The sequence below is a fragment of the Hirundo rustica genome, chromosome 9 (assembly GCF_015227805.2).
Source record: "Hirundo rustica isolate bHirRus1 chromosome 9, bHirRus1.pri.v3, whole genome shotgun sequence".
Taxonomy (NCBI): Eukaryota; Metazoa; Chordata; class Aves; order Passeriformes; family Hirundinidae; genus Hirundo; species Hirundo rustica.
This window is the reverse complement of record NC_053458.1, coordinates 9,294,362-9,415,107: the sequence shown is the minus strand read 5'-3', so window position 1 is coordinate 9,415,107 and position 120,746 is coordinate 9,294,362. Positions and strand designations below refer to the sequence as shown.

Genomic DNA, 120,746 nt, shown 5'->3' with positions numbered 1-120,746 from the left:
GATCACACGCTCCTGTTCCTCCTTAGGTCCCTCTCCTTCCATCCAAGGTTTGAATCAAGACAGCAAGTCTCAAGGCTGGGTACTAAAGAAGCTCTCTGCCTTCCCCTCACTCTGCAGGGGAATGCTGAGAGGTTAGAGAGAGAAGGAGAGCTCCATCCAGGCTTGTCCTGAAATGACACCTTCCTAACCTCTCCTCCTGTTTTTCTGATATATTTGCTTTGTAACTGTGACAAAGCAGATTTTACGCTCTGTTGCAGGGAGGTTGCCTGTCTGTCTGTGTTTGACCCTTTGGGAATATTAAAATATATTAGGGTTCCAGAGGCTGGACTAGCTCTGGGGAAGCTGCAAATAATTCCCTGAACTTTCTGGGATAGAGGAGTACTGCAGCTAGCAAGAAAGCTGACGCTGTTTCAAGCTGAGTGAAGTTTTTTTCAACAGCCAGAGCTTTTCCACATCCCTGCAGCAGACAGGCAGTTCCTGCACACACCTCTTCTCTCCAAATGCTGCAGCAGGAGGGAGATTGACAGTCCAAAGATCCAGGAACTGCACAGTGACAACATTTATGTGGATGGCTGGGCAGATGGCCACACTGTGGCTGAGAAAGCTTCAGTGTCACAGCAGTCTCTCAGGCTGGGACCGTGATGCCATTGTGCAGACATCTCATTAAAGCACCCTCTTCTCTGCTTCTAGGATGACATGATGGAGGACACCCCTCTCTCCCTCTACAGCTACTAGGCAACCAGGCTGTCCACTGCCCAGAGGAAAAGGCCTTGAGGACTTGGTCCCAGACGATCTGCTAAGGAATGAGGGGCTGTGATTTGCACACAACTGAAAGATCCTTTTCAGATGGTGTTTGGTTTTAGACATTTTGAATAGTTCAGTGTTGAAGTTTCTATGCTGCGAATCAGAGCCCAGGTCTGACCCTTTTCTCCAGGCTCTCCTCAAAACAATGCCCTGAAGAGGTGCATCTCCTTTAGTGTGACAACCAATTAGCCAAGATAACCTTTGCCTTGGTGTTCTGCATGGATCTCTTCTGTTCATCCTGGTGGCTGCTGCCTTCAAAGGAGGTGGGCGAGTGATCCAGACTAGGGCTCCTTAACACTTGGTGGTGCCAGCGCAGTGCCAGCAAAGGAGACTGCTGTTTTCTGAGGAAGCCAAGGATGTGGAAATCAGTTTTCTTGGGCTCCCTCTTGTTCTGTATTTTAAGGTTTTTGTTTTGGGGGTTTTCTTGCACTTTTTTGTTCTTGTTTCAGCTTTAGTCCCAGGATTGGCATTACCCATCCTGAAACACCTGTCAGGAGGATAAGACTACTCTGCTTCTTTCCTAGATGCATACCCTTTCTCTTTAACCAGGGAAAACAGTTTTGTGGCCACTGGAGAAGTGCCCCTGCTACTTGATGTTGCTTTGAAGTTGCTGGGAGGAAAATGAACACAATGTTAGCTTAACTAAGCTTGATAGTACTCAGTCTATTGCCAATTAGACACACTAAATTGGTCTCACCAAAATTAGAAAACCGTGTCTCCTACACTTGATGCTTTTGGCCTGGAAATCCTTTCCCAGGCTCAGTAAATGCTTTAGTCCATTTCCCTGCCCGGGATAACATAAGCCTTTCCTCAGGTACCTCCCATTTTGCTTCTAGCATCTGGTTGCTGGAAGTTGTTGTACAAAACTGGTACTTGGCTCTCCCTCCTGTGCTATGCAAGGTCAAAGCTCCTCAACTTTCTGATGTTGGTCTTTTGAGCCAGTTGGTGTCTTGTCATGAGGACAGATCCTAGATGTAGGTGCCTTCCTCCCCTTCCCTTTCTTGGTGTTATTACTTGGTACTCCCCTTCCCTTTCTTGGTGTTAGATTCTGCACTTTTGCCTCAAAATATCACTGCTGTAGACTGTCCAAGGCTCTTGAGGCCTCTTAAGGAAACCCACAGACCAGAGCCTCTGAGTGTAAATCAGAGGATCTTTAGGCACCCTTGCCTCAGAAAGACCAGAGTGTGTGTAACATGACAGTCTTCATGTAATTACACCTGCTCCTGTTTTCTAACTCACATTTGACTGCAGCTAAATGGAAACACATGCCTTCCCTAGCATGTTTGATTTTTGATTAAGCCAGTTGCTCCCTCAGGAAACAGCAAGGGCTAGAGTTTATCTGCCACATTGCTCTTACAAGCCTCAGTTTCTCCTCTCCTTTCAGTAGCAACATCACTGAACCCCACAAAGGACAGATACCAGGCCTTTTTTTTTTTTTTGTCCCAGTGCTGTTATTGGTTGTAGCAGGGAAAAGGGAATTTCCCCATCAGCTGAGCTCAAGTTACCTGGAAAGCCCAAAGGTGGAGCAGACCCAGTCTGGGTCAAATAGATGAAGTGGGTAAGGCAGCAGTTCCTCCTCCCTGTGTTGCTGCCTCCAGAGTGGCTGACAAACGGCTGCAGTGCAGTTGGGGTTCAGCTCTTGGCTTTGGCCTCTCATCCGTACATCGATGCCCCGTAAAATAGGGAAGAGGGTTGGTTCTCTCCTACGATTGCATGAAAACTAAAGAGCAATTGTCACAACTCCAAAGCTTTTGTATCAAGCATTGTCTGCACAGAGCGATCTCCCTAGCTACAGACTTGTTTCCCCTGCCGGAGGGCAGGGTGCTACTGGTTTTCAGCACAAAGTTGGCAAGTTAGTGGTGGAAAATAGAACTCCATCCTGGCTGGAACTGGTGCACGCTGGCATATCTGGGAAGTGTGTCTGCACACAATCAAAAGGGCAGGGGCTGGTTCTTCTGGTTTCCCATGCTTCTCTGTCCAGGGGAAAGGGGTGAGGAAGAAAACTCGCCCGACACCAAAGTGCAACTTTGTTTGTAAAATATGTTGATAGTGGATTTTTTTTTTCTGCAATAAAGTTATAAATGCCAAAAAGTATCTCGGTTCTCATATTTTCATTGCAAACATCTAACTGAAAAGCTTTTATAGATCACAATGAATTCTGTGATAGATAAACAGCAGCAGTTTGGGGCACAAAGACTCACAGAGCTGATAACTAGAAAATGCCAGACAGCTATGAACCATAGCTCTGACAGTTCAGAAGGACACCACCCCCTGCCTGTGTTCCTTCTTGTCAGGGTCATTCATGGTCTGGGTCGACTGAGATTAATTTATGTACAGTTAAATCAGATTAAATCTGTCTTAAAGAACCACACTAGACTAAAAAATCTAATCTACACCTTTAGACTCCTTTCCTTTGCCTCTGATTGAAGATATTCTCATGTTGTCAGCTATAACCCTAAACCTTATTTACAGAAATATCCTGAAAGCCAGCTTAATCCAAACCTAAGTAGCATTATCTGTCATGCTTCTTTCTGTAGTACAGGAGACAAAGCAAATTGAAAGGCACACACCTTTTTTTGTTTGTTTGTTTAGCTTTATTTCTGTTTTGAATTTTTCCCTTCAGAGCTCAGACCCACAGGGAGGTAACTGCTCAAAAGTCCAGCCACAGACCTGGTAGAGTCTCTCCTGAGCTAAGAGTCTCTCCTAGCTGTTAAAATACTTTGGCAAAATCAGCCAGCTCATGTCATGGATTGCTTGTGTTAAAGATTTTCCCTTGCAAAAGCAAAATGTGAGTGAAACTACTTGGTAATTTGGCTTATTCTGTTTTCTAAAGTATTCCCACAACAAATCTAGAAAAGCAAATCCTTGGAAGATCTGGAGCAAGGGGAGAGCAAACAGACTTTGTAGCCTAGCAAAGTGCTTGCTGAGTAATCTGAAGACATGAGGGTGAACTCTAAACCCTGCAGAGATTTCAGTCCTGTCCCAGCACACAACCATACAAAACAGAACAGACATGCCACAACTAAGCCAGTCTTCTCAGGTCTAAAGTCAGCATTATTCTGGTGGTTTGTACTGGAGTGTTCTCTGTTCTGCCTTTTTTACCGCCAGACCCGCTCAGAGCTGATTAATTCTCTGCAGAGCAAACTGCTCTGCTGCCTTGCTGGAGCAGTAGCTCAGAGCAGGGCTGTGTTAGCTGGAGAGGCAGCAGCAGGACAGGCTTGTGCAGGCAGCCACCCCTGGGACCCACAAAGCTTTGTGCCTTTGCCCAGCTGAGTTGACCTTCCAGGCAGATGATGCAGGCTCTGAGGTGGCCAGGTTTGGAGATGGACCGTGGGCCAGTTGTGTGGGCTTCACCTTCCCTGTGCAACAAAGAGAACTGACAGAACCAGAAACCAACTGTTGCCAACTTCTGCATTTCTCCTTGAACACAGCTGTTGCCTCTGATGGGGTTTAGTTTTAATGCCTCTTAGGCTAAGGCACGATTATATTACTAATTAGCAAGGGACTGAGAATCAAATGAATCACTTCGGCTTAAAGTTAAATAGAAAGGAAAGAAACACAGGTAAAAGAAAACCAGAGTTTGAGACTCATCTGCCCCTTCTGCTCTTCCCTCCTCCTCTCTCCAGACTCATGTCTTGAAGGGAAGGGGATTTGAGAAGCTCAAGAGTGACAGTCCTAGCTGTGCCATGGGCAGGGCTACCTGTGCTTTGTGCCATTTCTCTGCCCACTCAGTTGTCCTTCATGTCTCAGTGTCTGTATTTTAGCTTTAGGCACTGTATTTAACCATCATGTCATACTGTAAGTCTGTAAATAAGGCTACAGAGGTTGTTCAGAGACAGAAACTGCCACGAGGAGCACTGGAGTGGAAAGGGCAGTGTCTTATAAGACAAATCATCCAATAAGGATTTCCCATGGATAATAGTCTCCTGTACTTCCTACCGCTTAAAGCAGAATGAAAAAGGCATTCCATTGATCCAGGAAGCAGGAGTACAGAAGCAAGCCAGGGAGGCAGAGCAGTAAATTTTCAGTAATGAAGGGTTTGAAATGATGCAGAACCTGAAAAATTTTACCAGCCAGTGTTCTTCTTACACCCAGGGGAGAGCAGAAATGCCTACTGTCATTTTCCAGACACCTGTGAAGGAAACAGGAGGCTGTACATCTCTGCATTATTTATACTTAATTTTCTATAACTACATCAAATCGGTATAAATGTGAATTTGTCAGGGGGAAGTGGGACAGGTTTTCTAAGTGTACCTCCTGAGCCTCTGCCTGTGATGTTCATGTACTTGCTACCTCTGATTCACTGCATAGCAGAAGTGAGACAGGAATCTTATTTCCAATATTCCTTTCCATACCCCACAAAGAAAACGGAAATCATGCACTTACTGTCCATAAAACAGCCAAATTTTCAGTTCTACTGATACATACTGAAGTGATAAGCAAAGCTGGCAGACCATGACTGCAAATATAAAATTATTCCAGCAGTTTCCCAAAATCGTTTGTAGTTTGCTTTGTTTTAATCCCCCAGAACTTTGAAACGTAACAACAGGATTCAAACTTCCCCATCCAGACACATTTGAAGGAAGACTCTTCTTCACTTTAATACTATAGGGGTCATGTTTCCTCACAGATCTGAAAAAAGTCAACCTTCATCCAGAGCACAGCTTCAAAAAAATGTGAGAAATAAAGCACTTAGAAGCTCCCAGAAGAGCTTCTAATTGTGCCTGGTGATAGAGAACTTGTGAACTGGATCCCCCACCACAGTTAACTCTGCAACGTTGGTAAGATGTTATAAATCATCAACTACTACATGAAGGAAGCATAGATAGGTTGATAATCTTGTGCATTTTGAATACAAAGGGATCAATTTATTCATCTGCTTGACAGCCTGCATGGTCTTCCTTGTGCTTGTTTCCGCTTCCTGTCCAATACGTGTACTTGAAAGATATACTCAACACAGGTCTGCTTCACATGCCCCAGCAGTTTAAACAATGGTTAGCCTCAGTTCCTCTGTAATATTTTTTCTATGCAATGACCCATCCGCCAAATAACCCCCTGAACCACAAAACCAGCTTGATCTTGATCAGACTGACAGTGGTCACAGCTGCAAGAAAACAAGTACATGTTTGTTCCTACTGTTCAGCTCCCTCTCTGTTTACAGGTAGACCAGATTCCCCACCCACAGCTCAAATAAAGAGCTAAGTAAGTTACCAGAGGTATCCTCCCAGTCATGAAACAGGTCTCCCTGTGATGAACTGCCCAGAATTAATATATCCCTGCAGCAGAAGCCTTTTGCTAGCTCTCTTTGAACTACAATGGAGCATCTGTTGACAATCTCCCGCAGGGTAACTTCTCTCCTCCCCTGTTTTAATCCTCTCTCTCTTTCAGAAGTACACACCGGTTGCCACAGGATGACTCCCACAAGCAGTTGAGTGCTTCCTTTCACTGGTCTTTCTTGAGTCCAGTGAAAGATGGATGACCAGCCAGGCCTGTTCAGTATTTTCTTAAAAAGTTGCTGTTATGTCCAGACTCCTGAAGCTTTCGATGTTGAATTACAAGTTCTGCTTGGAACAAGACAAGATTCATGGGTTCTTGAACATGACTTTCAGCCAGATTTAGACACTCATTTCATTCTGGCTGAGAAGAGTTTTACTAAGGACAACTGCAAAATTAGCAAAATGTTCCTTTGCGCTAATCCTGGCTATGACTTCTGGTCACACAGGCAAATAAACACAGCCAACATGATCCTTGCTCCAATTTCCCTTCTGATAATCTTAGGGGCAGGATGAGAAATTTTACCCCCCGTTTTCAAAAGGATCTCAATATTTTTAGGTTGGAGGCAACTGTTGACAAAACTATTTGTGGCTGTCTAGCAGAAATAGAACCTGTTTTCACAAAGGGCTTAGAGAAGCACTGGGAAAAGAGCTCCCTTTATTTTACAGAATCTAAGATGGTGTCATTCATTCACCTCCTCCCTTCTCCTTCAACAGACAGCAATTATAAAATTAAGTTATCTCAGAGGGAAATGGAAAAAAAAAAAAAAAACAAACCACATAAGGAAATTTCACAGGGCCCTTTTCTGCCACTGTGGCATTCTATTCTCATAAAACAAACCAGCAACCTCCCCTTTATGAGCGTCATGGAATTTTCTGTTCAAATAACAAGATTTCTCCACCTGTTTTGTGCCACACAAGAGGAAGCAATTTACCAGCACTTGTCAAGTCAGCTGCTCCATATTGGGTCTTGACAGGGTAAATCTGTGGTCATTCTATATCTGTTCCGTTCTTGCTGTGCACAGTCTCCCTAAAAGGAGCAATCCAAGTTCAGCTCTACATCCCAGAGCTTTAGATAGCCAACAGTGTAAGCACAATCCAACATAACTCAGAACTTATGGTATAACTGGGAGAAAAAAATAAACATTTGAAGGCATTAGTAAAGAAAACACACAAAATTCTTTCAATTTGTTCTGGTCCACCAAGTGAGAGCTCAGAGGACAGGGTCATACATCCCATCCCGTGGGAGAGGGCTGAAGCGGAGAACTGCAGCTAGGAATTGTCTGACCTTGGAGGAACACCCCCACTGCAGCCAAGCACCACAGCATCTCTCCCACTGCAAGCCAGCTGGCAGCTGCCAAAGCTGACTGATAAATCACAAATCAGGCCCTGCACCGGTGTCTGTTCCCTCCAGTGAAAGAGTAGAAGGGGGAGGTCTGAACAAGGGGGCACGAGATGGCAAACAACAGCTCAGGTCTCTGGCAGAGTGTGGGGTGTGGGACTGGGCAGGTCTGTCAATGATTTCTCAAACCATCTGTTTCCCTTCCTGGAGCTGCCCCCACTTGGGTCAGTCCCACACCTCACAGCTTCCACTTGTGGAAAATCCAGGGAACAAACAAGTCAAGAAGAATTTGCCCACCCAGGGAAGCCAATATCCTTCCCACTTTTTAGTTGTTCCTGACAGTAAAGAGTGCATCTTTTAGTTAACATTAGAGGTCATGCAGCTCTAGCCCGGGCAGGTCATTGCTGAGATCATCACTCCAGCTATTTCTAGCCACTTCTCCAGCACTGCTTTCTGCCAGCTCAACACACAGCCTGGAGAAACATGTTGAATCTACACCAAAAGACCAAAGAATAATCCTTCCCCAGCCTTCTTACCCCATATGCCAGACCTGAGAACAACAGCACTTTACGTCTGTCCCCTCCAGCACTGCTGGTTCAGTGTGGTCTGCAGTCGCCTCAAGCCCTATTAAAAACATCCTCATTTATCTCCCACTGAAACAGAAATACCAACAAGCATCCTCACAAGCTATGCCAGCTCAAATAAAAACAGGTGCCCACGGTTGCAAGTGTCCTCCACCAGCAAGCTGCCAACCTAGCTACTGGTTGCCCCTGCCACAATAACCCCTGCAGGGTTTCTGGTGCTACTACGTACAAATATTCGCTACCACAGTACAGCAACAGGTAACTAGCTGCTTATTATTAAAACATTATTAAATGTTTGCTTGAACATTTGATCAGGAAAGCTCCATATGAGAGTCCCCACTTGGTATGTGCCTCAGAACAAATGTTAGAGAAAAGTTTAACCCTTTGATGGGACATGCAGGCTCTTCAGGCACTGCCCTCACAGCAACCTGACATGTTACAACTGCATCTACAAAGCAGTTAATTGTAGTAGGTTTGCTAGTAAAGTCTGAGTCAGCAGGATTAGTAAATTGGAAAAAGCAGCGCACAGGGCAGTTTAAGATGCCTTAAAGCCTCCATTCACAAGAATCTTAAGCATCTTACTAAAGTAGGGCATGATTTTTTCTCTTTTAAAGGAAAACATTAGCCCTTTGTTCCTGATTTCTTTTAATGCTAAGTGTTAATGCAAACACAAGGGGGTTTTATATCCTAAAAGCAAGGCATAAATCCAAAAGGATGAAGAGACTGAGAGGCAAACCTTCTTGAAGTGAGCAATTTTCACCTTCTCACTGGCTGTGTGTCAGCACCAAAACAAAAATGGAGCCACATTAAAAAATGGTATCTTGGCACTGTCAGAGGAAGTGATAAGCATCATAATTGGCCCTCACATGCAGCTTTTCATTATCCTGACACTGCACGGGGAGGGAGGATGAAAGAACAGACAGGCACACACATGTTACCTCTGTCCTGGCATAGCAATACTGCTCTCAGAACTAAGTTTTAAATCTGGCCCGAGTTCTAGCCACTACTGCAAACTGTACTGTCTTCCTGCCTTTAGGTGCAGAATACTCAGCCCTACCAGTAAAACTGGGCCCAGCGAGAGCCTCTCACCTGTATAACCTCTGGAATGCCCTGAGCAGTAGAGCTTTGTCATCCACATCACAGCAGAAAACCCGTCCAGGTTCTTAAGATCCTGAGGGTACAGGATCCAGCCACACTTACCTTTAGGCACCTCGATCTCCATGGCACTGGAAAGCTGGAGGTGAGGAGCTGAGGTGTCTGGGGCGGGTACATCAGCCAAAGATGGAGAAAAACACTCTGCCTCTCTCAGCAAGTTCTTGCTTCTCCCAAAAAGAAATGAAAAAAGCAGCAGATTAGGCCAAAAGTTCAAGGATAGACTTGCTGAGTCTAAGTGTCCTCTGTATCTACCTTTTGTGACACCTGTTACACATGGAGAAACGGCTGTTATTCCAATTTAATAGCATTTTCTTATTCTTACATGGGTACAAGCAGTGGCACAAGGCAGCAGAAAACGGGTTCCAAGACAGGCAGGAAAACATACTGGCAAAAACGTTCAGGCATTGGACTTCACATATCTGTAGCACCAACAGCTCCAGCCAGCTCCACATCATTCAGGTTTAAGCCACAAAGAATCAGCCACCTCATTTCTGCTGCAAGCCACGGTCACAATGCCAAACCCTTCCCATACAGGGGTCAGTTTGTTTTGGAAAGGGACAACAGGATACCTGACCTGACAACGAGATCTCTAAACCAGAGGCTGGAAAACCATATCTCAGCCTGTTAGTAACACTGGAGTAAGTGTGAAATCATTCCTACGATCTCTTCTTTCCCTGCAGGTGCCATGGATGCTACTTCCTTCCAGAAGAGGATTTTCACTTGATCTTTCCGATCAGAGACTGTCGATCTGATTGAAGGATAGTACTGACAGTCCCTTACGCTTAGCCATGCCTGCTGGAACAGTTACTGGGGGTGAGCATGGGGTGGGCACCGCTTTGATGGGGTTTCCAACAGTCAGGCCTCGTGCAGCAGAAGGCAGCTCTGCTGAGCAATTCAGTTGTGTTTCCAGAGATAAATGATCTGGCAGCAGAACCTCTGCCTCCCCACCTAGCCCCGATCACATTGTTCTCTCAGTTGTGCCAGCAGAATTTTTTCCTGCAGCAGCACTGTGAACCACACCGCTTCTGGGGGGGAAAAAAAAAAGGAAACTAACAAAAAAGCCCAAACAATGACGCACTTGTTAGAACCAGCTCGGCTCCCTGATCGGATTTACAGCACACCAACAACTGCGGCGGCAGAAATTTGGGAGGTAATGTGCTGTGAGGCCAGGGCAGAAAAATGCAGAGAGATTGGAACACTTTAATCTGATGTTGACAGCACGGACAACATCTCATGAAACCAGAGCTTAACAGGTGGGACAGTGACATAATAAGGGAAGGCATTAGGTTTTTATAGAAAGAAACAGGGAATCAATATTTAATTACAGGAGGACTGCAGTGAAGTTCCATTATTGAAAACATCTCACCAAGTTGATAACAATATTTTTTATCAAAGAAAACCTAATAATGAATCTACATTAACCTCCAGCCTTAGTGTTCACCAATACTTCCCCGCTAATAAAAATAGACATTTATATGCTTGTGGTCAAGAGCTAGAAAGATCAGAAAACAGACAAGGAATTAAGATGTCCTTTAACTCCATTTCAGTTACCAAATTGCCCTGACTGTTCAAACAATTTGTGTGAGTCTCTCTCTCTCATATTAGTTCCTACCTAATGCAGAGCAATTGTTCTTTACCAGGGTCAGAAAAAGGTTTCAAGAGCTGTGGATGGAAAGCAGAAGGAAAATCCCTTCTGTTACAATCAGTACAACATTGTGTCTTTGTCACTTACTGTTGTGGAGAACAATGAAAACTAATGATCCTTTTTGTATAAATGCTTCATGATGACACCAAATCACACTGCATCCCACGTGATATCAGCATTAGCCTGAGGGGGATGAATGAGTTTTGTGTTTTTCCTAATAATAGAAAAAACCACAAAGCCATACCTGGGACACAGACACCTCACAGACACATTGCTGCCTTCCCCCGGGGAAGTGAACCATATTCTCTGCTTGCTGTTTTACTGTAGCACAAAGCTGTTGGTGGGAGAGAATGCTGGAAACAGTGACATGAAATCTCAGCCAGACCTGTGACAGTTCGGACATCTGGCAGCTGTCTGAGGGCAGCTGGGGTTGGACAGAGGGTACAATGAAACAGAGCTGAAAAAAAAATCTAAGGATCTTGAACAAGGAAGCTGAGATGTCACTCATTTCTCTCCAGGGAGCAGGTCAGAGCCCTTGGTAGGGTGAGGGAGAGAAAGGGCCAAGAGAGTGGAGGTTTGAGGCACAAACAAAGCCAGTTCCCACCAGCCGAGCTTGGAGAGAAAGGAATGTGAGGGATGGGGAAATTGGGAAGGAATTAGAGCTCAGGCATTTCAAATGAGCACCTCTTCTTAAACGCACCAATTATTTCAGTCATTGGAGTAAAATGCAAGGAAAATATTGTCCAAATAGCAACAAGGAGACTGCCCTGACAGAGGGTGACAGCAACACTCCTGATTAAACAAGGCAGGTGAGGTGGCTCAGGGAACAGCTCCAAGGACAGCTGTGAAGGGAACAGCAGGTACCCATTCTCCACACCCACGTGGAATGAGCAGATGATGCCAGCCCTCAGGACACAAACGTCTCAGTAACAGAGGCTGCCATTTAGGATCAGAGAATATCCTGTGTCGGAAGGGACACACAAAGATCGCTGAGTCCAGCTCCTGGCTCTGCACAGGACAACTCCAAAAATCACCTGTGCATCCGAGAGCATTGTCCAAATGAACTCTGGCAGGCCCAGTGCTGTCACCCCTGCCCTGGGGGTCACTCCCTTCATGGGCTGCCTCAGAAGGACTGAACACCCTGCTAGCACTTAGCTGGAGATCAGCTCCAGGCAAGGGCAGGAATTTAAGTCATACCTGCCTCCAGCTTTGCCAGTTCAGGATTTAAGCAGAAGACCCCACCTCACAAAGCTGGCAAATCTGTTATTACCTTCTGCATCAGTAAAGCTGGAGCCACACATGGGAATGAACTGTGCTCCACAGGCAGGTACAAAGGACAGCTGGCAAAAGAGAACAGCAGGATGAGAGATCGGTCCTCAGCATCTCAGAGTTTGCCAATCCAGCGCCTGTGAAAGCAATTTCCGCAGCAAGGGCTGTCCTGCAGAGCTCTGAGCAGCCGCCAGCCAGCAGCACCCTCCTGTGACACATTCCTGCAGCTCCCAGGCAGCTGCTCCGAGTGAAACCCCGGAGCTGCACTCGCTCCTGAAGCACAATGAAGCACACTGGCATATATGGACCTGGGCATCCCCAAATTCCTTGAAGGGATATCCTCTCCCCCTGATGCAGCCCGGCCTCTTTCGAGTGCTCCACACTTCCATCCTGAGTTCGTACAAACTGTAAGATTTTGCTGTTGGACTGAGCTTGGTGGCTGCTCAGCAGATCTAGCACCTGAGAGAGAGGGGACAACCACTTGCAAGTGTTTTCCAGAGGCAACCTCTGATCCAGCACCATTAACATCCAGCAAGATGATCCAACATCATTAAACCCTTCAGAAAAATCTCAGAACAGCTGAGAAAAAGAAGGGAGCTGGACATATAATATGCAAACATAGGCAAAACCCTCTTATTTCCAGCATCAAAGATACAAAGCCCTTTCTGCCTTGTATCCAACCCTTTCTGCTCACTTGTTGAGCAGGAAGATGGAGCAGCCTTGTGCAAGGCTACACTCAGTCTGTTGTTTCTTCAACAGGACTTTAGAAGCCCAGACAAGAGGTGATCTGTGTAAGAGGCTCCTGTAGCTCTCAGTGCTTTGGTTCCACTGCCTTTACTTTCACTACTTCCTAGCTTATGGATCTGCTCCTGCTGGAGCTCTTTCTCCTGTTTTAGTCAATTCACAGACTGAGATATTCAACAATATGAGCAGGTGGGCACAAACAGATTTTGTATGAGGATTACTTATAATTTAGTCCAAGAAAGAACATAGTGGTCTGGTTCGACTTCACAAGCTGGAAATACAGAGAAATCTGGAAAGAACAAACCACAATTCTAAACATGACTGACAGGATCCATCTGCCCTCCCAATACAGAAGGCATGGATAAAATAAGGAGGGACTCTTGGGGTACTAGAAGATATAAGGAAATGTCACAAATCAATACATTTGCATATCTGAAGTAGTTCTGTCCCCAAGAACTTTTATATTTGGGTGTCCTGAACATCATAAAACCCAGGATTACAGGATAGAGAGCATCGCACAATAAAGATTGCACTATAAAGATTATGATAAGCAGCTATAAAGATTAGGGTAAGGAGATCCAAATCTGAGGCTCGGTCTCCAGTACGGCAAGTGCATTGGTAGGGAATATGCGATCTGCAAAGAACGTGAACTTTCAGAAGGGGAAGGAAAAAGGACTGCCAGCACAGAGGCCTCACTTTCAGTGAGCAGCACTCACTACAGGGACAGGTGGGGCTTTCCCAGAGTGTGAGGACAGGAAAATACGCCGAATCCCTGGCGATGTGACAGCGACGGGCACAGGGCCGGGAACAGCGAGGAGACCCCAGCTGGACTGGGCCGGCTGAGCATGCTGGGACATGGAGTCCCCCCGGGGGAGCCAGCGCGGAGCGGATGGCATCGCGCACTACGACTCCCGGGATGCTTTGCGCGGCGCGCCGTCTCCTAGGAGACGCTGGGACGCGCGCGGGGGGTCCCGGGGGGCCGGAACTACCGTTCCCGTGGTGCCCCGCGCGCCGCCGCTGCCGCCATGGAGCGGCGCGTGGCGGAGCGGCTCCGCGGCACGCTGGGTCCGCTCGGCCTCGAGGTGCACGCCCTCAAGGTAATGACGTCATCGTGGCGTCATCGGAGCGACGTCACTGCCCCCGCTGCTGAGGGAGCTGAGGGGGCGCGGGGCGGGGAGGGGGTCCCGGGGCTGCGCAGGGGACGGGGGATGCCCGGGGTCGCCGGGGGTCGGTGCTCCGGGGAGCTCCTCGGCCGAGCGGGGCCGGGAACGCCCCCGCGGAGCCGCTGCGGCCGGCGCGGGTCGATGCGCAGCGCGGGGTCCGGCCGGCCCGCCCGGGAGCGCGGGGCAAGGTGACCCCAGCGGCAGCAGCTGCTCCGGCCCTTGGTGCGGGCCCCTGGCCGGCGGGGTCGGGGAGTAATGACACATCTGCCCCAGCAGACGGCAAAGTCCGCTAGGCAAGCTTAAATTTTAATCTAAGTGTGGGAGCACCTGTCTGTGGAAGTGCTGACCCCCTCATCCGCTCCTAAATGGCCTCTGACCGCTCTTCTGCCCGTTCTCCCCGGCAGCCTCTGCCACTGTCCCCTGTTCAGCTGTAAAGGCAGGGGCTCCTTCCCTGCCCACCACAGGGCAATCTGCAGTAAATCAATCTGCAACATCGAATACAAATCAATCTGCAATAAACGTGCCTTTCCCTCGGGGAGTGTTCTATCTGTCACCTGAAATATTTTTATTTCCTGCTGTGATCTTGTTTGCATAAAAGTACAAGGCAGCGAGGTGATGAGAGAAGTAATGAGAGACATGCCTCCAGAATTAGGAAAACTTAATGCTTGGCTAAAGCACACCAGCAGAATTTGGGGTTGAATCCAGAAGAAAGACTGTAGCTAGCAGAAGGGGAACCTTTTAGCCCTGTAGCTCTCTCCAGATTTCATTGACGCAACCACCCCTGGTGCACTGACTTGATGTTCACTGGGAAACCAGCAAGGCTTAGATTAGATCTCTCTAATTCCTTGTAACATCCCAATTCAGCACCCTGAGAGCCACAAAACTGATAAAACTTAGAGGTTCATATAAGAATGTAAACTTTATAGTGAATCTAGTTTTTGTTCTGTGTTTCCAGATGGGCATTCTGGCTGCCAGTGCCAGCTGCAGAGTCATTGTCAGAGTCATTTCACTGATTATTTAAAATAACTACTATGTTTCATTTTCAGACTTAATGTCTGAGACTCAGCATCACTCTGACTGTTAGACCTGCCCTTTGTGGCACCCCAGGAGAGAGGGAGTTGTCATAACCTATGAAAAGACTGATGTTACTGTGCAGGGCATTAGGAGTGGGGTGCAGGGGGTTTGGACTGTTGCAGGTCTGAGCCCTGTCCTCCTGGCCATGCCTCCTGCTGCCCTGGCTTGATCTCTCATTTCTGGACTGTGTTATAACATGTCCAGCCCTGGAATCGAATATCCAAGTGTGGCTGTGTCATAATCCACACACTACTGGGTAACCTTTTTGGGGGGTTTTAGCACTGCCAAGAGCTTGACATCCTTCATCCCACACAAGTGTTTCCTGCAGAAGTAAAACATGCACCTTGTCACACAAAACAGAAGCACTAGTTTCTTTCTGGCCCGAGATAAGGAAAAAAAAATCCAAACAAACCTGTAAAAGCTTTATCTGAACCGAACCATCTGATTTGCATTGGCAAGACTGATTGCTCATACTTCCCTCTAGGTTTCTGAGCAGAGCTGGATAAAGGGCAGGCTGAATGCTGTGTGTGATTCTTATCTCCCAGCTCACAGCACAGCTTCCCCAAACCTGAATCCTGGTGTGCAAAACAACTTGGTTTGAAAGGGAGGCCCTGGGCAGGCTGCTCATCTGGGTTGCAAATGAGGGGGGCTACAGTTATTTCCACTTTTTTACATTCCTGCATGTCCACTAGAGTGGTGCCTGTGTTCTAATGGAAATTTGTGTTTCTTTGCCGAAGGTTGGGTGGTACAATGCTGTTCTCCAGCCAGCCTTCCACCTCCCCTACCCAGATGACACACTGGCCTTCGTGGTCCTCAGCACGCCTTCGATGTTTGACAAAGCCCTTAAGCCTTTTGTGAGCAAAGAACGATTAAAAATAATCAGGGATCCTGTGGATCAGTGTATTTCCCATCATTTATCACGTGTGAAGGAGGTAAGAAGCTGAAATAGCGATTCCATTTAGTGCTGTGGCACATAACCAGGTGGGTTGAGCAGCAGACAAAGCCCTGCTCTTTGGAAGGATCTTCATTATTCATGAAGATGGGAGCATCAGCAGGCTTTGGCTGCTTTACTTGCATGTTCTGCCTCTGGATTACACCGTGCAGCTGTGGGGGAGCTCTACAGGCACAGGCTGAGCCCACAGCCTCAAACCTGCTGACAGAATTCAGCAGCAGGATGTGGGAGTCTGCAGGCTTCACATGTGCCTGCAGTTCTGGAGTGGCAGAGCTTTTTCCATGAGCCTGAGCTGATATTTTCAAAATTTTGCAGAAATTCCCTGACCAGAGGGTGGATGTCATGTTTGATTACGAGATGCTGCCGAGCCGAAAGCCCAAGTTCCTGGCACAGACAGCTGCCCACGTTGCTGGAGCCGCATATTATTACCAAAGGAAGGATGTGAAGCTTGATCCTTGGGGGAAAAAGGTGAGGCAGAAACATTCTGGGAAGAACCACTGAACTGCAATCAATAAATTGTACAGTGATTGTTTGCTCACTAGTGATTAGTTCATCTTGCAGGAAACTACAAAGTCCAGAGGTTCATAAAGTGTTTCAGGTGGGAATTGGAAGCTTCCAAGATTCTTCAAGGAAGTAAGGAGATGTGCATAGAGAGAGGTATCTTGATCTGTTAATCTTACTTAGAAGAATTAATGGAAGTGTGAAGGAAAACCTGTTGCTTAGAGTATTACAAACTGGGGGAAAATGCTTTGTGGTTAATTTCTGTAATAGATTTTCAGAAAGGAGCCTCTCCCCACATTCCAGGGAGGAGTGTGTGGGCACAGGAAAATGAGAGTGAAATGCAGTGCTTCGAGCCACAAGTTCAGGAAAGTTTTCCCTTCTGCTCTGTACAGCACTCCAAGAGAAGGTTGGGAGAGTGAGAAGCATCTGATGCTTTGAACTGTAACCTTGATTAGACACAACGTGAGGCAGCATAGATATTTTTTTTTTTCCTTCCAGAAGGTCTTTGGCGTTTGTATCCATCCCAAGTACGGCGGCTGGTTTGCTATCCGGGCTCTCCTGCTCTTCCCAGACATTCAGGTGCCGTTCCTGGAACAGCCCGCCCCTGTTGACTGTGTGAGCACAGAGGAGAAAAGGATTGAGCTGCTGGAGCAGTTCAATTTCCACTGGCAGGACGGCCGCTACAGGGACATCATCGAAGTGAAGGAAAGGTACTCGGAGGAGCAAAAAGCCTATTTTGCCACTCCTCCAGCCGAGAGATTCCGGCTGCTGGGGCTCCCACAGGAAGCCCAGAGAATCGCATTTCACTGAGAAACCGGCTCCGTGGAGGGCAGAGGGCAGCAAAGGGTAACTCAAGAGCCCCGGCTTTTTCCCGGGGCCGAGGAGGAGGAGGAGGATGGTTATGCTGTCACAGAGATGGCAAATCCGAGCAGCCTCAATGAGAACATCCAGAGAGAGGGGCACTGCTCCGCGGTCTGGGGGAGGTGGGAGCCCTCTGTTCTGTGCTGCTGCTGAGCTGGGGTGTCCTTTGGGGAGTCCAGTAAGATGCCAATTAGCTTTTGGTTGGGAGTAGTTTAGACATCCTGGCAACTTTAAAATTCGTGCTGCTCATTACAGAAATCACTTTTGTTCTCAAGAATTTTCTTTCCGAATGTTCTGGTTTTATTCTTTGGAAGTGTTTTTAAAAAAAAAAAAAAATCATTGTACTACTTAGTTTGATTTTGTCTAAACTTGGGGCAGGTACTTTTTTGGATGTAGCCAACATTTTGGTATCCTGTGTCATGACTCTCTCTAGGGAACAGATGTCCAGTCTTTTCAGTCTTGCCTAGGTCACATTGAAGCATTTATCCATTTATAGAGCAGCTGACTGGCATGCTTGGAAAGATGCTGAGTAATGTCCAGATGAGTGGAGGTTTTACACGTTAATATAATAACTGACAGAAAAAGACAATTCTCATGGCCTTTTCTAAGGCAGACCGCATTTGCGTTAGAAGTATTTTTCAGTGCCAGCACACCCCCCACAGTTATTGCCACAGTTTCCTGGTGTGCCTTCTGTGTGGGGCAGAGTGTAAACCTGCACACACGTAAAAGCCATGGCACAAAGCCTTGTCACGTGCACAGGCAAACAAGCACAGAAGAAAGAAAAATATTAATGATATTCACATTACTTATATTGCTGGATAAAACATGTTCAGACAGAAACGTAACATTTTTTACGTTACTTTGTCCTGTTATATTTGTTCAGAGACTACAATGCACCTGGAAATCAGGAATTAATTTATCTTTGAGCAATTTGCGGCTCAGATCTCATTAAAATAATATAATACATTAAAATAATATTTGTGGGAGTTGTTTTACTAGACTGTAGTGCAACGCTGCAAATGGACAGGCACTTTTTTCCTTTTGATGGGATCAACGCGATGATGAAGAAACACTCACTTTGCAGAACTGAGCCCTTTCTTTTTATGTTGGGATTCTTCAGACCTTTTGGAGACTCCACCAGGAAGGTTGCCCTCACCATTGTTCACTGCTTGCTACAGTTGCTCATAGTCTGTACACTATCTCATTGTAATCCAAATTCAAGATAACAAGTTTGCTTCCTTGTAAACAGAGTAGTGAGTGTGTGATCACTGGGTTTGTTCCCTGCGTTTGCTGTTACAAAAAAAGTCTTTGCTGCTTTCCATGCTTTGTTCATCCCTGACTAAGGCAGACACCTGACTTAGAATGTGATAGAGGTATTGTAATGTTTAATTGAAGGTAAAGAATGAAATATGTTTGAAATCTGTTCTTTTGTTACAGAATTACTTCTGGTTCATATTTGTTTGATGTTTCAGAACTTTCCAACTGAACTGTAATTTAACAGGGGCTTGAGCTAATGACTCATAATAGTAGCAAAGACAAAATACTGATTCTCTTAGAAGGATAAATATAGACCTGAATCAAATATATCTTTTTACATTACAATTTAAAGTAAAATATTTTGATTTTTTGGTATTGATTTCTTACAGATATTTAATATTTTGTCTTAATTTATTAAACAGATTACCATGGCCTTTGCATTTCAATTTCTGTAATTTATTTCTCTTCAAATGGTATTTTGGTTAATAAAATATACAAAGTTGTAAGTAAACCTCAGTACTGAGTATTTTTATTTAAACAATGCAGTTCTTAACTTGTGGAGAACTCAAGATGTTCAGGTAAGAATCAATCATGGTGTTTTTAATATCCTGAAAAGAGTGAGCTAACTAAGACACACACAGTCCAGTGTCTGAAAACTAAGGAAAAAATTGGGTATCGTAGCAGAAGTTGGTAAACTATTATCACAGGCCCACTGGGATATAAAAAATAAAACCTACAGCACATTACAAGTAAGTCCAATAAAGGTTTATCTTTCCCAGGTCATTTCAGCAAGAGCATTAACAGCAAGCACCATGACAGTGCACTTTTCATTTCTTCCTCTGTTCTTAACAGTAACAAAAGTTCCAGATGTCCAGTGAGACATAACTGAGGGACTTTCCCCCAGCAGCATTAAAGGAAGACCTGTAAGTACTGGAGATTTTACTGGCTAAAGCCTATTAGTGAAGACTGAGTCACAGATCTGTGTTCCTCGTGCTTCTGGGAATACAGTTGTGTCAGGCAGAACAGAGTACAAATATTTAGCAATAACCATTCCTACTACAGTGATTTTGTAGTGACTTGGATTGGGCATTGCTTTCTTTCTCTTAGCCAGGTCACTGGGATCCACAGCTGCAGTGAGTAGTTTTCTCCCCTTGCTGCTTGGAGTATAAGGGCCTTTGTCTTATAAAATTGAAGTCTGAAAACCTGTTTGACTTATCTCATCTCTTGGGACAAGACCAGACACGGTGAGGAATGGATCATCCTTGGATCCTGAGGCATTGTGAAGGCATTCTTAGTTTCAGCCCTTGCAAATGTCAAGCAAGTAATTGCAAATACCTGGATAGATTTACTAGTTCAAGTATCACATTTCACATTTTTAGACAAGTTTTTCTCTAAATCCTAGTTTTTAAACACTTATTAAAGACTTTTCCTCAGTATAACCAGTAGGGTGAGTATTCAAGAGCTGAACAGGAAAAATAAAAGAAATTAAAAGCGAATTGAATTTCAGTTCAGTTTTAGCAACAAGGTATTCAGTGTATTTCAAGCTAATAAAATAGCTTATGGAGAATTAACAAATTTGTAATAGTTTCATGCATTTACCATTCTCACTATCCTTATGTTTTCCCTATTTTTACTTCATTGACCTAAAAATAACTGAGATTTTAATAACAATTAAAGATTTGATAGACAATACCAATTAAATACAAAGCACAGTCTAACCTGGTGACCAGCAGCCATCAGGGTTGTTGCTCAGAAAGAGAAAAACACCTCAGAAAACTTTATTTGGGGTTTTTAGTATCAGTTTGGATCAGTGGTCCAATAAGCACTAAAGTTTCTTTGTGGTATGAAGAAGAGTGTGGCAAACTTAATTCCTGATACTTATTTCCTTCTCCCATAAAAAGAGTGGCTTGTAACAATGCTGTTTTCCTCCAAACTATGGAAAACTAAAGATGTTTTGCTGTATAAATCAGTGCTGGTGTGTCAGACAAAACCAGCCAGCCTTAGGAGAGCAGGGAACTCTTCTGGTTTGTTGTTTCGATGGGGGTTTTAAAGTCTGGTTTGGGTTGGGGTTTTTGCTATGTTTTTGTTTCGGGTTTTTTAGGGCTAGATTGCCCTCCTCTGGATCAGAAGCATAATTTTACTCATTCAGTATAATATTCATGGTCTTTTATTCATTTGTGACCAAAATTATTGTTAGTGCAGTCACTATTTGACATGGGTTATATTTCTGAAAATTCTCATTGACTTGCATTGATATTGAATCAAAAACCCCCTGAGTTAAGACTGCTTGTATTTCGGAAAACAAGATAGTGGCAGCTCCTGATCAGTGCCAGTGTGGTTATCAGCACTTTGTTAAGCCTCATGCAAAAAGTTTATTGAATAAATTAGCTTTGAATACTGACTTAAGCAGCAGCAGTTCAAAACCCTTCCTCCGAGGGAAGTGGTTTTGCTGCTCACTGCAGCAGAGAAGCAGCTGCACCTTTGCAACCTGAACTTTCACAGATTCATCTACCAAAATAGACAAATGTATTCATGAGAGGGTTTTTGCCGTTACCTTGGCTTCCTGTGCTATCAGATATCCTGTGACAGATCATCCATCTCGTTTTCCTCAGAAAACAGAACAGAGCACTTCCCTTTCTAGGTTTTCAAGGAGGAAACAGCACCAAGGAACACAAAATGGGGTTTTCTTTTCCCCTCTGTGACTGAAAAAGATGTTAACATTCCTTAGGAAACATGGTGGGAAACTTGAAAGAATTAAATATTTTGTCATAAAATGAGCAGTAAGATATGTTAGTGGAATGTTTAAAATCTCTCCAGTAATATACCAAAATCTGCAAAATGTGATTATATTTGCATACAAATATTTGAAATGGTTACTATCATTCATTAATATTACATCAATAATTCTCATATTATCTTTGTTGATGTTTGTACATAACTCAGTGAGAAAGAAATTTTACTTTTAATAACTGCATATGCTTTCTTTAGTGTAAACACATTTACACTAAGTTGCTTGCAGTTTTTTTCCTCATGTAGAACAAATCATGGAACAGGAAAATTCCTTTAAGTGGATTACAGAAGGAGTGGAGGGAGTGGAGTTTTCCTGTGTTTCTTAAATTTAATTCTTTAATTCTTAAATGAAATGCAGACTCATTGCTTTTTCTGTGAATGTATAAACCCCCTTATTCCTTTTAAAAGAATTAGTCTTAGATTTTAATTTCATGTCATAACCATTTTTCCAGTATTGTTCAGTCTAATCTTCCTGGATCATTCACTGTTGCTTCAGTCTTCCAAAATGTAAAAACCTTCCTTATTGTTGTGAAAAGCGAATTTGATGAAATACATCAATTTTAGGCTAGCATGTTTTATTAAGTGTAGATTAAAGCCTTTTTTTCCTTTCTAGACAAAGGATATTGGTTTCATTCATCAGTGCAGATACTTCAAAAATCTGTTGGTGTGGAATATGGAACATAAACCTACTGGACCTGGTGTCAGAGGACAGTGCAACCTTAATGACTTCATATATATTTAGTCACATATCCGTGCTCAAATGGTTTCTTGCACAGAAACATTTTATATTCGGACACGTGTCCCCATAATATGTACAGTGATTCAAGTTTCAGGTGAAAGAGCCAAATTTCACATTGAAGTCCAAACCTTTCATCACTAGGTGTGGTGAGAATTTCTTCCCACAGGCACAGCTCTTGTTCAGGAGCACTGCAAACAACTCACAGCCCGTCCTCCTGCAGCCACCCAGGGGTGTGCAGCACGGAGCCGCTGGTGCTGCTGAGTTGTTTGACTGTACATTAAAGGCAAAGTCCTGTTTTTATTTTCCAATGATTAAAAATAGAGCTACCATATTCACGACCAAAACCAGTTTCTTTGATTTCCTAGTTCAGTGTTCTTTTTGTATGTACAATTAAATTGCATTTTAAAAAAAGGACACACCTTCTGAATTATTTGTCCAAGTGAGCATGCTGCATTCCACTACTCTGCATTTTCCTCATTTCACCCTTTGCAAATTGGAACCAAGACATTTCTGGTTTAAGTCCTCTATCTCTGTAGCAATATACATCAGAATATACTTCTGCAGACTGTCATGCAATATAATACTGAACACCAGACCCACTGAAAATTTCAGACTATTAATACAATAAACCTGAGCATTTAAACAATTCTTACATAACTCCTCTTTTGATGCGTAACATTACTAAAAGCAGCCTTCATGGGGCTTTTGCAAACATACTTTCCTAACCAAAGGGCATCATTTTGCAATACCTGTGAGATATAAAATGCTTGCTTTTGTTCTTTGAACTGCATTGATTTGTTGGACAATCCAATAACAACAAAGGCCTGATAAAAAGGCTGGAGTACTTGTTAAGAAAATAGTACTTTTAAATGTTAGTAACTTTTTATACTGTTTTTCAAACCTACTGAGAAACTGGCTTTGTTACAAAGTGATAATTCTTTAAACATTGAGGGAATTTTTTTCTTCTAAGTGTCTAAATATAAATCTGCAATTGTTAATTTTGAATAACAAACTCATAGAAGTATAAAATCTAGTAAAGGTTAGGTTCTGTATGTTGAATATCGAACGTCACATTCCATGTATGCCAAGACAAAGATCTAATATGTAAGTTTTTTCTGATGCACATCTTTGTATTATACATACCAAAAAAACCCTGTTGCTCCTACACAAATGTTATTATCTGAAAACTTAATTACAAATGTCTGTCATAAACATGAAGAAATATTTTTTTTAACTCTAGATAATACGAGAAAACACAATGTGTGTATATTGGGTTCATGTAGCTAGCAGGGGTGAGACAGTAATACCTTTAGTTTTAGCTTTCTTATTTTTCAGATTCTGTGCTGCCTAGGTGTGTAGCTCCAAGCATCATATTAAGTGTTAGTCAGTTCTCTTCACAAGGTAAGTAGACTAAACAATCCTTTTCCAGCTTGAGAACCAAGGACAACCGTTACAAGTTCCAGGCCCAAAAAGCGTAAGAGAGCAATCAGAGAGGATGGAACTTCATAACCTGAAGCTGTAGTTGGACAATTAACCCCAATATGCAAATGGACCAAAACTTTTAAAAGTGTGAAACCTTGTGACTGGTCATCCATTTTGGGTCCATCTTGGGTGTAGCCCTGGCCAGGCTCTTGTACTGCCCAAGGTGGATCCTTAAAGGGCTTTTAATAAATCCCTACTTTATTCTTTAACTCTGTCTAGTCTCTGTTCCAGGTGAGCCTTCTCAAGGCATCAACAGGGGTGGCTCCTGTGAGCAGCTCCTCGAAGCTTCCAGTGTTTCCAGCAGAGCCAATGCCAGCCATCCTTGGGATAACAGAGCTAAGAGCAGGGGGACAATTGTGCAACAGCCTGCAGCTGGAGAGAGGAGTAGGAGAACGTGAGAGAAACAGCTGTGCAGACACCAAGGTCAGTGACAGAGGGGGAGGAGGTGCTCCAGAGCAGATTCCCCTGCAGCCTCATTAGTTCTCATTATCGTACGCTGATTTGAGTGGTAATAAATTAAGCCAATTTCCCAAGCCTGTTTTGCCTGACACAGTAACTGCTGAGTGATCTCTCCCTGTCCTTACCTTGACCCATGAACCTTCCACTCTATTTTCTTTCCCCTGTCCAGCTGAGGAATGGTTACATAAATCCCCAGGAATCACAGCAATCAGCTACAAATTAAGAGATCTAGGATAGAGACACAGTAAGATGTATTTCAGTTTCCATTCACCTGACTATTCTAAATAAATAAATAAATAAACGTTATATTTATAACAAGCACCCAAACTAGGAAAACAGATGTGCAGTCACTCACATACTAAAAAAAAAAAGAAGGAAAAAAAAATAATAAAAGCAGCAAATATCACATCTATCCTTTCTGATTTACATCTTCAGGGGAAATCCCAGTGGGCAGCTACCCATCCTGTCAAACTCAAGCACTGCTTGAGTGAAGTTTTTACCTCACTGGGAAATATGGCACCTGTTGATTGTGAAAGCAAAAGCAGTTCATAATTGTAATGAAAATGCAATCTGCATCTTGGTACATGGAAAAAAAAAAAAAAAAACAACAAACCACCTCAATAAACAATTAAAATAACAAATAAATAAATAATTTATAGTTATTTGAATATCATAAAAGTTACTCCAGTCTAAGATGTTATGAGGCAAGGGGTAGGGTATAAGCCCCAGAACACTTACTGGAGATTCCAAGCTACATCTGAATCAATAGAGAGCTTAAACAAAGAAATAAACTTAAGACTCTTCTTGCTTTGAACAAGATTTGTTACCCCTTTTTTGTGTTATGCTCTTAGAAAGGTAAGTAATGCAAACATTAAAATGACAGCAAACCTTCCTGGGAATGACTCACGTGGCTGAAGAATTAAAGAAGTTTAATTGCATTGATTCACACTGTCAATCATTCAATGCATGCATGTAATACAGTTCCTAATCCACAGGGATTTTGTTTCTCGGCTGTTTTCTTTCCACAATATCATCACTCACCTGTGACTGTGATGCTTAAGCAGGTACAGTTTGGGCGAGCTCAAGGTGGGCAGGACACACAGGAAATTACAGCACATGAAGGAAACTCCTCACTCCAGAGTGGGATGAAGAAATGGACACAAGGGATGTTTGTACAGGACACTCCTATGCCCAGATGTGCTGCAGGGCAGCTCTGACCTCTCCTGACAGCAGCCAGAGCAGGACACAGCAGCTGCTGGGGTTGGAACCACACTCAGACCCTCACCTTCCTCCCAGGGCCTGGGATGGGCACAGAAAGATCCCCTTTTTGGAGAGAGGTTCAGGAGCAGAACATCAGAGGACCCCCTTCATCCTCTATGTCCAGGGGTAGGTGACCGAGTAGCTGCAAGATCACTCTGTACAGCTGCCTGAAAGGGGGGTGTAGTGAGGTGGGTTTGGTCTCTTCTCCCAACTGATGAGCAATGAGACAAGAGGAAACAGCCTCAATTTGCACCAGGGTGGGTTTGGAATAGATACTAGCAAAAATTTCTTCACTGGGAGGGTGGTTGGGCTGCCCAGGGAAGTGGTGCAATTATTATCCAGGAAATATTAAAAAACCTATGTAGATGTGGAACCTGGGGACACAGTGCCCTCCAAGTAACTGCTCTAACTGTTTCAATCTTACATTTCAAGGCTAATATAACAACTAGAGTAAGTTTTACATTAGCTTAGCCCTAACTTTGCTCCTCTTCACTTGCTAGAAAAGAAAGTTTGGTAACTTCTTACTCAGCCATGCTCATTTATATTCATTTTACTTTGAACCATATAAATGCTCCTGTTACTTATCAATGCCTTCCTGGGAAGCTGGCCTCATTTGTGATCTTGAGACTTTGGATTTTTTTTAAAAATTAAGCAGAAGTGATCCAGCTAAACATTACTTTCACATATCTTCATGGAGATTAGCTACTTCAGTAGATACTGAAGTATTTAGCACCAAGGCTTCTGCCACATACTTTTTGCAGCTGTACAAAACAAGTTTACTACTCAAGGCATACAACTTTCACTTTTGAGTGACATAAACAGCCCTGGGTCTCACCTTTGGTGTTGCCGACTGGAAACAGGGCAGAACTTGTTCCTGACTTGAGCTGAAGATGGTTACAAGGTCTGGTAAGAGTTTAATCTTTACAGGTACATGAAGATCACAGGGCTCTAACTCCCTTACACTGTTAGGCAAGAACTCGTTACCCAAGTCCTCAGCTTTGAAGTTCAGCCCCATCACGAGCCACCCTGAACTATGAAGCTACACAGCAGTAACAGCCTTGGTGTAACTTAAGGCCAGTCATGTGCTCTGAGTTTTACATAATCACTTGAAATACAAAGATTAAAGACAAGGCTGAGCATACCTGAGTACCAGATTTTATAATGCCACCCTTTTGATCTAAATCATATGACTACAAGCTAATGGATAACTGGCATATCAGCACCCCCATGACATGTAGTGGGAAAGACTGTGGATGAATGTTGTATATCCAAGGAAGTTTGCTTCCCAGAAATCCCAGTATTCCACTCCCAAAGAGACAGCATTCAAACTCAATGTTAGATTCCCAGGAATGACACGAAAAGTCAGTTTTAACTAAAGTGGGTGCCAGCATGACTAAGTTGACACGATGCACGAGGAGATGCCCCACCTTTGTCAGTCACATGCTCCAAGCTCAGTGCCCAGAGCTTAAGCCCAACAGCCTGATCCTCCACCTAGCAGCCAAGTCATGCAGAATGTGAGGAGTACTTTATTACCTCAACATGAAAACCAAGTCTTTTTCTCTCCATTCTAATGGACCTGTAGTAAAAGGCCTTTAGGACTCAAGATGTCTACAGAAAGCTTTCTGAAGTGCAGCCTGCACTGCTCCCAGGTCTCCTGGTGACCACATACAAGAACAGTAGACAGTGTGCTCTTTTCACAAGTTTAATAGAGTTACAAAAGGATACCACTGCTCTATGTAACACATGGCTAACCACAGACACAGCATTGTCACTAAGGTCAACAGGGCTTGATGTACAGATGCTGATGGTTAGGATTTGCTATGAAGGTACTGTCAACAGGACAAACTTTCCTTCAAGTAAAAAAGTTACTGCTTATAACTATAACATGATCCCTTGACTCAGATGCAATGACTTAATCAAAGTTCAGTAACTGATACTTGCTCTTTATGTAAGGCATACTAGTTTCCACTCAGGCTGAATGTTTATTTCTGCTTGGCGAAATACTCTTTGCTTTTCTGAACATCAGGTTTGATTGTGTCACTCCCAGGCTTCCAGCCAGCTGGGCACACTGAAATGATAAGAATGTTTAAGTCTTACCAGCTGCTCCTGCAGAACATGTTTTACACAACATTAAAGCAAAGTAGCAACTCAGAACACGTACAGATCTTTGCAATATACAGACAGTGCATTCAGTGTCACATTATGCTCTGTTTTGCTTGTTTCTATTTGTTTACTGGGTAGTAACACCCAAGGAACCAGGTGGCTGCCCAGGCAACAGGGAGTCCTTTACACAGCACCTCTCCCAGCCCCACTTAAAGCTTCTGGGAAGTTTGACAGAAAAGCAAGTTGGTTTGACGCCAACTGTAGCAGCCCAGGTCAGACAGGCTCTAACACCACACTACACTTATCTCCTTGGATCCAGCCAAGCCTGTGTTCCCCTTATCTTTAATCCACCCAGGTCCAGCTCTCCAGTTGAATGAGGCAGGGGAAGAAAGTGTTCAACTGTCACTGATCCCCCTACATGGCTATCAAAAAGCCACCAAGATGCAGAGGTTGCATGGTCTCAAACTCCCAGCATCTCCCTGAGCAGCATTTTTGAACAGTGTTCCTTATTTACTGCCGTGGAATGCTGGATGCTTGCTCCACTCCGGACTGGAAATTTTAGCCACAGCATGCTCAGCTTCTGAGTGTTGCTACACATCTTACTCTGGTCTGTCCTAATTTAGATGTGACTGCAGTCCTAAAGTCCTAAAGGAAAACCTTTTGCCAGGTTTTGACTACTCAAAGGCACAGTAAGGCTTCATTTCCATGATATGTGACCGCTCAATCACCACATGTTTGGGACGTCTCCTCACACGACATATTTATATGCCAGTCACCAGAGCAGCTAATTTTAATAAATAATAATTAAATAAATAAAACCTGCCACTGATTTACCACTTCTGAAGCACGTTAAGCGTGACCAGCAGCAATACATGTCACTAGTTACTGACAACTGAAGACTACTAACACCTGTGTAGCAATTTTGAGTTTCTATAACTCAGTTCTAACTTTTTGTCTGCAGTGCCTTTTTTTTCTTTCACTCCTGCAAAAAAGCTGTCAGTATCAGACACTTTATTCCTCCTGAATTATGGGGACAGACTCTCATCCATTTTACCCTCACTATATATTGACAGAAAGATCAGCAGACTTTCTGTGAGTTTAAGTAGTTTATGCAGTCTAACGGGCTTTTATTAGACTTCTGTCTCAAGTATTTTCTGTGTCTAATTGATAGAGATGACTTCTTTGTGCTGGACAAAACATCCATCACCAAATTGATTTAAGTGAAATCTCAACACCAGCAAGTACTCAATGGACAAATAACTGGAATAAGACAAACCATTATGATGTCCTTCAACAAGCAGATTTACAGAACCAGTTGCATTTCCACAGTCACAATTATATGCTGTGCACAGATTGATACATGTACTTGGTACCATTCAGTAACCCTTGATTTAATCTGCCTAGTTAATAGTGTTCTTTAGAGAAAACATTAAACTGAAAAACATTCTTACCTTCTCCATGTTTATCTGTAAACTGGAAGGCCTGGACAAGTCTCAGGGTTTCATCAACAGAACGGCCAACAGGAAGATCATTGATCGTAATCTGCCTCAAGATCCCCTTCTCATCAATTATGAACAGACCCCTAAATACAAACAAAAACCAGCCCTGAAGTTAAGCACAGCTTTTGAAAGGCTGCTTGAGTTTCAAAAACTCGGGTTCACTATTCGATTATTGCACCATTCGTGCCATTTACTGTGACCTCTTACTAGAAACGAGCACCTTGCTGTATGCACAGCAGTGAAACAGTAGCAGCTGGAAGTCCAACAGGAACTAGGAAGGACAGGAGGCAAGTCAAAGCACTGACACAGGAGAGAAGTGCTTCCTATTTAAGGAAGATACTAGTAGGAAAAAAAAAAAAAGGGAAGGGAAACCCAAGGAAAAAGCAAATTCAAGGAGAGATATTCTCACATTAAAAAAAAATCACTATTGTTATACAAACTGTTCTCAAAAAGGCAACAAGCAACAGCTCATCAGTCCTCCAACATCAGTTTAAGAGGCAGCAGAAGTTCAGCTCCCTTGGCAACTTTTATGAACAGCAGCCTAAGACTTGGGTTTAATTAATCTGTACTTTGATCACTAGACTAAATACCTGTAATCACTTTCATGACTTGTAGGTCTTGCATTACCAATGTTTGCAGCTCACCTGCATGAGACTCCTACACTGAGCAGCAGGCAGTCAAAGGGAAGCAGAATTTAACTTAAAAGCACAGAAAGCCTAAGCACCACAGAGCTTGCAGGGGTGTCCTACAGCCTGCAGGAGTTCACACCCAGAGCAGCCAATAGCTTTAGCTGGCTGCAGGCATTCAAGTGGACACGAGCTCTGTGTTCATCTGACATGTCCATGCATTGCAACATAACTTCATCAGCTCGTTTACCTCTGGCACATTACCTGTATGCAATACCTTCATCCTCCTTCAGCACTCCATACTCTTTGGCAATAGCACGTTTTGTGTCAGAAACCAGGGGGATTTTCATAGTGCCCAAACCGCCCTGTTTCTTAGGAGTGTTGATCCTAAAAGAAAAGTTTACATGTTAAAAATATGGGCAGCTCAGAATGGGGGCTCAAGGTACAACAGAAGCTGCTCCTTTCTGCAGTATCATACTCAACCTGCCATGTGGCAACAGAAGAACTGATGCCCAGTATGCTCAGTTCTGTTCAGAAGCACCTGGCACCAGCAATACTTACCAAGTGCCTTTGAATACACTCAGCACTCAGATCCTGCAAGAACTGAGGCCAGGCAGAACAGTCTCTTGGGTTAAAAGGCTGATTCTTACCAGGCAAGGTGACAGAAGTGAGAGTCAACAGAAGCTCCAATTACTTCACAGTTGATTTTCTTGAATTCATCAGCTCTGTCACTGTAGGCAATGATTTCAGTTGGACAGACAAAAGTGAAGTCCAGGGGGTAGAAGAAGAACACAACATACTTTCCTAGAAAAACAGTACAAGCAGTTAATCTGTTAGTTTTCTAAGAAAAAACAAACAAACCCCACCAAAACAGAGGAAAAAACCTAAACAATAACCTTAAACCCCTACCCAACTGAAGCCCCAAACCCAGACTGTCAAATTTAACAGGTAATGCTTGTCTCCTAGGTCTACTCCCACAGGCCTGCCCAAGTACAGCTCAAGGTATGGTACACCAGAAGACCCCATGGCTAACCCCTAACAGAAAAATGCCACAGATCTGAAAGGCTACCAACCAAAGAGACATTTTAACTGAGTAGGTGAGTGGTCTATACCTACTCACCACCCTCATGCAGCCTGCAGCATCATTAGAAATGTATTTCTAAAGCCATCAACATGAGTACTTGATTACTTCAGGCTTTCCCTTTGTTTTTAGTGAAGCTTTTTTTTTGGCAAAGCAAACATATTGCCATCACTCTAGAGAAAGGGACTGTTGGTTAGATGAAGAATTTACTTTCCATTGACAAAGATGAGACAGAAGATGTTGCCATTCCAGAGTCTGGAAATGTTACACCAGTCTCAGTATGATACAGGGCAATGAACCTGATGCAAGATAACAGTTTAGAGGAGTTTTGTGCTCACTGGTAACAGTTATCACAGCTGGGACATTCAGTCAGGCTGCTGACAGCCTTCTAAGCATACTCCAGCCACCACTGCACAAGTTCTGATCTTCAGTCCACTGCCAAGTGGTCACTATCATTTCAAAACCAAACCAAGATGTATCTTCACATACCCTCCAGTTGTTCCAATGGCCAGACTACCTGTGTAATTAGAGAAGTTACCTTTGTAGTCAGAGAGTTTGATGTCTTTGAACTGTCCATCTGGCATTACAGCCGTGGCAGTAAAGTCAGGAGCTGGTTTTCCAATGAAAGCCTTTCCTGAAGACATCTTGATTTAACCTAGACAGGAGTTAGCAACAACACAATTAGATGGTAGTACATTTGCCCCCGGAAGAAAGGATTTATTCAAAGCATCTTATCAATCTAGATTAAACACCAAACACAGTTTATCAGCACTTGGTCTTGCAACAAAGCTTAAGTGTTAATTAAGTTTTGTCACCTGGGTAGTTGAGCCACAATAGACTGCCAACACTCCAAAATGTATGGCTCATGGCCTCCTAAAGGTACAGTGATGGTTACCTAACCAGTAACAGCTCAGTGTCTGGAAAAGGGCTAGCCTAGAGCTTTAGCAGTACTCAGAAAACCATCCCATTCCACGTGGTGGAGGAGTAGGAAGTCTGTTTTTTAGACCTTCTAACAAGAAGAACCTTGTTTAATTTTACAAGGGAATTTAAGACCTCAAACTTGATCTTCCTGTTGATTCCAAAAGAAAATAACTTCTGGTAATCCCCAGGGAACATTGCTCTGCACAACTACACTTTAACCTTTTGAACAATTCAACCCATTTTATTTGCAACCAGAAAGACTCGTGGTACGCACAGAAATCACATTCTATGTTAATTACAATTTCACCAAGTCTAAATCTGTACAGCCAGGTTGTTTCCCCTTTAAGTCTACTGAAAAAGAATAAAAGGGTACACAAGGACAAGAGAACGCTACTTCTGGCTGTCTGCCCCAAAAACTTGTCATCTGTAATACACCCTGTGCAGTATTTTTGCTCAGTCTGGGAACGCAGTATAACATTTTAGACTTCCAGAGCATAATCTTTCAAACAGGCAACTCTATAAACCTAATTTCTGCAGATCACAAAATATTCTTAAAAGTTATTTCACTTCATTCTACACACTGCAGCACTGGCTGCCTTGGAGATAAAAACCACTTCAAAGGTTAGCATGAGTATCATGCTGCTAAGGAAAGCCAAGAGCCAAGGATTGTTCCAAGTTGTGCCTGCAAGGCACCAAGTCCGTTCTAAAAAAGGTTGAGAGCACCTCATTTCTTGGCTCCTTCCCCCTTGCCAGCCACTTTTTTTCCTGGAGAACTATCCCAAAAGTCAAACATTTAGCTTCGAACCCACACCTAGCATTTTTAGCAACGGTTTTGCTTTTCAAAGTTTCTCTCACACACCCTGACAGTAATGATCCACCTCTCAGTTTTCAATTTGAGAAGTGCCCACACATTTAGCATTTCTAACTGTGCAACAAAGCTCCTTATCTCCATGTTCATCCAAGGGTTTTTAAGTCTTCAACTGCAGCAGACTGCGAGAGAATGTGGTGGCCAGGACTAGAAATCATTTGTAGGATGCAGTGAAGCAGCCTGGCAGAAGGACATCAAGAATCCTGTGCCCACAAATGCAGCTGTGGTTCTCAAAATGCAGTTTTGCAAGAGGGACAAGGGAACAGCCACTGCACGGTATTTATTTGAGATGCCTCCAACTAGTGAGTTTTATCTTATAAGAAAGAGCTGCTTGGCCTGGAGCGCATGATCCCACACTTTTATCACTGAATGACATTATTTTCTGTTATCCTAGCTCAAGGTCATCCTTTTGCTCAGTACTATGCCAATCCTTCTATATTTGTTCCATCATCAATCCCCTAGAGTATTTCACTAGGTAGTCAAGGTCAGACTGCTCTTTGATACTTCCTCTTTCTAAACTACAAGTTATTGCACCTTTCCCTGGTAACAAAATCTTTCAGTATTTGCAGAGACCTTGGTTACCGCACACTGCATGTGCTTTCCTCAGAGCACCCACTGTGACCTGCCAACCCTTCTGCTTTTCCGTGCGGGGTCAGGTGTTTTACTCGGATTTTTAGCCACAGCATTTCCTAACCCGCAGAGGAGCAGACCACAGAATCATTGTTACTTCCTTTCATTTTGGAGGGAGGTAGAATGAGCACCATAAATCAAATACACTCGAATCCGGCCAGAGTATCTTTGTTGCTCATAGCCGCAGACGGCCTCAATTATCTCCAAACTGCAATTATAAGCCAGGCCTGCTCTCCTGAACGAGCGATTTCATACCTTTAGGGTGCCTTGAACAAAAGCGAAAGGCCGTTTCAAAACACACCACCAGCCTCCCACTCCGCCAGCCTTCAGACTGTCACAAAAATGCGGTCGGGCCACCGTGGTCGGGGGGTGCGATACCGAACCGCGGGCACCGCGGAACGCGTGGTGCCCACGGCGCTCCGAGGCGACCTCCGAGCCTTTCCCCCGCCCAGGCCGCCGCTACACCGCTCTGGGACAGGGGAATCCGCCCCTGCGTGTGCCCGAGCCGCCTCCAGCGCTCGGGTTCGGGGTTTTTCTAAGGCTAAGAAGCGAGATGCCGCCTGGCTTGTCGGGGGAAGGGGCCGCTCGGGTCCCGGCAGGCGCTCTGCGCGCTCCCCCCGCGGGCCCTCCCCGCGGCTCCTCCCCGCGCAGCGCTGATAAAGGCCGGAGCGTTGGAAGGAGTTATCTGCCCGCTCTCCCCGCCAAAAACAGCCCAAACTGAAACCAGGGAAAACTGAACACGGGGTGCAAGCGGCAGCGGCAGCAGCGCGATCCTTCGGGAGCGGGACGCGGGAAGAAAGGGCTCGCCCTACGCGCCTCGCTCAAGGGCGCATCTGCGCGGAGGGGGAAGGGAAAGCGAACAAAAAAACCCACCCAAAACCGTAATAAAAAAAACCAAATAAAATTAAATTTCAAAAAAACCCAAACAAACCACAAAAAAACCCCACAAGCACTGTGCAAAGCCCACAGCGACCCCGCGGCCCCGCGCACTCACTGGGAGCGCCGATCCGGTCCCGCAGACGCAGCAGCAGCAGCAGCAGCAGCAGCAGAGCAGCGCCGACTGCGGCAGCCGCGCCGCGCCGCGCCCTTTATAGCAGCGCGGATCTCGCGAGCGGACGCGGCGGGCAGGGGAGGGCGGCAGCGCCTGCCAGGGCAGCATGACTTGGCAGATCCGGGGACGTCGGGGTGCGAGCGAGCGCGGATCGCTCTCTGGAGAGTCCCCGCAGGTGCCCTGGAAATAGCCAATGCAGCGGTTATAAACGATTGATGGGCTCGGTGCAAGAAGCGACGGCATGTTTAGTGCCCTAATTGGCCGAGCTATGATCATTTGAAGTCCTCAGAGGGGACGCAGGACTTTGAGGGAGAGTAAGGGATGACTGGCATGTCATTCATGTGAATTAAGCGTTGGCCATTGACAGAAGGAAAACAAAACCTCTCACACACACAGCAGTGTGTGTTTGCGTTTTACAGAGGTGCGGTGTCGAATCTCCATCCTCTGGCTCTACACTACCCACTGCCCCCTCTCCCTGACACCCGTTCCCAAGGCTTTCATTGATTCTTCTCCATCAATGGGAACACCGATCCAAGTCATGCAAGTCAGCAAAAGAAAGATGAAAACTAAGTTTAAAGTCTAATCGTTGAGCTTCAGCGGCAGTATGGAAGCCCTTTGAAAATACAGTTACCTCGGGGAGGTTTGCATCATTCCCTAGAGAAGCTGCTCTCAGGGACGTTTAACCTCAGTGATTCCTCATAAGCACTGTCTTTGAATCCAAGAGTGAACAAGCAGTGTGGTGCTTTTTAATGGCCAAATTCTGAATTTAAATGTGAAATCGTTATTAAATAATGAATACTAAAAGCCATTAAGGCATATCAAGAACAAAAATGCTTGCTTCTGTCGAAAGTGATAAATGTGTTCACCAGCTGATTTTTACTCACTTCTTTTGCAGTTTACAGTTACATTTCTTATACCTGTTAAAACTTGATTATAAATTGTAATGAGGAGAAAAACCACAAAGGATTAACAAACTTTTAGCGTTTATAATCAAGATCACTGTGTAGTGTTGCTGGGTGACCATACCCATGTGGTAGTTCACCCAGAGATGACTCATTTTGGGACCAGATGAAACTAATCCTTAAATAATGAAAGCAAATAACATGCATATATGTACTCAGGAAAAAAAAAAAAAATCTGCTCTCACTTTCATGCAACTAATTTATCTGCTTCTATTTCTATTGCTATAGCGCACTTAATCTTTTACAGGAAGAAGTTTGCTGTTTTCTTAACATCAGCGCTGTCATGAGAACTGAGGTCCATATATTGAGACATGCATGTACCTCCCCACCACCTCAGGCCAATGAACCTGTGAACAGATTAACCTCTGAAAGGTCAGGCAGTCCTAATAAAAACCTCCAGAACAATGTAGTCCCATTGCAATTCTGGCATGTTTATCAGTGGACAAAGCAATAATGACTTCTCATGGTTTCTGACTCCTTTAATGCTTGTTATGCTCATTTCTCATACTTTCAGATGCACGATACACCCAGTATGGTCTGCAGGTTGTTCCAGGTTTTTGCTGTAAGCATTGCTTTGCCATTCCTATGTCCGTGGCCTCATTACTTTTGATTAATTTTTGAGCTTGTCTTCCCAGACGTCAGGTTTTGGAGATTTTGGAATAATTGATTGTCAGGGCCACTCCTTGTTCAGTGAGCGCCTGAGTTTCTGTAGCCTTTCTCAACCTTTAGATGTAAGATGCTACTTAGATTAAAACAATTATGTTTTTATGGAAAGAAAGGGCATGTGTACACCCTGCAGGTAGAAGGATGGAGTTCTCTGCGCAGCTCACTTCTTCACACAGCAGTGTAACTGTGGTGTCATGTTCTGCTAAAATAGCTGCCTGACAGGATCAGCTTGTACCTGATTAGCATGGAGCATCAGAACCCAGTGCAGGCCTCTCTGCACTCATCCACACACACAGGGACACAATAAATACTTCATCTATCAACAAAGAGGAGCTGGCAGGCCCTGCAGTGCCAGAGCACTGAAACTGCCCAAACTGGGAGCCAAGCTAGCTTTCACATCCAGCGTTTCGATCACAGTATCTCCCATGTATCTTGGTTGGGAACGGGCCCCTGACGTGAAAAACAAACGCCCTGCTGTGTGTAAAAAGAAAGGCAAAGAAACTGGACCTGTTTCAGAACATTACCACACATTTGGGTTTCCATGCATTTGGGAATGGCTTTGTATAAGAGTATCAAAGATTTCCAGAGTAAGATAAACTTCGTTGGAATAGTAATGGATTTGGCAACCCTTGGCATGCCCCTGGAGCACACAGCACAGGTAGTCCCTGCATGGCCTCAAAAGCCAGCACATTGGGACACCCCCACATTCCCTGTGGAGTTCATCACTGCATGTGCCAAAAGCCCACTGGGTCCTGAATATACCAAACCTCCTACGTATACATGGTACTACCAGAGGCACAGTCAGAGTAGAGTGGGGACAATTTAATTTAATGTGTGCAGAAAGTCAGCTGACAAGAAAACAACTGACAAGTTCCATGAGGCATTTATGCACAAGCAGCTGGGGCATAATCATTTTAATGAGAACAACTGCATATCATTAAATATACAATGCACATATTAGCTTTCCTAGTTTGAATCAAGTGAAGACTGTATTTCTAGGTAAATATGTTTTACATTGCCTGCTCTCTGCATATCTTTTTTTTTTTTTTTTTCTTTTTTTCCAGTTAGCAAGCTATTACTGTATGTTTGGATAACCACTGCCTTTTGATGACAAAATGTTTTAGTCTTCCTTACCTTTTTTCTTTTACTCCCTATTACATTACTGGAGGTTGAGGTTTGTTAAAGTTTTCATATGTGAGATTTATATAAATTCATACATGGTTTTAATATATTCAAGCATCTTCTTTTGCTTGAAGACCGTGGATTTTCAAATGTATTTGTGATTGGCAGGATCTACATAAAAATAAATCAAACTCAGCAGTGATTCCTCCCCCTTTATTCTTTCATTTCCTGCTTTCTGTTATTTATAATTTTTGTCTTGTCCTTGCACTTTTCTTACATTTTCCTTAATTTTGTCAAAACAGGCTGTGCAACAGAGAAATCTGGTCACATACATGCCCAAGAGATCAACTGACCTTTGTGCCTTTTAGCCTCCTGAGCAGTTCGAGTCAGAACAGCAAAGACAGAAACTGCAGCAGATTTATCTTTCTGGAAATAAGTAACAGGCTCTTCAAAGCCCCACCAGAGGTATCTATTGCCTTCTTTCTGATCTAATCTCACTCGAAATACTGAATGTTTATAACTTGCTCGTAAAGATGGAAGCCTGGAGTAAAAGTCAAAACTGATTATCTGTTTTTAGTTGTGTTTAAGATTGGGCGCACAGTTGATTCTCGATTACAGGCCAAAGTCTGCTCCAGCGGAAAGCTTTGACTTAGCAGTAGCAGGGCAGTCCCTGCCCAGCAGTGAAAGCACTCAGCTGAATGAGCCCGCTTTAATCTCACTGCGGTCCCGAGCAAACAAGGAAATGAATTCCCGGCCATCTGCAAGGAGAGGAGCCCCAGCCTTCTCGGAAAGTGACACTTCTTTATGTATCTTAGACCGCAAAAACTGAAGCAAAACGAGTGCAATCGGCCTTTTACTTTCCTTGGATTCCTGTTATTTAGGGCTGCGAATAAAACTGGGTATATTCCGCCTTCCTACAAGTAGAAATGGCTTCAAGAGGCCACGACAAACAGCAGTTGGGGAGATGCAAATGCTTCTTGTCGAATTTACGGGCGGGGGTCGTCTTTTGCCGCTTCCCCCCGCGTGGTGCAGCCCACCGCATTTATCACTTCACCGCTCGGTAGCTGCGGCGAGGCTGGGCCGCCTGAGCTTCCCGACGGCAACCGGGCCGGGAGGGCACCAAGGATCAGCGGGGCAAAACCGACGAGGGGGGCCGATGAGTAGCAGGGAGCGGGTCGGTGCCGGGGGCCCGATGAGTTACGGGGAACGGGCCGGTGCTGGGAGCCCGGCCGGGGGCAGAGCCGTGAGGGAAACTCAGCCCCGCTACAGCCGCACTGCTGGACTCAGACCTCTGAACCTGTCAGGGGCACCCGCGGCGCTCCCGGCGGAAGCGGAAGGGCCGGGCAGCGGCGGGAGCAGCCTCAGAAGCGGCGGCGGCAGCGGTCGGTACGGCGGTGAGTGCAGGGGGCTGCGGGGCCGCCTTATCGCCCCTCCACCGCCCCCCGGCCGGGCGGGCCCGCCCTGCGCCGCCCCGATAAGGGACAGGTGGGCGGGCGCGCTCGGCGCCTCGGGGGGAGCCAGAATGCAGAGGGGTTGCCCCGATCTGTGTGGCACAAGCTGCTCAGTTACAGCGACTTAAGTATTGCCTATTTATATATTTATAGGTATTAATGGCATGCATAGCTGTGGTTGTTTTACTACTGGAAGACTCCTCGCTTTAGGTTAAAAATGAGTTGTAGCTATGGGTTGATGAGCCGGGGTAGTTTGCATTGCTATGGTTATTTATGCATTCTCCCAGCCTTGCAATATCCTTGAATTACTCTGAGTTTTAATTCCTTTATGTGAATGTGGCAGTAGGATGGTGATGTTAAGCTATAAACATATCTTACTTATCCAGAATTAGTTTGCTTTTATGTTTGTTTTTCTCTCTGCTCTTCTAAGAAGAGGCTTCCAACTTTTTTAATGAACTGAATAATTATGGCTAGCATCATAAACATGATTCTCCTAAATCCTCTATTTTAGGAAAGATTTTGAGTGGAAAATACTCATTAGCATATTTTTTCCAGTGTCTGCCATCTTGATGTGTTCCATTCTTCCAGAGGCTATAGTTCAAATCTCTGCAGTGTTAATATGCAATGTTATATGAAGCAAGATGGCTTTTAAAAATGTGCTGATGTTAGTTATTGATTAAACGTGTACCTTGTCTTCTGGGCTGAACTCTTACCTTCAAGATGATTGCATAACATGATTGTGTAAAGCATACGCTTGGTATCTAATTTGTATTATAGGCCAAAGTGAATTAAAAAGCCTTAATTTTTTAGTTGTGTTGCATGATGCAAGAAGATGTCTTTATTTAGGCAACTAAATTCAGGTAAACAGGAGCCACTTGCTACAGCTGGCTACAAAATGGCTGTGCAAGCTCAGAGTAGCCGAGAATACTGTTGGCATTGTCATCCTGCCTTCTCTGACCTCCTACTCCAATAAAACAGATGTACACCTGCAGTTTGGTTCACCAAGTGATTGTCTTCAGCATGAATAGCTGGACTTAGCTCAGTGCAAATCCAGGGCTGTTAATTCAGTGTAATGATTGTCTTGCACCAGGAGGTGCTGGCCCATTACAGTCCTGATAAGCAAGGCACTCAGACTCTAAGGTATCATCTCAAATGATGTTTTTTAGAGCTAACCCTTAAAGAAAAAGGAGAGTGTTGATAATTGTGCATCCCTTCAGGTGCTGGGAGCCCCAGCTTGTGCAGCATTGAGAAGATTGCACGCAGCAGTGTGCAGACCCTGTCCAAAGGGGATTCTTTTACAAGAATACACCTCTATTCATCACTTGTACTGTCAAGCAGAAAGGATGCTTGCAGGAGAACTTCCTGCTTCTTTAGATAAAGGCAAGGACATGTACGTGGCATAATTGCAGGTACAAAGTGCAGGCTACCTGCAGACTCCTGTTACGAGTTGCTGCTGAGCTTATCCTGCAGCTTGTGCATCCCACAGCACAAGGCTGTGTGTGACACACAAGATGAGCCTGGACCTAGTCAGGTTAACTGTTACAGGGATCCCCAGCTCCTTGGTGTACAATGGCCTTCAGGTCAGGATCACTCCAGCTGCTCTCTTATGTCTCTCTGAAAAACAAGTGTGCTGTTTGGTATCTACTGTTAAATCTACAAAAGTTTGGCTTGAGAAGCTAAGCAAGAAATTGAAAGCATAAACTCTGTGTGAACACATTCATCAGCTGGGACCTAATTATGTGGAAAAGTACAACACTGAGAAGGCAGACCTGTTTTGGGATAGTATGCTATGTGGATGCTGAGCTCTGAAAGCATCCATTCCTTGTACATACTCAGATATTCAACTAACATTATATTCTTCCACTCTTGGTTATTTTTGTTGTTTCTTTTTTTAAACAGATAACATTAATGATTTTGGATACAGCAGAGATTGGGAAGTAGCTGAAATCAGCTAGCCAGCTTTGGAGCTCGTCCTGAATGCAGTTTCTTTTTAACTGTTTGAGCAGAAACATAGATAGTGAGGATTTGGGGACACGCTGTAAGCCCTTCCTTTGTTGATGAAAAAAACTTTGCCATTGTGAGCAGAAAAGGTAAATTGTTGCAACTTGAAGGATTGCTGCAAAACCGTTTATTCTTTTTATTCTCTAGGTAAAAATGCCTGCAACTTGTGACTTCGTTACGCTCCACACTGGGCAGAAGATGCCTCTCGTGGGACTGGGAACTTGGAAAAGTGACCGTGGGCAAGTAAGCAGCGAACAATAGGATACTGTGCTCTCAACTAGTGTGTGTGCACTTTTTTTGAAGGTCTCAGATCTGAGGCCTGGATCCTTAGCTTGGGCTGTTCTAGTCTTGAGTCCACTGAAGTTGAATGGGTGTATGTGTGTATTTACATGACTAAGGCCTTAAGGCACAAAGACAGCAGATCCTTCCAGAAAGGAAGATCCCTTCAGACTTGTTAACCCTGGCCTCAGGCGAGGGTGCACTGGGACATAAACCCAGAAAAAGACCAGTGAAGGGTGTTTCTATAATATCGTGCCAGACTCTTCCCCTGGGAAGTCCTCAGGCTGCTGGTCTGACCAGACACCCCTCTGGCTTAGGCTGATGACTCAGCAGAAAGCATTATTTTGGGAGGCAGAAACTCAAGTTGTTTTTGTAATAAGTCCTGTTCCAGCAGCCTGCCAATGGTTAAAAGGAAGACAAAGAACTTGCTTGGGTCAGCCTGCTTTTAGAATAAGACGACTCATGTATCATTAGACATTCACTCTGCTTCTGAATGCAGTGAACTGGCAAACACCACACTTGGAAACAATTCTGTGTGTTACTACAAACAGTGTGTGGGAATGTTTGTGTGCTCAGTGGTGTGCCTGCTATTGTAATGCTTCTCCCCTTTGTCTGTCTTTTTGTATCTCTCTCATTTAGTTAAAAGATACATTTTTTGGGGAAGAAATTGTATGTACTTCCTGTGAAAGGTAATGTCTACTGCTTGGTGGAATTCCTAGCTGGTATTCAAAAAATTGTGGAATCACAGAATGGTTTGGGTTGGAAGAGACCTTAAAGACCCTCTAGTTCCAATTCCCTGCTGTGGGCAGGGGCACCCTTCCAATTAGACCAGATTGTTCAGAGGTCAGTCCACCCTGGCCTTGAACATTTCCAGGGATGGGGCATCCACAGCTTCTCTGGATTATGCACACTCCTGCATGTCTGTGCAGTAAATGCGTGTCTCACTGCTACTCTTGTGTGAGCTTTATGATGTTTTTTGGAGTATGTTGGATGTGTTCATGATTGAGAGGGAAAGTTAAAACTCTTTTCAAGGCGTGCTATTCTCTCATGCCAGCTAGAGGAAAAGTTGGGAAACAAGCTATGAAAATTAAATCTATTCAGAGCCATTTACTCTGGCTTTTCCTATCCAAACAACTGTCAGGACAGTGGATCTGTTGGGAACAGACATTGTACTAATGTGGAAGCCAAGTTGGTGTGAGAGCTCAGTCAACCTCTTAAATGAGTAAAATGGTGAATGTGCAGCTTTGCCACTTAAAACATCAAGTGACAGCTGAATTAAGTTTGTTAACATGCACAAACTTAATGGATGAATTTCTGTGCACTCAGAACAGTTAAATGTGCTTTGTCTAAAGCAAATGTCTGACACTAAACAAACAAAATATGGATGTGTTGTTTATACTGTGAACTAATTGTTCTGAGAAATGTGTGGCCTTAGAAAGGAACCAGGACAGATCCTGTTTGTCCCTAATTTAAATCTAATTCAGTTGGATTTTGCTATAATCAGCAGTGCTGCTGGAAGCTGAACCCCACACAGGATCCACAGGAACCTTTCTCTGGGTTTCCTTGGGAGTCATTGGGAGTCACTTTTGGAATATCTATTGTCTTCAGAGACTTCCTTGTAGAATGTATTGAAGGTAAAATCTAGGAAGTGCAGTGAAAAGGGCCAGAGTTACAGAAGTTGCTGCTATTCCTATGGAATGAATGAATTTCTGCTTATCACTTTTGAAAATTCAGGGCAGTGTATTAGTGTGTTATGTGTATTATGAAAATTCGTAGCAGCAATTTGGCAGTGTCCAGATGATTTACCCTTAAAAGGACATAATGTAGTTCAGGGATAATAACTGCTATTGTGAATTAAAGACTAGGGGGCAAAAACAGAGAAGCAAAAGAATTAGCATTGATTAAATTTGATTTAGCTGTTTCCCAGGTAGAGGCTATTTATCAAAAGCTCTTTTGTTCAAGGGCTGCATTAGAAGCAAGTGTGGAAATGGATGGCTTTTAAATTATTTCAGGTAAATATTTTGCAGATTGTAATTCTTCCCCTTGCCAAACTTGAGTAATTTCTGTATTACTGCTGTTACTGCTCCTGATTGTAAACAAGCCTTGACCTTGTAGACTGAGCATGGCAATCCAGTACAAAGGTGTCATTGCAGCCCTAGTTTCCTAGATACTAATATGGGGAAAATAATTGAATCTAATTCCATGTTGAAAGACTGTAAGATTTTATAGGATTGACACCATACAAAATAATAGGATGCTTTGTGTTTTACATGATCAAATGCTAGAAGAGAAATTTGGTTTGCATGTTTCCATAGGAATATGATGGAAGGCTGTTGAATGGAAGGAGCACAGTACAGAAGTTTATGAACTGACAGGATGAATGAGTTCAAAGAGAAATCCATTCAGACAGGAGCATCGAGAATATCAGTACCATGGCTTTTTGATATTGCAGCTGGATTATCTGTAATCCTTTAATGCTTTGTTCTCTTCTCTCGAGTGAGCCATGCTTTCAGCCTGGAGGATTGACCCCCACCTGATGAGCAGCCTAACCTGCAGTGGCAGAGGCTGGTTCTGTAGGACAGCGAGACACAGGGCTTGTATTTCTTTGTGAAACCTTGGAAAAGCTGAAGAGAAGTGCACCTCAGAAAAACCAGTCAGACAGGGTGTCTTGTGACAGGATTGCAGCTTCAGGGGAGAGTGCTTAGTTCTTGAAGTTTGTTAGACAATATAGAGAATCCTAGTTACGGGTACAAAAAAAAATCACCGCTGTTAAGGAAGGGGCTTGAATTCAACATTTGAAGGATAAGAGGCAAACCCCTTTATTTTAGGAATACCTTTTAAATTTGCATTATTTATCTGGTAGTGCAAGTTCCTTTTCAGCAAATTTTAGTGCAATATTTAGAAACTGATGTAGCAACACTTGGGTTCTGGTCATAGTGCATGTGAACATCACATGCACTGATTATCCGGTTTGTTTCCTACTTGTTAGCAAAAGGACTGCTAAAATGTGTCAGCTTTGCAGGAAGCAGGGGAGGCAGGTCAGAGCCTTTTCTTTCCCAGTAGTATTGAACTGTTAAGAATGGAAATCTCTTCACAATGGCTTGGGGCTGTGCACTAGAGGCTCCTGGGTCACTTGGACTCTTCGTTGTCTGGAAGTTAAAGATGGCTGCTTGTTAGTTTTTTAACCATGTGAGAGGCAAATTGGAGAACTGGATATATAGTAATGGATATTATAATTAATGGGAACTTTCAGATTGTGTTTCAGAATCTTACACTGGTATGCTGTTCTTTAAAAGAGGGTGAGTGGCAAGGCCAAATCCCTTACTGGGATGTTTAAATGGGAGTGTAGTTCCTTGGACTTTGCTATGAAGTGCAGGAGAGTGAGGCTCCAACTGCAATACTTGCATTTTTTTTGAGGCAAACCATTTGAAGAAAGGCATGAAACAGCTGATGAGGCAGCAGCAACAGTGATGCAAGGTTTGGGAAAGGTGAGTTGTGATGAAAGGGGGAAGCACCTGCAGTTTTGTGGTCAAGAGAGGTTTGAGAGGAGCTGTGCCAGCACTTTGCAAATGCGCAAAAAGCCCTCACAAAGGGCAAGCTGTGGATTTCACGTCTGGGAGGAATGGGATGTGGCATCAGGGCCATCCTCGTGAGTCATCTAAAAGACTTTGAGCATAAAGATTTCAAAGCATTGGAATAGACTGCCTATCACAAGAAGGGCTATGACGTGTGTGTAGGAGTGGTCTGGATTTACTCTGCCCAGCTGAGGGCCTTGAGGATAGACTGGGAGATGCCTCAACCTACTTCAGAACTACCTTTAGTAAGACCTAACTTTTTAGTTCTGTGGGGATGGGTTGCTGAGTCACACTTGAGCTCAACTTGCCTAATGCAAAGTAAACTCATAAAATGCTCCTTTCATAGCAGTATTTACAGGCTAAACTAAAGAATATATGGAAAGTTTGAAGAGTCCTTTGGCTATTTTTACTTCACAACAACAAATACCCACAGGCATGTGAATCTTCAACTGCTTCTGTTTTGGTTTTGTTCTCTATCCACACTGTGAAATGTATATACTTCTCTGAAGTTAATCTCACAAATACAAAACTTACTGTTAAAAACCCCCAACTTTTTAAAAACTTACATTTATATGTTATTATTTCTCCCCTCCAAAAATGCCTTTTGTTTTGCATGTTTCCTCTTCATTGTTGGCCTTTTGAGTGGAACAGGAGCTTTCAGTTCACATTGGAATGTCTTAGTAGGCTGCGAGTAGCTTACCCAAATGCATCCAAATTTCCTCAGATCCAAACTTTTAAACTATCAGTCCCAGTTCTTCAGTGCTAGAAATTTCTCAAAACATGCTGATAAAAAAATACAGCTTCTTGTTGATTGCTTTGCAGAGATGTGTTTGGAGTGCTTTATCTCTGTTTTTCTGTGAGTGGTGCCTACTTTAATTTATGGTAAACTTTGTGCCTGTTTGATTAAAAAAAAATTATTAATAGGAGGATAGTAAGTAGGGGGTTCCAGATATAGAACATTGCTGGTTTTCTGTCCCTCTCCACAAATCTCACATTTTTGGAGGATAGGTACTGAGTCTTAAAAGCCTTTACTATGTCACAAGTGGTTTCAGAATTACCCTGCCCTTGATTTTGTAGTGACCCGAGAAGTGTTTTTGTCAGGTGAAACAAGGACTGTAAGTACCATCCTGATAGAGAAAGAGTTCACTGCTGTAATAGAAGCGCTTTGTCATCCTGGCTAAGGGAAACTGAGCTACACTCCAGTTTTCCTCTCAAACTGCCAAAGAATGTAGTCAGAATATCCCCTGTCTGCTTTTACTGCACTTCTTGACAAGAAAAACAAATTAAATCCACCAGCAGGAGAGAGTGCTCACATTTGATTCCCCATTGCCTTTTTGTAGCATCTGAAAGCAGCACTGTACGCGCCTTTGCTTGGTATTACTAATTTTGTCTGCTTTAAATCTGAAAATGCTGGTGCTTTGATTAAGCTGAAAGAAATCTATTTCCCTCTAGCCTTTGTGGTCATATTTTTTAATCTCATGACCAGAGTGGTGTGATCTCACTTAACATTTATGGCCCTATTGCATCAAGCCTTATGCACAGAGTAATTTACAGTCTCCACCGTCTTGAGAGACAAGTTGGTGAGGTGCAATATATAGAAATCCCTGTGTAGATGGGGTGTATTATTCTTTCTGTAGTACTTCAGAAGGACACATGTAAGACAGAATGTGTGCTAACTGTCCACTGGAAGTTAAATGAAACAGATTTCACTAAATGGTCATCAGCCTAATGGGAGATGATGATTACACTGGCAACTGGAGTAATTCTTCATTCTTGCACAATCATTTATAGAAAATCTATATTCAAAAGCTCCTTATGAGTCCTCACAAAGATGCCATTCTGTGTTTCCTTTTGGTTTCTAGACTTGCTCCATATCTGATCCCCACATGTGAAGATGTTTGGTGCTTGTGTTTCACTAGAGCTTTCAAGAGCAGATACAGATTTGAAGTAAAGTGTCTTGGTTTCCAAAAGCCACTCTGTCTTTTGTGTGACAATATGGAGCAAAGGATGTGTTGCTGTTGGCAACACCTTTGCTGTCAGCAATGTTGAAAGCAAAATATACAGTTGTGAGGATCATCAGGAGTATCCCAGCAGTATGACTTTCACTGTTGTGCAATAATGAGACAAGAAAGAAAAGTGTTCCAGAAAGGAGCATTGTCTTGGTAGTTAAGTGTGAGGGGCTGAACCAAACCCAAACTGGTGATTCTGAAGTTAGAAGCCAGGCTCTTCCTTTACTGGGCAAGAGGAAATATATTCCAGGTTTGACCGATGTTGATTTGTCACGTCAGAAAAACTGTCTTCCTAAGCCATGACTTATTCGAAAACTGCTTCTTATAGCTCCTTTTATATTTAAGGAAAGTGTAACAACTATAGTGAAGAGTAGAGATGTGTTCTATCTGGTGCATTCTTGCATGCTGGCCCTATCTGCATGATTCATTTACTTGTTCCTCTTGGAGTGTCTGCCAGCAATTTGCTCTTCCCCCCTAAGGACAGTGCCAGAGAGGCTCCAGATACTCCTGTTTGAAACTCATGACCTTATGCAGGTCGGTGGTTTTTTGGGGGTGTTCCTCACTAAGTCTCTTAGCATTTTTTAGCTTTTCCCCAGTGCCACATGCCTTTTCAGTGACTGCATGGGCAATGTGTTTCTGGTTGCAGGTGAAGGAGGCAGTGAAGCACGCTCTCAGCGTGGGCTATCGCAGCATCGACTGCGCAGCCGCCTACAGCAACGAAGCCGAGATCGGGGATGCCTTCCAGGAATGTGTTGGGCCCAACAAGGTAAAAACACAGGAACTGCCCTGCTGACTGTGTGTTGTGCCAAAACTTACAGCTGTCCCCTGTGAAGTTAACATTTGTGGCTTTTCCTGCTGGTCTACCCCAGCTGTTTGCTATTTATCAGGAGAAGGCATGAAAGAGGGCTTTCTCTCCTCTTAGAACCCTCCTGGCTGGCATGGGGAGGAAAGATTGGCAGGGATATTTGGACGGAAGTACAGAAAATGCCTTTGGTGGTGGTGGTGTTTTTTTCCCTTTTGCTGCCCCTTTTCCCCATACAAAGTATCCCAACTTGGATGCTTTGGGGTTCCCAGAATCAGTGGTTATAATGTAAAATATTTGCCATAATTTATATGAAAAGTTACCCTGACTTTCCAGTCTAGCATGCAATGGGAGACAGCCACAGCAAATTTAGTTTTTTGTTTTTTGATAAAATATCAACTGTAGGCTTTTTTGGTTATAGATAAAATATGAGTGAGTAAATGTTGTGAATTTTAATTTTTTTTAAAACAGTGATTGCATGTGAAAGGTTCATAAATGTGACTCCACAGTCTGCACCTGTATAATGTAATGTGACAGGCATTCCTATGTATGAGCTGAGGTGGAATCTTAAATTTATTCCCTAAAGGGGCCAAAAGGATAACCTGTACAGCCTCACAGCCTGTGGAAAGGAAGTTTTCATATTCTTTCTTTCCTGCTGCTCTTGCCTAGGCTTTAGGGCAGTCTCTTTGTTATGTGATGTGCTTGAGAGAGGCTGTTTTCAGCTTGCCCCAGGGATTCCTCCCTTCTAGATGTGATAACAAAGGGAAGCACTTTGTTCAGTTCATATTACCTAGCTAACTTAGAGCTAGAATTTGAATCAAAATTCTTTTAATAAGAATTTTTAACTATCTTCCTTTTAAACACAACATTCGTGTCTGAAACACAGAAATAATTGAATGGTTGGAAGAGAGAAACTAAGGAATTAATCATTCCAAATTCTTCAAAATAGACTTGAGTGAAATTTTGTCAGACATGAGACAGTGAAAAGCGTCCTTTCTGAGGGAATGCTGTGCTTCAGTTTGCCCAATGTGATCTCCCTTTTGTATTTTATACTTTCTAGTTAACCAGTTCTCCATTGTTTTATTTCTGGTTCTTACTCTTCCAACACAGGGGACAGGGCTCTCAGTTCTAAGTGTGTTCTTTCCACAGCCTAGAAACTCAAATGCAGAGGTTTGGGGCATCTTCTGATTATTTTCCCACACTTTTTCCACAAGAAGCAATCTTGGTTTATACCATGTGATGAGTAAAGTAAGTTAGCTGGTTGGGCCTGGAATATGTGAATTGTTAAATGGAAATTTACATATGAATAAGCTGAGTAACCTTTCTTTTGGCCACATCACTGCTTAGTAATGGCTTTAACCCTTGAATTGGAAGTTTTGGAAGAGTGTGTATGTGGAAAGGAATTCTTTTGTTTTTCAAAACTTCTAATTGCTGAAGTATTTGATATACTTTAAGAATTGCCACTGTGTGTATTTCTGTGTGTCTTCTCTATCCAGTATGTTTTTGAAAGGTTTAATTTGTAGGTTCCTGTGTTACCATTTTTAAAAAAAATCCATAACAAACCACAAAACTTCAGTTGTTCTCTGTTTTAAAACTAATTGGGGAATTGTCACAATTCTCTTTCTGAACTTGCTCCAGTATATTATGCTCTCCTTCCTTTCTTGAAGGTTATTAAAAGGGAGGACCTGTTTGTAACATCAAAGCTCTGGAATACCAAGCACCACCCAGAAGATGTAGAGCCAGCACTGAGGAAAACACTTGGAGATATGAAACTGGATTACCTGGACCTGTACCTCATGCACTGGCCTCATGCCTTTGAGTAAGTTCTGGATGCAAAGGGCACAAATGCAGAAACACCAGTTTTACATAAGTGGCTCATGTTATGTCCTGAGGATGTTGTTTCTGAGCTGTGAATTTCTTCCTGTTTATGCTGCCTGCAGGGTGTTTTTTGGTGTTTAAAACACCGAAAGTCTGGTGTCTTCATCTAGGCATTGTGGAAGTGTAGCAGCTGTTCTTGGTTCTGCCATTGGCCTACCTGGTAATCTTGAGGAAATACCAGAACTGCTTTGTGCCTTAGTTGTACTGATCTGTAAAATGGGAATTAAGTGCTTCATAAAGACAACGCTTTTCACTTGTAGTTATTAACTGTACTGGGGTGGACAAGCACATGCAGTATCATGGTGGTATCTGTATAAGGTGGAAGTGAATTGACTTCTTAGGACACAAATTGCAGTAATTTTATGACTTGAGAAAAAAAGGGATGAGAAAGTTTCCCAGTTAAATGCTAAATGCACTTGTCCTACAACCCCATACTCTATTTCCTTGTAGATGTGGAAGTAGTTGTTTCCCCACCCAACTACAATCAGCAAAAAGGCAGGAGGAATAAATCTCCTTGCCAGATGTTTGCATGGAGTCTTCACTCAAGCCCTTTCAGTTTAAGGGGCCTCTGTTCTGCAAATCTGAATGGTTTTTTTTTTCCTTCTAGTCATATCAACTGAATTTTAGAAATGTTTTACACATAAGATGAAAGATGCTCAAAGTATAAATATATTCCTCAGCATAACAGAATGAGGAAGTATCTTTAACTAGAACTGGTCTGGAGGAAGAGCTGTTAAAAATTCCCCCTGTTGTGCAACAGGTTTGCTTTTCATTTGCTTGAAAGAAACCACCCCATCAAACACTGCTTTGATAATGACACAAAACACAATGATGTATGTTTAGATACTACTAATACTTAAATTTAGATTATATTGTGACACTGTTGACAAAACTGACAGTCTAATGAAGCAATTTCATTTCTTTTCTCATTGGAAACTGTATACTCTGCAGTTTTCCATTATTTCTACTTAACTGTTTTAATGCATGCTTATTTATATTGCCTGTTGCATTGGGAGGCTAGGCTAAGGAATGTTAATCACAGAGAAATTATAACAGATTTCCAGATGAAAATCACAGTGCCTTTAGGCCTTGAAAATTGCTCTCACTTAATACAGTACTCTTTACATATGAGGCTGCTCTTCTGGCTTGGGAGCTCATAAGGCTTTCAGAGCTATTTTTGGTTCTGGATTTATCAGTGACATGAGGAACCATCTCCCCTTGTCCCCAGGTACTGCCATAGCTAGAGCAGTGTAAGAGTCTCAGTGCTGAGCTAGCAGAGTCCTGTGGTGATTACGGAGCAGCACTCTTCAGGGGGATTGCTGGTACCCTTCCCAGCACGGACTGCTCCGAGAGCAGTCATTGCCCTTTGGCTCTAGGGCTGTCACCTGGCACAGCTGGGTACTTTGTGTCTGTTTGGGTGCTTGTTTTGTTTTTTTTTTTTTTTAATGTGTTGGTATGACTAATTGGAAGGAAACGCACCCAACCTATAAACAACATGTACTTGTTAAGACTTCTGTAGAATCTGTGCTTGTATTGAGTAGTGGCACAGCTACAGAATCCAGAGGGAGTGGGAAGGCCTGTGTCCTTTGAATAGATAGCTCTTAAACCCAGGTCCCTTTGGTAGCAAGTCCAAGCCACTCTGAGTTGCTGCTCCCTAAATCAGCTGCTCTTTAGGATCAAAGTGTGCAAAGAGCTGCTGCTCTGTGTACAGTGGTTTATCAGCTCTGTGTAGTCACTGCTGTATAGGTGAGCACTTCAAAGTACTGTTTAACAACTTTACATAGGAAAGGCTGTCTTATGTAATAACTGCTTGTAGGTTAAGTCATGGAATTGAACAGATTGGTTCAGTTTGTACTGTGTCCTTCAGACTATGTAGAAATCTTTAAGACTACTTTGAGGAAGGTTTCATAAAGTGAAGAACTAACATAAATAATTTGGTGCATGTACTTACACTTCACTTTTGATGCTGTAGACGTGGGGACAATCTCTTCCCAAAGAATCCCGATAACACCATGCGTTATGACTACACTGACTACAAGGATACCTGGAAGGCTATGGAGAAACTGGTGGAAAAAGGTCTTGTGAAAGCCATTGGGCTGTCAAACTTCAACAGTCGTCAGATTGATGATGTACTAAGCGTGGCTACTGTGAAGCCAGCTGTGCTTCAGGTAAGGTGGATAAAGGAGACAAATGTCTTTCCTATTTGTCCATAAGACTGAAGAATTTGCAAACCAGTGTCATGTGTTTAGCACAAGAGCTGCAGCTTCTTATTTGCAGGGAAGAATATAGCCGGCTCTGCAGGAGCAGGCACACAGAGGCTGTTTGTCCAGGCAGATTGGGAGGGAGGCCTACATCCATGTTGTGTGGAAATTTAAACCTGCTTAGATGAACAGGTCTGTGGAAGAGTTCACTTTCCACGTGAGGAACAATTTAGTCTGTAAAAAGGAAAGACTGTGAGGGAGTAACTTGAATCCCTACTGCATAGAAGTTCCTGGTTTGTTGGATGATCTGTTTGATAGCAAAGGAAAATCCAGCACCAAGCTTAGGTGATCTGTTGTTTCCTGTAAACTTAGCCTACCAGACACTTCTTTCTCCTGGTAGTGAGTTGAGTTACTAAGGTTAACTTAAACCTTACCCTCATAATGTTTTCTGGAGTCTGGAATGAACTCCTGTGATATGTGTGATTCTTTTGTGCTCGACTTCCTGTTTGTTTCATTGTATATTGATATCTGTTCTGTAACCATTCACTGTGGGTCATTTTAATAGGTGGAATGCCATCCTTACCTAGCTCAGAATGAGCTGATTGCTCACTGCCAGAAACGAGGACTGGTGGTCACTGCCTACAGTCCTCTTGGCTCTCCGGATCGCATGTGGAAACACCCAGATGAGCCTGTGCTGCTAGAGGAACCTGGGGTCAAAAAAATTGCAGAAAAATACAGCAAGTCACCTGCACAGATCATCCTCAGGTACAGAATAATTGTGAGAGAGGTGGTGTTTGGCATCCAGCCTTCAATCAAGCAAAACATACAAGCTAGAAGGAATCCACTTCAGGGAGGGCTTAAAATCACAGGGAGTGCCAAAAGCAAACCCCACCTGGTGCTTGTTTTACAAAGCTGGTAGAGTTGGTCCTGCCTTTGGGCAGGTAGAATAGATCAGAGGGGTTCATTCAGGGCCTGGATCTGTGTCTGAGATAGTTCATGTGGACTGTTGCCATGTCTGGGACAGTACCTTTTCTCCTGGGAAATAGCAGTAGGACAATTAAAGCAGCAGTGTACCACATCTGAGTGCTGCTCACTGAATTTGCATGTGGCCAGTTCCTTGAAGCCTCTAGTACTTGCTGCTGCACTCAGGTGGTCTCCCAGGAAGAGGGGATGAGGAAAAGACTTGCCTCCTTTGCACTGAAGAACTATTTGCTATTTTGTTTTTATATAGCTAGGTACTGGGTATGAGGAAACAAGGTGACTGACTGATACCCAGAATGTCATCAGGACCTTGTAAACTAAAATTTGATTTCTGTCCTCTTTTTTTCTTGGCCAAGTGTCACTACCACAGTCTTGGGCAGTAGCAGGTTACCCAGAGAACTGAATATGTTCAAGAATTTGTGCTCAAGCCACTAGACAGGCACTTCAGGGATCTGGGTTTTCATCTAGTTTCTGAGTGGTTGTCAGGTTAGAACTTGCTTGAAATGCCTAAATATATTTTTCTGACAGTTTCTTGGATTTTTAGCTTAAAACACTTGAAACCTGGGTGCTTGTTCCAAGGCATGAACATCTTCCCCTCTCTGATTAATTCAGTTGTTACTGTTTGGCTTGAGTTTGGACACACCAGGTCCTAATGCAATACAGGGCTGTGTCACTCCTGTGGAGATTTTTATTTCACAGAAGTGGCATCTCTGCTGCTACAGATTATTACTCAGTCAAAATCAATACTTACTGTTCTTGGACTGCACGCACAGACAAAGCCTCTCACCTCCTCTTGCAGATGGCAAGTGCAGCGTAAAGTGGTTGTCATTCCCAAGAGTGTCACTCCTGCTCGCATTCAGGAGAATCTCCAGGTAAGCTGAAATGGAGGCATTTCAGAAATGCCCTTTTCATGTGAGAATTGCTGTACTGTCCTATAACTTGGAGAGCAGCAAGCTGAGGCACTTGGTTCATACTTGTTCACGTATGCACATGCTGGGGAGGGAGGGTAAAGATGCTTTTTGAAAACAAAGGATGTGCTTTAAGCAACTCGGTGTGTGAGCGTGTGCAATGTGCACATGCAGAGTCTTGTTACCAGAAGGTAAAGAATGTACTTTGTAGAGGTCTAAATGAAAAATCTGTACTTCAGTTTTTTGAGAGACAAATATATTGAAATAGGGAGTCTTCTAATTATACTCAGTGATTCTTATTTATAAGTAATAATTGCTCTATCCTGCAAGTGAGCGCTGGTGACTACTTCTCCAAACTGCCGTTCTAGTGATGCTGAAGGAGTAAGTGTGGTTCACTTCTGCTCTGAAGTAGAGATTTAGAAATTATTTGAAAACCCTGAATTTAAATTATCTCGAGGGATGTTTCTGAATCACCTCCTTGGTAAAGATTGGCAGGTTACATACTTGCTTTTAAGTAAGTTGTTTCTGTAACTGTTACTCACATTAAGCCGAATTCTGGCATGTAGTGTGCTGCTTGAAATCTCAAGAAATTCCCATAAATTCTGCAGGTGCTCGAGGTTTAGATCTACATGGAAACAGAATATTTATCGAATAGGCAGCACTTACTATGAGAAACAGTTCCACTGCTTTCTGTCTTAGTGGCAGAGCACAATGCAGTCCGGTATAAGCTTACATCTGGCAGGTGTGTGAACAGCTCAGAATTCAAGCCTTCACTTTGGCGTTTGTTATGAGTTTAATCGCAATTTCATATTTCTTAGCAGAAAACAAACTGATGGCAACCTATGGTTACTGAGTAAAGCATCTGGCTTTTGTTCTCAGGTGTTTGACTTCAGCCTCACAGAAGAGGAGATGAGCCACATTGGAAGCCTGAATAAAAACTGGCGTTATATTGTGCCAATGATTACGGTAAATTTCTTGTGTTTCTAATAGTTTTCATTATGTGCATACAGCCACTGCTTGGGATTTTTACAGTTTTGTTTCTTTAGTGTTTCCATCAGAACTACTTACTCATAAGAACACTTCATCTTCCTAGGGTATCTAAGATGAAAGAATTTTTCAAAAGCTGGGTACAGAAAAGGCAGCTTGTTGAAAACTTTTGTCCTCTGTTTTGGACATGGTTGGCTCTCTCTTGAGTTCTCAGTACTGACTCCCATGGGTCTTTAAGTCACAGTCCCATCTTTGAATCTCACCAAACTCCTGCTGATTTGTTCTTGTCAAGTCCAAGCAGGGTAAGCTCCATGGCATTCCTCCAGAAGTACTCCTTGTGCCAGCTGTCACTGTCTACTTTGTACCATAAACCTCTAAGATCAGTGAAGACTCAGGGTGCTGCTGTTTCTCCACATCCATTGTGGAAGTCACATCAGGGAATTTGTCCCTTCCCCTCTGCTGTATGTGGCTCTTTTCAGAATCTGTTGTAATGACCTTCCTCCAGTGTAAGGAGTTTGGATTAGGCTGTTCCATTTTTCTTCCCAGATCCATTAGCATCTTTTAGCATCAGTAATTTACTGTCATACAAACCCTCACCTCATGTGCTAGCAGATGCCAGATTGTTTTTAGAGAAGCCACTGCCTTGTAAGTGTTGAAGTCCTCTTGGTCTTTCTTCTATTACATTAAAGGAGCTAAACTTGTTCCTTTTCCCTCAATGAAAAAAAATACAGTAAATGCCTTGTGATCTCCTGGCTTTATATTCTCATTTTTTCTTGTCCTGCTTCTGACTTTACAACGGAAAGCTGTTGCCATTCCCTGGTGCATCACTGGCCAGGATATGGCAACTGTAACAAGTTGTTGTAGTTGTGCTATAATGAATCTGAAGTGATTTATCCCTTCTCTGCCGTACAGTTCACAGTACAGATACAGGAAAGCTCAGCAAATTTGAGAGCTGTCAGGCATAGCCTGGCCTCTCTTACAGTGCTTTGCCTGTAAATTATCCTTCAGTAGTGGCTGCTGGCTGTAGGAATTCCTTGGGGAAAAGCTTTTCTCCAGGACTTATCATTGTGGGTTTTTTGAATACTTGAGAGTATATCAGTGACCAGCCTAAGTTAGAAAAGAGAAGCTGTGATGTGTGGGGAATGACTGTCTTCTATCAAGGGTAGATATGTGTTACAGCTTCCACTGTTTGTCATGCTTACATGAGCCTCAAGGCCACCCCTTTAACTGTATGTGTGCATAAATATAAACCCTCACATCCTTGAAGCCAAAATTCTCTTGTGTTTATGGATCAGGAGTCTGTATATCAAACAAGCAGCTTGGCTGTTGATCTGTGTGAATGGGGTGGTGACAAGCACACCTGCTACTGACAACATGTTTGTTTCAAGTATTTTGCTACTCATGCTGCAAAGAAAGTTGTCTCGCTAATGAAACTGCAAAATAGCCTGGCTTGAATGAGCCAGGGATAATTCATGTGCTTTTGTTCCCTGGGAGACCTGATCAGATCACAGGGATTCACAAAGTAGAGATGAAATACAGTTCAAAGTGGCAGACCATTCAGCTTGAGAAAGGGTGAATGTGATGCAGCTGGGCTTCAAAGATATTGCCATATTGTCAGATAACAAGGCAGGAAGAAGCAAGATGAGTAGAGTTAAATCATGGCTCTGCAGCTCTAAGATCTCTAATGGAACCTTTTGTCTCCTGCCCATCCCTTCTGGGCTTATTGGAAAGAATTTTCATCAACTGTGAATTAAAATTCCTGTCTAACCTTTCATGCCTGTCTCCACTGTGAATCTGACTTAGTGTCTGGATTTCAAAGTGTGATATGGCAGTGACATGAGAGCTCCTATCATAACTGATGAGACAGCTCTTCTTGGCTTTACTTCACTGATCTATAGCCACAAGTTCTTAAAACTGTGCCACTCTCTTCCTCATTGTTTATGTTTAAAGCCTGAAGGGAGGCTATTACGTTGCATGTAGACAAAGTTGCTTTATACTTTTAACTGTTGATTATCTGGATAGAGTTTGGAAGTTACCTTGCACCAATCTGAAACCCAAACTTTTGGAAACATATAACTGGCCGAGGAATATACTTAAGTGAAACTTAAATGACTGTCAGGACAACAGGAATGTAGTGAGCACATCATGATCTCTTTTAAGAGTTAGCTACTGTTGACCTGCAGGTGTGTTCATTGCTGATTTTATCCCCCCCTCCTCTCAGATTCCTGGAGTAGACTGGAATCAGTGATGTGAAACATTGCTTCTGCCAGCTGCTGTCTTGGCCTGCTGTGAACAAGAATGCTTGTCTGTTCTGTGTGAACAAATATGCAAGGGGACAGAACTCTGGGGGGGACAGTGAATATGAATTCTAGGAACATGAGGAAGCTGTTGGCTTTCAAAAGAACTTGAGGAAACCTGAAGCTACTGTGACACTTCTGTCCTGTTTTAAGCATTGCCTTCAGCTACCAGCTTCATTTCAGGTCTGTTTTAATTGGAGCATTAGTCAAATGTTACACCTAACATCTTCGTTCTGTGCTCTGCAGTGCCCCCAGGTGACTCATTTCATTTAAACAGCTCATTTGCAGGAATTCCAGCCGCTTTGAAATGCAGCCTTTATATTCAAAGCTAATGAGGCACTTGCCAGTGGATACTTGGTTTGGAAGTCCCTGTGATTTCCTCAGTGCCCGTAACATTTTGAGTGATCGCTACCATCATGTTTATATGTATAAAAATCAAGGATTTCTCTAATTTAACTTTTATTGAGGCATTAGTTGTTTAACTTAAGTTTTGGCTAGATGATGCTTGCCTGACACATGGGGAGGTGTGTGCTCTGGGTCAGTGCTGCACCCAGACTTCCCCATATGTTACAGATGTGGTTTTACCTCAGCTGCACAGAAGTTGGGGGTGTTGCAATGGACTTGGTACAACAGAAACGCAAGTTGTCCACCTGAATGCTTCAAGATGGGATATAGGAACTGACACTTCTGCATGGCCATTTCTGATTTTGGGCCTGCCTGAGCCTCTGGTTATCTGTGAATATTGCTTTCAGTGCTCCCATTTTACAGCTGGACAAGCTGGTCTTCTGTGGAAATGTTCCTAAAAGGAGTTCAGTGACACTATTAACGCCTCAGTATATGACCCTGAACAAGCCTCTCTCTCTGTTTCATCTTATCCATCTCTAAAATTGGCAGCCCAGCAATTCTCTGTCATGGAAACATGGACAAAGGCTCCAACTCCAATAAAGTGTTCTGAAGTGTGCGTGTTACAGCACTTACTCAGTAACAGCTACAAGGCACAAGGCTTTTAACTATCCTTAGTCTAATTCTTCAAGTCTCTGCAGCTTGAGAGATTCTTGCTCTAGGCTACAGAAGTCTGTCTTCTTTCAAGAAAGGCTAAGAGGACTTGGAGTAGAGGGAAGAGCTCTTGTTAAAGCTGAAAAATGTACTCCCAGATGTTTGGGATACAAAGGTTTAGAAATCTAAATCACGGAGAACTTGAAACTGCGAGTAAGAATGGATTTTATTTTTCTGACTTCAGTCTGTCTTGTTTATTTCACAGGTGGATGGAAAGCTAGTAGCCAGAGATGCTGCACACCCCTACTACCCCTTCAATGACCCCTATTAACTACTGGAAAATAAGACATTAAAATAACCCTCCCATGAGTGCCATTCCACAAAGTAACTGTTGCCATGATTTGTCAAAAGCACTGTCCAAATTGAAACCTTCCTTCCCAAGCAGGCTTTCCTACAACGTACTTCTTCTAATCGACCTCCTGTCTGGAGATCCTGTAGCTTCTGTGCCAAAGTTTGTGGATTTATTACAATGACTGCAAGCTGGCTCCTGGAGGCATCAGATCTTTTGGAGAGGAGATAAAGAGTGCTGGAGTCTAAGTCAAGTTCCAAACACATCCTTACCAGACTAGAGCATTACTTGGGGTAATTACTTTGGTCACTACTGTGAAACTGTTTTGAAAACTCAGTTACTACCATGATGAGGGAAAAGAAAGAAGGGTGAAGGCGATAAAGTTTTTTAAGGCTAAAGAATTTCTCAACCATCAACTTTGATATCTTTATTAATAATTTTTTACACAGGGAGTAAAGTGAAAATGTGCTACAGTTGCACTATGTCCATAAATCATTAGTTAAAACCCAAGTAACCAGCCATGCCCAGTACTTTTAGCCACTTCATAGTACTTTTGGGACCTAGACTTCTCAATTTTCTCTTTCTTTTAATTTGCCTATAGATTTGTGCAGAATAAAAGCAGACCCTGGAGCAGGCCTTCAGGGCAATCCTCTCTCTTGCTTGTCACAGTGCTGGGTTTCAGCTCTGGCAGAAGCTCTGATCCTATCACAAAAGCCGCAAGAACTTTTCAGCGAGTCTTGCAGAAAAACATCCTGCTTTTCCCGTGAAGCTGTCCAGTGTTTCTTTACCAAAGATGTCCATTTTGAGTTCTGGAAGGTCACAAAATTAGTTCCTAATAGCACAGTGAGACCAAAGACCTTTCAGAGCTCCCAATGTTTTTATGTAGCATTTTTGGCTGCTGCCAAGAAATGTCTTTGGTTGATGCTTAGGAGAGCTGCTCCTGTCTCTTGCTGTACCACTGACCTACTGATAACTTGGGGTGAGTCATTTGCCCTTTGTGCCTGTTTTTCTGCCATGTCTCTGTGTTCCCCTGGCAGGGACTAATTTGTTGAGTGCTGATGCACCCTTGGACTGGAACTCCAGCTCTGAGCACAGTTTTCTTTTTGTTTCAGTCTCCTAATGAATTGGCTGGTCATCTGAGCACAAAGGACATGAGGCTTAGTACCTACCTGTGCTCTGGTGGTGACACTTTCTGTGGCCTTAGAAACATCAACCCTTTATTTTGGTCCTCTCTGCCTGTTAAATGGGATTAATTTTTTCCCACAGTAGTAGCAAGCAATTAGAAGAATAGTCTTGTGTATCAAATAGTTCAGAAGTTAAAGAATTAGGCATTTTAATTTGGATAACCTCATTTGCAATAGGCCTATAGTGATCTCTGTATTCATTTTGAGTGTAAAGCCTTCTCAGGTAATCCCTGCCCTGGGCCTCACAGTGTGCAGCTGAACTGCAAAAAAAAAAAAAAAATGACACCCATTTATCACTCCTTGTAAACCGCAGGCAAAATTTAATGAACTTCTGTTCCTTTGTAAAATGTTTCCTAATTCCTGATGAATTTGCCTCAGTGGAGGAAGCTATTGCACCTCATTTAGGATTCTTTACTAGACTGGATATTTCCTCCTAAGGAAAATTGAATTCCTGGTTTTTTTTAATTGTTCTAATCAAACATGGTGACTTTAAATACGGTTCTTGTTGCAATCATTAGGAAAGCAACTGTACTTTGAAGGCACTCTGGAGACTGCAGTGATCCTGCCAAGGACAGTGGCTTTTCTTCCTTGTTTCACTTGCATGTTTGCTTGTTTAAATAAATTCTGTACTCATTGTATGACTCTGAGACTTTTCCCTTCCCCTCTTATCTCAAGGCCCCAATTAACTTTGTCTAGTTATTTCTCTGAGCAAGAGTACCTAAGTGGGCTTAGGTGTTCCCAAGAAGAAGAGAATTCCCAAGAAAAGCACATTAATGCTGTAGCTCCGTGAACCCCCCAGACTTTCCAGCTCTGTTCCTGCAGGGAGGGACATAGCGGAGTTGAAGATGGAGAACTTTTACCTTGAAATAGCAGAGCCTGGAGGTCTCGGTGCTGGGCTGGGCTGTGACAGGGCAGCGGCCATGTCAGCCCTGCCTCCTTGTGTGTTCATGTGCCAGGGGAGAGCCGAGCTTCTGCCTCAGCCGGGCCGAAGCCCGGGACCTCCTCGCCTGGAAGAGGCCGAGGGCGGATGCAGAGCCCGGGGCGGGGGACCAGAGCCTCCCGGGCCCCAGGCGGGGGCTGAGGGGCTCCCAGAGCCGGGTTGTGAGGGAGCGGGACTGCACCTCCCGGCATGCCCCTCAGGATCCCGCCTCCCTCGCCGGCACTACGCTTCCCAGTGCGCCCCGCGCGGCGGCGCCCCCGGCGTCCCGCGGCGGGGCGGGCGCGCAGCGTGCCGGGAGCGGTAGTCCCCCCGCGGCGCGCGCGCGCCGCCAGCCGGGCCGGGGCGTGTCCTCGGGGGTATATAGGCAGCCGGAGGGGCAGGGGGCTGCACTCTGCCGTCGCCGCCCCTCTCTCCAGCAGCTTCTATGCAATCCTCGGCCATCGCCGCTCCCCCCTGCGTTGAGCCCGCGCCGGCCTCCCAGACTAGGTAGGGCCGCGCGGACTGGCCCCGGTTACGGTGTGTGCGTGTCCGGGACGGGGGGCATCAGGGGAGCGGGGGGTGCCTACGGGCCGCAGGGTACCGGAGGGGATGGGGGGATAACGGGGGCCGGATTTCCGTAGGGAGAGGGCTGGGGGTGCTGGTCGGGCTGGCGAAGCTGCACCCCCTTCTCCCCCCCCTTTCCTCCTCGCCGGCGGTGGTACCTGCCTCCGCCGTTCCCCCCTCGCCGTTTGTGGTACCTGCCTCCGCCGTCCCCCCCCGCCGGCGGTGGTACGTGCCGCCGCCCCGCTCCTCCGGCGCCAGCTGGGCCCGCGCGGCTCGCGCGGAGCCGCCACGTGACCGCTGCGCGGCCGCCGCCATCTTTGTTGGGGGCAGCCGGCGCCGGGGGGCGGGCCGGGGGAACGGGGCGGGTGCCACGTGACCGGCGGCCCGTGAGGAGCCGCCGCCGGGGTTTGGCGCCAAGGGCGGGGGGCGGGGCCGGCGGAAGGCGGGAAAGGCCCCATTGTCTGCGGGGGACCGGCCGGGCACGGCCTGACAGAGCCCCGCACAGCCTCCCTTCGGACAATAAACACCAAACCGAGGAGCCCGAGCCCGCTCCGGGTGGATGGGCACCTCTAATCCAGACTCCTGGTGCTGGTTTTGCACCCTGGAGAGCTCAGCTCCTGCCTTGAAATGGGTGGCGGGTTCTAAACGTGAATTAAAAAAATACTCGATTTTCTGTCTGCAGGATGGAAGAGGAACTGGCAGCTCCTTCCACATCCACAGACAAGACAGACAGGTGAGATGGGAGCTGGAACTGTCAATTATGAAATAACACAAAATCACGGAGTTACTGGCTGAAACACAGACGTCATTCTTCAGATCGGTTCTTAGACTTGGAGTTTAACTCCCATGCGTGCTCTAGGTGCTGAAAACCTGTGCTCAGCAGTGGTTTGCACAAATCTAGTGCAGCAAGGCCCTTTGAGGGACTGATATGTACAAAAATATAGCTGTTCCTGGAAGTTTTTGGGTTTTTAATTAGTGCTGGAGAGGCGCAAGTATGCAGCTGGCATGTGATATATGGTATTCCTCTGTGGTCGCCTCCTGTTGTCCCAGTCTGAGATGCTGGGCTGGACCTTCTGGAAATGAAGCTGTGCGACATGCACTGAATTTAAACTGACACTTGAATCTGTCTTTCTTCATAGATGCACCATGCTGTGTTATGAAAAGTTTTAACTTGAGTTCACTCTTCTTTTTCTTGATTAAGTGTTGGAGTCTGAAATACTGCTGCTCCTTGGTGTGTTGGTGTGCAGCTCCCAAAGTTTATTTTTTAACAGCCTTTGTCATAGCATACTCTGATACTTGTTGCAGTGTTTGAATGAAATTGTCTGTCTTTTCTTGGTTATTGGAGCTATTGGTTGTTTCAGATTTGCACAAACAAAACCAAACAAATCCCGCCTACCCTGGTAGTTTCAACCACTGTAACATATGTAACTCAGTATTCCATAAAGCAGGCTAGGTTTTGAAAGCTGAAATTACTGTGAAAACTAACAGTATCCTTTTTTTAATTTATTTCCCTTTCCTCTAGTATGGATGTGGATGGGGAATCTAAGAAACTATTGGGTTTGGGACAGAAGCACTTGGTAATGGGAAATATTCCAGCTGCTGTGAATGCATTCCAGGAAGCTGCGAGCTTACTGTGAGTAGTAGAATGTTCTGTGATTTTGCTGGGCTTGGGCTTCAGCTTGGCTGTTCTCATGTGGATTATGCCAGAAAGATTGGAATTTTTACCAAACATGTTTATAATTTATAGTGCGACTGAGGAGAGGTCAAACGAAAGTCACCCAAGAGCTGGACAGTGCTGTAGTTGGTGTGCAGTTTAGGTGGCTTTTGTGATAGGCATTGCCAGCAGAGTTCCCTAAGGAGGGAAAGGGATTTGATAGTTTATTATGCAGGTGTTATCTCTAATGACTTGTTCACTAGTCTTGATCAGTCTCTGTGAATGGTACTTTTAGGGTCACAGATGAATTTCCTTAGGTGGTTGTTTGAGAGCCATATCTGACTGAGAAGCATTCAATATTTGTTTAAAGCAATGGGAAATGAGCCAAGAAAGTGGTCTTTTTGTCTAGGAATATTTAATATGTAATTTACATATCCAAATCTAATGCAGGCACAGACAAATAATTATTAAATATTTTTGCAGGGGTAAAAAGTACGGTGAGACAGCGGATGAGTGTGCAGAAGCTTTTTTTTATTACGGAAAATCCCTCCTGGAGTTGGCAAGGTACAGTGATAGTTTGTAATTTAGTGAACAGTGTCTGGTGTAACAGGATTTCACTCCTTTATGGACAGGATTGCCCTGGGTGGGATGGGCTGTGGCGTTGCAGCTTGTGCAGTTCCAATGATGGTATTAAAAGATCCAAGGGATAACAATCTCCTCTTTCCTTTAGAATGGAAAATGGTGTGCTGGGAAATGCCTTAGAAGGGGTGCAGGTGGAAGAGGAAGGAGAAAAAGCGGAAGATGACTCTGCATTGCCAGCTGCTGATGGTATGTAAAGCTGCCTGCCGTGCCATGGAGGCACCAGACTGTGTTTTCTTGTTGAAATGATCCAAGTTTAGTCCACTGGTATCTTGGGTAGCCTGAATCATTCTGTTGAAATTCTTGGCAGTCCGAATGGACGGTTTCTATCTGACTTTTTTTAGTCTTGCTTAAAGATGAGCAAAACCTGTAAAACATCTGTAAGGAGCTGGTCACTGAAAGCATGTGTAAAGGGTCACCAGGTGTCTGTGTCCTGAAACACTGCATTCAAACTTGCTTTCTTAAGCTTCACCGCTGACCCCAACTGCTTTGTAACCTTGTAGCAGTACAGTGTGTGTAGTCCCACAGGCCAGAGTCTCTATACAAAGTCCCGAGAACAGTGGCTATTTTATACTGCCTGCAGCTGGAGAGGATACAGGAATTCCTGTCCATCCAGGCTGTTTAAGCACTGGCACCTCTTGCTTAGCTGTGACTAAAATCGCTGCACAACCGCACACTGCTTGAGCGGCCGCTTGCAATGCTGCAGTCTGGGGAAGGGGAAGGGTCGTGCTTAGGTCGAGTGGCTATGTTGGTTGTCTCCTAATTCCTTGTACTTGGAAAATGAAGCTTTTAGGAATGCCATCCAACTTGGTAACAAGCCAACACACTGGAGGGTCTTTGAGGGTGGTGTTGTCAGTGCCCGTTAATGTCTTTATCACTAAACTCGAAGAAATGTTTATGCTTCCTCAATCATGTAGAAGAAGCAAGGGAGGAGTTGAGAGAACAGGTTTATAACGCCATGGGGGAAAAGGAAGAGGCCAAGAAGTCCACAGAAGAGTCTACAGTAGTGTCTGAGAAGAAAATCAAAGAAGAGGATGTAGAATTAAAAGAGATTACAGAAGAAAAACCCAAAGAAGCTGCTGCTGACAAGGATGCAAAGCCTGAAGAGGCTGAAGAGAAGATTGAGATTTCTGTGGAAAAAGAAGAAACTTCAGAAGAGCAGAAGAAGCAGGTGCCTGTGAAAGAGGAGGCAGCTGTGGAAGAGAAGGAGGTAGAAAAAGAGCAGAAGACGGTGCCTGAGGGCAAGGTGGAGAAGGCAGCTGAGGAGAAGGAGAGACCGACAGAAGTGTCAGACAAGGAGGCAAAGGCAGCTGGGGAAGAGGCTGAAGCGGGAGAAGTGGCTGTGGAAGAGAAAGGAGAGACAGGAGAACAGGCAGCAGAAGCAACAGAAAAAGAGCCAGCTGTGGAGAAGGCAGAGGCTGTAGGGCAGACAGAGGCAGCTGTGGAAGAGAAGGCAGAAGCACAGGCAGCAGCTGCTGTGGAACAGAAAGAAACTGCAGAAGGGGATGCAGAGGTGGCTGAACAGAAGAAGGCAGAAGAGAGACAAGAGCCAGTAGAGACAGTTACAGAAGAGAAGCCAGGTGAATCTAAAGAGACAGAGTCCTCAAATGAACCTGTGGCCACAGAGGGCAAAGAGCCACCTAGTGACATTAAAGAAAAGGCTGAAGTTGCTGCTAAGGTAGAGAAAGAGGAAAAGAAGGATGACCTGATGGAAGAGGGTGAAGGTGCTAAGGTAGAAAAAGAAGAGAAAGATGACCTGATGGAAGAGGGAGAAGGTAACACTGAGAGGAGAAAAGTACTTGTGGGTGGATGACTTGATGGATTTGGCTAACAATGGGTAAAAAGTGTTCCATTCAGAATTTTCTGTTTGCCTTAGAATAAGGAAAAAGCACAGTAAAGGGGCTCTTGAAGGACTTTACATACAAGTAAAGTTTCAAGGAATAGTGAATAGTCTCAGTTTCTCTAGACTAACGCTTAACTAACTGCAAAGCAAGTCTTACTTGAAAGCAAACTGACAGCCCTGTGAAATGTGTAAGTAAGTAATGGCTAGGCTGGTGGAGAATACTGAATGGATGTTCACTTGCATGCATCTGGGTGTATTGCACTAACCTTCACATAACTTGAAGCACAAATTGCCTCTGGTTATAGCTGTGTTTTATTTTAAAATGGTGGTGAAAAGACAAGAACAGCTGAACACATAAAGTAGTAAATTTACTTCAGGTGGAGAAAAGGAACTCTTCATTTGAGTCTTTCTGATGGTTATTGTAGTTAGAATTTAGTTGGAAAATGTAAACTTGATTTGCTGAAGGCTTATTGCTGCTCTAGTGCAGTCTTCTGGCTGTCCAGCTTCTGCCCTTTTGCTTTCCTGCTTTATTGTAGCTGTTTCCAGGACTCTGTTGAATAAGACTTGCACCCTTTGCTGCAGCCGTACTTTCTGGCCCTAGTGGCCCCATGCCTTCTATTGCACAAGCTAATTGATGAACTGTAATTGCAGCTTGGCTTGTCAGTAACTCAACTTCACAGGCAGTGCCTGACTGCAGGAGTGGCAAATGTTCAGACTAAACAGTTCTGGCCTCTGGAAGGATTTGTTCTGCTAAGCACTGTGAACACTCAGTGGTGGGGCAGTGGCCTGACAGGGTGTCTATGTGGAGAGAGGATGACTGAAAATAAACTAAGAGCAGTTACCCGCTCCTCACCCTCAGCGCTGAAAGGCTGCTTGTGCACACATACTGCTGCTTTTTGCCCCAAGTCTGGGAGTGTGAGAACCCTCTGGAACATCCTGGTCTGGTGCTGTGTCATTCCAAACTCTCCCACTACTTAAATCTTAGTGTCCTGACATCTCTTCAGTTTTACCTTTATGCAAGGTGTCTTCGTGTTTACAGGTTTGGCCCTGTCAGTGGTGGGTGTGTGCTGAGAGTTACACTAGTGAGCTCACAGGCTCTCTAGTCCTCCCCAGTCAAGCTTCTGTTCTGGATTTAGCCAGAGGTTGTGATAAAGGAGTTAAGTGTGTGACTTCAGCCTGCAGACCAGCCAGTGCTCTGAAGTTATTAGCCATGTTCCTTCACTGCACATTTTCCCAAAATGTCTTCTGCTGGTAGAACAGATAATGTGATGTTCCTGCATAGTGTCAAAAGTCAAATTAGTACTACACAAGAGGAGGTTCATTAACATTGACACTTAAATGCCTGACATGAGGATCATGAACTCAGAAACAGACTAATCTGTGTGCAGCGGGGCAGCTGTCTTGCTGAAAACATTTTTTGTTACATGAAGTTCAGCAGTTGGCCAGTGTCTCTTGGGCCGCTCAGGATCTTGTGGCGTCTGTGAGAGCTGACAACAGATCTATGAGAACTAAATTCGGTGTAAGTTTCTGTTGTAGATAGTAAGAAGTTGAATTTACGGACTGCTTTAGTCTACAGTGCTGAATGGTTTCAGCAAGATGGCTGCTGATGCGGAGACTTTAATGTATCTGCTCTTCTTACATCACACCTCTAACCTGTCACTGGAAGGATAAGGGTTGGATTTAACATATTCTGCCTGACTCCATGTTGAGCAAGCACAGTGACAAGAAGTGTCCTCATGCATCTACTTGCCTTCTAGAAACAGAAGAATCTGAAGAGGAGGATAAAGAAAACGATAAAGCTGAAGATGATAAGGAGAATGAATTGACAGTGGAAGACAAGGTGAGGTTGCTGAGGTCTGGCACCAGTGCTCATGGAAGGATGCAGTATTAGGCCTAAATATGATGTTGACGTCCTTCTAAAAGCTCATTTGTGTTTAACTAAATTCTATGTAGAAAAATACTTCTGAAAGCCAGTATTGCCTAGGAATGGCCAGTGCTGGTCCTAGTCTGCATTGTAGCATCTTGCTCTGCTGCAGGGGCAGGCAGGGAGAGCTGTTCCAGCTAATTACTTGGAACAGTTAATTCTCTGCTTGTCTGGTTGTTTTACTGTACATGTTGAAGTCTCCTGGTCCAGTAAGCTGTGATTTGCATGGGAATTGTTTGAGAAATGTGGTGCTCCTCAGACCTGAGATGTACATTGATGTAGCAGTCAAAACACCAGGAAAAATCTGCAGCCTTGTAGAGTGGCACTAAGCATGTGAGATAACCCTGTCTGTCCCTTTCTCTGACTATTCTAACAAAGCTCAAAGGCTCATTATAAAAGCTGGACCATCAACTTTATCTGGTTCACCTAAAGAGAATCTTAACCAAGATCTTGCTCTTGGGATAATACTGGTGCTTGGTGCAGTTATTTCAGGAAGAAAATAAAATGTATCACAAAACAATGCAAGTTCTTGTTCCATTGAAACATCTTTACTCCAGGCAAAGTCTTGGTAGACGTAATAACCTCTTCTGCTTTTTTTTTTTTTTTTCCCCCCCTTCCAGTGGTGAAATGTTTACCTCTTGCAGAAACTGATTCTTTGATGACACTGGTTGGGGATTTAGTGGTGGTTTTTGATGTGATCTATGACCAAGCCATTTAAACTGCCATGTACTTCTGGTCTTTACAGGAAAGCGAGGAGGATGAAATTGGCAATCTTGAGCTAGCCTGGGACATGCTGGAGTTAGCAAAAGTCATTTACAAGAGGTAAAGACTAAAGTTCTGATTTGGGTATATGCTTCAGAAACTTGGTGTAAGCCAGTTAAAGAATGTGGCATGCTCTGATCAGGATTTGAAAACTATTTTTTTCTTGCCATAGACAAGAAACAAAAGAAGCTCAGCTCCACGCAGCTCAAGCTCATCTCAAGTTAGGAGAAGTTAGCATTGAATCTGGTAAGTAATGTTAATTCTCATGTGCAAAGTGTTTGGTTCTGCTTTCTGTCACTGAGTTTGGTACTTTAAAATGAACAGATGTGAGTTAAGGCTGTCAGGATGAGAACAAATTAGACTGATTGTGATAGTTGCAGCCATGTGAGAAGCTTTGGAAGTAATGGTGCCTTAAATAGGATGGTCTGGGCTTTTGTAGAGCAGTGGAATAAAAGTTTGAGTAAAAAGCAATTTGTTGCCAGATCAAAACCAGCCTTGTGTTTCGCTTTCTGAAGCGACCAAACCTTGCTTATGAACTTGAGAGACTTGCTGAAATTGTCATGAAAAATAGTTGACTCTCTTAGACCTTCCCAAATCCTAGATTATAGTCAGGAAAGACCCTGAAAAAAGGAGTGGGAAGCAAGCCCCAAGTTTGTGCCTTGTAATGTGTCACTTGCCCTTCGTTTAAAAATGTATTTTAATCTGGTTAAATCCAAATGTACGCTTTCTCTGGGGCAGGCATTGGAAATAATCCAGCAGGTTTCTGGGCCAGGGCTACAGAACAAGGGTTGTGTCTTATGTCACCAGAGCACTTTTGGGGAGAACCTGGCAGGAAGGTGGCACTGTCTTTATCTCCAGATCCATGTTGCAGTTGTAACCAGTTACGTTCAGTTCCTGGTAGTAGGTAAAGCAGGATTTGGTGCCTGCTTTGACTTGGCTGCCCAGTTTTCTACTGAAATTGGACAAAGCACTTGTAAGAGGATCAGAGGATCTGGCCTTGATGGTCTCTCAGGGGTGGCAGAGTTGTCACCTGATGGTTTGAAAGCAGCCCAGCACTGCTGTGTTCAGTGGTGGTTCTGTTTGCAGACTGTAACTGTGTAACAAAACACAGAGTAACCAAACCAGGGTTTGGATGATGCTGCTGTGGATAGCTACTGAGGTTTGTAAAGACCTTGTGGCTTTCTCTTGTAGAAAACTACACGCAGGCAATAGAGGAGTTCCAGGCCTGCCTGGCCCTGCAGCAGAAGTACCTGGAGGCGCACGACCGGCTGCTGGCCGAGAGCCACTACCAGCTGGCCCTGGCCTACCACTACAACAGCGACTTCGACGAGGCCGTGCTGCAGTTTGGGAAGTCCATGGAGGTCATAGACAAGAGACTGGGTACGTGCAATTCTGCAGCTGCCTAGTGAGTTTTCACGAGGCAGGGTAGTGAGGTGTCGTGTTATATCTGAAAGTGGTGACAGGCTACACCAAGGGCAGAAGCGTTAAAACTGTTGGTTAGCAGAGCCTTGCCTCTTGATGTTGGTAACTGGGCAGTTACTTTGTCTCGAGGTGTTTTGCCCTGATAACTGTTTCACCCCAGCAATACTGACTGAGCGGATAAAGGCGGCAGACACTGGGTCCCCTGAGGACGAGAAGGAGATAGAAGAACTGAAGGGACTGCTTCCTGAGATTAAAGAGAAGATAGAAGATTCAAAGGAGTCACAGAAGAGTGCAAAAGTAGCTGAGCTGGGACTGAAAGCAACTCTGGTGAGTGTGTCCTGTGGCTTTCTTTTGACCCAACCCTCCTTCCAGTGGAACTTAGAGTAAATCAGTAATGGGAGGAGCTCAGACTTGATCGTGGGCTGGTGGTTGCTCACAGGTGTTCCCAGGCTGTGGTTGTGAGAAAGAAACTGAGGCAGCCGACCTCTAAAGATATTTGTGAAGAGGCCTGATAGTAATTGTTCCAAATTGAACAGGAACTTGATGGGCTTATGTGGTTTTAATGTATCAAGGCTGGAAGCAATGGGTCAGGCAGATGCGGAGCACACATTGCCTCTGTTCTGTGCAGAATCCAGTGCTGGGATGTGAAGGATTTGGGCCTTCTGTATCTCACTAAGTTCACATGTATTGTCTGCCACAGTGTTTTTTCTGCTTTTCTTAAGGTTGGAACTACATCTGGCTTTGCACAAAGTGAAGACAGTGGTTCTGTGTCCACGGTAAATTAATCTAGAATAAATGTTGTTAATTCTTGTCTGCTCTAAGGATTACTGCCTGTGCTTGCTCATGTGTCAATGTCTGTCTTGGAACAGATTCCAGTAAGGAAAGGAGCTGATGGTGCATCTCAGTGTGTAACAGACATCTCTCATCTAGTCAGGAAAAAGGTGAGTCCAGCAAACTGCTAGTTTAACAGGTCATTTCTGAAGTACCACTGGCTTGCTCTGTGTAATTGGATTTGTCTTTAAAGTATTTTTTCTTAGCTTAGTTGTATAATGGGAAAAAAACCTCCAAAAGTAAAGCCAGTAGTGTACGAGACTCCTTTGCACTGGGAACCATCTGGCCTCCAGGAGACCATTCTTGGTGGTTCAGCACCCTGCCTGACCCACACTGATACAAATCTGACCCCGTTGTGTGGCTTCTGCAGGTGTTCCCTGAACAAGAGCTTCCTCTGCTGAGGACCCTCAAGAGCAGCAGGGTCACCTGCAGATCCCAAGGAAATGGCAGGCAACCAGGCTGGGCTAGGTTCCCTGGTTCCCTTCTTCCCAAAAGGAAACTGGGACTTGGACTTAATAAATAGTAAAGCCATACTGGTGGTAATGATAAACTGCCTCTTAAAGAGATCAGATATTGAGAACTGGTTCCTTTAAGTGTTATGTGTTTGCTGATAAAAATGAAGGTTTTGTGGGGGATATTATGTTGCCTCTGTTCTATTGGCCTGTCAGTTCTAGTGTGCCTGGAGTGATTTGGAACTGCTTTGGGTGATTTCAGATGTCATAAATGCCTTAAGTCTAGCCTGGAACTGTTACAGGCTCAGTGGTTGCATCTTTCCTTACCGGGCTGTAACTAAGGATAACTCAGCTCTGGAGATCTTGGTACCCAAAGCGTCACTGTGGTCGAGACCTCCATGTCAGAGTCTCAAAGCTCTGGTTAAACCCCAACACTGGGGGAGTCTGTCCTGAGCCTGACAAGCAGGGGTTGGGTAGATGATGTGCAGTGACATCTAATGCTAAACTTCTTTAAAAGATTTAAACTTTTGATTTGTACTTAGTGAAGATTGTAAACAATTTTGTCTTCAGAGGAAACCAGAGGAGGAGGCTCATCAGGGAGACAATGAAGCCAAGAAACCTAAATCAGAACCGGCTGTCAATGGTGGTGGTGGGGACCCTGTCCCCGGTGGAAATGAGGTTGTGGAAAAAATGGAAGAGGAGGTGGGCAGCTGAGCCAGGAGTCTGGGCCATACTTTTTATTTTATTTTCCCCCTCTCTGTTCAGGGATGGTTCTGTGCCTGGTAGATGTCCTGGTTTTATTCCCTGCTGTCCTTCACAAGGTTTCCCTGATGAATATTCTTAGTGGGCAGGATGCATGTTGTGCTGTGGGCTGGACAGATCCAGCTGTGGAGCCTTGTCACCTGTGGGGTGGGACAGAAACAGGTTCTGGGTGTTTTTTTTGCTGAGCCCAACTCCAGCATGGGGTCTTCCCCCAATTTTTAATGTTCCTGGGTTTTATTACTTACCCCTCGGCTGCACTTGTTAATATCAATGCTTTAGGGTCATATTGGGCTCTGGAGACTCTCAAAGCTCACGTAGTTAAGTCTTCAAATTACAGAACCCTTGGGTTGCTGCATGAGTTGGTGCTGTAAGACTGTCTTGTCTTTTAAAAACAATCCTTTATCTTCTCTTTTAGACAGAGAAAAGGCCACAAGCAGGATCAGGGGCTGCAGTTGAAAGCACAGTATGATAATGATTCTTTAACCTTGGACACTCCTCTCCTTACAAGGAAAATGGTTTTGTATATAGTGTATTTTTTCACTTTTTGGCAACTTTTGTATGACTTCAATAAAGATTGTAAGCAAATAGTCCCTGTCTTGACCTTCCTTCTGTGACAGGTTCCAGCCTATGCTCCCTTTAGCTTCAGCATTTCCACCCACATCTGCCTCCTTAAGGCAGGAGCAGAGCATTGGATGGGCCAGGCAGGTCTGGCTGCTGCAGGGAAGGAGAGCTGTGCCTGAACTTCAGTGTCTTGTCCAGGGATCTGACCTTGTTTCCTTCTGCTGGGCCCTTGTCAGAGCTGGGGCTGTGTTTTGTTCATTCAAGGCCGAGTCTGAAGTGGGTTTGGATAGTGCCTCCCTCAGCTTTGAGCAGCCTAAAGATGGTGGGAAAGGCTGATAAACAGCCAGCTTTGTAACGTCCTGGGCTTTGTTGCTGTGTATTTTTATCTCTGCTCAACCTCTATTTTACACCCAGGAGTGGGTGCAGGAGCAGGTGCTGATGGTTTGAGGCTGTCCTCTGAGCCAGCTTGAGTGCCCAGGTGGGGCTGGGACCCTGCCCTGGGATGTGTGTATGAAAAAAGGGCAAGAGGTCAAGAGCAATGAGCTGATGCCTTTTATTAAACGTGTAGCACAGGGACTCTGGTGCTTTGGAAAGCCAGCTGTTGCTTTTGCTGGTTCCCAGCGCTGAGCTGTTCATGCCCTGGGGTGGGCTTTCCCTACAGCAGGCTGTGAGAATCTGCCTGAGGGCGGGGAATTTATTGTGCCCCTCTGTGCCTGCTGCCTGTCCCCAAGCCACCATTGTGAGTGGGAGTGGTTGAACCACTCTTCTGGCTGTGGGCTCTGTCCTGAGGTGAAGGTTGAGCTCTGTAACTCAGTTTGCTGCTGCCTTGGCTTTGCCTGTCCTTTTCCTGATGCAATGCCCAGAGCCTCTTTGGTCCCAGCAGTGATCCCGTCCACTTCCACCCACTCCAGCACTGTGGGATCCGGGTACCAACTGCACAACTGGTCCCTGAACCCCGCTCTGCACAAGTTTTGCCATCCCTTCATCACCCTGACAGTTACCGAAGGCCCAGTTTGCCACAGGGTGGTGGAGGGGGTGGCAGGGCAGTCCAGTGGGGCTGTGGCCTATTCCTGGCTCACCTTCGGGGAGCCCTGGCCTGTGCTGGGGGCTCCTGAGCAGGAGGAGGATCCTCCAGGGCCACAAAGGGCAGGAGGGGGAGGCCGGGGGGCGCATGGGCTGTGGGCCTGCCAGGCCCCAGTGCTGGCCTGAGGGGGTCCTGGGAAAGGAAAAAGGTGATGTCAGTGGGAGGGGGGACCTGGCAGAGTGGGAACTGCCTGTCCATCCCCCTCCCATGTGGCACTGGGTGTGCAGAGCAAATCACACCCCTGCTCCAGCGCTGCTGGGGACTCGCCTCCCGCCCCAGCTGCTCTATCCCCAAGTGCAGCAAAGGGAGCCGTTCCCAGATATCCCCAAGCTTGTACCTCTACACCCATCATCCCATCCCAGCTGGCAGCCCGATCTCAACTCCCCTTTCCCCTCCTTGGAGAGCTGGAACTTGCCCTGGGCTGAGGCTCTTACCGTGAGAAGTTCTGGCACAGCCAGGGCTGGTGGCAGTGGAGGGGTTATAGGGTGTGGGAGGACAGGGGGCTGCAGCCATGGCCTCGTCTGCTCCGCGTGGCATCGCAGCATTCCCACCTCTGCCTGGAGCCGGGCCAGCTCCTCCGTGTGCCGCTGGGCTGCCCGTGAGCCTGGGCAACAGGAACTGGTCACCGTGGGGTTTACAGCAGCCATTTTCCTGGCACCTCACCAGGCCCCAGGGGAGCGGCACTCTCCCTGCTCACTACAGAAAGCCCAAGCTGAGCTGCAGCCCCGCTCCACTTGCCAATATTTCCAGGAGCCATGTCCACCCCAGGGCTCTGATGCTGCAACCACAGAGACAGCCGAGGGCTTGGGGCACACACGAGGGACCCATCACCTACCAGCGTCTGCTCTCCTCTCCCTTCTGATCTTCAGTGCCAACAGTTCATCTTCCAGACGCCGGTTCTCCAGCTCCACGGCCAGCAGTGCCGCATCCAGACCCTGCGTGCCAGTGCCAGGGGGCTCTGCGGGCACAGCCGGGGGTGCCTCAGCTGCCGGCTGTGGGGCCTGTGGGGTCCCTGTGGGGGGACAGGCCTGGGCCTGATGTTGGTGTTTACCCATCTGCCTGCCCCTGCGCAGCCTCGCGGTTCCTTTCTCCAGCACCGTGGCCTCCAGCTGGAGGTGGAGAAGCTGGTCCAGGATGGCTGGGTCGTGTCCCCCGGAGCGCAGGTAGGACAGCCGCAGCGCCCTGCTGGAGCCCCGGATCAGCCATCGCCAGGCCTCGGCCGGTGCCCTGCTCGGAGCCGCCCTCGCCCACAGACCCTCACCTGGCCTCGGCCGCGAGCGGCCCTGTGGGCGGCAGGAGGGTGTCGAGATGGAGGGTGGCTCTGGGGAGGAGATGGCCAAATGGGGGGTGAGGGAGACAATGGGCCCCTTGATGGAGAGCACCCCACAGGGCCAGGGCTCTGCTGTGGGCCCTCAGGCCAGGGCTCACCGGTGCTGTGCTGTTGGGACCTGTCCGGCCTGGTCCCGCGGGCCTCGGCTCGGTTCTGGCTCCCGCTGCGTGGGCTGGGGGCCCAGAGGTGCCCCGGCCCCCAGAGCCGCCAGCCGCCGGCACAGCCCTGAAGGACAGTGAGGGGCTGGGGGCTCATCACGGCCCCCACAGCCCCACTCTCGGGGGGTTACTGTGTCCCACACGTGTCTCCCCGTCGCCCCAAAACCGCTGCCAGCGCCTACCCTCTCTGTGCCGCTCCAGCTGCTGGGTCCTGGCCCGGATCTGGGCCACCTGGCGCTCGTGGGCTTCCAGCAACTCCTGCGGTGGCTGCGGGTGCCGCTGCAGTGGGAGCGGCTGCCGGGGGGGCTCTCCCTGCGGCACACGGGATTTACCGGGAAGGAGGAGCTGGAGCCCCGTCCTGGGGAGCCGTAGGGCTCCTGATGCCCGCCCCGGCATTGGGGATTCACCGTACCTCCACTTGCAGCCTCCTGGAAGTGGGGTTGGCCGTACGGAGAAGGGCCCTCTCACGGGGGGTGAGCACATCCCCCAGGGGAGCTCCAAGCGCCCACCCTGGTCCCCGCTGTCCCCGCACAGCTGGTGGGACCCCACGAAGCACTAAGTGATGGCGTGGCTCAGCGTCGTCCGTATTTGGGGACACCCCGACCTCACAGACACAGAGGGAAGAAAAGGGTGACGCCCTCACCCTCCCCCCACTTAATAAAGTACTTCTCTGGTTTTCGCATAAGAAGCACCAAGGGCTGCCCGTGTGGTGCAGGGATGGGAGGATGGAGGCCTACTCCATCTCAGACTAAACTGGATCCAGGATGTGATGCTCTGTTTCCCAGCCCAGCACCTGTCCCTGTCCCTCCTACCCGTCCCCGTTCTGTGCCAGAGCCAGCTCCACACTACCGAGATGTCCCGCGGTTTCCTCGCCGTGCCCTGTGCTCCATCCGCAGGCAGAGGGTCTCCCCCATGGAGGCAGGAGCTGCTGGGTGCTGTGGGCCCCAGGCACAGCTTCTCCAGGTGCACCCGCAGCAGCGCTCGGGATCTGAACGCCAAGCGGCAGCGGGGGCAGAGGAAGGCCCCCATGTCCAACACCCTGGAAAGCAGAGTGGGGGGAATCACTTGGGGGGCCACCCTGTCAGGGAGAGGGGGCCCCCTCGGGATTGGCACCCCGGGATGGGCTGGAAGTGTGCACAGACCTGCTGGCGGTGGTGGCGGCGGTGGCTGCAGTGTTTGAAGCCGCTGTTGCTAAGCTGGACGCTGGGCTGGGCAGGAAGGGCCCCACCCCCAGCCCTGGACATTCCTACTGTTTACCACGGGAGTGGGGAAAAAAATGTCGCTGAGCCACCTGAGCAATCCACAGAAAACAAGATGAGGGAGGCCCTGCTGCCCTGTGTCCCTCTGCCATTACAAAGTGCTCGCTGACATCTGGACAGGAGTGCCCCTTGCCCCCCTTGCAGCAGCTCCCATTTAGCAGACTTTAAGCTGAGGGGGAACCTCCACACAGAGGTGAAACAGCTCCTTCTGCCTTTTCCTGCCACAGGTGTCCAGGCCCTGCCCTTGTTCCCAAAAAACCTCCCTGCATTCCATCCTTGCACCCACCCCAGCTCTGCTTGCCAAGCCCCTACAAGCTTTCCCCCTCACCTCACTGCTGGTGGTACCTGTCATGGACTCATGATTTGCTCAGGAAAAAGCTGCCATTCGATGGATGGGGACTTGCCCACCAGGCTCACCCAGGGGCTGCCACTGCCACTTCCAAAGCTTCATCGACGTTTAAACCCTGAACAGCCCACAGGAGGGTCGGGGTAAAACATCTGGTATGAAGCACAAGGAGCTCCTGGGACCTTGCTGTCCCAGGGCAGGGCAGCCCCACTCCAGAGTGCTCAGCAATCCACTTTCCCTACTCCAAGAGGCTCTCAGCATGGATCTGAGGTGAATGGGTTTTTAAATTTACCCCGTTCCTTGAGATCAGTGCACACAGATCTGCATAACTTAGTTAAAATGGATGTAGGAAGTCTAACTTTTAAAAAATGGATAAGCTCTTCCAGACAAAAGCAGTGTTTGAGTATTCAGAAAGAACAAGATGGTTTGTATAAAATCATACAGGAACCCCAGCATTTCCTCAAGCACTCCCAGGCAGCCTCAGCCCCTGGACCCTGGTTTCCAGAGCAGAAAGATGAAGAAATGCCACACTGCCCCTCTCCTCAGGTTCACCACAGAGCCAGCAGGAGCTGGAGGCACAGGTAGCACAGTTACACCTGATACTGCTGAGCATGTGCCCTTGAATCCAGATACAAAGATGCAGGACTAAACATCATTTTCTTACACCTCTGTCCTCTCTGCCTGCCAAGAGCAGAATAAGAACACACAGGCACAACCTTGGGACAAACCCCCTCAGGTCAGCAAGACCAGGTTTTGTGACTTCATCCAACCCCCCTGCAAACAGTGCACAACCCCAGAGCACTTCACAATCCAAAACCTTTGTGCACAAGCTGAACTTACACCAGACACTAAAATAGCTTAGGCCACAACTGAGTTGTTTGTAAAATTCTTTTTAATCTAATAGAAATGTTTTCATGAATTTTTAAAAAAGATTTCAATGAAAACAGCTTTGGATTCAGACATTCCCTTGCCACGTTGTGAACATAAACAGCAGCATTGCACTAGGAACAAGTGACACCGACCGGTCGAGCTTCATCATTTTGTATGAAGCGGAAAAAAAAGCAAACTGCTTTAGTAGAAGATAATTTTGAATTATTTTCTTAAAAAAAAAATCCCCAAACATGGACTTTCATCTCAGCATTGTTCTCCCTCTCCCTTCTTAAAGGAAGAGTTCAGCTCCTGCAGTCTGAGCACTACAGCAATGTTTGCCAAGTGGAAAAATAGAGCGGGAGAAGAAACTGTTTATCCCCAGTGCTACTGAACCCCCAAAGTTGTAGGTCCCTTAGAGGAAAGCTCTCCTTACATAAGAAAGACAATTAGAATTGGCAAACTGATGCAAAATATTTATTCCAAGTTAGTTATTTTTGATGCAGTAGTTTTTCCCCCTCATACAGACTCAATGTGATAGTCACTTTTTAAAATCTGTAAATAATGTTATCAAAATAATCTTAATCTTTGAAATCTCACAAAAAATTTATATTTTACAATCCACCCTGAATATCAAGGCTGCAAGAAGAAGAACACAAACAATTCCTATATCCAAATATTTTACAGCTGTACCCAAAAAAAAAAAAAAAAAAGAAGAAAACCACAAACGCCTGGTTAAGTGATGAAGCTCCCCGAGCCGCCAAAAAAAATAAAATAAAATAAAATATTCATGTTATTAGCATTAATTTAACATAATTAGAACTTCAAAAGCCATTTTGTCATCGACAATGATTGTTTTAGCACACCGTTACCGCGCGCTGGGCAATGCGGCGGCACTGTTAGAAGCTTGTTGTTGCAGAGATCAGTCAGCCACTTGTGTCCTGCTCACACGACTGAACTTGTGCACTGCCCCACAAGGGATTTTTGTCAAAATTTGCTAGCTGCACAAACTTCTAGTAAGCATTAGGGCAAAACCAAAAGAAAAAGCTAAAGAAGCCAATTTCTCTCTTCTTTGGGATACAATTATTTCCCTTGTGCATGAAGTATCAACAACAAAAGAAAAAACTGAACAGACTGGAGACAGAATAAACTCTGTTTAGTTTATACAACCCCAAACACGTGTTGAACTATGAACTGAGTTTATTGGGTTGGTTTTATTTATTTTAATTTTATTGTGCCCAGTTTCAGGCATCGTCATCTGACGTTTCGCTGCTACTTGTTTCTGTGTCTGAGTCCTCAATCTTTGTCTTAAAAGTGCTTCCCCAGTGGAACAACAGGCTGGAGCCGCGGCCCTGAAGAAATCCATTCTTCCCAAATCCGTTTCTTCTTCGCTGTAGGAATGAAATTAAGTTTTAAAAGGAGCAAAAGTGTGGAGAGTAACTGTCACCAACCCTCTGTGGACACGAATACCACGATTAACCGTGTATACACACACGGATAATGCAGAATCATCCAGTCTACTACAGCCTCCCTTAAATGCCTGGTCCTTTTGAACATCCTTAAGAACAAGCCTTTGAGAAAGGAGAGGGAGAAGAGCAGTCACAAGTAGCAAGAGCTGTAAACATACCTGCTCTGATTTAATCTGGAACTCTTTGAGCTCATCCTCCGTGAGGGGAAGGTAGTTTTCATCATTTTCAGGATATTCCTGCCATCCCATTTCTTTCAATAACCTGATTGTGGAGAAAATAAAAGGGGCGTGGGAACTAAAGCAAGGAACAACGGCAAAGGAAGGAACACTTTGTCCATGAAAAACAAGGTTTTGTAGTAAATCACTTCAAATTCACCAGGGAATCTTGTCTATCACAGACCACTTCAACAGTCCTTTGTGTTTACCCACCATTTTTCAATGTCTTTTACAAATATTTAACCATCAGCAGCCCCGTACAATGGGTACATAACCAGCCTGGTGAAAGGCAGGGATTTGAAATTCTAACTCAAGGACACTGAAGGAGGACATGAGGCAACCAAACCAGTATCACAGCTCAGAATCTCCTGAACCTTACTATCTGCTTGCACCAGATGCTCACACTGCTTATTCACTGATGTGAGATACAGACTGAGATACCAGGTAAATATTTTCTTAACTCTCCTCCACTTGTACAGCATGTAAAGCAGCACTGGAGTACTCTAAGTGCAAACAAAGTGTGGTGTGTGTTTTAAAACCATTACATTTAGGACACCTGCTTGCAAATTAACCAGAATCACCCTTGGTTCGTGCTGACTCCCAGTGAGGGCAGATAAATACCTCTAGGCAGCATTAAGACATGGGGATGTGGCATTAAAGAAGCACTGGAATTTAATTACAAGACCTTGGTAAAACCTTGGCTCACCTGTCACTGGTGTCTTGTTTTACCTTCAGTCTGACCCCACCCAGTCCAGCACTAGTCACGAAGCCCACACACCTCCTTCTCTGTACACACACAGCTACTGCCACTTCCCAAAACCTGAGTTTTCTTCAAAATCATTTTCTTCTCCTGACACAGCCCAAGGATTCAACCTCCTTTACTCCAGACACTTTATTCTGCCATTTACTCACCTGTGTTCTGCTTCCAATGAATGGGAGAGGTTTTCCCCCTCCTCCGGCAAAGGGAGAGAAAGGCCATTCTGATGGCAGTTCTCTTCCCAGTTTTCCTTTGGTTCTGGTGTGCTGTTGCTCTCCATCTAAAGAAAAAGAAAACCATCAAAGTGTTCTTTGCACAGACTGTGCCAACAGCATAGTTTTGAGTTCAAGCTTCTGCCTTTGGAAGTCCAGCCAAGCCTTTCACCTTGAGCCAGTGTTTTTTACAGAAGTTGCAGCAATGTGTACCTGGCTGTGACAGGACAACACAGGACAAAGGACGTTTGGTGGCCTGTGCTGCTGTGCCAAGGGAGTGAATGCTGGCATTGCAAAACTATCACCAGCAGCTCAGAGTGACAGCAAGAAAACTGTGAGAATTAAATGCTCCTAAAGACTTTACATACACATTAAGGCACAGATCTATGCATTTGGGCATCTGGTTTGAGCCTCTGAGGCTTGAGCCACATTCCTTCACCTTTCACAAGCACAGAATTCTACTTTTCCGTGAATGCAGTTTGACAGGGAAGTTGGAAAGCAACTTAAGAAGTTGAAATATGACACTGCTCCTCTCCTCAGAGAATCCTTGCAAAGAATCTAGATTACCTTCAACATCTGTGACCTTCCCTTCCACCTCATTTATTCTTATCCACTTGCATTTCATTGTGCTACACATCTCCCTCCATCACTGCTGTGCACTATTTCCACTAGCACATGTGCCAGACCAGTGGGAGTCACTCCTCTCCTCTCCCAGAGCCTGAATTACATACACTGCTCAGGGCTTTTTCAGCCCAAACTCCTTCAATATTAATGGTCATATACACAGGAAGGACAGTGAACTTACATCATCCAGCTTGTCACATTCCCTGTTCTCTGTTATCTCCCCATTTCTATCATCCTTCAGCGCCTTCAGGAATTCGCTCTTTTTATCAGTGGTCCGGCGCATCAGCTTTGTCAGGCGCGAGGAGCAGATCTCGATGGGAGGGGTGGTGCTGGAAGGACTCTGCACAGGGAGGGAGAGCACAGAAATCAAACTGCGAATCCCAGGCCTCTCCAGTGGCTGTGCTTACACCTTTCAAACACTCATCAGTTCTTTGGGTGGCTCTTCACCCCACAAAAACCCCCAACCTAATGTCAAATTCCCATCAAAATACTAATGGGTGTCCTATGTTCACTTCTCCCATCTATTATTATCAACTCAATTTCTTTTCTTCCCCTAGGAATCAATTCACATGGCCATTGAATATGTTTATTTTTTCTTTTGTAATGTAACTCTTTCAAAGAAGCTGGTGCCTACAACGGAGTATTAGGGCAAAAAACTTCACGCAGGATTCCTGCCCTACAAAAACTAGCAAATTAACAAATCAGACTCAGCTCAAATTTGCGTTTTAAGTAATCCTGACAGACTCCACCCTGAAATTAAGCTATGGGGAGGTAATCTCCTTTCAGGGAGTGGTCACATCCTTAACTAACCACAACCGGGTGCGGGACAGGCAGCCACAGCCTTGGAATCCTTCCCTGGAGAGAAAGCTGCCAAGTGCTGGCTCTGTACACTCAGCCCAGATGGCTCAGTGTGGAGCTAGACACGGACAACCCTGGAGCCTGTGGGAAATCTGCTCACCTCAATGCATGAACACAAGGGAACCTCCTGTGCTCTTCCACAATGTTTAACTTTCCTAATAATCTGGAGGCCGTGAACCAGGCCCACTGGCTGTACCTGGCTGTGATCCTGCAATAGGAGCACTGCTAACCAAGGTGAGCTCTCAATTTTATCTGTTCCATGTTTTGACTGGGCACACAAAAGGAATCTAAGAATATGTTATGGGAAAGTTCCCAGTATCTTAACCTCCTGCTGGAGTTCACGTCTGGCTGCTCTAAAAGAATGAGGAATTTAATCATTATTATGGATAACTGACACTAGAATCTTGCATGCAAAACTAGTTTTTTTTCTTCATGTACATGCTTTGATTTTTTAAAAAATCAATATTAACCCAGTAAAATTTCCTGAAGTACTGTAGTGTTTTTCTCCCCACACACTTTTTTAAGTTGCGGGGGAAGGTTGCAAATTCAGGCTCTTCAAAACGAATCCCCTGTGCCAAAAATTTTTATCACACTCAGTGCTCTGAGCAAAGATCAAGGGAACTAGACCAAAAACAAGGCAGCAACTGCTGCTTATATTTCTAATGGCTGTTGCATGTGAAACACTAGTGTGAAATAATGCCTGTAAGGAAGTAAGTGCAGCCTGGAAGTAATTTCTCAGGCAGACCTTTCAGATTTTGCTTAATTTAATACAGAAAGGAACAAATCAGCAGTTGTAACAGACCTAATGACTGACTACAACTATCAGGATAAAAAGCCGACATAAGAGTGAAATTAAGCTCTCAACTTAACTATTAGTTTGACTGCAGTGACAGAAGGTAACAGTGAACAAAGGAGACTAAAATTAGATGTCTTCTGGTAATCTGAAATACTCAGCTTGAACTCTTTGCTAGTGGCTGTTTTGATCTCTAATAACTACTGAGGTACTAAAACTCAATTCCTACACATCAGGGGAAGAAGGCAGTTTTATCTAAAGTTTAGAAACAACAGATTTCTGAAAAGGAATTAATTTCACCTCAATTCTGGTTTTATGCATAACTTTCTGCAGAAGGGTTATGTTTTACAAAACAACCTTCTTTAGCACTAAAATAGTAAACTGGCATCTCTTCTAGGGTAGGCTTAGCCCTTTGACTGAAACATCAAGGCATCTGTCTTTTGCTATTGTCTTTTTTTTTTGGATGTTTGGGTTTTTATGAATAAGAACACTATGCATCACCTCAGATTTGTTCTGATGTCTGTCCATGTAACATGGACGGCTACTCTTACGGAAAAGTAATCCCAAAATAATTTTAAAAACTCAGGCTGTATTAATTCTCTTAGTCTGGCTTGTGGTGACAGGGCCGGTGCTAGCTGGCACCCTTTTAGTTTTCAACACACTGTGGTCTCTTATGAATAAAGGTGTTATTTTTATCACTTCTACAAGAAGTGCATTAGCCCCCTTTCAGAAACAAAAAGCCAGAGACTATGTGTAGTAGTCCTGGAGAACCAGGATTGCAGTACTGTCTGCTGGCCACAGACCTCTGTTTTCATACTGTAAATCTCCAACAGATTCAGAGAAAAATGTATTACAAGTGTCCAGTTTAGCTGGAAGGAATTATTAAGCCCTTTATGTTTAGCTCTCAGGTTGGCACCCAACATCTTCACTGACTGGAGTTTCGCAGAAGACCTTCCTGGGGGCAGGTGAAGGAAACTCTTGCATTACTCCTCATACTTTGTATGATACAAAGTGAATGCCTCTCTCCGATGTCTGCCGAGGTGAAAGCCTGTTTAAGTTTACATATTTACACTGTCCATACTGTGCTGTGCATTACACAAAAGAAAGGCTGTCAGCAGCACAAAGAACTTGGTCTAAGGAGAGAGAAAAGCAAGGTAAGGGAAAGGAACAGAGTATAAGATCAATTTGTCAAGGTAACAGGTGCCTGTTTATTAACCACTGCCTTTAATGACTGTTTGTACACCCAGCTGTGGCTAAGGCAGAAAAGTGCAAGCTGCTGCAAAGTAAAGTCTGCAAAGCAGAGAATCATAAAGATGATAAGGCCGTATTTTAGAAGTTATGTCTATAATGGAACAAGACAAGTGCACAAATAGAAAATTCCCCCAATTCTACAGTTAAAACAAGCTAACTTCAGATGCTCTGAATCACCATTTACAGAATCACAAAATCATTAAGGTTGGAAAAGACTTCCAAGATCATCAAGTTGAACCTGTAAAGAGCAGCTGAACTGGCCAGGAATTCATCACAGGCTGTTCTATTTCTGTTCTTTTTTTCTTGTGCCCTGTCACAGTTATTGCTGAAGTATCAAGAGATTTATATTTCAAGGTTTTCTCTATACTTCGGACCAAAACTACGGGCAAGTCAGTTTCCATCTCAGCAGATTACCTCCTTCCAATGCCAAAATTAAAAACATACTGTAGCTGGAAGGTCCTATGTACACGTTAAACTCCTTCAATCCCCTCAAAACTGAGTGCTTGTGCTGTTGTTCTAGAGAAAGGAAATTAGGCAGATCACCTTCCTTCCCCTTCGTTTCCTACACTGAAAAACATCATGGGAATCAATTTGCCTACCTATTCACATCAGTTCTTGGTATCTGCACTTCTGCACTCCCATAACACCAAGCTGACACATGTCTTGTTACACAACACCACTTAAAGCAATAGTACTTTTTTTTTTTTTACTGGAAGGAAATTCTAATACAGTTGAACAAACACCAATGGCTTTATAGCCAGATAAACCCCATTTTTACTTCTTTTAGTGTATCGTTGATGTGGCGGAATGTGCTAAGAATGTACAAGTGAGTCATCCCTCAAGGGTGCAAAGGTAGGTACCATATGCAGAGAGGGCATTATTATGTTTATGCTCTAGTAGATGATAGTGACAAAAGCTCCCACCCTATCCCTAAGCCCAACCCTTACCTCTTTGGGAGAGGTGAGGACTGAGCCACTTGCCAGTACCGCTGGTTTGGTTACAGACACTGGACTGGTAAAGGCAGAGTCACGGGTGGAGGACAGCGAGCCTGGTTTATGTTCACTTCTGTTGGCTTTCCATGGGCTTGGCTGCATTGAAGAGAACACAGAAGACAGGGCAGTAAATGATAAGGCCTGAGAAGGGCTTGCTTGCAAGTATTGAAATAAATAAGGAACATTATGTTGGCTGCTGTATGGATTTTCTTCTTCCCCCTCCAAGAACAGTCTCAATAGATTTATTTCAACACCCATCGTTTTTCCCCTGGTATCTTCTGTTTTCCCCAAATCACACACAATTCTGGTTCATGGGCACCACCCTTCAGTAAAACACCATTAAGAGCTCAAAGAAAAAATTCAGCATTGCCCTTCATTAATTGGAATCACCACTGTGTAATGCAATTCATCTTACAGCTACCCACAGATGGGAAAGAAAAAAAAAATCCCAATTAAAATGACATTTCTTAGGGGAACACTGCACGCCACAAAGAAAGGCTTCCAATCACTTGACAGGAAGTTTCCTTGTGTGAGAAGATGATCATCACGCAATAGTTTTGTGAGTGAGAATGGAAATTATTTATTTCCTAGGGCTCTGAAAGTGTCCATTATTGCACCAATTTAGCAACAATAACAAGAAAATGAAGCAAAAGCAGCCAGTTTATTACAGTGCAGGATCACTTGCTGTTTTGCCCTGGATACTCTCTGCAGCATCCCTTTAAATACACTGGCCATTTAGCTGAAGAGCAAAGACTCCTAGATAAGTTTTTGTTACTTGGAATGTTGTTCTTGAAGCTCTCTTATCAGTCAGGGACAAACACTGTGAAATGAGAGTCTTTACAAAAACAATCCTAAGAAGAAACTCGTACCAAGTAGCACTAGCAAGACACTGTCAGACCATGAAAACATACAGGTTCCTTTGACCCACTGGACTTCTGAAGCCAGCTTCAAGTCACTAGTAAAATAATTCGTGCACAAATGGGATTCAGTTAAATCTAAGATGCAACAGAACTTGCAATCTACCAGCAATGAGAACAGAGGCACTATTTCACTATGTTGTCACTGTCTACTGGGTTCCTCTATGAATTTTTAAAAAAATATATTGCATGGGGAGGCCCCTAGCTTTACTCTTCCACTCTAACTTGAAAATGAGCATCCCACACTATCAAATAGATTCTATGGCGTTCACAGCACACATTAAAAAATCCCCTTTCAAACCTCAGAAATATCCTGATGTGCACAATATCTATTGCTTGTACTAAAATTAGGGTGCAGTATGAGTCTGACAAGAAGTTTCTCTCCACAGCTCCAGGATTGCACTGTTCCATTTCCAGCTCTCAGCTGCCCAGTGCTGTTCTCCAGGCTTCCACAAAGGGGCAGCTTACAGCTCTGACAGATCCAAAGACAGACCCCTATTGCTTTCTCCGGGTGGCTGAGTGTGACCTTCGTGGATTGCTTGACTGTGAGCTATTAGCCATCTCGATTAGCCAGAAAGAACACGCTTGTTTCACTGCCACCAGCTCTCTTCCTTTCTGAACTACTTGGTACAACCTAACAAAACCATTTTTCATTCAGTTTCCCTGTGACAGCTTTCCAATACTGCTGACTTTGTGGAAAGGAATGTTTTGACTCCTCTACTTCTTTATGCACTGCAATTCCTGGACAATTTTCTAGAAGCCTCCGGGCTAATGCATCCTACTACAGCTGCTTTAAGGCTGTGACTTTAAAAAGGCACCAATGCACACAGCTTTTCTGGCTAAGGATATGCTGATACCCCACCTTTTGGTTTTGCTAATGGTCACCGTTCATTAACAAAGCACTGTTGATGACATCAGCAGATAATTCTTCCCACTGCAATCCCCATCACTAAAGAATATCACACTGCCCCAGTAACCACAGCACCACGTCAGCGCATAAACACTTAGAAATTAGCAGCTAAATCACTAAGTACATATTTAGAGCCTGCCTAATGTGACTGATCTCTTGAGCTACATATCAAAAATTAATACCTTTTTCATTAAACAAAGAACATTTCCTTTGTTATCAATACTGCAATATTTCAGGTATAAATACAGGTGTAATCCAGGCCTACTGGATTCAGTGAAGTAAAAACTTAATTAAAAGGAATTTAGGCAGGTACCACTACATATTGCCATAATCTCTGATTTAAATACAGATAAACAATCTGGAATGTAAATGAACTATGTAACACATAAGGCAAGCTAAAAAAAAAGCCCTACCACTATTTTGGATGGATGCTGAACCTTCAGATCATAGTCAGTTTTATTCCAACTGTGAGCACTGAATAATGTATTTTTTTTATTTGAAGAATCAAAACCTTCATAGTCTAATTTCAGAACATGGTTAGGAAAAGCTTCAAGAGCAGCTCTCCTTGACTGAATAAATGAAAAACCACTGTCCATGGGCTTCAGAAGCAGCTACAACAAATGCAAGTTACTGCACAGCAAGCCACAAGGAGCAACTTGCTGTGCAATTACTGTTACACTTGTTGCAGCTGCTTCTAACTTTGCTACATTAGCCGAACAGATTTTTATACCCAAATTCTACGTTGTCAACCAATGGGTGTATCATGACCAGCAGTAACAACACATTTTCCCGTAACTTTCACAAGTGCATTTTCATCTCTCAATCTCTACGTTGGTACACCATTAATTTTCACACCTTAGAAATGATCTTTGCATACATCAGCCAGTAACACAGACAAGCTGTATGCGTTGTGGTTCACGAAAATTCTGTTTACTTTGAAGCCAGAGACCATCTAACAGCCTGGTCAGAAACTGTATCTCTGGTGTTCTGTTTCAAAGAACAGAAACACAAAACATCCAGACTAAACACAGGTCAGACTATATCTACATACCTATCAATCAAGCTGTAAAAGCAAAAATAAAGTCACAGAAGGCTCACTACCCAATAGAAGTTGCATTTGGTTTACCTGTTCTAAACAAGAACACATACAGACTGAAAACTTTGTGTGGAATGAAAAACTCCTTATAAATAACCTTATGGGCCAATTTATGCTGTCTTACCAAGAAGTAGATCAGCTGTCAAATTAAGTGATTAAACAAGATTATTTGATAATTATTTTAACCACTACAATTTTTCCTGTAGCTGGCAGAACTTAACCTGAATTAACAAAAATTTACAAAAGGGAAAGAAGCTCTCAACTTGCTTTCTTACAAAAAGAAGCTTTGAGTCTCTTATTTTGCTTTTATCTTTGAAGTATGTAAGAATTATCTACTGTAATCAATAAGGAAGATTTTGTTGGGATATCACAGCATTAATAATTAATACATTTTAGAACTCGAAGTATTTTGATATCTCTTTAAAGAATAACCTAGCTAACTTTTTTTTTGGCTTTTTAAATACTTTCACTATCAATTCTTTGAAATTTCTAAGGCATTTACACGCCAGTTCTCCAGAAAAACAGGCAAGATTAAGCCTAGAACTAAGGAAAAAAATTACTTGTGTTTTTTTAGCACTACTGTATTTCCTTCAGCACAAGAACTATAGCACAAACCCCATGGCTTTTCCAGATTGTTTTTAAGGCTCAACTAAATTACACCTGAATTGCAGGATGTTACAATCTAATCTGATCTGAGCCTCAATTGTTCTGGACACATCAAAGTATTGTAACCCAATAAAGATTTTTCAAGGTAGTCACGTGAGCAGCTCAAGCACATAGCAGCACACATTCCACCTCTCCAGCAGCGCTCATTTTGTCTTACTAAGATAAGGATTTGTCTAACGCATGAGGACACACCCATTCCAAGAGACCGCAGTGTAGTCAGAGGTTAGTTCTCCCTATGGACAAACCCAAAAGGCATTTTAACAGAGGACAACAACTTTAGTAGTAAATAGACCTCTACTGTAGAAGCCATTGCCAAAACTGCTGGATTCCAACTCCTCCTACTTGTTGGGGGATTGATTCCTTTGATCTGCACTTCACTAACTTGGTTGGAACCCCCTGTACCTTGGAAGGAGGAGCTGCAGGTTTAGGAACCAGATTTTTGTAGACACTTGGGACAATGGTGGTGGCTTTGTTGCCGTTTGCCAGGTGAGAAACAGGTGATGTAAATGCAGCTGAGAAGGCGGCAGAAGGATCCTCTTTTGAAACCTTTTTGATGACCAGCATCTTGGTAGGTTGCTTGGCACTAGGGGGGTTTTCTGTAAAAACAAAACAAGAGATTCTGAAATACAGATGTTCAGTTTCAGGACAGCTTCAGTGCACGGCTCCAGTTCCTCCCTCTCCATCTTAGACACTGCACATCTGATTCTGAGACCATCAGCTCCTCTTTCATTTCAGCTCTGAGAGAAGATACTGGATGTGGATATCTAAATACAATCTTTTCTAATTTAAACACAACGGCTCCATTGATGCTGAAAGGAAAAACCTACAGTGACATCAGTTAACAGCCTTGCATCATTCTACAGAAATCAGAACAGGTACGAGCATTTTTTTGAGCTACCATGGATCAGCTTTGTTAGTTCACTAACACAGCAAAAATATTTACATAACTTATACCTCAAAAGACACACTGCTTTTACAAACAAGCACAGTTAATGTTTCTTAGGCCAAATAAGCACATTTCCAGGAGCACACCAATTTAAAAAATAGTAATAGTATAAACAGATAAAAGCCCCATAAATGTTGCCAATAGGCTTTGAGCAGAACAACAGCTACCTGACAAACATGCAAAAAGAGTACAACCCAACACTATTACAAGGAGTGTTTTTGAGTTTCTTTTGCATTTGTATAATTTACAGTATCTAACCCAACTAATCCAACTAGATATTAACAAACCTGTGTTTAACTTCTAGAACTTGTATCTTGTTTCACTTTTTTTAAAAGCAGAGAGTCACAGAGTACTTCAGGATCAAAAGTGAGGCTGCTCTGAGTTTAAAAAAATCAACTAAACTCAAACCACAGAACTATGACAGCTTTGCTGTATTTCCACTATAAAGATCCCCAGTCAGGAACCAATGTCTAGTTCACTCCAATCTGCTCTGCCCTTCAAGTGATGTCTGTGTGAAATTGTAACTGCAGCACGACAGGAAGCGAACACAGAACAGTGACATTACTGCCACTGGCTGTTTTTTTATGACAAGACAAGCACAGTTTCAAACAGACAAAAAGGCCAAGAGATTAGGGAAGATTGTGGGAGGAAAACAACAAAGGACAGAAAGCAGCAAACTGTCTGCTTCACTTAAATCTTTAAAATATTTTTGAGTGAAAAACCCAGCATTTAAACACCAGTTACAACTTTCTGCTCCATCAGCAGCGTTGTGTACAGTGACCTTTACCTACCCCATACTCCAGAAGGTGTCCCTAAAGGTTTGTTCTGGTTGTTTTGTCTTCCAGCTTCTGGATTCAAAGATGGCTGTAAAAAGCAATGTAAATGAATATACCGTTATATCACATATAACAAAAAAAATCCCCCCAAACAAAATCAGTATTAACATTTTGTTTCCAGGAACCCAGAGTACGGGTAGATTTCTTTGAAAGAGAGTGCTTTGCCATAAGACATCTAAAAATCGACTTTGCCTTCTCCCTAGTTTCTGCTGTATTTCCAATGGAACTACCAGAGGGTTCAGGATAACTCCTCTATTCTTCTACTATAATTAAGTAGACTCTACCAACCAGTACACATATAAAAAAAATTAGGTATTTGATCAACAGCTCAAAAAATAAAACATAATCCATACCGTCAGTATATGAAGAATCTATCCTAATTTCATGAATATTTTAATACAATAATTATGCATGAGCCAATTAAAAAAACCCCAATACTAGATTCATAATGTAAAGGAATATATTTACTGACAAAAAACCAAGCAAACAAAAAAGCTATGTTTAAATTTGTATCAAACCTCAGAATCCACTTTTTAGGACAAGAGTGCACACAGACACGGTGCTCTCTGCAGACTTACATGGGATTCAGTTTCAGAGTTCAGCTGGGTGGAACAACTAGACATGTCCAAGCTCAAAGCAGAGCAAAGAAAATCTAAGCATTCAATGGCAAGTGTTCCTGATTAGCTATTCCTCTTCCCCTGTCCCAAATAACCTCAGTTCAAAATACAGCTTTTTCCTCTTCTTAATGAATTCCTCCTATGTCAGTTACTGTGGTGACAGCATAACTCTCTAATAGTGAGCATCTGAAACAGTAGGTATTGCTGTTCTATAAGAGTAAGGAAAAAATGTCACGGCGCAGCATAAATTCCTGCCTCAGTCTCCAGAAACTCTTCTGTTTAAGTGCTTCAATTTTTAGCGACAGGTCAGTTTTACAGCAGGGGTGCTCACACTTAGACTAACAGCCTGCTCTGCAGACCTTTCAGGAGCTAAGTGTTGTCAGCCATGCAGGCCTAACAGCTACACACTTAACCACAGCATACATCAGTTTCACCGCTATGACAAAGACAGTACAGGAGTTACTAAACAAAGCTTGCTGCTAGCCAGCCTGCTTGTGGTATTATCATCTTAAAAATGAGGGAAGTAATTAGAGAAGAGACAGCCATGTAGTTGGGGAAGGCACTCATCAAGTCACTGAAGAAGAGAATTAAGTATGTGGAAGAAAGATTTAGACCAAGACAGTCAACAAGAGATTGCACAGTTGCAATCATTGCAATATTTCTAGATTTCGACAGACTTCTGTCAAAAAACCAGGCTTAGAGAAAGTCTGAATTACAGTATTCTTGAGAAATCAGGTAGTAGAAATCCACACACAAGCTTTATTCTCACTCTTCAGCTGTTAACTACCCTATGGATGCAGGCTCCTGCTCCAAGCAGCAGCAGCTGAACAAGAGCATGCAATCACTTCCCAGGCCCTTCACTGAAAAAACCCCAGCAGCTTAAATCAAACTGCCTCCTGTGGCAATTTAAGTGTAGGCTCTGGATTCTGGCCTGAAGCAGCTGTGGGTATTCATGTATTTCACTCTGACTCGTAAATTCCTCAGCAGAAGCCATCAAACTGCCACAACAATTTTGGCTGTGAACAGTCTTCCAGAGACAAATGCAGAATAAAACAGAAAAAACCTCATGATGATGATACACATAAGTTTCACCAGAACCTCTCATTATAGGAGGCAGCAAAGGCTTTAGCACTGAAGATGAAGACAGAGGAATTGCATTAGGGGAAGGGACAGAGTTACCAGAACATTACAGAGGATATTCTCCTCATTACACTGGCCAAGAAGAGCCTAGAGACAGTATGAAATAAACACAGAAAGAAAAACATATGGTCTGATAATATAACATGCTTCAGGGGTCAGGAGAAATAGAATTAAATTGAAAAGAGAAAACAGAAAAGGCGCACATCTCTCAAAGCATTAGCATTAAAGAAGGAACACAGTAAGGATGAAAGCCTTAAGTCCAAATACTGTTTGATAAAAGTTTGAAAATAGAGTAAATTCCAGTAAAAATAGACCCAGGATGTAAGAGACTGTTATACTGATAATACCAATGAATCAAAATGCTGAATAAGAAGAAAGTGGTGAACTGGAGATGTTGATGGAAGAAATGGCTCAAGAAACCCTGATCTACAGATTAACAGAGAGAGAGAGGAAAACATCTCTGATAATACTGTTCCAGAAGATTCAAGGCAGACGGTTGCAAAGGTCTGAGCATGTCATGAACAAGCTTGGAAAGGTTATCACAAACACTGACATGTATTAGAGAGAAGGAGACAGGAAGACTGAAGCAGGCAGACTGGAGATAAGCTGAACAGCTGTATTTCTAGGAGGAAAAAAAAAAAAAAAGGCTCTGTAAGCAAAGCCACAAAGTCAATACAACTACTCTTCCTGTCATCTTACAGGTTTCGCTGAAGACCCGGCTCGAATGTTACAATGCCTTCAGATCACAACAACTATTTGGCAAAACATATGAGCTAAACCCCATAATCCAACAGGTCTTTAAGTCCTGAGGGCTCTTGGTACCAATAAGCATCCTATTAGTGCTGGAATAATTTTGTTAAATTTGTTGTGTCTCAAACACAGAATGGAACTCTAGATCCTCACCACCTATCAATGCTAATACAAACAAGATCTGAAAAGCCATTTCTCACACCTTCCACTTCTAGTGAGAAGCTACACACTTACAAAGTCTTCCTCCTCAAACTGCAAATGCTCTTTATCTTCCTTCTTCTCTTCCCTGGCTTCAACAGGCAGCTTTTCTTGAAAGGCGGAACTTTTCCGAGAGTGGAAGTTGCCATTCCAGTGGCGATGAACTCCAGTTCCTCCTCCTCCACGCTGGCTCGCACCATCATGGCCCCGTGAGGGACCATGCCAGCCAGGCTGACTGCCAGAAAGCCCAACATGAGCTCCTTTAGAAACACCAGAATCTACAGAATCATGGCGGAGAAGGGACGGCTGATGCCAGCAGTCTAAACAAAAGGAGGTAAGGATGCAAATTAAAAATCAACAAAGGATGCAGAATACTGGAAGTATCAGGTTTTCTCATTGTTCAATCAATGTTCACCAAGTAACTGCTGAGGTGAACTTACTAAGTACTGTGTGATTATATCAGAAAACAAATCAAGCTACACAATGCACATGCAGCTACTATGAAAATCTCTTAAGGCCTGAGCACATTGCACAGGAGAAGAGAGTAGACAACTTCCTCATATATGTTTTGAAAAGTACAGTTTGGGAAAATGTTTCTATTCTGCTGAAATCTTCATTCTGTAGAATATGTCAAAATGTTTGCTCTCAGGCTGCATTCTGATCCTTCTTACCTCCCGCAGTTCGGAGGGGCCCATTATTGAAAAATCCATCGGAAGAGTTGTGTCTCCTGCGGCTCACGCCAAAGCGGCCCTCTCCCCGTGGAAGATGTTCTCCATGTTTCTCAAAGGTGGCTGCAGGGGACTGCAGAAAGTAAAAAGTCATGTAATGAAGCACTCATTTGGACTCCCCAGGAGCCTGTCAGCCCAGAAGTGACATTTGGCTAATTGAAAAAACCACCAACCCCCACATTCTTGTATGAGCTTTCAATGCAGCATCCATTGATTAGCCAGCAACGTCAATCAGCCTGGATCTGATTAGAATGGCTCACAAATCCACCTGTCTCACACAGAATCACAGAGGACCCAACACACTGATCTTATCCCTGGTTAGAGCTGTGAAAGGAGCTGATCTGTGTTGTGTTACCTTGGTTGACTGTGGTGTTGAGAAGTTAAGCCAGGCAGGAACAAAGTCATGCTGCGCCATTTAGGTCCAGTGTCTCCCTTCAATAAAATGAGGCATCAAACCTCATGGCCAGGCTCTGTAAATGAGAAGAACATTCCCTCTCATCTTATCCAAACTAAAATAATAACACAATTTATCTCTCCAAGTTTGGCCTATAGAAATAGGAGGGGAAAAGTACTGAAGTTTTTTGTATTACACTTGAACATTTTTCTTCTGCTTTGTTCCTCTGACTGAAACAGGTAAGAACTTCAACATTCCCAGTTACTTCCTGTTTACAATTAACACACCCATGAGGCTCATGACAGAATGGGTGTGGAGGAGGAAGAAAACAGAACCAATAGCATAGAAAAGCCATATAAGACAATTTAATAATTAAGACATGACAGAATTTGGGGTACAATTCTTCATTGCTCATAGTCTCACAGTCTGCTAAGGGGTGATCACTTTAGGTTTTATTCTAGAGGCTGTAAATCAAATATGAACAACTAGTGATGTGAAGAGACATTCAAAGCAGGTCAGACCTGAAAGACAACCATATGCCAGCTCCTGCACTCCTATGTTCTTTCTGACATAACAGCATTTTTTACTGCTCAAAATGATGAACATTTCACTACTGCTCTGTATAACTGAATTTCATCTTTTTCATGAAAGGTTCTCCAATTTACTGGTTTGCTTTATTTTTCAACTTTAATCTAGAAACAAGTCAACACAGTATAAGCAAAGCAGTAAATACATACAATCACTTACCCTGAGTTTGGCCTCTGCAGTCCAATGTCCTCAGCTTGTGTGCTTCAGTGATCTCTGGGTTCCTTCCTTCTCCAGAATTCTGGAAGGCCAGCCTTGAGGCAATAGTGCGTCTCGAAGCAGAGCACGAGAGGCCGCACTTCGTGCCAACTGTGCCCTTCACCCCCTCAGCTGCTCATTTTACCCTCTCTTTGCACTCTCACTACAAAAAAAAAGATACCTAAGAAGGTAATTTATATTTAAAAAAGCCACGCCCACGTTCACCTCATTAAATTTCCTCTGGTCGTGGTAGTACAGAAATCAGCCTTTACATTACAAAAAGGTTTGTCAAGTCTGCATGACAACATTCAGAGCAACATCATGGTTAATACTGAACAGATACACTCAAGGCTGCTGGACAGTTCATGATCTGCAGCAGATCAACCTAAACACTCTGGAAAAAAAGATATTACATAAAAATGTTTGCCCTAAATGCTGAGATCTAAACAAGAAGCATCTGCCCAAGTGCTCTTAAAATATAAATTTCATTTTTATCACATACATCTGCTAAAAAAAGGTAAAATATTTAAAAAAATGAATGTTAGGATATACTCTAGTCTTCACGTAACTTGGCTAATGCTCCACAGAGCTAAGCACTACTTGATATAAAGCTCAGAAGCAGGCACAAATGTTCTCCCTGTTTTTCACCATTTACATGCTGAAACATAGGTCATATGAACAAAAAAAAGCCAGGTCCAAAAATAATCTCTTCTACTCTATTTTTTGTAGACTGGGTGCTGCTTTTAAAGGGACACAATTAATCCACAAGAGCTTCTCGTTCTACAGTGAAGAGTTCACTTCTGGGTCATAGTCCTCTTCCATCAAAGAGGTGAGACAGGAACTGTCGTCACTGTAAAAAACCAAACACAACTCCATCAATACAAGTGGCATAAACACAACAAAGTATGACTAAAGAGGAGAACAGAAAGGGAAATTGAGCAACTGGAGTGCAAGTGCCAAAAGCTATTTGATCTCTGATCAAAACAAAACCTGAAATAATCTAATTAAAAAAGAGTCCCTGAAAAGGGCATTTTTACTTTTAAATGATCACTTCCCAGATTTATTCCACAAAATGGCAACAAAACCAATCATAATAAAGGGAAGACTGGAGAAAACTACATGCAGCTGATAAAAGTGATTCCACACTTCTTAGCAATTTTAAAACCTGCTGCTAAAATAGTGAGACTCCGGGCTGCAGGTAGACCTGGCAATTCCAAATGTTTCACCTCTACCTGCCCATGTCATTCCTCATGTGTTCCAGGACAGCCAGACTCCCCTCTCAAGAGGATGACAACAGTAATACAAACAGTATTCCACTAATGTCTCCATGGAAAATACCACCATCACCCCCAAAACCTGAGCTATTCTGCCATGACCTCTTTTTTCTTGAGCCATCCTACCTAACCAGAAGCAAATAGTTTAGTGATCCTGAAACAATTGAGAAGTTTTATTACTGTTTTGATGCCATCAACTGTTTCACAGGATGCCTTCAGGTGTGCCTTATTATGCTTTTAAAGTTCACTTATCAGAGTTCGTTTTCTTTGGTTGGATATGGTTCCACTCTTTGATCAGTTTTGGTTTTCATTGTGTATGCTATATCACTCTTTACTTAATCATGTGGATTTTAAAGAAAAGTTTTAAAGGTGATTTTGATCAAGGCTCAAAATAAACACACACTGGGGAATAGTAAAATAATCACCCCTTATATCTTCTGTGTCACCCCTTTAATAAAACCCTTCATTTTCATATATTATTTCTCCTTATGGAACTAGATGTTACTGTTGTATAGTGGAGTTCGGAAAGATGGAAACACTTTTGCACTTAAGCTCTGAGCCACAATCACATGTCTGCAGACAAAGTAAGAACAAGCAGCCTCACAATGTATATGAACTATCAGCCGAGATGAGGAAAAACCAGAGAGATCATGGCCACACACATTATTGACCTGAGAACTTTCTGAACAGCCTACCCTGCACTGCAATCTACTGAGCGTCACACATTGCAAACAACTGAAGTTCTAATCTATAAAAACGGGTTTTTATATTAAAGGGTAATTTTCCAGTGTGCATAATGGACATAATGGAACATCTGCTGCAGACAGAACGGACTTCCCATCCTGCTGAACTCTGTACAGGTACAGAACTTCTTCATATGTGACCTTCTAAGTCTACTACCAAACATTTGAGCAGTAAGTAAAAGATAAAACAGGGACAAAGTCAATTGCAGCTGACTATATTTAAACAAGATTCATTACCTTCTGAATAAATATGCTTCTCAGAATGAACTGTATAGCAATTAAGCTATGTCAAGCTATTGACAGAAGTTAAAAAATTGAAGAAGTTGATTTAATGAACCTTGAGAATGGTTCACAGCAATGTGAAAAATGGACCTAAAGAAAGCCCACAGAGAGCTGTTCTCTGGATTTAAGGTATCTAAATAAATGAACACCACACAACTGTAGTTTTGAAGTAAGAATGAGGTCTGAGTACAAAATAAAACCAAAAATACCACGGAAGTACAGCACCCAGGTTCCATTTACCAAAAAGGTTCCCAGTACCTTTGGAAAAGGCAAGGGAAAAGCATATCAACAGTTCATGTTGCTGAGAGTCTTTCCTTTTTATTTCAGCACAATCAAAGCAAAATTGTAACATTTTGTAAAACTCCAACCACCAATTTATAGATGGTCTTGCAGAGATTTGGGTCTCCTAAGCTGCTATTCTGATATCACTGTCAGCATGAGCGACCAGGGCAGTTCCTAACATGCATGTAGACAGTCTAGGACAACACCTAGACCTGACTCCAAAAGTCAGTAGGGACATAAACAACTCTTCAGTTATTGCCTTCCTGGGCACGTCCCAGCACAAAAAGAACAACAGATGCCACATTTAAATGCAATATTTTTTGCTCAAGCAAAAACCTTGTTAGATGAAGTGCTGTAAATTATAGTAGCACTGAAACTCTTTGGTCTCCAGGATTAGACCACATGCCCCCTCATCACACACACTTTGAATCCTGTCCAACAGCACATCTGCAACCCACCTGAGACCACTTCCATAACCTACCACTCTACTGACAACAACATCACAAAATCCTAACGGGCAAGACCCAAAGTCTCTCCATTACCCTCTCTGACAGCAACCTACAATAAATTCTTGAGAAAAAAGTGCAAGACCAAGAACAAATAGCACCAGGACTCCCAGGATACTTTCTCAAATTGTAATACAGACTCTGGCTTAAAAGTCTAATACCAGTCAGAGTTCCATGCAAATCTGTTCAGTTGCTTTGTTTTCAGACACATTTATACATTTTTGCCTCCCTAATGAGAGTGGGCACAGTTTACCTGTGCTTTATGCAGAACTCAACTTGTAGTTATTAAAAAATATCAGCCTCGATTCAACTGCATATTTTCTTGTCCTACTGAAGTGCCCAACCACATTCTATTCAGTTTTTCATGATACTCAGGATTTTACCTAAGATACATGGACTCATCAAGTCATGCCTCTTCCAAACTAAGAGTAACCATGGAAGCCTTCTGAATACCTCTAATCATCCTTATTAGCCTTTCCCCTATTCTTTAGGTACAATGCCACCAAAACAGCATAAAATGTTCAAGATTTGGGAGCACCGCCCATTTTTACAGTGGCAAAACTGTGCATTCCTAATATCTAACGTAGTTATTTTTTCCCCTATTACTATGCAGAACTGAAATGACCTTTGACAACTACTCAGTTCTTCTAATATCGCATTTACAGTTCAGTCAAACTGATCTCTGCTTCACTATGGAAAACACAGGGACAAAGATCATCAGTAGCCACTCCCAATTCCAGAAAAAAAAAGCAAACAAAAGTGCTTGTCAATGCAAATCTAATTAATTCTCACTTTTCTTTTAATTGAATTAAAATGTGAATTATTTCTGGTAATATGAATTTAAAAAAGAGAAAATAATAGTAATATCACTAAATGAAATGTTCTCTAAAGGCATGCCTTCTTTCAGAACAACAAAATCTGCATTAATGAGCTTTAGTGTAGGGAAAAAAAGGTTGTCTCTCAACTATCCCAAAATATTGTTTCACCCATCAAAATGAGTAAGTCTTTGGCAAGTAATCCAAGTAGGAAAAAAAAATTAAACTCTGTTTTACCACTGGGGTTCCACTTATTTTTAATGGTTAATTAGAACTGTTAACAATTTATATTATCATTTTAACTTGTAAGATAAAAAAAGTCTTAACTGTTACTTCATAGCAACCTATTTTTTTAAGTTTTTGTTGTTCCAAAAGTACTTTTTTCCCCTTGGTAAGTGCTCAAGTTTCACAACTAAATATCCTTCACTGTTATTTTACATGCAAATAGAAGTGGTATTTATCACTGAGTCGAACAAAATTGTCAGGTGCTCTTGTATATAAAAGATTTTATAGTGTATTTGTCTAAACAAATATTAAAAACTGGCATGAAAACTGAAGGAACATACAAGCACGTTCAATTTAAAGAGACACAGCCCACAGTAAGAAACATCTGCAGTCAAACTCCCATCCTCCAATACTCCTTCCATAAAGTTCTTGCTGTACCACAGTTGGAGTTGCCTGGTTATTTTCAGCCTTCTGCTTACTCTCATTTCTACTCCTAACACACACTTGATCAGAGTCAATCTCTAACCCAGAGTTTCTAAAGCTTTGACTCACAAGCTGAGCTTTTCAGATATACCTGACAGTGGGAACAAAGGAGGTGCTCAGTACGTAAAGACCTACGCTGACCAGAACACGAGCCTAGAGAGACGAGCTAAATATAATCAGAGCCACTGAGCAGTAAATTTTTTCACTGGAAACGGATCAAGATACTTCAGAAGTCCTGAGAAACAGAACAGACGAGCCTTAGCAGCAGTGTATTTTTCCCCATACTTCTCTTCCATCTCCTGCCTTGGCCTACAATGCTGTAAAAACACAAGGGGAAGCAGTGTCCCCTGAGCTCCACACTGCCTGCTGTGCCATGACGTGCATTTCCAGCACCTCTCTGGGAATACCTGGAACTAGGGCTTCCAACCTTAGTCCACATTATGTACTGCAGTGCACGTTTCTGAAATGGACACATTTTACTGGGTGCTTTTTCTGCTTCACTGTACCCTGCAAATGTCCCCAGGTCCCTTCAGCACCGCTGTCTACCAAGAATCCTATTAACTGCAGCCTCTAATTCAGTTTCTTCTTTCCTGTAACAGCAAATCACAAAGACGTGGAGCCTCTAAGCAGAAAACCAGCATAAAAGTAAACTTTTACCCCTCATTACACATTTATCAACCCAGTTAATTGCAGCTGTAAAAGGTCATAAGGGCAACACCTGTCTATCCCTGCCACAATTTCATTTCACTGCATTTCTATCTATTACTTTAAATAAAACATGTTTACTTTAAAGAAGTAAAGATTTGTTTTTCTAACCAGCCAAGTCAATGGGTATTTCAGTAATATTCCTAAAGATCAGATGTCTGCTGGGTTGCAAAAGCATTCAGAAGCATTAGAGAACAATTTAACGGATGCAGAAGGCAGAACAGAATTTACTTCCCTCATCAGTTTTCTTTCTGTGAAGCTCTTTTAAAGTTATTTAACCAAGCAGATATCCCCAAACATTCAAAATAGGCCACTTTCCACTTAGCTACTTTTCACAGTAGTGTCACTGAATAGGTGTATGTTACTTTATGATAAGGAATTAATACAATACGTATTCACTAAAATATCTCTTTCTAATAACTTCCAATTCACCCAATACATCCACAGAAAGAGGTAGCCACAGCTGGGGGTCCAGCTCAAGAGGAGTTAAAAATATGCTACTGATTTCCTTAAGGACATCAAAAAGCCTCACATGAAACTATCCTGAAAAAAACCCAAACAGAACATGGCTTGGTCTTACTATCATAAACATTTTGTTAAGATAATCATATTTGGGCACACAGAATTAAAGAGCATCTAGTTACAGCTCCCCTGCCACCTTCTACTTGACCAAGTTGCTCACTTCCAGTGATGGGGCATCCACAACTTCTCTGGGCAACCTATGCCAGCGAATTCCATTTATGACATAATTATATATCCTGCTTCAACTTTGCATGCATTATTAGGCCTCACTATAAAAGACAAAAGTGCAGCATAACTCATTCAGTTGTCATAACAACTGGTGAGTGACACCTTCACAAGTTGAGATCATTCATTTCCAGTTCACCTACATAAAGTATCTACAAAACAAACTTACTTTCGTTTTGCTTTCACTTCCATTAATACAATTGTCTAGACACACCTTCACTCTGTCTGCACAACTGAAAAACAGCTCCCTTTGGAGAGGACATACGCAGATGTTCCGGAATGGCACGTACAACTGGTAGAGCTCACACACCTGAGGTATCAGGAACCAGAAGAACTATACCCCAGATATGCCATCACTACTTGTTTTTTCCCATTATATCCCACAGCCACCCCTCCAAAACAGCTGCATAAATGTAAAGGACAGCCCTATTAATTAAAAATACTGCAAAAAACATTGTTTAAATGGTATCTGGCTGATGAAAACCCCCCCAAAAAATAGTATCTAAAAATGCAAAGCATCACTTACAAGAGGTTTTCTAGAATTACAGAAGTATGAGCCCATTTTACAACAGTAAATGATGGATTAAAATGTTAATCATGTACTTAACTAAAGTCTTCCCAGATACAGATATTAAATGTTTTAGTGAAAAGCAGCTATTATTGAGAGATTAACACCTTGTTTTTCAAGCTTAAAGCAAATGAATCTATCTTGCAGAGTCATCAAAACTGTTTTGTATTCTAGACAGAACACTGCTATATAAATCTGTACTCCAAGATGAAAACATGCCAGAAACTTGGCCATACAAAAGTTCTTCCAGAGTAACAGGCTAGGGGTGGGGGAAAATCATACCAATGGTTACATACCTAACCATTTATGCAAATCAGATGACAAACTTAAATGAACTGAAAATAGGTTAAGAAAGGTCCATACAGACACATCTATGTCTTAATCCCATTTTCTCTACTGACAGTCCTTCCACAGATATCTCACACAGCTCTGCTTCACAAACAACCTGTCCCTTCACGTACTTACTTTCCACTTCTCCAAGGTCATGCTGACCCAGTCTTACCTCCTTCAAAACTTCTGGACAAACACACACACCCCCACAAAACCACATACCAAGCAAAGCCTTAGCAGTCTGGTCTCACGAATACATACTGAGATCTAGAGTGCAGGGCGTTAGAAGAAGATTTTTTTTTTTCCTTTGTGACAGCAACTAAAGATACAAGGGCATACAAGAGTAACAACCAAGTAACAGAGAAAAGTGACTTCTAGGAATGTAGGGAAGATTCTTCATGGAATAATAAAAGACCACTGGCAAAAATACCACCTTTAGAAATGCTATTGATTGAATGACAACTGCCCTTCAAGCTTCTGTTGATCCAAGTTTCCTCAAGCAAGGTTACCACACAAAAGCCAGCAAACTTGTCTCTGGAAGCGAGTTATACTTAACTCAAAAGCCCAAAGCACATTTTGGAAAAGAGCATCTGGGGAACCTGTACAGAAGCCTGCGTAAGATGATAAGTCTCTGGACCTCAGCCAGCAAGTGTGATACATCAAAAATGAACCCTTCCAGGGGGTTTTCATGAGTTTACTCCTCAAAGCAGCAAGAATACCAAGATAAAGCAATTTAAAACATGTAAAATCTAAAAGGCTCAACTTCTCATAAGCACAAAATAGGAGAGCACGGACTTTCTAGATATTATGCCTACCACCAATTATTCCTGGGTGCTTCATACTGTGCAGCCACTGGCAATGCTGTCATCCCTTATGGCTCTCTCCTGTGCCTTTTAAGATTCCACTTCCCTCCAATGCCCCTTTAACCATCTTTAGTACTGCTTATGTTAGAGAACTGTGGTATTTACCTGAAATATTAAAACCTGTTTACTGCTCTACCCTGCTGCAGGGGGTAGGGTTTCAGGGATTGCACACCTCTCTTAAACAAGTGCATCTATTGACACTACCGACACAAACCAAAGGAACACACTTTAAATAGTATTAGGCTTTAAATGTGAATGACACTCTGAACTTTCAAACAGCTTTAGCATTTTATTAAATAAGGTATTTTAAATCTGGACAAGGTATTCTATTATTTTCACCAAATCCAAAGGTCTTTTTCGCTCTTTAAGGAACAAAATCAAACATCTATTTTGTACTGCACTTTAATCTACAGACCTTATGCAAGTAAGTCAAGATCTGCCCAAAAGCTTACACAGCACAGCACCTTGTCATGGATACCTTTAAGGTACGGCTCTTGTCCCCAAACCCTCACGACAGAATGAGTGAAAGGGAATGAAGAGCCCATCTGTGCAGTCTGCCCAAAGCCTTCAGGAACAAAGTCACTTCTACAGCACAGAAGCACAAACCAGGATAATGTTCTCCATCATCAGGAAAGAATTGCAAATATGTAATTACTGGCTTATCCCCACTGTATGCTACATACCTCCTGCCTACCTGTCTTCCAGAAATGTGGATGGAGCCTAAGCAGAAGTTAAGTAAGTAGTTATCCAGTACCTTAAAAAAAAAAAATATTGGGATGTGTATTTCCCACTAAGGGCATTTCATAAACCAGTATTTTACCAGGGTTATTATTGCTACTATAGCACATTTACACTTAAATATATTCTGTCTGGAATGGAGAAAAACACATTTCCTTTGGAGAAGAGCCCCAAATGCAACCAGATTATTTATCAAATATTTGTGTCAAGGCAAGAGACTACAAATCAAGTAGAGGGAAGTACAGATCTGCATTCCAGATAAAGGATAAGCAAGTAGAAGGCATGACATTTGCAAAGAGGAAGGCGAATTGAAAGTCAACAAAATAGAGGACATTCGGAAATAAGAAACCATTCTCCTAACCAGTACTGGAGTAATTCTTCCCTTCAATACCTCTGTCTGGGTCCTACAAGACCAGTATTACCAAGTGGGAAGGGAGGTGCATTCCTGTTACAGGTACTTCCCCTAAAGACCTGCCAAGACTGAGGGACAGCTCATACCTCTGCCCCTCCCTGCATCTGGATTATTTCCAAACCCTTTTACATCAAGACAATATGATCAAACTCCACATTAATTTGTCTGTAACTAGGACATGACAAAGACATGTTCACTCGGCACTTTTCAGCATGTGTACAACACCTGCATTACAGTTTGTAAAGTTTACATTGTCTACAAGGGTTTTCATTTCACTGGTTTAACATTTTCAGCACTTTCTCTGAGTGAGAAAGTATTAACAAACATCAATGCAGAAAAGGCACTGAACACAATTCAGTTTAAAACAACTCTTACACATATAAAATGAATTGCAAAAATAATATATATTCCACTAGTTTGGTCTTGGCTTAAAAAAAAAAAAAAAAAAAAAAAAAAAAAGAAGGGAAAAAGTGATCTCTACTTCTGTGATCTAATGATTTGCTGCAGCTGGGACATATATCCTCTCTGCACGTTCACAGTGCTTTCCTGGAGTTCTCTCTATGATCTAGTCTGTGAAACTGAGTTAAAATAAAGCAAGGAGTTATGGACAAAAAGTTGTCCAGCTGGTTTGGGCTTTGTCTTTAAGTCTTGAAGAGAATTATTGAGCTGTTTTTCTCCAGGTAATCCGTGCAGGCCAAGACTAAAACACTGTCATTCTTCTATCCTAGCGTCCCACAATAAATTAGGAAATAAAAGCAAAACATCTGTGTGTGGGGAGAGGAAGAAAGTCTTCATATATTGCATAGGTAAGCACCTTTTCCAGAGATTTAAAAGCATTTAGCTCTCCCCTCTTCCATCAGACATCTTTGAAAGTCAACTAAGCAATGCTCCCCTCCTCTTCACCAATTTGTACAGCCTGCAGAGGTCCAAAAATTAATCCTAAAATGTCTCATGAAGTAGCATAAAAATGAGTTTGTTTTCAGCAGACTGGAATTCATTATGCAGCTATACATACTTCCACTGGAATATTTTTTTTGGAAGCTGTAAATGAAACCAGATTAGCACACCAGCATGCTCCAGTGTATCCCTACAATTTGTTTTGGTTATTTGTATGGCTTGAAAGCATCTCCCTGCATCTAATGCTTCACCTGAACATACCTGCTGCAATTTCAACACATAACTGCTTGTTTTGGTCATGATGGATGTGGAAACCTGACTAAACTCTCCTTGCAGATACCTTGTAAGAAATATTTTCTTCAGAGCAACACTTCAGTATTCCCTGACTGAAAGGCAACTTTAGTAGGTGCTATTTTTTTTTTTTCTGGGGAAGTCCCACAGACCACCCTGTATCCCAGCACTGTCTGGCAGCAGAAAAGGGATCTACTATCACATTCGGGGATCAAATACAGCCATGCTTTTTAAAGCAAACAAACAAACAACCCACCCTCAAATTTTACTGGCAAAAATCAAGCTTTCAAGTTCAAAGCATCAATGATGAAAACACTGACGTGACCCACCTACCAAGTGTGACAGCTCGCAGGTAGTGACAAGATGTCAGACCTGCCTCCCAGTTATACCAGCAGGTAACTTTTTAAATCTGTTTTATATATCGCCTGCTTATGTCTGATGAGACATGATGTGTAAAACCACTGTAGAGCTAACCAATCCATTTTTTTCCTAATCCTTAATTACGTTTTCGCTCTTTCACAGGCTTTGACATTTTCTTTACGGTTCTTGTTACACAGCCATAACTTTCCCAAGTATTACATTATCCCAAACTGAACAAGACAGACCCTGCCGAAGACCTACCACTCCTCAGCATAATGGAGAAACTGCTTCACTGCCTTATTAAAAATGCTTCTACATGTTCCAGTATGACAAGTGAATTTTCATGACAGTGATGCTGCTGACTCATGACAATTTAGGAACCATTACAGCCCCCAGATACTCCCCCACAGAACTGCTGCCCTGCCAGCTGCTACTTGTCTGTGTAGGCAATATACCAAAACACAGTAATTTGAACCCATCTACACCAAAATGGTTGAATCCAAAGCTCTTGTTTTCAGACCATTTATTGAATTTGTCAGGATCACATTATCCGTGTGCTCAGTAAGAACATTATTGCAATATAGGGAAGTGAAACCACCAAAAAGTACGTGACGCAGGACAGACTCCCTGATATGAACACTCTTCCCTTGGACATATCCAAATCTTGCCTTTTTTCTAGATGTTGAGAGGGAAAATGCTCCTCAACTCTTCAGTATTCTGGAACTTTTCTCACCCCCACAGCCTCTCAGCTCCCTAAATAGAGAGGATACATTCCAGAAGGCCCAGCCAAACTCAAGACACTGAGGTTATCATTAACCCATTTCTCTACTTTTAACTGGAGGTCTTAAAGTAGAGGAAAGACAGTTTTCCCAAACTAACAGTCAAGATCATAACACATTCAATATTTTCAGGATGAGAGATCCTTGCTGAGTTTTTTAAAGATTAACATCAAACGTCTTTTCAGACCATCTCACGTGAGTCCTGATTAATCTCTTGATGATGGATGACGCATTGTAACACAATGGCAAAACACTCCTCTCTGCTGAAAGGCTGGAGACCTGTTGTAATCTTAACCATACACCTTCACCAGCGACTTTGTGAATAATACCAATAATTTCTGTGCCCAGAATGACACCATATACCTCCCTAGCAGACTCAGTATTTACAAGTTATTTGTTCATCACAAACTGAAGATGACAAAACTCCAAGAGAGTGTCACTCACTGCCACATACTCTGTATGCTGCAAATATGCTATGGGGAGGGGGGTCACACAGATATCCAGAACCTAGAAGAGACACCATAAATAAAACTTAAATTAAAATTTCTAATTTCTTCCTGTTTTGAAAAAAGAGGATTCTTAAACCCAGGGACATTTAGACAACATTATACACATACTTTCTTATCAAGATCCACTAACATCACACCACAGAGCTGTGATCCTCCTTACAGTGGGGAGGATAAAACTATGCAAAACACTGAACTGGAAATGATCACAAGATCAAGGAAAAAACAAATCAACACTGGCATTTTTGCTAGAATGTCTGTAAGTCCTAGAACTTCAGTTGCTCCTGGCAAACTCCCTAATGTACAACAGTCCCCGAGGCACAAGGTCACATGCTGCAAAATATTTCTTTCTGAGCATCATTTATTGCAGAAAACCCCAGTTATGTTTGGCCGCACTGGTTCAAAGCATTTTTGTTAAGCCAGACCTTGGAAGTGCAACTATTTCAGATTAGTCATGTTACAGAACTGCAGACACCAATACCTTGCAAAACTCTTCGCTGTTTAATTATAGAAAGGTCTAAGTAGAATAAAGTGCGAAAATTCTTCTCCTGACTTTTGAAGACCAGCTAGAGAAGGAGTTGCACACTTTCATCAAGGATTTGCAGTTTGGAGTGATACAGCCTGCTCACTAATATGTATGATCAATTAAGCCAAAATCCTTCCCTCCCTGCTTACTGTCATGCTCACAGCCCTGTTTAACCTAGAATTTTTAGGCCTGCACAGTGTTTGCACATACACGTATAGAGCAGCGGACACCTAGCCACTATCAATCTCTACCTAAATCCGCTCCCCAAACCATAAATTTATCTTCTGACCATACAGTAACTCCTTAAAGTTTGGCACATTTTCACAGGAACTTATAGAGTTACAGCACACAAGTTAACATCCTGCCTTTCATGAAGTATTCTAAGCAGGACCATGTTTCTGCCAACTTCACTGCTTTTCATCAAATCTGACGAACAAAGAGAACACGGACTCCAATTCCTCTTGTTGAAACAAAAGCCACACATGATTTAGTTGGCATCCTGATCACTACGTAAGTGACAGTAAAATGTCTACTTACATTGCTGAGTTTGCAGAACCGCCTCTACAAATAAATTAACATAAAACTTAAAAATCCCAGACAAACTTCCTGGTACACACACTACCTCATCAACTGCAATATCCAATAACAATGACCTGTCCCTGGGTAAGTTAGAGCAACAGTCAGTCCCTGGTTTCTACAGAGCTGTAAGGAAAAGCTGTGTCCATGCAAGCACAGCCAGCGCTCCGCAGGAGAGAGGTGCTCTAAAATATCAGCTCTGCTGAACAGAGTCAGCCCTTTTCCAATCTCTTCATACACACAAACAAACAAAGAACACCCTGGAGTACACTTCACAGCTAAGTCAATTCAGCAGTTACACAACTAACTTCAAACAACTTGTAACACTCAGAGGAAAAAAAAAGGTAACTTTAACTCCTGAGCCAATAGTTTTTCTTCACTTTGTAAAGGCAAGAATTACATTATCTGACACCCCATACTCCTGAAGAAATTCACAGATCTAACCACACCATTTTTCTGTATTAAAAGAAGGCTCCCACAACTCCTGAAATACTGTTTCCACTTAATGAAAATGCTAGTGAATATTATTTTTCCTGTAGTGACTTAATTTCCTAATATAAAACAGGAATGTCAAGATTCAGTAACACCATGCAGCAATCACATATGTGAGACAAGGTGACCATACCCTGTAAATATTCCCAAAGTAAAGATTTTTTTCCTAACATTTGGCAAGTATGCACTTCATTTGATTTGTTGTATTTCACATCTGCATTCTGATCCTCATATTTCTGAGGCACTGCAGAAAAAACAGGATTTGATTTTTTTCAGAACAAATGCCATCTGTTCCCTACATATTTTCACTTTAGGTCCTCGTATGATATCTGCAATGGAAACTTCTGTGTCATATAGGATTATGGCTATAAACCAGATGAATATAAAATGCAGAGGGCTGCTGCACTTCCCTAGAAATAGCTGTAAAAAACTCCAACACCATAAGGAAGTGTCATCTGAAGTCTTTCTATTCTAAATACAAAACTTTTAATAAGTTCTTCTTAAAGGGACTTTCCTCCAGAAATGATGTGAAAGAGCGTGAGAGGAAGAGCTGCTCCTGTTAAATCTGGGAATTTTATTTGTTCCTACCACTGCTCTACACCTGTTTCCTTCCTAAGTCAGAAACTGGAAGTTTGAAATATCGGTCTCCAAATGGATAAGCACAGGCAACCTTTCACTGAAATACCAGCCATATTCATTCACAAAGTAACATTTGCATAAGCTTTTTTCATAACCACCTAACATTTTTATAGAAGCAATGTCAACTCTACAGTAAACTCAGCTCTGATGGCGCTACAATTATCTCAGCTGTTATCTCCATTCCCCCTCTTTGCTATTTCCACACTTTGCTCAGGCACTTCCAACGTTTCAGAGTATTATCAACATTACTAACACTTGTGTCACTCACAGCTCGGGGGCGGGGAAAGGCAGGCTGACCTACCTGGTCACGTTAACATAAAAAGATCTTTAAGCAACACTCTTAAACCATTCCACCATTACTTATGAGTATTTAAATAGCTAGCGTTCCTTTAAAGCTGTTTAAAAACTCGTAATTGTGCAGACACCCACTGACGGCTCTAAAATCGTTCCAAAACAGCTCGTTACTAAACTGAACTGAATTCAAAGTCATAAATGGATACTTGAAACGCTAGGAGCGTTCTGATCAAGTCCAGCCCCAGCCCTGCAAGTTAAACCACGCAAGACCTTAGGCCAAGGGGGCATAGAACACACCGGACACACGGAAATAACTTTCACACCGGAAAGGGCCGCCTCATGCTCGGGCCAGGCGCTGTTTCCCTACGAGTAGACACCGAGGGGCACCTGACAAGTTTCCCAGCCTCGCTGGCAGCGGGCAAAACGAGCCGAGCCCCGGCTGCCCGCAGCACACGTGTCACTGCCGGGCCGACCGCCCCTTCCCGCCGGGGGCAGCCGGGAAGCGCGGCCCGGGAAGAGCCGAAGGGAAACGGCCGGGCCGCCCGGTTTCGTTTCCAGCCTACAGCCCCTGCGCGGCCCCGGGACTCACCCGCCGCCCCGGCCCGCCCCCCCCCGCCCCGCTCACGGACGGCCTCATGACAGGAGCTCAGCTCCGGCAGTGTCAGCGCTACGAACTTCCCGGCTGAACAGGAAACAATAAAGCGCAGAGCCCCGGCCCCCACCGCGCACCCTGGCCCGGCCCTGCCCGCGGGGACCTCGCGCTGCCCCCCCACGGAGCCGCCGCGGCCGCGGGACCGAGCGCGGGGGGGGGGTGGTGGGGGGGCCGGCCTGGCGGGAGGCCGCTCCCGGGCCGCACCGAGCCCGCGGTGCCGCGGGGGGCGGCGGGGCGGGCCTGGGGGAGGCAGGGGCCGGGTGAAGGCGCGGGGGGCGCGGGGGGCGCGGCGGGGGCGGCGCGGGGGCCGCACTCACCGGGCGGGCCCTGGCGCGGCTCCGGCGGCCCCACAACCATAACAAAGCTCTGCCCAAAATGGCCGCCCAGCCCTGCCCGGCCGGGGGCCGGAGGGGGCGGGGCCCGCGCGCGCGCGGGGCGGGGCCGAGCACGCGGAAGGGACACGCCCCCCGACTCCCCTTCCTTGCTCCCGGTGCGGCCCCCGCGCCTCCCGTCCCACCAATCAGAGGCGGTGGCTTGCACCGCCCCCGTCACCGCCTGTCGGAAGCAGCCACAGACTACGCGTCCCAGAAGACACCACTCCGTCTCTGCCGTGCAGTCAGGAGGGCAGCGCGCCGCAGGGTGGGCTGGGATTTGTAGTCTGCCTGTGAAAGGCTTGCCCGATTTGGCGATGCCGGAAGACAGAAGGCAGTGCTTTCTGCATACCGTACTGCTCCTCAGGAGAGGTTCTGTCCCACGGGTAGGAGAGGAGCGTGTCGCTCCTCTGCCAGGCCGACCACCGCTGCTGCCCCCGGTATCGGTTCGCTGGACCCTTTACCGGCCCGGCGGAACACGATGGGCCGCGCCGGTTCCCGCCCGGACCGGTAGCGCCAAGCACCGGGCGCCATCGGAGCGCTTATGGGGGCACCGGAAGCCGCCACAGCGTGCGGGTCCGGAGCGGTGGCAGTACCCGGTGTGTCCTACCCGGTCCCCGGTGGGCGGAGCGGCCCCTCGTTCCTCTGGAATATACATGTATTCTCCCCTCCCTTCGCCCTCCCTCAGGGCAGTTTGACTGCGGGAAGCCACCTTTCTCTCCGGGCGCAGCAGGACCGGTGAACTCCGGAGTCAAATCCAGGGCGAGCCGTCCACCTCCCCCGGTGAGTGTCGTACCCGGGCAGGGAGCTTACCTGCAGCTTGGATGGAATGGCTTTTCCACTCCTTTTTTAATTTATGATCGCTTTTTCCGCGTGTGAGGAATTGCTCCTTTATAAACTGTGCAGCCACTATCCCTTGAAGAGGAGATGATCCATGAGCGGGAAGCCATCACCCGTTCCCTGATAGTCAGGTCTTTAACTAGAAATTGTTCTTGCAACAGTTAATACAACCTTAAAATTTCAGTTCATAAAGCTGCCTGAAACTTAAGTATTCTGCAGTGGGCAAGTACTGATTGAATACATGTGTTATATATATATATATATACACACACACACACACACACACACATATATATACCTGTGAAAGTCTTGTATTTCTTAAGTGTAGACAGTGACTGAACTTAGAGCATCAGACCAACTTCTAATTTTTTCTGTTTTAGAGCATTGACAAAACAAGTATGTTTCCTCTCATACAACGATGCTGCTTCAACACACCTTTTAAAGTAAGTTACTGAAGGCTTTTTTTTTTTTTTTCTGATTTTATTTAAAAGTAAAAGTAAAATAGCAAAAGATAGGATGGCAGCTTTGAAAAAAAAGGTGGCTTCCAAGTTGGAGTTTATCACTTAGCTTTTCTGGAACAGTTTGTCATTTCTGCAGCAGTTTTAGGCAATGCTGTTTTTCTTATAAAATCAAATTTTGTTGTCTCAAAGCCTTTTTTTCCTATCACTTGATGGAATAGTGAGGGGACAGTAGCTGGTTTCTGGTGTGACCTTATCCTGGTTCTATATGAAACTATTTTATATTTTACTCTGAAAAGGACTGATATATCTTAGAAGTGCCTAGAGAATGCCTGTGTGTGGGGAGGGATAGGTGGGCACTGAGTAAACTTCGCTTGTGCACTCCGGAGAGCCCAGTTGCACTTCATCAGCTGCACTGGGTGCCTTCATTAGTTCAGTTAAAACCACTTGAAATTCAAAAGCAAGGACAGCTGGGGTGTGACCTGACCTGGAAAACCCCTTGGTACAATATTCAATACAATAGTACAATAGGTACCTGAAGATCTGTCAGCCTGCACTGTGCAGTGTTCAGAACAAGTTTTGTGCTTGCAGCTGCAGAGGTTAACTGGTCCCAGTCTGCTGCTCTATGGGAAGAATAAGACAACTTGGTCTTCCTTGGCCTTCTGGCTGCAGAGTGATGCACGTCCTCTCTCAACGTCTCTGAGCCTCAAGCCAGCATCAATTTATACAACCAAGCTGCAGGCTTTTCACACCTCTCTTCCTGCCTTCAAGAAGAAAGCCCCCGCAGAATCTGAGGCAGAATCGCAAAAAAGCGTGGGATCACTGAAGGATTCTCCCAAGCCAGCCCTTTACTTAAGCCTCGGGGGACTGATTCCGTTTGTGGCCGTGCCGCTGGCCATGGCCGTGCGGGGCACCTACTGCCCAGAGCTGGCCTTTGCTCAGGTCGCCTACGGTGCTGCAGCAGCGTCGTTCCTAGGGGGAATGAGGTGGGGGTTTGCTCTCCCAGAAAACAGCCCAGCCAAGCCAGACTGGCTGAACCTGGCTAACGGCACGGTTCCTCCTCTGCTTGCCTGCCAAGCCTTGCTTTTCAAAGATGTCACTCAGGGAGTAGTAATGCTCACGCTGGCCTTAGGGATAGCGCTGCATTACGACATTTCCCTTCTTCCTGCTTACCCCAGGTGGTTTAAAATACTGAGGGTAGTGGGAACAGCGGTGATGGTATTATCCCTGCTGGCCACTGTAGCACTGAAATCTTTCTTAGAAGGGGAGCAAAGTGATGACAGAAAAGTACGGCAGAACGCAAATTAATAAATCAATAAGGAAAAGCTATTATCTGCCAATAAGGTATTTATATGGAGTTCCAGGAGAAATAAAGACTGGTTTGTCCTTAGAAGTCATATGATGGCAGGGATCAAGATGCTTATTCTTGAAGCAAAATGATTTTCCAATTGATTTTGTAGTTCAGGAGGGGAGGATTGTAAATAGCAATTTCTTCCAAGGCAAGCATGAGTCTGTTCTTATCTGTAGAACAAATAAATGAGATTATACTGTTTTAGGAATTTAGAATGGAGGTTCAAAATGACATAGGTATGAATTGCTCTGTGCTGAACTATGAAAGCATCTGGTTTGACTGTAATGTGTGATCATGTTCTGAGGTGGAGAAAACAACAGTAACAAGGTGAAAGCAGTTCTAGTTTGCTGTTTAAAGAAATAGCAGAGAATTATGTGAAAGCACATTCTACTCAGTTGCTGTGTTGTGCCACAAGACTCCTGTTTCGCTCCTGTTTTAAGAGAAGGTGCTGAAAATCACAGAATGGTTTGGGTCAGAAGGGGCCTTGAAGATCATCTCGTTCCAATCCTCTGCTGTATACAGGGACACCTTCCACTAGATCAGGCTGCTCAAAGCCCCATCCAGCCTGGACACTTCCAGGGATGCTGCGTGAGGAAGTGCTCAGTGCCGTGTCAGGTTAGGACAGGGGAGGTTTGTTTGCAGTGGCAAGCCAAGGTCAGTACTCACCTGAAATGTGTCTTTCAGCTGCTGTGCTGGAGTGGGGAAAAGCTGCAGGGGGAGCTTTGTATCGCTGACAAGGTGCTGCAAGAGATGGAAGGTGAAATTCCCGCTCAGGCTTACTGAAATTAAAAAGGCTATTTGGGCCTGTTCTAGGTTTTGTTTGGATTTAGGGCTGCCTGGCAAAGGAAGCTGCATTCAACACAGCCATAAAGATCTGCCATACTCCTAAATTAAAGGACTCTTAGCTTATGCCATGACACAAGGACTCAAGTGCTGGCACTAAGGGATCAGGAAACGGGACTGAAGGTAGCTTCTGTCTTCTCCCTCCTAAGAATCCCTATATTTGGACAGGTACCGCTGGACTTGTAGCCTGCAAACCCTCCATGATGGGTCTGTTACTGAAACCACTGCAGAAGCAAATTCTCTCTGTACTTAATTCTTCCTAGCACATCATTTAGTGGAACAGTACCTAAGTCACATGGATTTTCTTTCTTGTGTCAGCTACCTCAAGAAACCTATGAAATGGGATGTGAGCATATTTCTTGTAAGCTTTTTATCAGAAGTATTTAAGTACAGTTTAAGATGCAGGAAGAAAGCTGGAAATGACATCCACACATGGTCTTAGGACCAGGTAATCCTCATAGGTCTGTTAAAGCACTACTCTTCATTGTTGTTCTACACCAAATAAAGCACACATTGTCCCTTAAAATTCGTTACCTGTGCATTCTGCAAAGAACAGATGTTTAAGAAACCAGCCTGTCCTGGAGATGGAACCATCTTGTATGATGTTGCTGAAACAGCAGCTCTGTACACCAGCAGCTCTGTACACCTTTTGCAATCTGTTAACATTTCTTATGTTAAATAACATATTAAGCATTTATGGGTATCAATTGCTCTATGCTGAATTATGAAAGTATCCCATTAAACAATATATTTCAGAGCTCTCTGAACATAAAGGAAATAAAATTGAGTTTGTGAATGAAAATGTTTTTTCTATTCATTCTTACTTAGACATGGCATCTTTTAAGATGAGTCCAGAGAAGAGTCCTGTCTTTGTCTTGATTAGGTAAAAGAGGTGCTGAGGATCAGAGACCATAATCAACCAGCTTCAAAGTTTCATTCAAACGTGACAGAATCAGTCACAAAACCTGGAGAAGGTAACTTCAGACAACTGCAGACTCTCTCAAGCTCCATTAAACCAGGGAGTTTACAGGCAGGGATCAGAAGTAAACCTGATTAGTTCCCAAACTCATAAAATACAACTAAGGTAGTGTTTCTCAAATGGTTCCAAGAGAGATCCTGAAATACAAAGAAGACTAAGAAATATTTCCTGCAATTTCATCCCACAGAGGGCTGAATAGAGCTGGCAAGACAGTCAGATTCCCAAGAAGACTGAGTGATTTTACACTGAGAAGAGAAATACATGAGTATTTTCCTGCAGAAGTGTGTTACTTCCACCACTCCAACAGTCACAATTTATAACCAATCTTTCCCTAGTGTTTTACTGGGCAATAGGATTTCCAATAAAAAGAAAAAATGACCTATTATATTAAAGTTGCAGTAATATGGCTTACTAAGTTATGAAAGCAACCTATTCGAGAGCATTCCAATCAGTTCAGAAAATGCATTTTATTATGAAAAACAGTTTAAACAAGCTTATACTTGAAAAAAATCAAACCATCAATTCAGACACGTAAGAAATTTTTTGAAGTAAAAGCACACACAAGATTATGGAACAATCAGAGAAACTCTCCCTTTCATCTAGCATGTTTTAGCCCAACCCTATGTTAGATTTTAGGACCTAGATTATTAAGGTACCTGCAACACTCACCTTGGAGGATTTATTAATGTATTAATTTGTTAATTTTACACAGGGGATATTGCCCTAAACAACAAGAATGCCCCTTTGTCTACACAGTGCCAGGCTTCCTGTTTTGTGACATTCCAGTTGTGGTTTTGAGTTCCAGAATAACCCTGTCTATCAAAATTCAAGCAGCCTCTCTTCAGACTCCATCCAAATCATCCACAGCTGTGCTGAAAAATGCAGCCACAGTGTGCAAAAAGCAACTTCAAATACATTAATTAAATTAATCTAGAAATAACTCCAAACTCTTTCTAGTATTGTTTTACTAAGTGTATCCAAGCTAAATCTCCTTAAGAGCACACTGATATCATCGTTTTAATGCTAAATGCAGCTAATTCTATCACAAAAAGCTCCATTAGCTCAAATTTGGATGAGGCAGGATACAAGATGTAGTGAATGTGAAGGAGTGTGCCTTGTAGAACAGCAAGTATTCAATGCCAAGTCTCAGCATGTGTCATACAGGGTAAAAACCATATTTGATTACGGGGGCAAAAGCCTTTCCCTGTGTTTTTATACTAAGAGCAGCCCTAAACAGAACAGCCAATCTACTGAATAGCATTTGCATTTAAAATTCACCAGAGTTTACACAAAAAGGAGCTCTACTGACATCACTGACACCACTAAGAAAAGCCTGCACTGAAGGGGAATGGCATTATTAGAACTGTGAAGACAACCTTCCAGAACAGGAAATTCTCATTCACTCACAATTTAAATTTGTGGAGTGGCCAGAAAGTAAAGATCCAATTCATATTTAATGCCCACCATATCCAGCAACAGAAAAGAGGCTTAAATGCATCAAGGTCTTAAGTAGAGGCACCAAGTCTTTCCTGTCTGTTATCTTCTCTTCCTTGTTTTCTGCCAGAAAAAGAACTAATGCCATCCAAATCGCCCATTTGATCTTACCTACAGGTAACTCCTTGCTGTTGACAGTAACCCACTTCCAGATTGCAAGTCTGGCTAAAGTGCCAGCTCAGTAACAACCTGATTAATGTCTCAAATTGGTTGGAATTATTTCTTCAGATTTTTAAAGGGCAAATTCACCGTTTCTTTCAGTGAGCTTTATCCAGTTGTAAGAGGCATTCCTACTCTTAACAGAATACTTCCTGAGACAGAGAGACAGACACTGGATAAGCCAATTTACTCTGAAGGGCTTTTCCTTTTGCTCAGGACAATCCTTCTGATCTAATTCTCCACTGAAACTCCTGTGTTAAAAAGGGTTTCTGGCCAATGGAACAGGAAATCTGAGGAGACATAATTTACTCATTCCTTGAATGAGTTTTCTTCTTTGTGTTTCACAGCACAGCTACGCCTCCTTCGCAGCGGCTGGTGATCATGTTGGCAATTTCAGTCCAGCTGTCCATGTGAGGGTTATAAACTTCAACAGAGTCAGAGGTTACTGGAGCAGCAAAATCAGGACTGGGAGCTCGGCCTCCTGAGGCATAGAGAAGTCCATTCACAGCCACAACACAAACACCAGCTCTTGGGATCTTCATTGATGCAACTTCAACCCACTTTTCCTAACAAAAAGGTGAAAGATCAAGAAATAGCTTTAGGGCAAGCCCCAATTCTGATAAAGTAACTTTTAAAGCTTAAAGACTGAAACACATACAAAGAACACTATGTATACACTTCACAGGCTTACATGTGGTATGTGTACAGTATCCAGAGGATTATCAAGACAGGAATGACAACATGTTCACAAGGGGTCCAAATTGTGTTAATCTCTAAAAAGCAGAAGCCATAGTGTCTGCACACAACACCCCTCCCTTTCTTCAATCACTGCAAAATGCAGTCAGTCTAAAATAGAGCATGGTACAGTTTGAGGTGGGGGAAACAGGAAAATTAGATTTAATTTGAAAAGCAAAACAGATGGCAGATGGGATTATGTTCTGCTTTTAAGAGTAGCTACTCTTCCAAACAGCATCATAAAAACATGAGCAATAACAGTCTGGAATTTTTTTTAATCTTCTAGTCGTGGTAAAACACCACTGCATTTTGATGCAGAAGACGATCCTTAAATTTTGCAATAAAAGGTAACTCTTACTTTACAATGATTTTTTTCTCTCTATTCAGATTATAGAACTTTCTATTGGCAGAGGAGGAATCTATCCTCTCATCTTAACCCTAAGAAGTATTTACCAAACTACAGTGTTTCAGTGCATAGTTAAACTATGACAACTACTTAGGACAGACCCTGAGATCACCAAAGCATTGTGTCACTCAAGATACCCAGCCAGCAGTGAAAAGGAAATGGAATTTCCAGCTTTTTCTTTTTAAAGAAAGGAAGCAGGCTACCTCTCTGGCATCATACACAAAGCTGATGCAATCTACATTTATGAAAAGAAGGGACTCTGCCATACCTCTTCGAATGAGTATCTTTCTACACTAGCAAGTGCATCTTGTGATTCATTCCAGCCTCCCACAGCATAGATACAATCGTTGAGAGCAGCTACACCAAGATAGGCTCTTCGTGTGCCCATTGGAGCGAGCTCAGACCAGCGTTTAGAGATGGGGTCGTAGACTTCAACAGAACGCAGCTCTACTCCTTCACTGCTGATACCACCAACAACATAAATCAAACCTGCAGAAACAGAGTTTCTCCTCTTTTAGGCTTCATAATACAGACAGAAAATTACTGTCACAACACAAGTTTCAGCCTGACATTAAGATGGTTAAAGAATGACAGAAGACCCTCCTTTTGCTCCATAGTAGAATACATAAAGCTTTTTTATGAGCAGCTTGAGCACTAGAAGCTCTGAGGAAAGCAAAAATTAATTAAGTGCAGGGGAAGGAATTCAGTAGGTTGCAACTGCTGACCTGGCCAGGATCAAATACTTAGTAAGCACATTTATTGATCAAGTATTTAGACATGTTAACCTATGGCAAGTCTTCAGTCACAAAGAAAAACATGCAAACACAAACATGGAAGATAAAAGCAATATCAGAAAGAACAAGCAACTGCTAAAAGACTAGCTGCATAACCATACTGGCAGCCATGTAAAAAGATTCATGAGATAAAAGGCAGAAGATGAGAGAACTTTATAGTCTTTGAATTCTGCAGAATTAAAAATAGAGTATCAGAACAAACAAGAGAGGCACAAGCATGAGACTGACAGCTCAATACAAGACAAAGGTAAGAATTCATGACTGAGACATAAAGCTTCAAAATCCAATGGCTGTTGGAACTGTTTAGAGATACAAACTTAAAAATATTCACCTTGCATTTCGCAACACCCAAAGCAGTAACGGGGCTTAGCCATGCTTCCCACCACATCCCAACTATTTTCTTCAGGATCAAATCTTTCAATTGTGTTGCCAATCTCGGCTCCAACCCAGCCTCCTGCAAATAACAGCAAATACAAGATGGAATTTCATGGCACAAAGTTGTGTATTAGCTGCATTTTTAGACACACAGTAGACTGTTCCAGGACAAATTCTGGAAATAAGCATGCAGTCAGTCTACAATGGAAATAAGTTATAACTAAACAGTAACTAATCCACACTGATTTAGTATATATGCCAATACTTACGGACACATCTGTGTCCAGAACTTAAATTTGCAAATTTACATCACCAAGAAGTAATATTTAAGATCAAATCAATTTACAAGTTCTATGAATTAACATCTTTAACTTCACCTAGAAAACCCCCACAACTTACCCAAAGCATAGATAGCACCATAGCATGTGCACACTCCCAGTGCACAACGGGGATGGTTCATGGAAGCCACAGTTGTCCATTGCTTAGTAACAGGATCATAACATTCAGTACAGTCAAAAATCATTGAGTTGTCCTCACCTGTGTAATAAAAGCAAGAAGAGTCAGGGGAAATGCAATGTTTTGCACAGCAGATCTGGAAACATTCTTCTACTTCTTCCAGGACAGGCAACATTTGGGTACAAGATTTATCTTTTGGCCACACGTTTTACTCCTCAGCACAACTGACTGGGTTTTCAAGACCAAAGAATGAGCTCTGTGGTGACAAAAACAGTCTACATATGCATTCTTTTGTGATGGGCTCGTAAAGCTACTCATTACATCCTTATGCAAACAGACATAATGAGCCTTTCCAGGCAGGCAGTGCACAAGTGGTCTGTCCTGTGCTACTGCCTTTTGTGCTTTGGGCTTCTGCTAGACTGTAAGTGAGAAAAGAAATTCCATTAGTTGTGGCACACAAAGTCCACAGAATAGCCAACATCTCTAAGTACATCTGCACATATCTTTATGGTAACCTGTGAGTAGTTACACCATGAGGAAAGAGCAACTTAGTAAAAATCGGCCAGCATGGGATCCCTAACAGGCATTCACAGAGTAGTGACCGTAGAAAATCAAGGATTTTGTTATTACACCTAAAAATTCTATTACCCTCAGAACCCCTTAAAAGAAGAATAATTTTGAAAGCCTCCATACGTGGGTTCTCTAGCATTCATGTAAGAAAGCAAGCTTATTTCTGCTGTTACCTCCAATGGCATAGACCATTCCTCCCACCACAGCCACGCCCAGCCCGCTCCGGGCCTGGTGGAGAGAGGACACTGTGGTCCAGTAGTGACTGAAGGTGTCAAATCGCTCCACACAGCTGAGGGCTCTGCTGTCACTCCAGCGTCCTCCTTGCAGTCGGGTGTACCCACCTGGAAAGTAAGTGGAAAGGCCAAGTAAGAGCTCCCTGCTCATCCTCATGCTCCTATATCTAAACCATTAAAAATACTACAGTAACAGCCATTTAGCCACTTTTAGAAGGAATTGGATTTTTCCAAGGAGCTTCATGTCTCCAGCGTACAAGGAAGAATGGTTGTCTTGAGGGTCATGGAAATTGTGCTGAGCTGATGCCACAACACTACAAATACTAGATTCCATGTTTTCAGTAAAATACAAGGATCAGCCAACAGCCTTTGCTCACTAAGCCGATGCTACTGCCCATAGGGTGAAACAAACATGTTCCCTTCCAATATAAAGCTGCAGCTTTGCTGAAAACTTGGAATTTCAAGTATCCCATCATACAAACCAAAGTATGCAGCACAGAGAAAACTTCAGCCATCAGGAGAAAATGTGCAGTGAATTTGCATACACCATTCCAGCAGTGAACCCTGGGTAAATCCTCTGCTGATTCACAGCTTTCCACCCAAGGGAAATGATTTTTGAACAACAAATCTGGGCTTTGAATGCCATGTCACAATGACAAGAAATGTGAATGCTGGACTCCTGTGCAATTCTAATCAAAGCAGCTAACATGGTAACTCAGCCATGACGAAACATTTTGCTATCTTTATATATTTTGATTTTTAAAAGATCCTTGAGCATCTCCTTCATTCTGAGATACTACTCCATTTGTTTTATAAGGTTCAAACAGCCACATTCTAACCTACTGCATAAAGGTACTTCCTGGCTTTCCTCCGGGGACGACCTTTAGAAGCCTGCAGAAAACTGCTGACCTTGTTCTCTTTGGGAGACTTAGAGACTTCACAATATTCTTTCAACAGAGTTTGCAGGGCCACCCGAAGACTGAAATCTGGAATACCTTCAAGAGTAACATAAGGAGAATAAGAATCAAATGAGCAGAATTTTAAAAAAGCACAGTGAAAAGTAACAAACTGTAAGCAATTCAGTTGTAGAAAAATTTACTAACTCCTCCTAAAACAGCAGACAAATCAATGTTGCTTACTTTTATAAGGTGTTTTCAAAAGCGTGTTTTTAAAGTAAGCTGTGCTTATTTTTTTAAAAATAGAACTTGTTTGCTATAAATGTTTTCACTCATCATGCTATTAATGTAAAAAATAGTCCATCAGAGCCCAGTAACTCTAAACAACACATGGTTTGCTCACATACATGGATCTGATATTCCTTCTTTCACTTACTTTCTATGTATTTTAACAGCCTTTGTGCTGGTAGGAGAGGGAATCGAACAGGCTCCAGTACTTCTACCACATATTTCTTTCTTTTCCCCACATCTTTCAGAATCCACTGCATCGCTGCTGTGAAAACCTGGTACTCGTCCTCGATGCTCAGGTCCTCGCTCCGCAGGATCTTCACGAGCTGCTCCTTGGTGAGCGCCAGGAACTCCTCCCCGCTCTGCACCTCCAGGAAGTGCGCGTGGATGTAGCTCTCGGTGAACTCCATCAAGTCGTGACAGGCGATCTGCTCGGAGAACTGGAAGAGGCCGATGCAGTTCAGCGGGTCGATCTGGCCCTTGAGGAACTCGCAGCAGAGCTCCACCACCTCGGTGAGCTGCAGCATGTCCGCGGCGACGATGAGCTCCTGGACGTTGTGCTCCGCGATGCTCACCACCCCTGCGGGCACCAAACCACAGCGGGGCCCCGCTCCAGCCTGCGGCCGCCGGGCACCCGCCCCTCGCCCCCCCGCCAGCCCTCACCTGTGTAGATGAAGTCGAGCAGCGTGTGGAAGGTGTCCGCCTCCACGCCCGCGATCCGCACCACGTCCCGCCCGGACTCCTTCATGCCGCCCGCGAACAGCGCCGCGAAGTAGGGGCTGCTGGCCGCCAGCACCAGGCGGTGCACGGAGAACGCCTCCGGGCCCACCTCCAGCCGCACGTCGCAGAAGCTGTGCCCGGCGCGCAGCCGGTTGATCTGGGCCAGGAGGAGGCGGGCGTGCCGCTCGGAACTGGAGATGGAGCCGGAGCCTCCCTTGCCCGTCCCGGCGCTCGCCGCCATCGCTGCTGCGGCACCGGCACCTCCGGCGCCGACCTCGCGCCGCGCATGCGCCCGGGCGGGAGGAGCGGTGCGCGTGCGCGGGGGGCGCGCTCCGCGCTGAGGCGGCTGCGCCCGGACGGGGCGGGCGTCGTGAGTGAGTGCCGGGGCCGCTCTGAGGGCTCGGGGTGCTCTGAGGGCTCCGTGCGTGCCCAGGGCTCTGGGTGCCGAGCGCCCTGCCCTCAAGGTGGCACTCGTTCTGATTC

The 120,746-nt window shown here is 43.9% G+C and overlaps 8 protein-coding genes across 13 annotated transcripts in view; 5 read left to right on the top strand and 3 right to left on the bottom strand.

Moving 5' to 3' along the window:
* Nucleotides 1-2,890, top strand: part of LOC120756754 (mucin-2-like) — a 16,507-nt gene extending 13,617 nt beyond the window's left edge. Inside the window, exon 5 of one of the 2 annotated variants that reach the window (XM_040073393.1) lies at nucleotides 691-2,890. In XM_040073393.1, the coding sequence (XP_039929327.1) occupies nucleotides 691-735 (45 nt within the window). In that variant the 3' untranslated portion in view covers nucleotides 736-2,890. Of the gene's footprint in view, nucleotides 1-26 lie in introns of both variants that reach the window. The other variant, XM_040073394.2, reaches the window with a different exon arrangement.
* Nucleotides 2,891-13,835: 10,945 nt separating this feature from the next.
* Nucleotides 13,836-19,090, top strand: MMACHC (metabolism of cobalamin associated C). Its single transcript, XM_040073592.2, has 4 exons — nucleotides 13,836-13,913; nucleotides 15,791-15,985; nucleotides 16,321-16,473; nucleotides 17,005-19,090. The coding sequence occupies exons 1-4, from the start codon at nucleotides 13,842-13,844 to the stop codon at nucleotides 17,314-17,316; spliced, it is 732 nt and encodes a 243-aa protein (XP_039929526.1). The 5' UTR covers nucleotides 13,836-13,841; the 3' UTR covers nucleotides 17,317-19,090.
* Nucleotides 19,091-27,040: 7,950 nt separating this feature from the next.
* On the bottom strand, nucleotides 27,041-34,144 carry PRDX1 (peroxiredoxin 1). Its single transcript, XM_040072617.1, has 6 exons — nucleotides 34,077-34,144; nucleotides 31,202-31,318; nucleotides 30,233-30,386; nucleotides 29,847-29,969; nucleotides 28,909-29,039; nucleotides 27,041-27,422 (listed from the first exon to the last, which is right to left on the bottom strand). Exons 2-6 carry the CDS (start codon nucleotides 31,305-31,307, stop codon nucleotides 27,337-27,339), a joined length of 600 nt encoding a protein of 199 aa, XP_039928551.1. The 5' UTR covers nucleotides 31,308-31,318; nucleotides 34,077-34,144; the 3' UTR covers nucleotides 27,041-27,336.
* Nucleotides 34,145-38,192: 4,048 nt separating this feature from the next.
* AKR1A1 (aldo-keto reductase family 1 member A1) lies at nucleotides 38,193-59,419 on the top strand. 5 transcript variants are annotated; one of them, XM_040072859.2, is made up of 9 exons: nucleotides 38,193-38,277; nucleotides 40,483-40,578; nucleotides 46,845-46,964; nucleotides 48,668-48,819; nucleotides 50,851-51,046; nucleotides 51,645-51,844; nucleotides 52,860-52,932; nucleotides 53,848-53,934; nucleotides 57,514-59,419. In XM_040072859.2, the coding sequence occupies exons 2-9, from the start codon at nucleotides 40,489-40,491 to the stop codon at nucleotides 57,577-57,579; spliced, it is 984 nt and encodes a 327-aa protein (XP_039928793.1). In that variant the 5' UTR covers nucleotides 38,193-38,277; nucleotides 40,483-40,488; the 3' UTR covers nucleotides 57,580-59,419. The 5 variants fall into 5 exon arrangements, with proteins under 5 accessions (XP_039928793.1, XP_039928795.1, XP_039928792.1 ...); XM_040072861.2 differs by lacking the exon at nucleotides 38,193-38,277 and adding an exon at nucleotides 38,315-38,368; XM_040072858.2 differs by lacking the exon at nucleotides 38,193-38,277 and adding an exon at nucleotides 38,351-38,462.
* A 632-nt stretch (nucleotides 59,420-60,051) lies between these two features.
* On the top strand, nucleotides 60,052-71,140 carry NASP (nuclear autoantigenic sperm protein). Its single transcript, XM_040073167.1, has 15 exons — nucleotides 60,052-60,207; nucleotides 60,947-60,997; nucleotides 61,787-61,897; nucleotides 62,402-62,482; nucleotides 62,649-62,746; nucleotides 63,475-64,332; nucleotides 66,158-66,240; nucleotides 67,070-67,146; nucleotides 67,259-67,332; nucleotides 68,278-68,466; nucleotides 68,669-68,835; nucleotides 69,231-69,284; nucleotides 69,378-69,449; nucleotides 70,362-70,493; nucleotides 70,969-71,140. The coding sequence occupies exons 1-15, from the start codon at nucleotides 60,146-60,148 to the stop codon at nucleotides 71,020-71,022; spliced, it is 2,163 nt and encodes a 720-aa protein (XP_039929101.1). The 5' UTR covers nucleotides 60,052-60,145; the 3' UTR covers nucleotides 71,023-71,140.
* A 5,473-nt stretch (nucleotides 71,141-76,613) lies between these two features.
* On the bottom strand, nucleotides 76,614-108,711 carry GPBP1L1 (GC-rich promoter binding protein 1 like 1). Its single transcript, XM_040072638.2, has 12 exons — nucleotides 108,613-108,711; nucleotides 93,275-94,160; nucleotides 92,489-92,603; nucleotides 92,077-92,206; nucleotides 91,442-91,725; nucleotides 88,656-88,728; nucleotides 87,321-87,514; nucleotides 83,285-83,425; nucleotides 79,617-79,775; nucleotides 78,755-78,879; nucleotides 77,786-77,888; nucleotides 76,614-77,549 (listed from the first exon to the last, which is right to left on the bottom strand). The coding sequence occupies exons 3-12, from the start codon at nucleotides 92,546-92,548 to the stop codon at nucleotides 77,403-77,405; spliced, it is 1,416 nt and encodes a 471-aa protein (XP_039928572.1). The 5' UTR covers nucleotides 92,549-92,603; nucleotides 93,275-94,160; nucleotides 108,613-108,711; the 3' UTR covers nucleotides 76,614-77,402.
* A 254-nt stretch (nucleotides 108,712-108,965) lies between these two features.
* On the top strand, nucleotides 108,966-112,953 carry TMEM69 (transmembrane protein 69). Its single transcript, XM_040073620.2, has 3 exons — nucleotides 108,966-109,449; nucleotides 109,887-109,949; nucleotides 110,556-112,953. The coding sequence occupies exons 2-3, from the start codon at nucleotides 109,905-109,907 to the stop codon at nucleotides 111,270-111,272; spliced, it is 762 nt and encodes a 253-aa protein (XP_039929554.1). The 5' UTR covers nucleotides 108,966-109,449; nucleotides 109,887-109,904; the 3' UTR covers nucleotides 111,273-112,953.
* Nucleotides 112,954-113,585: 632 nt separating this feature from the next.
* On the bottom strand, nucleotides 113,586-120,519 carry IPP (intracisternal A particle-promoted polypeptide). Its single transcript, XM_040073521.2, has 8 exons — nucleotides 120,207-120,519; nucleotides 119,692-120,123; nucleotides 119,199-119,354; nucleotides 118,300-118,467; nucleotides 117,500-117,637; nucleotides 117,057-117,179; nucleotides 116,200-116,420; nucleotides 113,586-115,356 (listed from the first exon to the last, which is right to left on the bottom strand). The coding sequence occupies exons 1-8, from the start codon at nucleotides 120,502-120,504 to the stop codon at nucleotides 115,132-115,134; spliced, it is 1,761 nt and encodes a 586-aa protein (XP_039929455.1). The 5' UTR covers nucleotides 120,505-120,519; the 3' UTR covers nucleotides 113,586-115,131.
* Nucleotides 120,520-120,746: the final 227 nt, after the last annotated feature.

Excerpts from the sequence above, each read along its gene's own strand:
- GPBP1L1 (XM_040072638.2), bottom strand. The coding sequence starts at position 92,548 with ATGGCGCAGCATGACTTTGTTCCTGCCTGGCTTAACTTCTCAACACCA. Across the intron at positions 87,515-88,655 it reads GACACCTTCTGGAGTATGGG|AAAACCCCCCTAGTGCCAAG; the intron begins GTAGGTAAAGGT and ends TTGTTTTTACAG. Across the intron at positions 79,776-83,284 it reads TCCTCACCTCTCCCAAAGAG|AGTCCTTCCAGCACCACCCC; the intron begins GTAAGGGTTGGG and ends CTCCCTGTGCAG.
- IPP (XM_040073521.2), bottom strand. The coding sequence starts at position 120,504 with ATGGCGGCGAGCGCCGGGACGGGCAAGGGAGGCTCCGGCTCCATCTCC. Across the intron at positions 117,638-118,299 it reads AATGGTCTATGCCATTGGAG|GTGAGGACAACTCAATGATT; the intron begins GTAACAGCAGAA and ends TTTATTACACAG. Across the intron at positions 117,180-117,499 it reads TGGTGCTATCTATGCTTTGG|GAGGCTGGGTTGGAGCCGAG; the intron begins GTAAGTTGTGGG and ends TGTTATTTGCAG.
- TMEM69 (XM_040073620.2), top strand. The coding sequence starts at position 109,905 with ATGTTTCCTCTCATACAACGATGCTGCTTCAACACACCTTTTAAA. Across the intron at positions 109,950-110,555 it reads GCTTCAACACACCTTTTAAA|CTGCAGAGGTTAACTGGTCC; the intron begins GTAAGTTACTGA and ends TTGTGCTTGCAG.
- NASP (XM_040073167.1), top strand. The coding sequence starts at position 60,146 with ATGCAATCCTCGGCCATCGCCGCTCCCCCCTGCGTTGAGCCCGCGCCG. Across the intron at positions 62,483-62,648 it reads TCCCTCCTGGAGTTGGCAAG|AATGGAAAATGGTGTGCTGG; the intron begins GTACAGTGATAG and ends TCTTTCCTTTAG. Across the intron at positions 70,494-70,968 it reads TGGAAAAAATGGAAGAGGAG|ACAGAGAAAAGGCCACAAGC; the intron begins GTGGGCAGCTGA and ends CTTCTCTTTTAG.
- PRDX1 (XM_040072617.1), bottom strand. The coding sequence starts at position 31,307 with ATGTCTTCAGGAAAGGCTTTCATTGGAAAACCAGCTCCTGACTTTACT. Across the intron at positions 29,040-29,846 it reads GATGAAGGTATTGCATACAG|GGGTCTGTTCATAATTGATG; the intron begins GTAATGTGCCAG and ends GTTTGTATTTAG. Across the intron at positions 27,423-28,908 it reads TACAGATAAACATGGAGAAG|TGTGCCCAGCTGGCTGGAAG; the intron begins GTAAGAATGTTT and ends TTATCATTTCAG.
- AKR1A1 (XM_040072859.2), top strand. The coding sequence starts at position 40,489 with ATGCCTGCAACTTGTGACTTCGTTACGCTCCACACTGGGCAGAAGATG. Across the intron at positions 51,845-52,859 it reads CCTGCACAGATCATCCTCAG|ATGGCAAGTGCAGCGTAAAG; the intron begins GTACAGAATAAT and ends CTCCTCTTGCAG. Across the intron at positions 52,933-53,847 it reads GCATTCAGGAGAATCTCCAG|GTGTTTGACTTCAGCCTCAC; the intron begins GTAAGCTGAAAT and ends TTTTGTTCTCAG.
- MMACHC (XM_040073592.2), top strand. The coding sequence starts at position 13,842 with ATGGAGCGGCGCGTGGCGGAGCGGCTCCGCGGCACGCTGGGTCCGCTC. Across the intron at positions 13,914-15,790 it reads TCGAGGTGCACGCCCTCAAG|GTTGGGTGGTACAATGCTGT; the intron begins GTAATGACGTCA and ends TCTTTGCCGAAG. Across the intron at positions 16,474-17,004 it reads TTGATCCTTGGGGGAAAAAG|AAGGTCTTTGGCGTTTGTAT; the intron begins GTGAGGCAGAAA and ends TTTTCCTTCCAG.